At 37.4% G+C, this 127,823-nt stretch overlaps 4 protein-coding genes across 13 annotated transcripts in view; 3 read left to right on the top strand and 1 right to left on the bottom strand.

The window, feature by feature from the left end:
- Window positions 1–2,552, top strand: part of DRG2_1 (Developmentally-regulated GTP-binding protein 2) — a 10,192-nt gene extending 7,640 nt beyond the window's left edge. For 2 of the 4 annotated variants that reach the window (XM_051211060.1, XM_051211059.1), the window contains 2 exons: window positions 1,198–1,251; window positions 1,743–1,916. Coding sequence is in view for 3 of the 4 variants with exons in the window: in XM_051211059.1 (XP_051071090.1) it covers window positions 1,198–1,251; window positions 1,743–1,829 (141 nt within the window). In the remaining variant the exon portion in view is untranslated. Of the gene's footprint in view, window positions 1–1,197 lie in introns of all 4 variants that reach the window. The other 2 variants (XM_035733786.2, XM_051211058.1) reach the window with 2 other exon arrangements.
- Window positions 2,553–27,733: 25,181 nt separating this feature from the next.
- Window positions 27,734–47,531, top strand: AFG3L2_1 (AFG3-like protein 2). Of its 4 annotated transcripts, none has more exons than XM_035733787.2 (12): window positions 27,734–27,798; window positions 29,780–29,927; window positions 29,971–30,148; window positions 32,929–33,156; window positions 34,785–34,875; window positions 34,986–35,186; window positions 36,738–37,011; window positions 38,468–38,613; window positions 40,439–40,651; window positions 42,530–43,021; window positions 43,138–43,249; window positions 45,591–47,531. In XM_035733787.2, the coding sequence occupies exons 3-12, from the start codon at window positions 30,009–30,011 to the stop codon at window positions 45,671–45,673; spliced, it is 1,980 nt and encodes a 659-aa protein (XP_035587675.2). In that variant the 5' UTR covers window positions 27,734–27,798; window positions 29,780–29,927; window positions 29,971–30,008; the 3' UTR covers window positions 45,674–47,531. The 4 variants fall into 4 exon arrangements, with proteins under 4 accessions (XP_035587675.2, XP_051071087.1, XP_051071088.1 ...); XM_051211056.1 differs by having other exon boundaries at window positions 32,916–33,156; window positions 45,591–45,786; XM_051211057.1 differs by having other exon boundaries at window positions 29,780–30,148; window positions 45,591–45,784.
- Window positions 47,532–63,669: 16,138 nt separating this feature from the next.
- Window positions 63,670–73,533, top strand: RPA2_1 (DNA-directed RNA polymerase I subunit rpa2). 3 transcript variants are annotated; one of them, XM_051211052.1, is made up of 6 exons: window positions 63,670–63,748; window positions 63,785–63,864; window positions 63,910–64,017; window positions 64,053–64,277; window positions 65,767–66,050; window positions 69,831–73,533. In XM_051211052.1, exons 1-6 carry the CDS (start codon window positions 63,733–63,735, stop codon window positions 69,910–69,912), a joined length of 795 nt encoding a protein of 264 aa, XP_051071083.1. In that variant the 5' UTR covers window positions 63,670–63,732; the 3' UTR covers window positions 69,913–73,533. The 3 variants fall into 3 exon arrangements, with proteins under 3 accessions (XP_051071083.1, XP_051071084.1, XP_051071085.1); XM_051211053.1 differs by having other exon boundaries at window positions 64,053–66,050; window positions 69,831–70,086; XM_051211054.1 differs by having other exon boundaries at window positions 63,785–64,017; window positions 69,831–69,971.
- A 118-nt stretch (window positions 73,534–73,651) lies between these two features.
- Window positions 73,652–122,906, bottom strand: PPIL4_4 (Peptidyl-prolyl cis-trans isomerase-like 4). Of its 2 annotated transcripts, none has more exons than XM_012946019.3 (9): window positions 118,500–122,906; window positions 105,547–105,606; window positions 97,374–100,470; window positions 95,417–95,651; window positions 93,788–94,030; window positions 84,240–85,139; window positions 81,362–82,350; window positions 78,946–79,086; window positions 73,652–77,354 (listed from the first exon to the last, which is right to left on the bottom strand). In XM_012946019.3, the coding sequence occupies exons 6-9, from the start codon at window positions 84,594–84,596 to the stop codon at window positions 74,126–74,128; spliced, it is 4,716 nt and encodes a 1,571-aa protein (XP_012801473.3). In that variant the 5' UTR covers window positions 84,597–85,139; window positions 93,788–94,030; window positions 95,417–95,651; window positions 97,374–100,470; window positions 105,547–105,606; window positions 118,500–122,906; the 3' UTR covers window positions 73,652–74,125. The 2 variants fall into 2 exon arrangements, with proteins under 2 accessions (XP_012801473.3, XP_051071082.1); XM_051211051.1 differs by having other exon boundaries at window positions 81,362–82,745; window positions 100,237–100,470.
- Window positions 122,907–127,823: the final 4,917 nt, after the last annotated feature.

The raw sequence follows: 127,823 nt of genomic DNA, 5'->3' as shown, positions 1-127,823 counted from the left end.
TTTAGAGTCTTTTGATATGCTCCAGGGATCTTCGTGATTAATGTTCGTTGAATGTTATATCTGATAAATCACTAAACTTTGGCATTTGACAGTTTTTTCGACTCAGTGGGACTGTCTAGCATTCAAATGTCTAATTTTGGTTATAATGCAACGACTTACACTTAAAGTATAACCAAATATTATTGAGCCCAATCATCCATCATATTTTTCTGACAAATCAAGCCAACTCTTTCAAATACCTACATTCCAATAAGAGTATAGGCTTATTAGTTGTAGTGAATACCATAGGAGGTAACAGTTTATGAGTCTTGTTCACTTCATTTATTCTGTAAGTCTCATCATTCCTGAAGAATTATATGCTAATGAAATACATATATAGATGCAATAACTTGCGTAACTTGTTAAGTGTTCCCATATCTGAAAGCTTGTATGGTAATCAGTTGTTCTCACTGTATTACTCAACGTCTGCAAAACATAAATGTGAGGTTTGAACACATACGTAGGTTGCAAGTGTTTAGTCGTAGGTGCCTTAAAAGTTTATTGGCATATGGTTGCATTAAAGAGCAAGTATAAGTATTGTCAAAGTTAGACTCAGGACACAATAGCAAATAGTAGTTTATTGTTGAAACCATAAGCTCTCATGTCATTAGATGGCTGTTTCATTTTTTATACATATCTGGTCACTACCTACATCGATGCACCATTCTAACCGGTGTATAAATAATTTTAAAGACCTGTTTATAAAGACACTGACCTTTTGTTTCAGTTGAGTTGCAAGATGTAGACTTCTTAATTGGGGTCCACCTAAAAGTCGTCATCTATATTTTGAAATTAGGCACATTAATCTTTAACCTTTGAACTTACCACTGTAAGTAAATCTTCATTCCTCTATCTCAGTCCCTTTTAAACTAGATTTAAATGCTTAGTTTTCCAACGCGATTAATATAATTGGTTCCGCTCTTTTGGTTTTCATCTTGTAAATTCCCTTTGTCAATGTTTTGTTTTGAAGTGTAGTCACATGAACTAATCCACATTTGTCCCAATCCCTCCTTACTCTAACTGGTTAGTGTGAAAAATAATAATATACATTAAACCTTGTCATATTTTGTTGCCGAGTGTGTTCAATTTAATTGTTTTCATAAGCAGTTCATCATAAATTTTTCTTCATCCTACGATCTTTTTCTCTTTTTCATCTAGTGCCATTCAATTCACAGATCTTTAGCATCACAGTGTAAATATGCTCTTGTGTGGGTAAGAATAGTCGAAATTCCAGTGTTTACTTTGTCATTTATTGAGTGGATAAATTCACATTTTATTTGTCATAAAAAACCAATTTATTAGTCATTTATTCTCAATGGTATATAATAGCCGAAATTTAAGAAGCCTAAATTGTCTTAAAGTTTTTTGAAAATGTTTGTAGCTCAACCTGTAAATATTTGTTTCTGTCAAATAAAATAACATGAACTGTACTGAAGAGTTTCACTCCAAACACGTAAAACCGATGATAATGAAAACGAAATACATGAATAAAATAATTAATTATTTAGAATCTAAGGAAAGGCTTAATGCATCACTATGCGTGGTAATTTGTTGACTACATCTAGAGACAAACTGTAGATTTAACACTTCGATGAACCGGACAAATTCGTAAGCAAAGAAAACTAAAGTTGATATAAAAAAAGCTTATATAAAAAAGTACATCACTCCGTTAAACTAATTTTTTCCCTCTTTACATTTTTAAGGGAACAAGTGTTAAATTCAGTCCACAACATGTTGGATTGAATCACGTCTTACATCATCACGATGTTGTGCAAATTGTAAAGAAATAATTATTCAGTGGATTAATATTTCAGTATGTTATTGCAAATTGAATTCTCCATGTCTTTCTTTATTGATGAATATATTGAATTTTTGGATGCTATGTAGTTTTACTGTTATCATAAGAGGGAACACTTTGGATGGACGACATTGACCTATTTCTGTATTGAATAAATCTTACCGGTTACATTGTAGTTCATAAGTTCGGATATCCCTCGGTTTATAATCGTTTAAGTTGTTCACAACCTATAAGTTGTAAGTTGCTTTTTTTTCCTTCACTGTCTATACATAGAACGAAAACTAATCCATAACTTCGAATCAAGCTAGTTTATAAGGACCAATACTCTGTAAACTTTTTACAGAACATTTACATATATTTTGCTTCTAAAATAGGTCTAGATTCTGTTATTCTCAACATGTTGTTTAGTGATACTTCTTTGATTGTTTATTTGAAAGTTGTCTAGCTAACATCACTACAGTATATCACGTAAGCCAGTTGGTGCGCATTTGGTGTTTGTTAAGTTACTCAGTTTATATGGCATAAGCTACCAAATTAATGTCTAAATTCAACGGCAACTTGCTATGCTTGTAATAATTTCTAACCATCAAATAGGACTTGATTTTGTTTTGATATCTGGTCAACCTCTCGATCTTAATTACTGTGGTTATTAGCCGAATTAGCAACAGTTTCTCGAGAACCGCAAATAAAAATCGTGAAAAAAACATTAGGTGTGTCTTTCTTTCAGTGGAATGATACTTCATATTATCTCATCGGTTTACTCTTCCTATGAATGGTGAGTCACAGTCCAACTGTTGTTGTTCTTGCACAATTTGAAGTACACATATATAATGTTTAAATCAGTTTTAGATTATAAAGTGATGATTAATCAAGTCAGAGTACTGAGTTCAAATCAATTCCTCCATATTTCCCTATGCGTTTATATTTAGTTCAAACTCAGTATGATGGCCTGTTTATATAGGCCTAGTTAAGTACTTTCATGTTCGTTCGTAGAAAACTACTCCATTTGACGACGTACTACTTTAGTATCAACGAGTAAATTCCACTAATGCTAAAGATATTTCTAGCTGACCATAGGTAGTTGACTTGATAGAGTATTGTGATTGTTTATTATGAACTGGCATGGCAAACTAGTTTAATCTAGAACTGTTCGGATTCGGCCGTGTAGAATTTCTTGTTTTCCTGATATCGTATGTGAAAGTATATAGCATTTACCACTGTCATGTTCACTACTGTCTTACCAGTTACATAAACTTATTCTCAATAATCGAGTATCAATCTGTTAGTCTACTAACAGATTATTATTTGTGTGATGCGTCAAAATGATTGTCACTGTCGTGAAGTTAATGGCATTGTCCAATCTTGCGTTTTGTTGCCAACAAATTTATGATGACCCTATAGATTATCTAATAAATTTCGGAACATTAGCTAGATTGACTGCGAAACCATTACGTCAAGCTGCCAAGTATCACTGCCTTCAAAATTTCCGGAATGAATAGCCACTCCTAGTTTACCCTATTGTCCATTATTTTGAAAAAATGCAACGTCTTGATATTAATAAAAAGACTAAAATCCAGATAGCGTCCTGTAAACTTCGTCTAGTCGATTCAAGTAGTCTGAGGAAGCTCGACAGATGTTTTTAGTACGGTGGTTAAGATCCGACTAGATATTGCGCATGCAAATAATAAACGACGTAAGAGCGATCAAACTGGTTACAAGTCATCGCCTTGACGACCAAAGACACAGGCTTATGGAAACTTAGCACAAGAAGTGTGTCTAGGCTCCTATTATAACGGTTGATTTCCCAACGTTCACACGTATGGAACGTTAATTTACCTTAGACGAATATCTACACTAGATTCCCTCCCAGTGTCTATTCCACAGGACTTCAACACAACTCAGATCAAGAACACGTGATTAGCACGACCATAACGTAAATATATTTCCACATCAAAACCCGACACAATCCAACGACAATGAACAATCAATGATAATTGTCATAAGAATAGGGGAATATATAACTCATCTGACACCTGTCAGACTATCTACATGTCTGACTAAGCAGACAACCAATCACACTCGCCCACACACCACCTCCCTCGCTATGTTTGGTCGTATGACTTCACTTTAGGGTCTATTTGAGAAAATCTCGTTCCCTTGATGATCTTCGGCTAACTTCTGATTTCAATTCTTTCTATCAGATGGGTTTTTGTGGAGATTGTAGTAATTTCAATGGTTAAGATCATGAGTCAGTTGAAGCTAGACCACCATGGAAAACCTGGAAGCACTGGACGGCCGTCTCGTCCTATTGTGGGACTCCTCAACAGTGCGCATCCACGACCTCGCCCCCTGCGAGAACCCAGGACCTACTGGTTTCGCGCCCGAGCACTTAACCACTAGACCAATGAGCCGGCATCCAACGGTGTTAATGTCTAACTTCAACTAATCCACGAAGTTGAGCGACACATTCACCATTGTCTTCAGTGAGTTACTACCTGACAACAGACCTGGTTGAAATCCACTGGTCACTACCTCTCACTAGAAATCCAGGATATACCTCGTGAAACCAGTCACTAGTGAGCATATTTTTGATTAATATCAGATGGCTTTTTCTCGAGATTGTATTAATTTCAATGGTGGTGGAGGTGGGATATTAAATGTATCACATAATACTTCCATTGGTAACGTTTTGGGTTTAGATGACTCATAAATATTTTTCCTATCTCGCAGTTGATTGATGTATCCGATAATTAGTGTATTTTCGACCATTACTTCATACAATACCGTCCCACATCTTTTTATAATACATCCAAATATCCATTTTGGCTCGCCAGGCCGGAAATCACGTGTATAGACTAAGTCACCTGCTTTAAATTCTCGAACCTTCGGGCGATCCTCTTCCTTATTTCTTTGTGGTCCACTCAATCTGTCTTTCGGATTCAAAACATCAAAAAGTGTCCTAATTGGTCGGCCAAATATTGTTTCGGCTGGTGATTTAACCATATTGCAGACAGTGCTCAACGGCAGGTCCCATAAACCAAATTTATCTATCCAGTCAATACCTAATAAGTTGGTATGACAGATTCCAGATACATAACATGTTCCGGTTATAGTCTTGTCACCCAATGTGAGAGATGGCTGTATTTCTCCAAGAAGAGTAATGTTAGTTCCTGTCGCACTCTTAGCGTTATAATATGTAGGGTGATATCGAGGTCGACCAAGTGTTATCCAAGTCTCTCTGGAAATTAGTGTTATGTCAGACCCCGTATCGATTTGCAGCTTAACAGGTTTACCATGGGAAAACAGTTACGTACTTCCTTTTAGACGAGAATTGGGCACCTTTTGTGGCCAGAACAACATTCGAATTACGTGGGATCTCTTTTGATGTCTGCGTCTTATTTCCTTTGAGAAACTTATACTGATGGTTGGCAATCTTTCCCCCATTTTTACAACATACTTGTGCATGACCATATTTACCACAAAGGAAACAAACTTTTCTTAAAATAGCAAACATCAGCCGAATGACGCTTACCGCATCGCCAACAACACATCTTGGGTTTCATTTGATTTGGGATTTTCTGAGAGTGCTGATCCTTTTTTATTAAAAGCTTTCCGCAAAGTTTTAACTTCCACGTGTTCACTGTTCCTTTCTACTAGATTTGTGTCATGCTTCAAATTAACCATTCTTTGACATTCTTCAGATACTGATTGCAGACTGATATTAGGATCTTGTTCTATTCTCGTTAAAATACGTGTTCTGATATCTGCATCTACTGCAGATTGTAGCCCACATACAAAGACAAGGCATTTAAATTGATCTGAGAACATTTCCTGTAAACGGAACCGTTCACATTCCCGGTTCACCGTGCTTGCATACGTCATATAGTCGTCCTGCGTTTTTAGAAGCTCGAGACACTGGTATCTAGTGTAAAAGCTGATGATCGTTCACCGAATATACGTGTCAGGCATTCTACTGTTTCTCTGAAGGTTATTTCTGTTGGCTTCTTTGGAAGGATAAAATTGCAGAACTTCTCATGATCAGATACTCCGAGCTTCCGTAATAATAATCTCAGTTTCGAATCTTTGTACCATTCTCTTTACAAGCATTAATAAACAAATCCTCACGGTGCTTAAACCATGCCTCAAAAGTAATTCCACATGCCGGATCAAATCTAAATTCATTTGTTGAATTCGCAATAGAATCCGGAGTCATAGTGGAATTAGATACATTGGCTCTTGGGGATACTGTCATAATTTTGGCCAGTAATTCTATAAGAGAATTTTGCTGCTCCTATAGTTTTCAGATCATATCCATTTTATTGTTGCAAAATCCACTGAATATATAGGCGTACATCCGTTTTAACCACCGTCGCCACTGTTACAGCGGTTGATTTTCTAACATTCACACGTATGGAACGTTAATTTACCTTAGACGAATATCTACACTAGATTCCCTCCCAGTGTCTATTCCACAGGACTTCAACACAACTCAGATCAAGAACACGTGATTAGCACGACCATAACGTAAATATATTTCCACATCAAAACCCGACACAATCCAACGACAATGAACAATCAATGATAATTGTCATAAGAATAGGGAATATATAACTCATCTGACACCTGTCAGACTATCTACATGTCTGACTAAGCAGACAACCAATCACACTCGCCCACACACCACCTCCCTCGCTATGTTTGGTCGTATGACTTCACTTTAGGGTCTATTTGAGAAAATCTCGTTCCCTTGATGATCTTCGGCTAACTTCTGATTTCAATTCTTTCTATCAGATGGGTTTTTGTGGAGATTGTAGTAATTTCAATGGTTAAGATCATGAGTCAGTTGAAGCTAGACCACCATGGAAAACCTGGAAGCACTGGACGGCCGTCTCGTCCTATTGTGGGACTCCTCAACAGTGCGCATCCACGACCTCGCCCCTGCGAGAACCCAGGACCTACTGGTTTCGCGCCCGAGCACTTAACCACTAGACCAATGAGCCGGCATCCAACGGTGTTAATGTCTAACTTCAACTAATCCACGAAGTTGAGCGACACATTCACCATTGTCTTCAGTGAGTTACTACCTGACAACAGACCTGGTTGAAATCCACTGGTCACTACCTCTCACTAGAAATCCAGGATATACCTCGTGAAACCAGTCACTAGTGAGCATATTTTTGATTAATATCAGATGGCTTTTTCTCGAGATTGTATTAATTTCAATGGTGGTGGAGGTGGGATATTAAATGTATCACATAATACTTCCATTGGTAACGTTTTGGGTTTAGATGACTCATAAATATTTTTCCTATCTCGCAGTTGATTGATGTATCCGATAATTAGTGTATTTTCGACCATTACTTCATACAATACCGTCCCACATCTTTTTATAATACATCCAAATATCCATTTTGGCTCGCCAGGCCGGAAATCACGTGTATAGACTAAGTCACCTGCTTTAAATTCTCGAACCTTCGGGCGATCCTCTTCCTTATTTCTTTGTGGTCCACTCAATCTGTCTTTCGGATTCAAAACATCAAAAAGTGTCCTAATTGGTCGGCCAAATATTGTTTCGGCTGGTGATTTAACCATATTGCAGACAGTGCTCAACGGCAGGTCCCATAAACCAAATTTATCTATCCAGTCAATACCTAATAAGTTGGTATGACAGATTCCAGATACATAACATGTTCCGGTTATAGTCTTGTCACCCAATGTGAGAGATGGCTGTATTTCTCCAAGAAGAGTAATGTTAGTTCCTGTCGCACTCTTAGCGTTATAATATGTAGGGTGATATCGAGGTCGACCAAGTGTTATCCAAGTCTCTCTGGAAATTAGTGTTATGTCAGACCCCGTATCGATTTGCAGCTTAACAGGTTTACCATGGGAAAACAGTTACGTACTTCCTTTTAGACGAGAATTGGGCACCTTTTGTGGCCAGAACAACATTCGAATTACGTGGGATCTCTTTTGATGTCTGCGTCTTATTTCCTTTGAGAAACTTATACTGATGGTTGGCAATCTTTCCCCCATTTTTACAACATACTTGTGCATGACCATATTTACCACAAAGGAAACAAACTTTTCTTAAAATAGCAAACATCAGCCGAATGACGCTTACCGCATCGCCAACAACACATCTTGGGTTTCATTTGATTTGGGATTTTCTGAGAGTGCTGATCCTTATTTTTATTAAAAGCTTTCCGCAAAGTTTTAACTTCCACGTGTTCACTGTTCCTTTCTACTAGATTTGTGTCATGCTTCAAATTAACCATTCTTTGACATTCTTCAGATACTGATTGCAGACTGATATTAGGATCTTGTTCTATTCTCGTTAAAATACGTGTTCTGATATCTGCATCTACTGCAGATTGTAGCCCACATACAAAGACAAGGCATTTAAATTGATCTGAGAACATTTCCTGTAAACGGAACCGTTCACATTCCCGGTTCACCGTGCTTGCATACGTCATATAGTCGTCCTGCGTTTTTACAAGCTCGAGACACTGGTATCTAGTGTAAAAGCTGATGATCGTTCACCGAATATACGTGTCAGGCATTCTACTGTTTCTCTGAAGGTTATTTCTGTTGGCTTCTTTGGAAGGATAAAATTGCAGAACTTCTCATGATCAGATACTCCGAGCTTCCGTAATAATAATCTCAGTTTCGAATCTTTGTACCATTCTCTTTACAAGCATTAATAAACAAATCCTCACGGTGCTTAAACCATGCCTCAAAAGTAATTCCACATGCCGGATCAAATCTAAATTCATTTGTTGAATTCGCAATAGAATCCGGAGTCATAGTGGAATTAGATACATTGGCTCTTGGGGATACTGTCATAATTTTGGCCAGTAATTCTATAAGAGAATTTTGCTGCTCCTATAGTTTTCAGATCATATCCATTTTATTGTTGCAAAATCCACTGAATATATAGGCGTACATCCGTTTTAACCACCGTCGCCACTGTTACAGCGGTTGATTTTCTAACATTCACACGTATGGAACGTTAATTTACCTTAGACGAATATCTACACTAGATTCCCTCCCAGTGTCTATTCCACAGGACTTCAACACAACTCAGATCAAGAACACGTGATTAGCACGACCATAACGTAAATATATTTCCACATCAAAACCCGACACAATCCAACGACAATGAACAATCAATGATAATTGTCATAAGAATAGGGAATATATAACTCATCTGACACCTGTCAGACTATCTACATGTCTGACTAAGCAGACAACCAATCACACTCGCCCACACACCACCTCCCTCGCTATGTTTGGTCGTATGACTTCACTTTAGGGTCTATTTGAGAAAATCTCGTTCCCTTGATGATCTTCGGCTAACTTCTGATTTCAATTCTTTCTATCAGATGGGTTTTGTGGAGATTGTAGTAATTTCAATGGTTAAGATCATGAGTCAGTTGAAGCTAGACCACCATGGAAAACCTGGAAGCACTGGACGGCCGTCTCGTCCTATTGTGGGACTCCTCAACAGTGCGCATCCACGACCTCGCCCCTGCGAGAACCCAGGACCTACTGGTTTCGCGCCCGAGCATTAACCACTAGACCAATGAGCCGGCATCCAACGGTGTTAATGTCTAACTTCAACTAATCCACGAAGTTGAGCGACACATTCACCATTGTCTTCAGTGAGTTACTACCTGACAACAGACCTGGTTGAAATCCACTGGTCACTACCTCTCACTAGAAATCCAGGATATACCTCGTGAAACCAGTCACTAGTGAGCATATTTTTGATTAATATCAGATGGCTTTTTCTCGAGATTGTATTAATTTCAATGGTGGTGGAGGTGGGATATTAAATGTATCACATAATACTTCCATTGGTAACGTTTTGGGTTTAGATGACTCATAAATATTTTTCCTATCTCGCAGTTGATTGATGTATCCGATAATTAGTGTATTTTCGACCATTACTTCATACAATACCGTCCCACATCTTTTTATAATACATCCAAATATCCATTTTGGCTCGCCAGGCCGGAAATCACGTGTATAGACTAAGTCACCTGCTTTAAATTCTCGAACCTTCGGGCGATCCTCTTCCTTATTTCTTTGTGGTCCACTCAATCTGTCTTTCGGATTCAAAACATCAAAAAGTGTCCTAATTGGTCGGCCAAATATTGTTTCGGCTGGTGATTTAACCATATTGCAGACAGTGCTCAACGGCAGGTCCCATAAACCAAATTTATCTATCCAGTCAATACCTAATAAGTTGGTATGACAGATTCCAGATACATAACATGTTCCGGTTATAGTCTTGTCACCCAATGTGAGAGATGGCTGTATTTCTCCAAGAAGAGTAATGTTAGTTCCTGTCGCACTCTTAGCGTTATAATATGTAGGGTGATATCGAGGTCGACCAAGTGTTATCCAAGTCTCTCTGGAAATTAGTGTTATGTCAGACCCCGTATCGATTTGCAGCTTAACAGGTTTACCATGGGAAAACAGTTACGTACTTCCTTTTAGACGAGAATTGGGCACCTTTTGTGGCCAGAACAACATTCGAATTACGTGGGATCTCTTTTGATGTCTGCGTCTTATTTCCTTTGAGAAACTTATACTGATGGTTGGCAATCTTTCCCCCATTTTTACAACATACTTGTGCATGACCATATTTACCACAAAGGAAACAAACTTTTCTTAAAATAGCAAACATCAGCCGAATGACGCTTACCGCATCGCCAACAACACATCTTGGGTTTCATTTGATTTGGGATTTTCTGAGAGTGCTGATCCTTATTTTTATTAAAAGCTTTCCGCAAAGTTTTAACTTCCACGTGTTCACTGTTCCTTTCTACTAGATTTGTGTCATGCTTCAAATTAACCATTCTTTGACATTCTTCAGATACTGATTGCAGACTGATATTAGGATCTTGTTCTATTCTCGTTAAAATACGTGTTCTGATATCTGCATCTACTGCAGATTGTAGCCCACATACAAAGACAAGGCATTTAAATTGATCTGAGAACATTTCCTGTAAACGGAACCGTTCACATTCCCGGTTCACCGTGCTTGCATACGTCATATAGTCGTCCTGCGTTTTTTACAAGCTCGAGACACTGGTATCTAGTGTAAAAAGCTGATGATCGTTCACCGAATATACGTGTCAGGCATTCTACTGTTTCTCTGAAGGTTATTTCTGTTGGCTTCTTTGGAAGGATAAAATTGCAGAACTTCTCATGATCAGATACTCCGAGCTTCCGTAATAATAATCTCAGTTTCGAATCTTTGTACCATTCTCTTTACAAGCATTAATAAACAAATCCTCACGGTGCTTAAACCATGCCTCAAAAGTAATTCCACATGCCGGATCAAATCTAAATTCATTTGTTGAATTCGCAATAGAATCCGGAGTCATAGTGGAATTAGATACATTGGCTCTTGGGGATACTGTCATAATTTTGGCCAGTAATTCTATAAGAGAATTTTGCTGCTCCTATAGTTTTCAGATCATATCCATTTTATTGTTGCAAAATCCACTGAATATATAGGCGTACATCCGTTTTAACCACCGTCGCCACTGTTACAGCGGTTGATTTTCTAACATTCACACGTATGGAACGTTAATTTACCTTAGACGAATATCTACACTAGATTCCCTCCCAGTGTCTATTCCACAGGACTTCAACACAACTCAGATCAAGAACACGTGATTAGCACGACCATAACGTAAATATATTTCCACATCAAAACCCGACACAATCCAACGACAATGAACAATCAATGATAATTGTCATAAGAATAGGGAATATATAACTCATCTGACACCTGTCAGACTATCTACATGTCTGACTAAGCAGACAACCAATCACACTCGCCCACACACCACCTCCCTCGCTATGTTTGGTCGTATGACTTCACTTTAGGGTCTATTTGAGAAAATCTCGTTCCCTTGATGATCTTCGGCTAACTTCTGATTTCAATTCTTTCTATCAGATGGGTTTTTGTGGAGATTGTAGTAATTTCAATGGTTAAGATCATGAGTCAGTTGAAGCTAGACCACCATGGAAAACCTGGAAGCACTGGACGGCCGTCTCGTCCTATTGTGGGACTCCTCAACAGTGCGCATCCACGACCTCGCCCCTGCGAGAACCCAGGACCTACTGGTTTCGCGCCCTAACCACTAGACCAATGAGCCGGCATCCAACGGTGTTAATGTCTAACTTCAACTAATCCACGAAGTTGAGCGACACATTCACCATTGTCTTCAGTGAGTTACTACCTGACAACAGACCTGGTTGAAATCCACTGGTCACTACCTCTCACTAGAAATCCAGGATATACCTCGTGAAACCAGTCACTAGTGAGCATATTTTTGATTAATATCAGATGGCTTTTTCTCGAGATTGTATTAATTTCAATGGTGGTGGAGGTGGGATATTAAATGTATCACATAATACTTCCATTGGTAACGTTTTGGGTTTAGATGACTCATAAATATTTTTCCTATCTCGCAGTTGATTGATGTATCCGATAATTAGTGTATTTTCGACCATTACTTCATACAATACCGTCCCACATCTTTTTATAATACATCCAAATATCCATTTTGGCTCGCCAGGCCGGAAATCACGTGTATAGACTAAGTCACCTGCTTTAAATTCTCGAACCTTCGGGCGATCCTCTTCCTTATTTCTTTGTGGTCCACTCAATCTGTCTTTCGGATTCAAAACATCAAAAAGTGTCCTAATTGGTCGGCCAAATATTGTTTCGGCTGGTGATTTAACCATATTGCAGACAGTGCTCAACGGCAGGTCCCATAAACCAAATTTATCTATCCAGTCAATACCTAATAAGTTGGTATGACAGATTCCAGATACATAACATGTTCCGGTTATAGTCTTGTCACCCAATGTGAGAGATGGCTGTATTTCTCCAAGAAGAGTAATGTTAGTTCCTGTCGCACTCTTAGCGTTATAATATGTAGGGTGATATCGAGGTCGACCAAGTGTTATCCAAGTCTCTCTGGAAATTAGTGTTATGTCAGACCCCGTATCGATTTGCAGCTTAACAGGTTTACCATGGGAAAACAGTTACGTACTTCCTTTTAGACGAGAATTGGGCACCTTTTGTGGCCAGAACAACATTCGAATTACGTGGGATCTCTTTTGATGTCTGCGTCTTATTTCCTTTGAGAAACTTATACTGATGGTTGGCAATCTTTCCCCCATTTTTACAACATACTTGTGCATGACCATATTTACCACAAAGGAAACAAACTTTTCTTAAAATAGCAAACATCAGCCGAATGACGCTTACCGCATCGCCAACAACACATCTTGGGTTTCATTTGATTTGGGATTTTCTGAGAGTGCTGATCCTTATTTTTATTAAAAGCTTTCCGCAAAGTTTTAACTTCCACGTGTTCACTGTTCCTTTCTACTAGATTTGTGTCATGCTTCAAATTAACCATTCTTTGACATTCTTCAGATACTGATTGCAGACTGATATTAGGATCTTGTTCTATTCTCGTTAAAATACGTGTTCTGATATCTGCATCTACTGCAGATTGTAGCCCACATACAAAGACAAGGCATTTAAATTGATCTGAGAACATTTCCTGTAAACGGAACCGTTCACATTCCCGGTTCACCGTGCTTGCATACGTCATATAGTCGTCCTGCGTTTTTTACAAGCTCGAGACACTGGTATCTAGTGTAAAAGCTGATGATCGTTCACCGAATATACGTGTCAGGCATTCTACTGTTTCTCTGAAGGTTATTTCTGTTGGCTTCTTTGGAAGGATAAAATTGCAGAACTTCTCATGATCAGATACTCCGAGCTTCCGTAATAATAATCTCAGTTTCGAATCTTTGTACCATTCTCTTTACAAGCATTAATAAACAAATCCTCACGGTGCTTAAACCATGCCTCAAAAGTAATTCCACATGCCGGATCAAATCTAAATTCATTTGTTGAATTCGCAATAGAATCCGGAGTCATAGTGGAATTAGATACATTGGCTCTTGGGGATACTGTCATAATTTTGGCCAGTAATTCTATAAGAGAATTTTGCTGCTCCTATAGTTTTCAGATCATATCCATTTTATTGTTGCAAAATCCACTGAATATATAGGCGTACATCCGTTTTAACCACCGTCGCCACTGTTACAGCGGTTGATTTTCTAACATTCACACGTATGGAACGTTAATTTACCTTAGACGAATATCTACACTAGATTCCCTCCCAGTGTCTATTCCACAGGACTTCAACACAACTCAGATCAAGAACACGTGATTAGCACGACCATAACGTAAATATATTTCCACATCAAAACCCGACACAATCCAACGACAATGAACAATCAATGATAATTGTCATAAGAATAGGGAATATATAACTCATCTGACACCTGTCAGACTATCTACATGTCTGACTAAGCAGACAACCAATCACACTCGCCCACACACCACCTCCCTCGCTATGTTTGGTCGTATGACTTCACTTTAGGGTCTATTTGAGAAAATCTCGTTCCCTTGATGATCTTCGGCTAACTTCTGATTTCAATTCTTTCTATCAGATGGGTTTTTGTGGAGATTGTAGTAATTTCAATGGTTAAGATCATGAGTCAGTTGAAGCTAGGAAGTTGAGCGACACATTCACCATTGTCTTCAGTGAGTTACTACCTGACAACAGACCTGGTTGAAATCCACTGGTCACTACCTCTCACTAGAAATCCAGGATATACCTCGTGAAACCAGTCACTAGTGAGCATATTTTTGATTAATATCAGATGGCTTTTTCTCGAGATTGTTTAATTCAACTTGTGGTGGAGGTGGGATATTAAATGTATCACATAATACTTCCATTGGTAACGTTTTGGGTTTAGATGACTCATAAATATTTTTCCTATCTCGCAGTTGATTGATGTATCCGATAATTAGTGTATTTTCGACCATTACTTCATACAATACCGTCCCACATCTTTTTATAATACATCCAAATATCCATTTTGGCTCGCCAGGCCGGAAATCACGTGTATAGACTAAGTCACCTGCTTTAAATTCTCGAACCTTCGGGCGATCCTCTTCCTTATTTCTTTGTGGTCCACTCAATCTGTCTTTCGGATTCAAAACATCAAAAAGTGTCCTAATTGGTCGGCCAAATATTGTTTCGGCTGGTGATTTAACCATATTGCAGACAGTGCTCAACGGCAGGTCCCATAAACCAAATTTATCTATCCAGTCAATACCTAATAAGTTGGTATGACAGATTCCAGATACATAACATGTTCCGGTTATAGTCTTGTCACCCAATGTGAGAGATGGCTGTATTTCTCCAAGAAGAGTAATGTTAGTTCCTGTCGCACTCTTAGCGTTATAATATGTAGGGTGATATCGAGGTCGACCAAGTGTTATCCAAGTCTCTCTGGAAATTAGTGTTATGTCAGACCCCGTATCGATTTGCAGCTTAACAGGTTTACCATGGGAAAACAGTTACGTACTTCCTTTTAGACGAGAATTGGGCACCTTTTGTGGCCAGAACAACATTCGAATTACGTGGGATCTCTTTTGATGTCTGCGTCTTATTTCCTTTGAGAAACTTATACTGATGGTTGGCAATCTTTCCCCCATTTTTACAACATACTTGTGCATGACCATATTTACCACAAAGGAAACAAACTTTTCTTAAAATAGCAAACATCAGCCGAATGACGCTTACCGCATCGCCAACAACACATCTTGGGTTTCATTTGATTTGGGATTTTCTGAGAGTGCTGATCCTTATTTTTATTAAAAGCTTTCCGCAAAGTTTTAACTTCCACGTGTTCACTGTTCCTTTCTACTAGATTTGTGTCATGCTTCAAATTAACCATTCTTTGACATTCTTCAGATACTGATTGCAGACTGATATTAGGATCTTGTTCTATTCTCGTTAAAATACGTGTTCTGATATCTGCATCTACTGCAGATTGTAGCCCACATACAAAGACAAGGCATTTAAATTGATCTGAGAACATTTCCTGTAAACGGAACCGTTCACATTCCCGGTTCACCGTGCTTGCATACGTCATATAGTCGTCCTGCGTTTTTTTACAAGCTCGAGACACTGGTATCTAGTGTAAAAAGCTGATGATCGTTCACCGAATATACGTGTCAGGCATTCTACTGTTTCTCTGAAGGTTATTTCTGTTGGCTTCTTTGGAAGGATAAAATTGCAGAACTTCTCATGATCAGATACTCCGAGCTTCCGTAATAATAATCTCAGTTTCGAATCTTTGTACCATTCTCTTTACAAGCATTAATAAACAAATCCTCACGGTGCTTAAACCATGCCTCAAAAGTAATTCCACATGCCGGATCAAATCTAAATTCATTTGTTGAATTCGCAATAGAATCCGGAGTCATAGTGGAATTAGATACATTGGCTCTTGGGGATACTGTCATAATTTTGGCCAGTAATTCTATAAGAGAATTTTGCTGCTCCTATAGTTTTCAGATCATATCCATTTTATTGTTGCAAAATCCACTGAATATATAGGCGTACATCCGTTTTAACCACCGTCGCCACTGTTACAGCGGTTGATTTTCTAACATTCACACGTATGGAACGTTAATTTACCTTAGACGAATATCTACACTAGATTCCCTCCCAGTGTCTATTCCACAGGACTTCAACACAACTCAGATCAAGAACACGTGATTAGCACGACCATAACGTAAATATATTTCCACATCAAAACCCGACACAATCCAACGACAATGAACAATCAATGATAATTGTCATAAGAATAGGGGAATATATAACTCATCTGACACCTGTCAGACTATCTACATGTCTGACTAAGCAGACAACCAATCACACTCGCCCACACACCACCTCCCTCGCTATGTTTGGTCGTATGACTTCACTTTAGGGTCTATTTGAGAAAATCTCGTTCCCTTGATGATCTTCGGCTAACTTCTGATTTCAATTCTTTCTATCAGATGGGTTTTTGTGGAGATTGTAGTAATTTCAATGGTTAAGATCATGAGTCAGTTGAAGCTAGACCACCATGGAAAACCTGGAAGCACTGGACGGCCGTCTCGTCCTATTGTGGGACTCCTCAACAGTGCGCATCCACGACCTCTGCCCTTGAGAACCCAGGACCTACTGGTTTCGCGCCCGAGCACTTAACCACTAGACCAATGAGCCGGCATCCAACGGTGTTAATGTCTACTTCAACTAATCCACGAAGTTGAGCGACACATTCACCATTGTCTTCAGTGAGTTACTACCTGACAACAGACCTGGTTGAAATCCACTGGTCACTACCTCTCACTAGAAATCCAGGATATACCTCGTGAAACCAGTCACTAGTGAGCATATTTTTGATTAATATCAGATGGCTTTTTCTCGAGATTGTATTAATTTCAATGGTGGTGGAGGTGGGATATTAAATGTATCACATAATACTTCCATTGGTAACGTTTTGGGTTTAGATGACTCATAAATATTTTTCCTATCTCGCAGTTGATTGATGTATCCGATAATTAGTGTATTTTCGACCATTACTTCATACAATACCGTCCCACATCTTTTTATAATACATCCAAATATCCATTTTGGCTCGCCAGGCCGGAAATCACGTGTATAGACTAAGTCACCTGCTTTAAATTCTCGAACCTTCGGGCGATCCTCTTCCTTATTTCTTTGTGGTCCACTCAATCTGTCTTTCGGATTCAAAACATCAAAAAGTGTCCTAATTGGTCGGCCAAATATTGTTTCGGCTGGTGATTTAACCATATTGCAGACAGTGCTCAACGGCAGGTCCCATAAACCAAATTTATCTATCCAGTCAATACCTAATAAGTTGGTATGACAGATTCCAGATACATAACATGTTCCGGTTATAGTCTTGTCACCCAATGTGAGAGATGGCTGTATTTCTCCAAGAAGAGTAATGTTAGTTCCTGTCGCACTCTTAGCGTTATAATATGTAGGGTGATATCGAGGTCGACCAAGTGTTATCCAAGTCTCTCTGGAAATTAGTGTTATGTCAGACCCCGTATCGATTTGCAGCTTAACAGGTTTACCATGGGAAAACAGTTACGTACTTCCTTTTAGACGAGAATTGGGCACCTTTTGTGGCCAGAACAACATTCGAATTACGTGGGATCTCTTTTGATGTCTGCGTCTTATTTCCTTTGAGAAACTTATACTGATGGTTGGCAATCTTTCCCCCATTTTTACAACATACTTGTGCATGACCATATTTACCACAAAGGAAACAAACTTTTCTTAAAATAGCAAACATCAGCCGAATGACGCTTACCGCATCGCCAACAACACATCTTGGGTTTCATTTGATTTGGGATTTTCTGAGAGTGCTGATCCTTATTTTTATTAAAAGCTTTCCGCAAAGTTTTAACTTCCACGTGTTCACTGTTCCTTTCTACTAGATTTGTGTCATGCTTCAAATTAACCATTCTTTGACATTCTTCAGATACTGATTGCAGACTGATATTAGGATCTTGTTCTATTCTCGTTAAAATACGTGTTCTGATATCTGCATCTACTGCAGATTGTAGCCCACATACAAAGACAAGGCATTTAAATTGATCTGAGAACATTTCCTGTAAACGGAACCGTTCACATTCCCGGTTCACCGTGCTTGCATACGTCATATAGTCGTCCTGCGTTTTTACAAGCTCGAGACACTGGTATCTAGTGTAAAAGCTGATGATCGTTCACCGAATATACGTGTCAGGCATTCTACTGTTTCTCTGAAGGTTATTTCTGTTGGCTTCTTTGGAAGGATAAAATTGCAGAACTTCTCATGATCAGATACTCCGAGCTTCCGTAATAATAATCTCAGTTTCGAATCTTTGTACCATTCTCTTTACAAGCATTAATAAACAAATCCTCACGGTGCTTAAACCATGCCTCAAAAGTAATTCCACATGCCGGATCAAATCTAAATTCATTTGTTGAATTCGCAATAGAATCCGGAGTCATAGTGGAATTAGATACATTGGCTCTTGGGGATACTGTCATAATTTTGGCCAGTAATTCTATAAGAGAATTTTGCTGCTCCTATAGTTTTCAGATCATATCCATTTTATTGTTGCAAAATCCACTGAATATATAGGCGTACATCCGTTTTAACCACCGTCGCCACTGTTACAGCGGTTGATTTTCTAACATTCACACGTATGGAACGTTAATTTACCTTAGACGAATATCTACACTAGATTCCCTCCCAGTGTCTATTCCACAGGACTTCAACACAACTCAGATCAAGAACACGTGATTAGCACGACCATAACGTAAATATATTTCCACATCAAAACCCGACACAATCCAACGACAATGAACAATCAATGATAATTGTCATAAGAATAGGGAATATATAACTCATCTGACACCTGTCAGACTATCTACATGTCTGACTAAGCAGACAACCAATCACACTCGCCCACACTCAGTCATACTGTGTGTACAGTAAGCCAATATGTGCCGAAGCCAATATGTGCCGATGACTAGTGAAATGATTCACTTTAATGTCTAACTTCAACTAATTCCACGAATTGAGACACATTCACCATTGTTCAGTTACGTACCTGACAAACAGACCTTTGAAATCCACTGGTCACTACCTCTCCTCTTCAGGATACTTCGTGAAACAGTCACTTCATTTTTTGATTAATTCAGATGGCTTTTTCTCGATTGTATTAACGTCCAACTTGTGGTGGAGGTGGGATATTAAATGTATCACATAATACTTCCATTGGTAACGTTTTGGGTTTAGATGACTCATAAATATTTTTCCTATCTCGCAGTCATGGCAAACCGTTCTCAATGGAAAGTGAACAGGAGCAGCGCATGGAATCACGGTGTACATTGTAAGTGCCTGTTGCGTCCACAGCCGTGAATAAGTCAACAGACATTACAAACTCCGTTATAGGAGTGCACAGGTGCCGCTTCAGTACTTGACATGCAGCTGGTGTCAGTCGTTCCTGAAGTCCACGCATTGCTGGCTCTTGGCCGATGTTGGCTTTTATCCGGCAATCTGAAGTGTATTTCTGTAATCTTGCTTCCATCCAATATCCAACGCGAAGTAGCACACTAAATATAGATCTCAGCACAGGTGTTTTTCGACTCAGTTGATGCATCTTCAAAATTCGGTGACTTGTCTCAACAAAGTTCGTATTATTGAGTTGAAGTAGCGTTGCTGATGGTCGAAAAGCTGTAGACCATTTGTTTTTTCTCGGTAATAGGTGGTCTCTGACATATCGGGCAAACGTTCCGTCCGATATTTCGATCAAGGATAATACATTGTTAAAACTACAAAATAATGTTATGTTGCTTTTGATTTACCTTTCAACCGTTTGAGTAAACATCAGGCGAAAAAATAGTTGTATCACTTCTGATCGTACCCTCTACAATTAAGGTTACTGGGTTAATGTTAATGAACGAAACACTTACCCTCTTTATAACATTGCGAACAAGGTGGACGCGACACAAGATATGGTGAGCATTGGGATACACCTGCATGATGGCAGCAGCTATTGCAGGTGAATCATCTGTCACAATGCCTACCACCTGTCGACTGTTGGTTGGCCGTTGGAAGAACGACAGGAATCGAGAAATCAAAGTCGATGTTTCGCGACTTATAAATGTAATACAAACGGGTATCGCCTTCAAATTCATATCAAGGGCTACGACCTGATATAAATAGATATTCTCGTCATTCGTCTTGTATGTTCCGTCCAAACCAATAACATCACCGAAACGATCTGCAAAAATCTTTTGATCACCAGTGGTGAAGAAAAAGTACGATAGACAGTTCTCATCGTCTAATTCGTATTCGCATAGCCCACCCAAAGATGTTATGTGCGCTTTCAATTTTACTTAATCACCTATCGTTTACATTATAAATTGGCAAATGGCTTACCAGGAATGTTCGCCTGTGAGAACACTTTGTACCGCATATTATAGATATCTTGATCATTCAGTAGTTTCCCATAAGAATGGTAAGCATAATTCTTAATGTGGAATGAAGCAGTACCAGATATTAGCAGCGGTCGCACATTTTCGAACTGGGCCTCTGTTAACCTGCGCACCCATGAATTTCCTTGGTACCTTAGGGAATTGCACTCGTGATTGTGATGCACATTCCCACGTACAACAGTCCAGTAGCCGTCAATAATCTTACAATACATGAAGGCCGGACATGGAGTGTTCATGGAAGCCCTTCATGACAAAAAATGTTAATAACATTTATAACATTACCTCCTCCGTCTGATCCGCTGTGACGAACCGCTAGATGTTATATGGCCATTTCTCCAGCACACAAATTTAATGTACGAGCTTTCATTTCTGCACAAATGCGAATCTCGAACTACATAATGACAGAAAGTTGATCTTTCATAATTTGTGATAGCGGACTTCAACGCTTCAACCGATGGGAACGCAACGAGAAACAAGGTTGTCAAAAATACTTCCTCCATTTCTGTTACGGGAGAAACAACAGCGTTTGTACAAGGCACGTTACTCTCCTCCATAATGATAAATAAAATGTACTTCGTCGAGAAGTACTGATGTTTTATAACAATCCGACAAAACATAACTAACCAATTAAAAACGAACTTTAAAACTAGCCATTTCATTCGACGAAACACCATGAAAAATATTGCAATTTTCGGTTGAAAAAACATTTTATAAAAAGGTGGGTAGGGGGTTTTTAAAAAAAATTGCCGTGGGGCTAATGAATTTCGGTCGTATGACTTCACTTTAGGGTCTATTTGAGAAAATCTCGTTCCCTTGATGATCTTCGGCTAACTTCTGATTTCAATTCTTTCTTTCTCGTTTCAACTTGTGGTGGAGGTGGGATATTAAATGTATCACATAATACTTCCATTGGTAACGTTTTGGGTTTAGATGACTCATAAATATTTTTCCTATCTCGCAGTTGATTGATGTATCCGATAATTAGTGTATTTTCGACCATTACTTCATACAATACCGTCCCACATCTTTTTATAATACATCCAAATATCCATTTTGGCTCGCCAGGCCGGAAATCACGTGTATAGACTAAGTCACCTGCTTTAAATTCTCGAACCTTCGGGCGATCCTCTTCCTTATTTCTTTGTGGTCCATTCAATCTGTCTTTCGGATTCAAAACATCAAAAAGTGTCCTAATTGGTCGGCCAAATATTGTTTCGGCTGGTGATTTAACCATATTGCAGACAGTGCTCAACGGCAGGTCCCATAAACCAAATTTATCTATCCAGTCAATGCCTAATAAGTTGGTATGACAGATTCCAGATACATAACATGTTCCGGTTATAGTCTTGTCACCCAATGTGAGAGATGGCTGTATTTCTCCAAGAAGAGTAATGTTAGTTCCTGTCGCACTCTTAGCGTTATAATATGTAGGGTGATATCGAGGTCGACCAAGTGTTATCCAAGTCTCTCTGGAAATTAGTGTTATGTCAGACCCCGTATCGATTTGCAGCTTAACAGGTTTACCATGGGAAAACAGTTACGTACTTCCTTTTAGACGAGAATTGGGCACCTTTTGTGGCCAGAACAACATTCGAATTACGTGGGATCTCTTTTGATGTCTGCGTCTTATTTCCTTTGAGAAACTTATACTGATGGTTGGCAATCTTTCCCCCATTTTTACAACATACTTGTGCATGACCATATTTACCACAAAGGAAACAAACTTTTCTTAAAATAGCAAACATCAGCCGAATGACGCTTACCGCATCGCCAACAACACATCTTGGGTTTCATTTGATTTGGGATTTTCTGAGAGTGCTGATCCTTATTTTTATTAAAAGCTTTCCGCAAAGTTTTAACTTCCACGTGTTCACTGTTCCTTTCTACTAGATTTGTGTCATGCTTCAAATTAACCATTCTTTGACATTCTTCAGATACTGATTGCAGACTGATATTAGGATCTTGTTCTATTCTCGTTAAAATACGTGTTCTGATATCTGCATCTACTGCAGATTGTAGCCCACATACAAAGACAAGGCATTTAAATTGATCTGAGAACATTTCCTGTAAACGGAACCGTTCACATTCCCGGTTCACCGTGCTTGCATACGTCATATAGTCGTCCTGCGTTTTTTTACAAGCTCGAGACACTGGTATCTAGTGTAAAAAGCTGATGATCGTTCACCGAATATACGTGTCAGGCATTCTACTGTTTCTCTGAAGGTTATTTCTGTTGGCTTCTTTGGAAGGATAAAATTGCAGAACTTCTCATGATCAGATACTCCGAGCTTCCGTAATAATAATCTCAGTTTCGAATCTTTGTACCATTCTCTTTACAAGCATTAATAAACAAATCCTCACGGTGCTTAAACCATGCCTCAAAAGTAATTCCACATGCCGGATCAAATCTAAATTCATTTGTTGAATTCGCAATAGAATCCGGAGTCATAGTGGAATTAGATACATTGGCTCTTGGGGATACTGTCATAATTTTGGCCAGTAATTCTATAAGAGAATTTTGCTGCTCCTATAGTTTTCAGATCATATCCATTTTATTGTTGCAAAATCCACTGAATATATAGGCGTACATCCGTTTTAACCACCGTCGCCACTGTTACAGCGGTTGATTTTCTAACATTCACACGTATGGAACGTTAATTTACCTTAGACGAATATCTACACTAGATTCCCTCCCAGTGTCTATTCCACAGGACTTCAACACAACTCAGATCAAGAACACGTGATTAGCACGACCATAACGTAAATATATTTCCACATCAAAACCCGACACAATCCAACGACAATGAACAATCAATGATAATTGTCATAAGAATAGGGGAATATATAACTCATCTGACACCTGTCAGACTCTCTACGTATCTGACTAAGTACAGAACTATTCATACTCACAACAATCAATTTTTCACGGTATAGCGATGTGTTTCTTCCTAACGGCCGTTTTATAGCTTTAAATATTCTCGTGATCGTTCACATATTGTATGTTTCCTGGGTTTGTTTTGTGTTTCTCTTTCGTTAACGACTCTATATCATTTGTGTTACGTGATTTTTATATCTTAATATTGTTTGATTGGATATTATTTGCATGGCTTTTGCTAATATATCCTAAATTATTTCATCTTTTTATTTTTATACCACTATGTTGTCATTAATATCGTAAACGGACCATATTACGATTATGCATACTCAACTAGTTTATAACCATCATCTGAACTAACGCCATTCGCTATTCATACTATTCATGTTTACTTCCGATTCTCAACGCAGTGTGTTCCTTTAGTCTTTCGTTTTTCTGTTTTCATTCAGGATTCCAAGTTAGCGCCTGTCTCCTGATGCGGTTTGATGATTTCTTCAATGTGTGTCCTATCCACTTCCAGCGTCTTTTCCTAATTTCCTATTCAGTTGGAAGCTGGTTTGTTCTCTCCCATAGTAGGCTGTTGCTGATGGTATCCGGTCAATGGGCATTCAGTATCTTACGTATACAATCGTTTATGAATACTTGTATCTCTTTCATGATGGTTGTGGTAGTTCTGCAAGTTTCAGCTCCGTACAACATAACTAAATGTCTTGACGTTTGTATTGAAGATTCTGACTATGATATTGGTTGACAATTGTTTTGAGTTTCATACGTAGTTCAACTGTGGGAATGCAGTCCTTGCTTTGCCGATCTTCGCCTGCACGTCAGCATCAAACCCTCCTTATTCATGGATGGTGCTACCTAGTTGTTCACAGCTTTTAGTGAAGATTTTCTAAATTTCATCACAAATCGGGAGAGTATGTTGTTCAGCACAAAAAAGTCTCATCTGAATTTTCATTATAACCACTCGGCTTAAACTGTTGTTTCTCAAGTAGAGACCCGTCACCTTTAAATTCACTAGTTGCCGTTTCAAATAGGTTGGTAGTATAAACCAACCGTAAGTTATCAATTCATACTTAGTTTTCTTCAGAACCCATCTCATGTTTTCACTAAAGGGGTTTATTTTCTAAATTCGATTTCAGAAAGTTACTTGAAAACGAACTAGAAGCTGTGGGTATTCGATTGAATAAAAGCAAACCAAATATTTATTTCAAGGTAATTTAAAATTTGATCACTGTTCTAAGCTCCCTAATTTTCACAGTCCGTCATAAGAAATAACTGAACCCGTGGTTCAGTTTTATAAGTACTTGACGATGAACTCCCACAATTGAGTTATATCTCGTCTCCCTGTGACAGCTGGGTGGTTTCGTTTGTCAGTGACTTGGATTCGACCAAGCATTCACATACAAATCCATGAAGTATCTTATAGGAGCCAGCGATATTACATTGCTCTGACTTCGGAAAACAAAACAGGACTCGAATACTACCACAGCTTCATGTTTTTTGACAAGCTTTGACATAAAGTCTGATCACTTTCCTCGTATTGATAAATCATCTTAATTCCCGGTCTATCGAGAAGATAGTTGCGGTAAGAGTTGTCAAATACTAGCTTTAACATCCAACTAGGCGAGGAACACGATTAACTAAATCACGACTTTTTCAACGTTGGAGATAGCTAACAGTCGTATAATGTAACTTCGATGTTAATTTTTTCTTTTCCTCCAAGCATATTTGTTCTTTGCCACAGTACATTATTACTGATGGCCTCTGGTCAATGGGGAATAAACAGCTTTGTTTGACACCGGTTTTTACTTAAAGTGAATATGTGGGCTGCTGTTCATTCACGGCTTTGCAATGCGGTCCTTCGTAAGAGTTCTGTATAGTAGTGATCTTACCAGGTGATTCACGTCTCATATCTCCTCTTTCAGCGTTTTCCGCTGTTATTGCTAGGTCTTCCACGTGTTTCTGCTTGCCAGCCCTAATGCTTCTCTTCACTTGCTTGTTTGCTTCTGTGTGTTCAGCTTGTGCCTTGACTTTCTCTGTTCTTGTTCGGCTGATGTTCATTGTTGTCTTGTCATTCTTTTCTTGAATGCTACTCAGGGTTTCGATGGAGATCCATTCCTTATGATGATGCTTCCTGTGGCCCTGAACCTCCTAGCACGTCGAGATTATTGTTTCTTTAATCCCTCTCCAGTTGTCCTCCATAGTAGTTTCTTTTTCTTTGTGTAGATCTTGTAAAGCTTGGAACCTGTTGCTGAGAGCTATCATGAATTCGTTGAGTTTGTTAGTATCTCAAAGGAAGGCTTTACTAAACCTTTGTAGTGCTGTTTCTCCAGTTGTCCAGTTCTTCTTTAGCTTCAGTTTAATTTTGGCAACCAGCAGATACTTATATGAACCTAAGCCAGCTTATATTTATGTTCTCATGACTTTCACGGGTCTTCTGAATTTTTTCGTGATGCAATATGATCGACCTCGTACTATTTAGTGTGATCTGCAGAGACACATGTAGCTTTGTGTATGCGTTTGTGGGGGAATGTAGTGCATCCTATAGCTATTTTGTTGAATGCACGTAAATTTGCAAATCTCTCGCTATTCTTGTTCCTTTCCTTCAGTCCATGTTGTCCCATGATATCTTCATACTCGATGTTGTCCATTCCGGTCTTGGCGTTTAGTTCTCTTATAAGGATGGTCAGGTCCTTTTCTGGGCACTTATCTACGACCGATTGCAGCCTCTCATTGTACTGATCTTTATTGTCTCCACTATTATCACTGGTGTGGGCGTGGGACTGAATATCGTTCACTGCGATCCCTTCTTCGTTTCGCTAAATGTTGAGGGTCATCTTCTTTACGGGATAAAAATGGTATAGCAATAGTAACACGCTCCAGCAAACGACCACTATCTACCATCAAGCTCGCGTATGAATGCCCATTAAATGTAGTCTTCTACGTATGTAGCTAGAAGGCAAGAACATTGAGAGGGCAGATTCAGTGAAAACGACATAAAACTTTTGATTAGAGAAATATATCACTTTATGGCACAGGTAACATTGCACACAAACACAGATGTTCCAGGTTATATTATTAATGATACATCTGATATTTGATCAGATATCCTTAGAAAAAGATTTTAACGCTATATTTGTGATGGGAATTGAGCTTTACTCTCACCGCGTGTCTTAATTTTTACCAGGAAGTACGGTCAATAATACAGGGCAGATGTGAATATATTCGCTAATTTCGGATAAACTACTCGTCTGTTATAGAGTGTCACCAGTATTCTCTGTGGCCGTGTGATTAGTGGAAGGCTTCAGTCGACAACCACTGAAAGCCTGCGATGGCAATCATTCATTAATTATTCGCGTATGTTTCTTGAATAAACAAAAACGAAGAAACAAACAAACATGGCCGTTTAGACAAAATATAGAGAGCCTGAACTGCTCAAAAGAAGTTTTGCGTCAGTGGAAACCTCCTGAAACAAACTTAACCATAATTCTTACTTGACGCTATGAGAATAATGAAGTGAAAAAGTGCAAAACTATAGCAAGAACTTCATGATTGCTTTTAACATAAAATACATACCGACCTGATATACCTTTATTGGTTTATGTCCCAAAGAAAGCGAAGAATACAAGGGGCTTAAGTCATAAAAGGTATTCGTCACGAGGACTTCAGGATCTCAGAAATGGCAGGGATCCACATTGACTATTCTCCCAATCAACCAAACCATTGATCAGATTCCTGAACATTTATCTAGTGGCTGCCACTAATTAAATCAAAATGATATGTCGGTAAAATCACACGTAGTAGAACAAGGTAAAATCTTCTGTCGTTCTGTCACTCATCTGTTCTTTAGTGATACCGATGAGCTGTCCAATTCATCATATCTACAGCATGTGAGTGGATGGACTTCTTATGTCTGATGATATTGAAGACCAAGAACAGAGTATTAACACTAATAAACAAGAAAGAAGAAACCAGTCAATTTACACTGTGTTATCACAAATAAAATATATTGTTTTTGATTGTGTCTCGTTTTAACATGCTCCAGCTAGTTTTCGATTTCCAAGGTCGCTCGTCTGATGATTAGGTTTGCCCCTTTGTGGTGGCGTTCCAAGGTGATTTGTACTTTTTCGATAAAACTCGACAATATTGCTACATTTGACTTTTGCTTTTACATTGGATGTATTGCAGTCAAAATACATTCCAACCCTCTAGTAACACTTTGATTTTCAGATACTATTTCTACTGAATATAATTCGCAATCCCTTGAGATACGCCATTAACCTCACTAGTGTCTGTTGGGTGAAACTTCAGTGTTTACACATACACTCAACATGGAAGTGCATTGCTATTCGCCGAAACTTTAATTTCTGGTTGCTAGTCGAAGGCTTCTACTAATTTACGTCCATTTTGAGAATTTTTCTGAGCAATGTAATTCATTTCAGAAAGCTTAGGCGTGAAATTACTAGAATCCTCGTCGCTGTTCATTCGATTCATTCATTTTTTGAAAGATATAAGTCGTTTGATTGGTCTATCTCTTCAAGCTTCGTTAGCTAACTTTTTAAATTGTATAAGATCGCATTGTTTGTATGAGAGAAACTCTGACCGTTTACGAGCCTCCGAATTCACTGGGGAACTCATGTGACATCAAACGAGGAGTAAATGATATCTGTTTCTTCCGGGTACAGAGAGTTCAGTAGTCTATGTGGAACATGTCCAAGTGGTAAAATGTACAACGATGTTTGCGCAACTCCAGGCTAACAATGAGATGCACAAGAATGTCAACAATTGATTTTTGATTACAATAACTTTACCCGAATCGTATTGGAAACTTATACTAACTATAAGTTCATGTTAAGTAATCGAATTGTGCGAACACATACCTAACGCTCACCATGTCTCTTCGTTTAGGATTCCTACAACTCCGACAAACCCCTTGCGTAGTAATTGCTTGTTTCGTCACTAGTAATCAGTTGTAAAGCTATTGTTTGTTCTAGATTACAATTGAATATAACTTCTGACTAAGAGTTCATCGGATATGTAAAAAAAACTTTAACTCGTCAACTTATTACTTGGCTGCACGTTAGTTCCGTTTTCATAATATCTGAGACTTAAATCTGACTAGGTCTTAGGAGCTGTTAGCACGACTTGTCTACAGCGTGTTCCGTGAGTATCATTATTTTGGGGAATCCTAATTGGCCCATTCTCAGCCAATCAGCGCTAACAGATAACTGGAGAAGACTCCGGCATCTTGTATAAAATTCTAAATACACTAACATTTTTATTACTGTATCACTCAACTTGGTTTATTTGGATTTCATTGGCGTATATGTCCAAGTCGTGTCATGATTTTCAGGACCAGTCAAGTGAGATCATGTTCAAATTCTGTTGCGCAATAAGGGTATCTGGGTCATAATGGAAGTTCTAACAGGAACCCAAGTAGGCAATTCAAGATATAACTTACTGTGCATCGATGCGAATGTTTTTTTGCTACCATTGAAGTTATTGTTTCTATGAATTTAGTGTTCACCATGTTGTGCTAATAAAATATGGCAACTTGGACCGATGCATATATGTGCCTGGTCATACGTCGTAGCTGACTGGTTGAGTTTTTCCCCTGAATTCATAGTCATAAAATATTTCGATACAGTAGAGTCACGAGTTACAACGCAATGTTTATCCAGCATTCCCTGTTTCATTTTCGTCTTATTTCTCTTATTTATATATTGGGTAATTTTTAGCCTAAGTGTTCAAACTAGAAATGCGAAGAATGGCTTGATAAGAAATGAATTGAAATAAGCGTTTAATTAAAAGCACTAAGGAAATCTTCGTCTGCATTGAATGAAATGCTTAATTTTCCCTGAAAGCTAACTTCCTCTATTCCAATCTATAAGATCACAAGTCAGCATTTCATTTCTTTTGTTACGGTTTAGTAGTAGATCAGCTTGGTTAACACTGATACTACAGGTTCTGTCTGTGGTTGTAAGTACTGATCTTGTAAATGAGTTCCATTCTTTCTTGTTTAAAGATAACGAAACATTGATTAAACCAAAAGAAATTTTGTTTCTTTTGTGCACATTATTTCTTTATTCATAGAACTTCACATGCTTACTCTCATGGAGGTCAAACAAGCTAATAAATTCGTCGTACAAACTTCGGTTGCCTTCTTATCTTCGTACTCAGGAGAATTCCGGTAAAGCATCGCGTCCTGGAGAAAGCAAGAATGATCAAACATCTAATATTCGTATTACTGTTTTAAGTATTTATGAAGATAATATTTATTTTAGCAAAGTTTGAATTGCGGTTTTCATTTTCTCGAAATAAAATGCCTGACCCTCCTGGTGGATGGTCTTTTGCTTCTTGGGTTATACTTGGTGCTGTTGGTTTAACATGGGTTGTCTACCACAATTTTTCAATGTACAGAAAGGTCGATTGGAAAGAGTTTACAGATAACTTCCTACAAAAGTAAGGCTTCAACATATTTCTTTGCTTTATTATGGTAGAAACTTGTTAGTTTAGTTGTCCAACCTTACAAACAAGTAAAGTGTCCTTATTTGGTAGGATACCCTAGCGTTCACATACACACGTGCTAATTTTCTTCACAAAATTGCAACTTCAATGATGGTTCCTATTTCGTCAAGTTCTAGTTTAGCATACTGGTTGTGAAGTTCAATGAGTATTGCAACTCATTGATATTTGGTTAAATCGGTCATACAAATCTTTGTGTATCTTTATATTTATGTAGCACAAAAGACATGGTACTAAGCTTATTTTCAATGTGAACTAATGTCGAACACAAGCTCTTAGTTTACCAATCAGCAAATCAGTTGGTTAACCTTGATCACTAGTTTGTTTTGGAATGCGAATGATAGTTAATAGCTAATACAACACTCTTTATAGTCTTTGGTTCTTTTTGTCTCTCTTGTCTACGTCTCACGTGTATACTTGGTTAATGTTAAGTTTTTTGCAAACACTAGAAAACTCCAATCCTCAAAGGTCACTTTTCCCATGTGGACTACTATTTTGTTAATTTTTAGCGTAAGAATGTATTTTCTTGAGTATTCAAACCTTGTCATCTGTTCATTTATAATGGATATGACTTGAAGCATAGTACACGGGTGATCTATCCGTGTTTCTTGAGTTTCGAATTCTTCATAAGTCTGAACTTCTCACCTTAATACTGTTCTATCTTGAATGTATCATCAATGTCACCCAAAAGTTCAGCTACCTGTGATTAAAATACTACCGTAATTTTTCCCGAGATCATAACGTTTACATTAGTACGACAGTTTTTAAACTGTTTTTCCACTCAGTTTGTGGCATTCATGCTTTTTATTACAAGGCTTGTCTGTTCTCTCTGATTTAGTTTGAAAAAAGTTGAAAAATAATTCTGAATATTAAATTTTAGACTGTTAATTTAATCAATATGAAATCAGAATTTGCAACTCCATGTGGTATTCATTAACATTATTTTATTTTCTCATTCCTATTTAACTTGATATGTTTTTATAGTTAGTACTCTCATCTGATTTCTCAGAAATTTAGCTAGTACCAGGAGATTCACTTTTTGACTTAACATTCACAGATCATATAGCTATGTTTAATGAAAACTGTCGCCAAACTAAGGCTTCTAATCGCCGTGAGTGATAATGTAAACAAATTTGGCAAATATTTCTCCTCAAATAGCGATATTTTACCTCAGCGTTGTTCTGTGTCAACCCCTGTACTAATAATACGGGGTGAAGTATTTAAGGGTATCTACTTCACTTATCCTAGTAGTCTCATCAGCCCTAGTGGGTTGGTGTCCGACTGAATTTCGTCACGGATTCAAAAAGCTCGTTTGGCTTTTGCCAACTTGTGACATAGGCGGGTTGTCTATATTTAAATAAAAGACTACTCTGAGTGTCAGTTCTCTCTGTCCTACTTCATATGGGTGCAATTTAGTTTAGGAATGTAGGTGACATACATAGGCTAAATGTTTTTGATTCTAAGTCTTTTTGAAGTACTTTACGTATTGACGAACAGCTGACAGGAATGTTGAGGTTAGGCGTAAGACCATCAGCTGCCCACCCCGACGCACGACGTTTGCTGGTATAAGAGTAAACTAAAAGAAGGCTAGACCAAGACATAACATCTATCCATGAAGACATTAGCAACTGTACTGAACCATGTTGATAAATACAGACTATCTTGTTGGGGTCCATGTGAAAATAGTGATCGGTGTTTGTAAACTTTGGTGAACGTGACTCAGAATCGTTCACAGTGAAATAGACCCACTCTATATTTTCATAAAATATTGTGCTTTTTTCTATACTTATTATATCCCACTACTACTATGGCCGAAGGTACAGCTACCGTTAAATTCACTACTCTTAGATTTGTTTTGGAATTTTTTCTATAATGGAAAAATGAACCAATTTATATGTTTCCGGTCCTACATTGCATAGAACTGACTGACGAGTATAACCTGGTACAACTTTCCACTAAAATTAAAATGCACTGTACAAAATACTGAAATAACATTGGAAAGTAAATAGAAGGAAGTATATTCATAAAGTAAATAAGTATATAGAATAATTAAGTTAAGAAGAATGATATACAATAGAAGATATAGTTCATTCAATAATGGAGTTCCCTATAGTTAAAGGAGTTTCACTCATTTTTACGAAGAATAAACAAGTAAACTACATATTTACCATCTTTTTTCTATTATTTGCTATATCTAATTATGCCTATCTCCTGCGTCGTTTCGTTTCCAGGACCCCAACCAACGACAAATGTCAATCTTACCCAGCTTTCTTTTATCACTAGCACCATATTAGTAATTGACCTCTCTCCTTATTCTAACCAGTTCTAGTGAATGTAAATGAAGCACAATTTGGAAGCCACTGGATGAATTCTGTAAAATATGTCCAAACCGATTAAATTATCATTACTACACCCGAATACACGTTGTCGAACCTCTTCACTACTTACACATTGTTACCACCAAATGTCAGCAATCATTCAAAGACATCAAATCTTCAGATTGTTAAAAAAAACTTTGTAGTTCGTATAGCTTTTCATTTTGATGACTTGAATATAGCACTCATAATTTGTAACCTATTCAGTCGAATTACTTTGATTTAATGATGCGTCTGGGTTAAAAGTATAATGTAAAACTGCTTATATTTGATAAACAGACTGAAAAATTTATTTGTATAATATGTATGTGCATCTCATTTTATATCAGTATATTTTCGTAGGGGTGCTGTCCATCACTTAGAGGTTGTGAACAAATCTTGGGTTAGAGTCCATCTCCAACCAGGCGCAGATTTCGAGTCGTATGAATCCATTGATCCCAGCAAGAAAATTTATTGGTTTGAAATCGGTTCAGTTGACACTTTTGAACGAAGTCTACGTGATATGGAGGCTCATATGGGTATAGATCCTATGCATAGAACGTTTATAACCTATATCAGTCGTCTAAAGCTGTAAGTATCATTGGTTAATTATCATTAACTAACTTTTCGAAAATTAATTTACAAGGCACAGATTTGTGTACCGAACTCCGAGTCATACTTCAAGTCCGAGGACTCTGTAATTATCAAAATTGAAGTAGGTAGATTGGCGTCCAAACTTGTATTTTAATGGCTAAAAGTTAAATTTTCTAGCCTCTGACACATCGGAGAAAACTGTTATTAACTTTGATATGAAGTTATTCGACATATTTTTGTAAATTTACAGTGTGGCAACTCACAGTTGGCAATAAATAGAATGATTGTCTGTCAGTAAATCGTTTCATACACTTAATGGACTTTGTTGTTACAGGAATAAAATGATACGTCTTGTAGAAGCTACCATTTATCATGATTTATTTGAACGTTTGAACATGATTTATTCTGATCTCACTAATTCTGTCGTTTACATATGTGACCTTAAGGTGTGTGTATGGTTGTGTCTTTATGGTTACTTGTATCTTTCATGTCTATAAATTTTGATTCGTATTTTAATTAAGTTGAATAGACACAGTTGAACTCTCCACTTTTCCTTATTCTCTGTTTGCATTAACGAATGTGTGAAATATATATATATTCAAAATCATTTTCATATTTGGCATTTTTTATTCCATTATTTACTAACGCGAATCAAGTCGATAAATATACACAAAGTTAAGTGGGATATGTATTCCATTCGCGTCGGTCTCATATGATTATAATAAAGTCAGTACATTGCAACAGTTTAAAACCTTCCTGTCATTATGCATTAACAGCGCATCCAACTGATAATCATTAACTAAGAAAAATTTCCTACACTTGTCAGTCATTCACTTTCTGTGCCTAAGCTTGATGAGGTTTGAAGGCTTTGAGGGTCCTCTACAGTCTGAAGTAAAACCATTCATTGTCGTTAGTACCTGCACACTACTTGGATAGTTTTACGGTAGAAGAATTATTTGTTATTGGTTCAAGATATTTTGCTGTCAATATAGTATTATATTAAACATAAATTGCTAATCGTTCAATTGGTTTTATTTTTTACTTGAATTAATCCTGTACTTTATATCAAATTGTGAAACAACTTTGTTCGAATAAGTGGTAACAGTGTGAAATAAATGTATGTTGAGTTTAACCAAAATTGTATCCTCCTGAGCAAAACTTAATTGCAGTTTAATTGTTTTTATCTCCTCTAATGAATTGTACATAATCTCTTTTAAAACAAATGGATGAATAAATTTTTTTGTGTTACAATCAACATGTGCGTTTCTGTGAAATGGAATATTTAGTATCCAAATAGTAGTTTTCTCATATTTTGTACATTACTTTCCATTTGTTGATATTGACACATATGGCTTAACTGAAAGCTCGGTGAATATTTGATCAATTTTGTAGAAGTCGCTATGAAAGTCAAATCTTTTTTCTGTAAACCTAGCTTCTCATATTTTCACGACGATGGATTCTGATTTTCTTCATGTAGTAGTATGTATATATATCTCAGAAACCAATACTTAGTGGGACTTGGAGACTCTTCTCGGGCTTATTATTCACGAGTATTAGCAGGATTTCGAATCCTATTGTTTTACCTCTCGTGCGTCCATGCTTTTATTCTTTTTTCTCATTTGTAGATCAGATGTTTTATATGGCATTTTCTATATTTCTTTGTTCTTAATGGCTGTGTATTCCTTACGGCCTGCATCTGGTGGTGTTGTACGGAAGGTAAGCAGTATTTTTGGTAGCACGAAAATCAGTTAGTAAATGTGTTAATGGATTTAAGTGTGGAAGTATATTGGTGTTATGTATATACAACTGATTCCTTCTTTTTCTAGTCAGGACTGGGTTCAGGATTATTCAATTTCGGACAGTCACCTGTGCGTTTAATAGAAAAAGATAAGATTGGTGTACGTTTTAGCGATGTAGCAGGTTGTGAAGAAGCAAAACTTGAAATAATTGAATTTGTTAACTTCCTAAAAAATCCAGCAAAATACGAAGCGCTAGGAGCAAAGATTCCTCGTGGTGCCATCCTAAAAGTTAGTTTGCTATGGTTTGATTTACAATCTTATAATGTGGCATAATTACTCTCCGTTTGTTAGTTTATATTCCAAGGATTTTCTATTGCACATTCTCGCTATTTGTCACTTGTTATCTCTATTTTAGAACCAATTTCACTTTATCATAAATTGGGGTTAGTGATGAATTGTGAACGGCTTTTAGATTGTTAAAAATGAATGGTGTCTATCAAATAATATGATTTGGCTGAGTGATGGCTGTTCGTTCGACTGAATTAATGAGATATTACTGAGGTAGTGAACCTTCATCGATTGAGGTGGATAGAATACGTATAACATGACCATCTGCTGCCCACCTCGACGCACGATGTTTGCTGGTATAAGAGTAAACTAAAATAAGGCTAGACCAAGACATAACATCTATCCATGAAGACATTAGCAACTGTACTGAACCATGTTGATAAATACAGACTATCTTGTTGGGGTCCATGTGAAAATAGTGATCGGTGTTTGTAGACTTTGGTTTACAGAACTTAGGATCTTTTACGATAGGGAAGATTCATTCACTCTTTGTCTTCTCTTAGTTCCTGACTTTTAAAATTAATTTATACATCATATTTCACAAATCCGTCTTCGAACTGTATTCCCTGTACTTAAGCTTATTTAATACACTAGTGTTACTACTTTGGTATTCATAGCAATATATTGTTTTGTGACAAATTGAACCAATGTACATATATGTTAAGTCCTACGTTGCTTACAACTAAGTGATTGTGCTATTAATTTTTCTTCTCAAACCAACTTAAGATCGTTATTTATATTGCAACTTATTTGATAACAAGACAATAATAATGATCGGATGTGACTGAATTCGACATGAATGTTTTAGGGTGTTGACTATTGTAGTAAAGTGTTCTCTTCGAAAGCTTCGTATTCGTGTTACTACATGGTCCTATCAATTCTTTTGGATAGTTTGCTCTCTAGTTGGGTCAATCAATGAAAAATATTTGACCGTTTTTTATTGTAAGTTTTGACTAGTTAAAAATCTGTCTGGACACTTTGTTTAATTATAAACAGCCTAATTGTTAACCTCTGTTTATTAAACGGAACCTTCCTCTAACTTATGGGTTGTGTCTTTGCTAATATTACACCCATCGAGCTCACTTATTTTTTTTCAAGACTGCATTTCTATTGTCATCGAAGTTGACGTTTAGTCTTCACCTTTTGTTTCTTATTTTGTTAACTTATTTTCTAGCTGTACTTATGTGTGACGTAACAACCTGAGTCAACATACATTTATATCTTTTCTTAGGTTTATGAGAGAACGAGAGCATAGTTTCTGTATCCTTGTTTTATGGAAAGCATCACTTTGTATCAATTTGTTCTGTCATAGCAATTAACTACACAGATTTCATCATTTTGCCTCGATTTACTTTATTCTTCACGTTTGCTGTGGATGTTTTTTAATTGTCTCCATAGGTGATGAATTTTTTTGTGTCATTCAGTTATCTTAGGAGATTGCACTCGTTATCAGTTTTCTCAGGCTTAACAACAGGCGTTCTCTTAATTTAGGGTCCTCCTGGTACTGGCAAAACACTTTTGGCTAAAGCGACTGCTGGAGAAGCGAATGTTCCATTCCTTTCCGTTTCTGGGAGTGAATTTTTAGAGATGTTCGTTGGTGTAGGACCGAAAAGAGTACGCGATATGTTTGCCTCTGCACGAGACAAAGCTCCCTGTATATTGTTTATTGACGAAATTGACGCTATTGGTGGCAAGCGATCTGGTACATCTTTTGGTCATCAGGAACGGGAAAATACTCTCAATCAACTACTTGTGGAAATGGACGGTATTATAACTCTAAACTGACATTTTGATTTTCTCTGTAACGTTTTTTAATACAAAATTGCTTCTTTACAGCCAACATTTTTTATAAGTTACCGGTAAAATAGTGAAAGCAAATTTGTCTCAAGGATTTATAGATCGTTTTGTGGTTGTATGATTACAAGCGTTTACTAGTATGGAAACGATCGTCACTCGTTTTCTGCTTATTTTGAATTCATTTTAGTAATATGCTGAATTAAAAAAGGAACATAGTTTTTCTGCATTTATAATTTTCAAAGGTCCACATTAGTGTACTACATACTGTCCGTATCGGTCGAAGAAACACTTAGCGAATAGTTTATTTTTCAGTGTAATACAATAAACAAGACATCTGAGTAATTTAGGGTAAACCATTGAGTGAATACTGTTTATATTTCTTATTACTGTTAAGAGTGGGTAAACTGAAGGTGATTATTCTTACAAAACGATTTACTAAATGGATTGCTTTGGAGATATTTTAATCAAGTGTAACTTTTTAATGAATGCATTTTCCAATGAGTTTTACGTTGGATTATGGCTGTGATAAGTTAGCTACTTGACTCACTTAGGATTTCGTTATAACTCCAGTAGGCAGTATAACTTTCAAAATGAAAGTTAATTTGATCTAAGGAACTGACAGAAAACCCAAACATTTTGGATCAAATTTATACTAAAATTGTTAGTCTAATAGACGCCGTTAAAAAAGTCTTGTTGACAATAGTAACAAAATATATCAAACTTAATGAACAGGAAATCACCGAAGTATTTTCCAAGCTAGTTTTTTGCACTTAAGATACAGTTTACTGTTTTCAACTAAACTTATACCTGGATTTTTTTCCCATCTAATCTTTGTTCAAGTGCCCGATTTCATCCCGAATGTAGATGATGGCTTGAAATCAATCTTCAGCTTATTTCTACAGAAAGTTTCGTCTTATCTCTTAATAATTTTTATTTGGTCGCTTTTCCTTTCTAATGACAACATTGGTATTCATGTTTATTATTTATGGAGATGTGAATATACAACACAGTTTATTCATATAAATTGTGTTGGTTGAACAAAAATTAGTAGTCATTTTGACCTTTAAATCTGATCGTATTAATAGCAAAACCACACATTTCGCTTTGTAAGTTAGTCATTGACTAAGCATGTGTACATTTGTTAAATTCTCCAGATATTGGGTCAAGTTTGTTTGAGACCTTGGCTTTTTACGCAAAAGCTTATTTCATTCTCTTTCAAAGCATATTTATGGCCAAAGGATACTTTTAAAATTTCTAAACCTCTTATTTACTTTAACTTTTGTCAATTTAATTCAAATGATGAATTGTAACACTTAGATGATATATGGATACATCCATATTGGTCATCAATGTAGTGTAATCTTCTCGCTGATTATCACTATAGGTATTTTAAAGAATCCTAATGACTATTTTATTTCTGTTAGGGTTTACTACTCAAGAAAATGTTGTCGTTCTGGCTGCTACCAATCGTATTGATATTCTAGATCCAGCTCTTCTTAGGCCTGGACGTTTTGATCGTCAAATCTATGTATCATTGCCAGATATCAAAGGTCGTGCATCAATATTTAAGGTTTGTACATATTATCTTGCGGATTTTACTGTTTTAAATTTGGGCATGTTGAATTTATGAACATTTGTGTTCTGTTTGCATACTCAGTTAAAGTATTAATGTTAGTCATGGAAGTAAATTTAAATGTAGACATATTTATACCAAGTTAAACCTATATGTATTCCTACCCCTATGATCTGTGTATTAATCCTAAGGGTTCTTGTGGATACCTCATGAGTACATGGTATCAATACATATTCTGCTTTAATTGAAGGATGACTCGTTAAAAAACTGCTCTTCTTATGTTGTCATAATTCAGTTGTATATTCTGTAGTTACAGTATCATCAAACTGATGAATATCGGACCAGTTTAGCATATTTAACCCATCATTGACTATGTATGGCAATGGTAGATTCCTTGTACTCTCTTTTTCTGCTCTGTTAATGCACCGATATTAAATTGTACAGGGATGTGATGGACTGCATTCACTTCAAATCTATTGTGTCATGTTTGAAGTCTGTCAAGTTGAGATACTCCACAGCAGCCTAGTTCATGGTTAGTTTTGGTCTCGATAAAGTATTCTTCACATTCCTGTACACGTTAATAGATTTCATTGACTGTAAGCTACATATATACTTTAATTATTTAAATTATTCATTTGAAAGATGTAATTCAGATCACTCACGTTTTCGCTTTAAAGTACCAACATGTGTTATTAGGTTCTACTGTTTGTTACCAATAGCACCCGTGATATTTCATGTTCACTTAAAGTGATTGTTCGCCAGACAATTAACTGAATCCCTTCTTTCTCGTGTATCCTGTCTAGTATAAATGTACAAGCTTTGTCTATTTTGCTAAGTCTCGATAATCGTGTTCAAATATCTCCTTAATTCTTGATCTCGAGGTTAAATAGGGCCCCTTGTTTGCAATAATTTGTATGAAAATGACGTTAGCTTCCCGATCATGTACAAATCATTAACTACGTTGTCGGTAATTAATGGGTATTTAGATTTCGGAGACACCACATCGACCCACGGGACGCTGGATTCCTAGTTAGTGACACCTGTTGTTCTGTTTGAAATAGAGTCCGAACATAAACAAACCACAATATGTAGCCTAGGGTGTAATTTAAGGAAACCTGGAATAGAATTTTGTGGACTTGAGGTGTTACCATCGTTGGCACATGTATAAGAACTCAAAGTAAGAGGTGAGAATTGACAATAGAAACAGAACTAATATCTGGTAATAAAGATTAGATTTGATTGTAAGCAAGGTGATCTCGTGTACCGTTAGCGGTAAAAAAGTGACTATCACTTTCCGGTTACCCATATCTTGGAAAGTTCTTTAGTTGCTTGAAAAGAAAGTTGTGTTAAAAGTGGCCCTGACGACCGAAAAGCGTGATCACAATGCCTATAGGACAGTTTCTCAAGTCCAGCTACACACGAGCTTTTTGCGAGTTTCTGGTGTGTTGTGACTTCAAAAAGAACTGCCATCTGATTCTGAAATCCGTGTGGCAAGGTGATACGTGTTATTTTTAGGGTTGGTCCCTCTTGTTCAGTTCTGAGAAGGCAACATTACCGCAGATGCTGACTGTCTAGAAAAACCGTTTACCGTATATATATATATATATATATATATATATATATATATATATATATATATATATATATATATATATATATATATAGATTACGTAGTTCGTTAACCATTATATAAAGAAATTATAATCAGTTTATAACTACGTAATGATTATTAACAAATTTTGTTCCCCTGATTCGTCTTCTGTTCTATGTTATCTACCTTCATCAGTCTTCATAAAGATTTGTGTTTTTGTTTTGATACTAGATACATTTGAAACCAATTAAATTAGCTGATGATATGCAACTTGTAGCTCGCAAAATGGCTACACGTACTCCGGGATTTTCTGGTGCGGATATTGCAAGTGTATGTAATGAGGCAGCGTTAATTGCTGCGCGAGAAGATGCTCATAGTGTCAATCTGTTCCATTTTGATAAAGCTATCGACCGTGTAATTGCTGGGTTAGAAAAGAAAAGTCAAGTAATGTTGTTCACTTTTTCATTCCGTCTTGACATGTTTATTTAGTTTCTTTGTTTTGAAATTGTCATTACTTAGGTATTGTAGTTTGTCAGTATTTAATAATGTATGCGTTGCAGACAGTTAGGGCTACATAAGATGGAAACTACCAAATTTGAAGAAGGAAAACGGAATTCAAAAACCATATGTGAGTACCAGTTTAACAACTCAGATGATGTAATGCGCAGTTATGGTAAAATTGTGTTACAGTGTTTTACGACTAAAGTTTCTTAGAATTTAAGATACTTTCTCTTATTTGAACTAAAAGCTAGGACAACTACACAGAACAACCTAATGCCACAGATGATTCCATTGTGTTACATAGGAATGATCACGGATTCGAGGATTGAACAAACGCAACTTTATGTTTCTTCAAAAAAGGATAAGGATTTCTTACTTATGTGTTGGTCGTTTGACATTTAACTAGGTTGGAACATATTCGCACGCTGTTCCTCCTAAATTTATTTTGAGAGCTCGATAGTGTTGTGGTGTATGCTGTTTATGCCGACTGACATGAGTAGTATGTAGCAGCAATCGGAAGTAGAATGCCTGGCATCAGAAAATTGAATTGAAGAGAACCGAAAGGAAATCGTGGAGTAATCGAAATGACAACAGAATCAGAGGAATAGTGGAGTATGTGAAGGACAGCTCAAAGTGGATGTGCAAATGATGTATTTAATGTATGATTTTAAGATTTTATTAAGCCACTGTGTGATTTTGCATCAAACAAAAAATTGGTTTTCCCCACCTGAGTTCTCGTTCACTAGTTTGACTAGCTTATATAATAGTGGCTCAAAGTAAAGCACACGGACCTGTATGGAGTCACGTTAACTGATAAGCTTGAACGGTCGTTGTTTCATTTCCAGTAGTAAAGCTGAAGCAAATGATAATCTTTGTACTAATGTAAGTATCAGTTAGCAACATTTTTTTCTTTAGATACAGAAGCGTATTAGCTGTACTATGGGAAGTGAATATGGCCTGTGGTCTGGAGTTTGCTTTCCTATAATCCCTATATGCTTGTGCGAGTGCTGATAAGATGTATCGTGCAAGTGAAATCTGCTATCCTGCTACTTGTGTCTTTCAGGTTGTCGCAGTCACGCGGTTATGACTCTGAAGCATAATCCTCATGAATGATAGAAATAAGAAGTACTGTCCTAATGTTGGTGATTTTTTTGAGTGGGGTCACATGGCTAAGTTTTAAGGGTTGGTGGACAGAAAGCAATAAAAAAGATTGATCTGATCTTAAGATTTGTGCTGTTTCACAGCTTGGTATTTTCTACGTTAACGTTCTCTATGTAAATTTTGCACAAATTATTACCCATCGCTGTTTGTTTATATTTGAATTCGAACCAAATTCAGTTAATAAGTATCACATTACCTGTTAAACGTTTTCTGCAAAGTGCACGAATGAATTTTATTGTACTTGATCGTGAAATTACTTCTTAGTCATACGAGCTAGAACTGTTGTTTTTATATGATATGATTAATTGATTGCTCGTCAACACTAAATATCCCTTAGATCAGTTAGCTTTGTAACATCTTTTGTTTTCGAACAACGTCTCATAATTTACCTAATTCTCCTGCTTCAACCATGTGCAATGCTTTTCCATAATACATATTAGTGGTTTTGATGTGAAACTGTAACAGGCTGTATATACAGGAAATAGATTGTTTGAGCACTGCTGAAGCAGACCTTTATTCCGATTCATCTTCACTGTAAGCTGATTTCTGTTGTGCCATTGGAAGTTGCTATTCTTTCTCTTATGGTCTAGCCTTATATCTCATGTATTCTACTTCTTCATATTGGAGCGGAGTAACTGTTTTGTATTTTTTGTTTATTAGGTATTACAACCCGAAGAGAAAAAAATAGTTGCATACCATGAAGCTGGACATGCAGTTGTTGGTTGGTTTTTAGAACACTGTAATCCGTTGTTGAAAGTTTCAATAATTCCTCGTGGTAAAGCTCTTGGTTATGCTCAGTATCAACCTAGGGATATATATTTGTTGACTAAAGATCAAATGTTGGATGAAATGTGTTTGGCATTAGGAGGTCGAGCAAGTGAAGAAGTGTTTTTCGGTAAAGTTGGAAGTGGAGCAGTGGACGATTTACAGCGTGTAACTCGATCAGCTTATTCTCAAATTGTCCAATTAGGATTCAGTTCAAAAGTTGGGTTGCTAAGTTTCGATTTGCCTGAGCAAGGTGATATGGTTCTTACCAAGCCATATTCTGAGCATACTGCACAAATAATAGACGAAGAAGTTAGACAACTTGTTGAGTCAGCCTACGAAAGAACACTAACGATATTAAGAGAAAAAAGACAGCTTGTCGAAAAGGTAATTTCTTTTTGCTTTTGTTTTTTGATATTTTTGAGGTGTTATGTTAAATTAACAAATGTTTAGTTGCTCTGAAGTTTATTAATTCTCTCATTATTCTGCTTATATTTTATCAGGTAGCTCTACGCTTACTAGACAAAGAGCAGTTGCAAAAAGAAGACCTGGTTGAAGTATTAGGTCCAAGACCGTTTGTGGAGAAAAACACATATGAAGAACTCGTAGGTCCTGGTAAGCTATCTTAAACTTTTTTTCGTTTTTTCAGAAATTTTTTATTTTCCTATGACGACTGAGTTTTCGAAACAGCTTATAACATTTTTAAGTGGTTAGTTCAGTGCTTAGAGTTGTGTAATTTGGACGTACTTCCTGAATCCTAAAATTATCTGCTTTTAAACAGCAATAATATCTTTAAGTAACCTAAACAAAAGACTTATAAAGGACTCTCCCGAACTAATAATCCGTCGGAAGCACATTTCTGGCTGGTGATGAGAACGACGGCAATTCCGATGTCTCAAAAGCCGTTTACGCTTTGGAGTTGCTCAATGGTGAACAATGAAACTAAAAGTATTTAAGTTTACTTTGAACATCTGTCTACACTCACCAAGGACATAGGTTTGAACTTCAGTTGTTTAAATAATCACAAAAAATTAATTTGTGGTTTACTCACAAAACGAGTGACTCCAGCAACGGGTGGACTCTTTTCAGAATAGTTTAACTCACTGTTAGTCAATCTTCCGTCCACTTGTATCCACCAACAGCATAGTTGGACATTGCATAAAAGCTCTAACTCATAGTGATATAAAGAAAGCAGTAATGAAATTTCAAGAAGTATAAATGTATTCTGGTTAATTAACGTTAGAGTTCTTTAGATAAGGTTGCTCTGCACCATCAGTAAGATTAACTGGGGTGATATAGCTTCGAAGCTGTTTGTCACTTAAAGGAATACCAAAGAAGTACATTAACCTTATACAGGCTCTCTACTCGAACACAACTGTCCGAGTGAGAGCTTATGGCAAACTGTCATCAAAATTGATTACCTCAAGTGGTGTTCGTCAGGGCTGCCCACTCTCTCCATTCTTGTTTAACTTTGTCGTCGACGTACTTTTAGAGACAACACTTTCCTCGTCTAGATTTCCTGGGGTTGAACTTCTACCGGGAAGTTCACCTGTTGACATAGTTCTGTTTAGTGAAAACGCTGACAAAATGCAGAGTCTTCTGACCACTCTAAGCAACAATGCAAGCATGTTCGGCATGCGATTCTCTCCCTCGAAATGCAAAATGTTGCTTCAGGATTGGGTTGCATCGACACCCGAACTAATGATAGGGAGTGAAGTAATTGAGCGTGTCGATCGCTTCACTTGGAAGTCTCACCAGCCCTTGTGGTCTGATGTGTGACGAAATCTCAGCACGGATACAGAAGGCTCGTCTAGCTTTTGCCAACTTGCGTCATTTATGGCGTAGGCGAAATATCCGTCTATCAACCAAAGGACGTGTTTACTGCGCAGCAGTTCGTTCCGTCCTACTTTATGGCAGTGAAACATGGCCAGTAAGAGTAGAGGATATTCCTAAATTACTAGTATTTGATCATAGGTGTCTTCGAAACATTGCTCGTATATCCTGGGACCATTGAGTAAGTAATGCAGTTGTTAGGAAACGGGTACTAGGTAAGGATGGCAAATCAATTGATGAAGTAGTGAGACTTCATCAGTTGAAATGGCTGGGACACGGGTTACGTATGCCCAACGACCGACTACCTCGACGTGCGATGTTCAGTGGTATAGGAGTAGATTGGAAGAAAGCTAGGGGCGGCCACAACAAAACATGGCACAAGTCCATGAAGTCACTGACAAGTGGACTGAGTCATGTTGGTAGGTGTAGACTACCTGGTTGGGGACCACGAGATGATAGCAACCGATGGTTAGAGACCCTGAATGACATGGCTCAAAATCGTTTGCAATGGCGTAAGTGCATACACTCTTTGTGTTCTCCCAAATTCTGATCTCCTTATTCCTCCTTGTCTCCTTTTTTTTCTCTTCTCAAATTTATTTCACTGGATTATACTCATTGAATAACATCTTCAAATCTTAATGTTTTTGACTACTGTTTATACTCTAACTACCTCTACCATTAAGGGATTTGAATTGACAGTTGTATCTGTGTCCTAATGTGATATGGCAACTCGAACTGATGTACGTACGTACGAAGTTCTACGTTGTTGAAGACTGACCTCTGATCATGATTAGTAATTTAAATAGGTTGTTGAGTTATCTATTTCTTGATAGTAAGAAAAGAATAGTTATTATCTTTTATATATTTTGTGTTTGTTTGATGACCATTTATCATCTACTCTAGTGCACATGTAAAATACGATCTGCTCCATGCTATTAAAAATATCAATACAGTTGTCTTTTTATTTCTCTGTAGTGATACATACTGAGAGTGTAATTTATACAAACATTTTCAGTTTGTTGAAATTAATATTCATTCTCTTGCATAATAAACGGGTTTCTGACTTGAAATAACTTCTTCCTGTTACATAAATAGGTAAGCTCTTTTACGTCTTTTTTTCCAGGCCCTTTGGATGAAGATGTGTCACTCCCTCCTGGACTCAAGGACTGGAATAAAGAACCAGAGTCGAAATCAGAGGCCTCGTAAAGTTGCATGTAGTTTAATTTGTATACTTATTCCTCTAACATAACTTTTACATCTGACGTTGAAAAGAAAATTTGCAGTATGCTTGTAAAATAAACTCTAAGTTTCTTCTAATACCTGAAATTATTTTTGTAGCGCCTCGTATTTACAATATGTCGATTTCGATATAGTCCCCCGCTTCATTAGTTCACCTTATTTGGTAAAAGTTACACGGTAGTGTGTCTACTTGATGGATACTAGTGTAACACCAAGACCAAGGACATTTATTTACAATAATTTGCTTTGTATCGGTTGTCTAAATTTTCTCATCAAAGTTTTAGGGCTGTAATTGATCAGGCGTGGATTGCCTCGATGTCGCCGTAAGTCACAAGCATTCTAAACAAAAATGGACAGTGGCTAGAATTTAGGACACGCGGCTTGTCCTTAAATCAAACTTCGCAATTGCACAAACTAATGATTATCTGGATTTAGTAGCTAAGTGAATAATAAGGTGTCGTTTAAGTCGTACGGCACTTGGTTCGAGTCCCGAAGTAAACAGCTGTCGGCTTCAGGTACAACCAAATGATGGGTTTTAAATGAGACGGGACGGGCGTTCTGGGTCCTACTACTGTCGAACATCGATTTCTATTTATTTGCTTACTATCGTCTTGACATGAGATCTGAAGAAAACCTTGTCACTACTTCACTGTGTTCATAGGAATTGAGGAAACGGCTCCCGCGTACTAGCAATTGATTCTTTTTAACAGCATGGTGATTTAATATGACTACACAGATCCGCAATACGTATCAAAACTTTCCAACGAAGAAAAAACCTGTCTACTAGGGAACTTTCAACTTCGCTGGAATCGCAGTTATGTTCGCTTGAATAACTCACTCTGGTCAGCTCTATCGACTTGATAATAATAGGTGTAGTGATCCTGCTTATGGTGGTATTTACGGTGTTTATAAGGAATGTGGTCGTCCTCATATGATTTTAATCCAATTACACTATCTGGTTGATTAAGTTCTTCAGATGTAATCTATTACTTAGCAGTGCTGTTCCTGAAATGCTTGTCTGCAATGTAACGAGATAATTATGAATGTTATCTGTGCTTCCTTTAGAAAAAGCACATCGTGGAATCGTAAGACAGATAAAGTCAGCAAATGTGGAAAGTAGAGTTGATTTAGGTTTATGTGTTGTAAAATGTACTATAAGTCATTATTTTTTTGAAGAAATAGATTGGTAAGAGTCTAAATTAGGACGAGTGCATGTAGTGGAATAATAATTTGTCATAATAATATCCCAAAACACTTTGAATTTATATTATTACGAACGAATAATAACTAGATATACAGATAGAAGTTTGGGTTAGGAATAACTGTGGAATGGAAAAGTGCTTTGTGACTTGCGGATGGTACTCATGCAGTCCTTTGGATTTTAATAACAAGACCTTGGTAGTATCATTGATAATGTGCACTTGGATGCAGTGGGGACAACATAATTCAGTGAAATCATCCTGCTTTGTGTCGAAACTATGGTTGACCATCGCTTTGCAGATTCCTACTGCGGAAACTCGACATTATGTGTTGAGCGACTGACAGTGGTTATCGAACATATACAGCGATACGGGGACGACAAGGTTGATTTGCTATAGGGTAGCCGGTGTATCAGCGAGAAAATAGGCTTGGTCGATCTGAGGGTCTTAGAAGTAACGTTATACTATCAAGTTAAACAGATAGTTAAATATGGAATCTATTCGTGGTTTTCTAAATGGTCCCTGACCAACACATTGAGTGATAACTCGAAACATAATGTTATTGAATGTTTATGTAATTACAGCAACTGGTACATATAGTATTAATAAACTTTATACCACATACAGGTTACCTTATGAGTAGCGTCCACTAAAATGGTATTAGTTTGTTAATATCAGATCTTTAGCGAGCTATTAAAATGAATAGAGGAATGGATGTCTCGCTTTCTGTCAGAAATATTTGTCATACTTACTATCCGGCTCAATTTATGACTTAATTCATATTTTATACATTTCGTAGATAGTAGTTTAATATATTTACATGCAACCAGTCAAATAAACATTTCATAAAGTCTGTCTTGGTTGTATTATTAAGTTACTGTACAATAAAGATACTAACTTCTAGTTTATGTCAGCAATATGAATATGTTGTAGAGACACAATTATACAATGTGAAACGGCATTTTAGCAGCATTTATTAACAGATACTAGTAGATACTAAAATGTATGTAACAAATTATTTGAATATTATCAGAAGAGAGTTTTGTAGAGATTTTAGTAATTAAATAGTTAAATTCATGAGTCAATTGAAGATAAACGACCATGAAAAACTTAGGAGCACTGGACAGCAGTTTCATCCTAGTATGAAACTCCTCAGCAGTGCGCATCAACGATCTCTCTCCGTGGGACTTGAACCTGGGACCTATCAGTCCTGCGTGCAAATGCTTAACCTCTAGACCACTGAGTCGGCCGACATCCAACGGTGTTAATGTCTAACTGCTGAAGAGTCCCATATCAGAACGAAAATGTCATCCAGTGCTTCCAGGTTCTCCATGATCGTCTGGCTTCAATTGACTCATGAATTCAATTATTTGAATATATATAAATAACTTTTAAACTGCTAATATATCTGTATTCCAAACTCATACTAAACGACAAAGAGTGTCTTTAGTTAGGTAATCACTGGAAACCAAGATTTATTACCTAGTTGATTCATTTCAATTTGGGACTACTCAGCAGTGGGGATTTACTGTTTTGACAGTGATTGAATTCATCACCTTCAGCTCTTTCAAGAAGTGATTAACTTTGATTACCTAATACTTCTAATTCCATACATTTAGCACTGAATATTTTATTAAGTTTTCGTTGTGCATTTATTAAATTAAAAGAAATCAGTGATTGTATTATACACACTATTTGAGATTTTATTATATATTTATGTTATATATGTATTTGTATTTTCCATAAACATAGATACCTTCGACCAGATAAAACTAAGAAAACAAAACAAAAACTCTCAAGTCAAAAGCTACTCTATTTCCAGAATTTCATGAAGTAAGTTATCAAAATAAGTCATTTCCTGATTGAATATTAATTATAAATATTTTCAGAAATTGGTGACTGTTTAATCTTGGATGTTTAGTCGTGGATGTGCGCTGCTGAGGAGTCCCGCAATATGTCGAAACGGTTGTCTAGTGCTTCCAGGTTTTTCATAATGGTCTAGCTTCAATCAACTCATGATCTCAACTATTAAAATTACTGTAATATCTACACAAAAATACCCCTTCTGATATTAATCTTGTCTAAATCAATAATAATGGTTGGAAGCAAAATTATAGAGTTGAGAGTCAATTATATCTTTTCAGTAATATCAAAATATCTTACAGTAAAATGAAATCTTTGCTATTCATTAGTTTTCATATGTTTTGATAGAGAAATGAGAAGACGGTGTTGATCTGAAAAATGTGATGTATTTGTGCTATACATTTTGAACAATCTGGTCATACATATACTTGCTAAGGTATATTATATGAAAATTAATAAAAGTCAATTAAATGTAAATTCACGTAAACAAAGAAATAAAGGAGAAAAAGATTGACATCATATAGAAAGAATGGGAAATTGTCACAGTGCCCTAGATCATAAAATGGCTTAAGGATTACCAGAGTAAATTCAAGGTTACGACAACTTGTTTTTGTATACATGAGGAAGGTTTAAATTTACGAATAGCCAAAGCTCTAAATATGGGAATTCGTCTTTGAAAATTCCTATACAACGTTTTAAAAGCTGTATCGATGTCAATTCTGTGTTTTGCTATCGATGAACATGAGTTTCTACTCCCGTTGATCAGAACATTTGACATTAATTGGTTTTGAAGCCATCTAAGCACATGTTCCATAACCCTTGATTGTTTGGTTCGAAATGTATAGCGTAAATATATCATATTTTTCAGATCAACTATGTCTTCTCATTGCTCTATCGAAGTTTATAAAAGGAACTAATTGCTTAATTCTCTAATACTAAAACCCTAGTTTAGGGCCTCTAAATATGTATATACATACATATAATTTCAAAATTATCATTATAATTTATATACTGTAATAAGTTATACCTTAATCTATCATCGCATGTTACCATGTCAACGATTTAACCCAAAAACACAATAAGGATTAATTTTCACTTAATCTTATTATTTTCTTCTTTTCTATTTATCTGTAACAAAATATTGAAAAGAAAATGATATCTATGAACAATGAAAATTAGGAGAAATTGACAAAGGTGATCATGAACCAATAAATATTAGTTGATAAACTACAGAAAACCAGGAAGCAGTAAAGATTAGAGTCGACTGAAGAAACTATCTGAATAAAAGATTGTTTACAGATGTCAGTAGTAGGATATAAACTCACATTTTGTGAAGTTTGGCACTCATCAGTGAGATATATTTGAAATATTGATGGGAACGATGCTGTACATCAGATGTGAATCTGTATAATTCAATTTGAATATATCAGCTTGACAGGACTTCATCTTACGGCTTGAATAGAATAGATCAGGTACCATCTTTTACCATGAAACTGAATATCATTTATTTCAGGACTAATCATTTCTTGCTTCTGCGTGTCAACTAGTATAAAATCGAAAGTGTCCTGGCAACTAACATACGACAATTTTACATCTAAACATATTGTTTGTGATGTTAAATCATTCAGAAAGAACTTGATCGCGATTAAGGACTAAAAACTATATTAATTACTAATCAATCATCAGTCAGCATATAACTATCATGTCACTAAAATCTTTGAATTCACAATTCATGACTTTTCACTGAATTGCTTTAGAATATCCATCTAAAAATCTGTCATCAGTATCTTTAGTTGGATTGTTAGTAAAGGTTTTTTGCATTTATCATTTATCGAAGAGAATGTATGGTAACATCTAAGTTCAATTTTATCCTATCATTCACTTTGTCACCTGTAACAAAACATTTAGAGCAGGAAGAGTTAGAGAAATTGAAACTTTGTAGAAATTGTCAATTATATTATTACTTCCTTTTCTTTTTCTCTCCCTGATTATCTACTGACCAATGTCGTTATGTATATTTTTTCCTTCTATAACGTACCTAATTAAACATTTCATTAATCAGTTGATGAAATTTTCCGGGGTATCAGTTTTCCCTTAGCGTATTACTCAGGGCGTTTAGCTCTTCTTCAACCATATCAGTAGTATTTAATAACCAAGAGTTTTGATCAGGTTTCTTTTGTACAACCGAGTTACAAAGATAAAGAAATGTGTGTACTGTCCTATCCACGTACTTTTCTTGTTTAAATTTTTCTTATTGACCCATCACCTTATGTAGGCCCGTTATTTAATCGTCGTTTAGATCGGATGATGTTTGTTAACGGGCTCTCCACTGGCGGCCCGTGGATCTGACTCCAATTAGATCGTAATGAATGTTTGTTATCTCCTATCCTCGTATATAATCATCGACTTAAATCACGTTAGTCAATAACGGATTTAGATAAGTCAAATAACAAGAATGGACTTTTGAATACATATATTTTGTATATAAAGTGAATGGAATAGAATGAAGCAAAACGACGCTCAGTGGAGATGGCTGGTAAGTCAACTCCCCATTTAACTAAGCGTTAATCAATGTTTATAGTTACACAAAAGTAAGTTACAGACATGTGATGAGTAATGAGATAAGAAATGTACACACGCTTACGCGCTCATATAAAAACAGTGAAGATTGATAAGCGGCTAATTAACAAGGTCAGAATGTGACTCAAATAGGATGAATAGAATGGGCTGTCCGAATGCTAGAATAAGGTATATTAGCTTAACATAGTAACCGACACTACAAGCTCTTTTTGTCAATAGGACTTGAATCTTGAAAAGTTGATTGATTTTTTCATAGCATCTATAAAATAATCTATATAATTTTAACGATTTTTAAATAAAAAAACATTCCTTTATTTATCATTGAAATTTAGACATTTTTCTATGATTTAAATGCATCTGAAGCTGGTAGTCGAACACTTGAAATAACTGTATGGGATTTTGATCATGGTCCAAGTAATGATTTTATTGGTGGTTTAACATTAGGTGCTGGTGCTAAAGCTGAAAGACGTGAATTATGGTTAGCTGTATTTAGACCACCATATCGTCGTATTGAAGCATGGTTTCAATTATCGAATAGAACTGAAAATGGTAATCAATTTACAACACCAGGTGTTTGTGATTAAATTTTTTTATTTCTAAATTATAATATTCATTATTTCATTAAAAATTTACCTCTTATTTCCTTTATTGTTGTTAGCTTACAGCTTAAATCTGTGTAAATTATGTGTGATTTAAATAAAAAAAAGATTTCCACTATTATTACTATTATTATTACTATTACTATCATTATTACTATTATTATTATTATTATTATTGTTTAAACAAACTATGAAGAATGCATTAACACTTTGAATCCGCAATCATTTTTGTTTGTTTGTCTTTCATTTCATTTTATGTTTATTGTATAAATAAATAAATAAAATCATATTGATCAATCTAGTTGACATGTATATTTATTGTGTTTGTGTAAGTTCCCTATGTGTAAATTTTAAATATATTTTTTCTTTATGTTTCCATGTTTGTGTTTATGTATGTACGTGTGTGTGTGTGTGTATGTGTGTCGGGGGGATATGATTGGTTATCTCGAATTCAATCATTCAAATATTATATGTTCAATGTTTGTCTATCATATATATTGTACACTTGATTATTAATTCTGTTATATTTCACCTAGTGTTGTTGTTGTTGTTCTCGTTCTTGTTATTTGCTTCTTTTTTAAAAATTCATACTTATTACATTTGCTTCTTTCAATTTGTTTTGAATGAATCTTTTTCACCTTGAATGAAAAAATCATCATTATTTATTGTTTTAATAAGAGACAACTATTATATTGACATAAATAAATGATATAGAAAATATATCCATATTTCTTTTTCCTTTTTCTTCTTCATTGATTTGTTTTTTTGTTTTGTTTTTTTCTATTGTTGTTGTTTATTTATTCAAAGTGTGAAATGTATAAACAACAATTCAGATGAACAAATTGATTCATTGAATTAATTAATTAATACCTTTATATCCTGCTAATTAATTTTCTAAAAGAAGAAAATTTATTTTTTGCTTGTTTATTTACACAACATTTTATTATTATTATTATTATTACTGTTATTATTATATAAAATGTTTATTTGATTTTACAGAATGTTTATTCGTTTATTTGGTTCTCTTTTTTTTAAAATGGGGGGGGACAAAATGTTATCTATCATTTTCAGATCTATTTTTCCTCTTTCTATTGGTGTATTTTTTCTCCACATACATATATAAAAAAAACAATTTTTTTCTGTGAATTGTTTACTTTTTAAAGTTTATAAAACGAGGAATAGTTGGTCGTTGTTGTTTCTGTTGTTGTTGTGGAAGAGCTCATGTTAAGTGTCTTGATCCTGTGTATGTTTGCGCGTGTATTTATGTAGGAATGTATGTGTGTATGTGCATATATTCTTATGTAAGTGTACATTTTCGATCTTGATTTTATCTATTTAATTATCATAAGGAATATATATGTACTGTGAAAAATATTGTTATTGTTATTCAAATGTTGATTATCAAGTTTAAATTTATGTAATATTGAACAATTGAACAGATTTAATAAAACAATAACACTGAGCAAATGTTTAAGATGATTTTTTCATTAATTTTTTTCTATTCTAATATGGAAACAGTGAGATTAGAATTTATGGACGAATCAATCACGTTTAAGATAACAGGTCTTGGATTTTGGCACGAAATTCACTCATCCATTTGGCTAAATAGAGTTTTGGCATTAGAGCTGATGTCAGTTCGTGATGAAAAACCTAAATCTAATTCCTAACATTAACCATCAATTATACGTTATAATTCTAATTACTCACACTAGTTTATAACGTTAATTTAGTCCTACTTATTAGGTGGACACTCACAAGGTCACTTTAGCGTCGCTCAAATGTCATCCATAAATTATAGTCTCACTATGGAAACGAGTTGAATCGAGTAGGGTAATTAGAAATTGAGATTTAGGTTTCATGTCCAACATTTATGTTTTGTGAATTATGTGTTGAAAAATGAGACGAAGTGATAATCAATCAAAGTAAAATATTGTTATTTTAATATGATATGTGTGAAATACCGTGATTACGTCATGTTGATTCTATTGACGAAATGCTTTAGAATAAAGTTCTTAATTTAAAATAAAAACTGTTACAGTTTTCCTGGACTTATGAGATACTTAAGGAAGATATAGTCATGATTTATTGACAAAACTATTTTTGTCAGTCCAATATTTTTCTAGTTGAGATCATGATTTAATTGAAGCTAGACCACCATGAAAAACCTGGAAGCACTGGACGACCGTTTCATCCCATTGTGCGACCAATAGGTCCTGGGTTCAAATCTTGCGAGGCGGGATCTAGAATGAGCACTGCTGATGAGTCCCATAATAGGAGGAAACAGCCGTCTAGTGCTTCCAGCTTTTCTATGGTGGTCTGGCTTCAATTAACTCATGATCTCAACTAATAAAATTACTATAATATCCACAAAACCCCTTCTGATATTAATATTTTTCATACAACAAGTCAAGTCTCAAATGGTTTCTACATAATTAAAATCCTAATTTTTATTAGTCTAATCAAAACTTAACCCTGTACTTAATAATGGCTAGTAATAGCTAAAAGTGACGACAGGATATATAAGGGAAACGATATCCGTTTAGAGACCATACAATAAAAAACAATAAAGTTTGACGATATTACACATTTAATGATTAAATATTAATATATTTTAAACAATCCTACATATTAGAATCAGTGCATGGTAACTATAATGAATAACAATCATGCTTGATCATAAATTATCTGAAGTGAAAAACGATGAACAAAAAAATACTGAGTTTAGTCTATTGATAAGTCTAAAATGTACATTTCTTAGAAATTTCAATTTACAATGTAACAAATATTTCCTCTTCTCTATTCTGTTCAAGTGATTCACCATTATTCTTAGTTCTACGACAAAAGTTTTATCAAAACTATAAATTTATCATAGAATTAATTTAACCTTCTGACATTTAATGTTTTTTATGCAAATAGTTTATCCAATAAACGATAACTAATAGTCTGTTTAAAGAATAACGTTGAGGCTTACCTTATGAACAACCTTTGAGAGACACGAAAGTGACCATGGGATTACTCTCTTACTTACCAGGGTCAAAAGAGCGTTAAATATAAATTAATAAGAAGAATTAAAATTAGGATTTAGAGTTAGAATTTATGGTTATTAGTCATCATGAACTGACATCAGCTTTAAACCCCGAAAATGCTATTTAACTATATGGATTAATGAATTTAAGGCTCAAATCCAAGACTTGATATCCTTAATTTAATTGGTTCATCCATAAATTATAATCTCATTGGAATCAGTGGTTAGTCGTAGAATCCATGATGCATGTTTTATCTTTGTTAACACTAATAAATTTGACATTCTCGGAATTTCAGAGTTGATATACCATGTATTCATTTCTTTAAATGTTCAGAATGCAGCATAAATGGGAATTCTAGTTCACAATGCTAGATACTGATAAAGAATATGCCCAAGTTCTAAATGTGAGTAATACAAAAGTACATGTTCAAGAAGCAAGTATGGAAATAGAAACTGATCGAATTCATTTTTGAATGTCGATAAAATAATGAATATAAACCTTTATAACTGATTATATCTTCGGGTTAAGTTTGTTTCGAATTAAGATAGCATCTCCTACTATTTTTCGCTCTCTTCATTTGCAAACACTGGAATCGAATTACGCTGACTTTTTCTCAAATGTGACAAATTTAACTACAGCTTATCTACTGAATACAGGATTTATGGAGATGATTCAATTTGGAATTAAAAATTTCCAAGAGCTGAAATTAGTCACTATTCAATAGTAAACAAATAATATCACAGTCTAGAAAATATAGACTACTGAATTTCAACTCAATAGCTTAAAGATATTTTGCTTTATGTAAACTTTTACGTGCACGACTTGGATCCCACTTGGAATTGTGGATAGTCATTGTTAAGTAATCTGAAACTAAGACTTAACAACTATCTAGGAGTATTGGGTTTTCAAGAGTTACCCAGCTGATGTCAGTCTGTGATTTTATAAAAACTTGACGATTATTGATTAGAATAAATAAATTATACGGGATGCCGCTTACTGTTTTTTCGTATAAGTCATATAATGAGTAAATATTTCTAATTTTTGTAGTACCACTAAGAAATGACCGTATTCATACCCAAAACGGATTGCGTTTACACCTACACAATGTTCGTCTAACATTTACTAACAAAGAAATATTCATATTTCATTGTGTTTTCAATTAAATATCTTGTGGTGGTCGGTATTCGATATAACCCTTAAACTTCGTAAACAGTGCGTCCTGATAACCGTTACTAGATAATGTCTCAACGGTGTATTAATCAGAAGGTGAATACGAAGTGTAGATTAAGTTTATTAATGCACAACACACAGATAACCAGAATTACAAATACTTTAGGCAAGCATGAAAAAGTATTGCGAAAAAGCAAGCAGACAAGCAAGTGAACAAGCGAGTCGAATGAATGAGTCGGGAGTAAACGAACATAGGGAACTGAATAAGTCATCGAATCAATTAAGCGACTAATAGTAAGGCTAGCAGAATGAATATACGGCTCTATCCGTTAAATAAGTTAACAAAAGGGATTAACCATACTAAATGTAAACAAACCCAACTGCACGTGATCTGCTATGATCTATAAAAGTAATAGTGTTAATTAGATCATACATATTGGCATGAATAACAGAATCTTGTACTCAATGTGACGAATAATTATGTTGTTATGCTGAATAAATTAAATTAATTATAGTAGTCCCTTAATCAATGACCAAACGATTGGAACCTTAACATTCTTACTATATTACCAATGTTTCTGATTAGAATGCAAATTAAACTGTATGGGTGGTTTTAAATTTTATATTTATGTTAAGACAGTCTGAAATGACCAGTAGCTGTATGTTCCAAATCAATGATCATCCAGTATATGTAATTCTTGAATTATTCAATCGTAAAAGAAGCGGTTTATTTGCTGAATAGATTATTATTATTGTTATCATTGCCAATATTATTGTTATTAATTTTAGTAATATAAAAAAGCAAACAATGCAAAGTGATTAATCTCTTTTTGATATATCTCTCATATGTTTATTCTGACTAAACAAATACAATATTTACTTATTAAGATAAAGAGACTGTACTGATTATTCATGTTGAATGTAATTTTCATTATGAAGTAATATTAACTAGAGAAACATTTAAAATCAAGAAGAACTGGATAGCTAATTTATTTAGACTTAAAACTCCTCCGCACTGTGCTTTCATGATTCTGCACGGGATAAAACTGAAGATCATCAAGTTTCCTTAAATGGTGTGTTATTTTTTAATGGTTGTCAGTGTTCTAACGTTAAATCATGTGTATTTAACAGAAGAAATATTGATTCAAATAAAGTTTTAACGGCATAAAATTAATAATACTTTTCATTAGTTCTCCTATCTTAATAACTATACTGGCTATTTGCCAATCAAATATGAAGATTGACATAGACCCACTGAGTTGGACATGGCCAATAAAATTCGACTATATTAAGGGTGAAGTAAGTATGATTGGACGGCGTTCTAACAAAATCACAAAATGACCAACTACTGGATTTCAACCTTGAGAGTAAAGAGCATGCGTTTGTAGTGACCTACTTTTATCAAGAGAACGCGATTGGTTTAATGGAAACAATCATTATTATAACCAATTTTACCAGTGATTGTTTTACTGTGCTCGTTTGTCTAACTGTACTAAAGACAGCCATCACTCCTCCATTATTATTCCGTTGACTGTGACCTTGTACGCTCGCAAGTCCGCCCATTGATTCCGCTTGTATTTCCTTTGGCACGATCTCAGTATTCGTTCGATACCACGAGATCGCCAACGAATAAATCTGGTTACAACCTTCATCTGCCTTCTGATTCTCTGGTACGCGTTCAACTTGTAGTGGTGTTCATAGTCTACCTCGACTCGACTCCACGCTACACGTTCTTCATGGTACTTTCAATAATCTAGGTTCAATTCTATATAAAATAATGGGTAGACACTGCTGTGTAGTCTTGAACTATGGCAAAATAGCTAACCAAATCGCTTTGCCTTTGAGCGGATATTCGACTAATATCATTTCACGCTGTGAGACATACTTTAAACTGAACAGTTTTATCGGATGTATTGTCTTGATGTAATTTAATAAAGAATGCAAATTTGAGTTACTATTAGTTGTTCTTTAAATCTTTACTGCAGAAGAGTTTTATCGCAAGGCTTTACAAAAAATGAGTTTGATATTCACTCTGTTGCTTTTTACTTTCAAAATAAAATGCAGTCTCGCTTATAAACCATAATTTTACTGAACTTTAACGTATTACAAAATTTTCCTCGAAGTACTAAATTAGATAGATTCACTACTATTGACGTAATTTTTGTGCAAGTACTGTGACTCGGAGCAAATGTATTAAATCCCGTGCTGTATATTTCTGTTGCTCTTGGATCCGCATTAGGTTTAAAAGTCTCCATCAATATATGCGTTTGACCCATCTATTATAGGAGCGTTCTCGGCAGAGAAATAAAAGTCCTATATGGCGACTTAAAACATGAAAATAAAAATCCTGGACAAGCCCGATGATATCTGTCCACAGAGGAATGAGATCTTGCATTCCTTATATAGGTGACATATTTGCACTGCTTAGCATGAAATTTTTCATGATCAATTAAAAAGTTAGTGAGTAATTAAGTCAGAAGTTACAATACAGCATAACATGAATCAGTTGATATATATATATACTTTATCTAAACGCTATGTTCGTGCAAATAAATTCACTTGCACCATACTTTGGACGATACTGATGTATATGGTATCGTATATAATGACAGAAATAAGTTCACAGAAAACTCTGGGATCCTCGAATATAAAAGCGTTACAGACAAAAGCGTTACTAAACACTGGATATCCGTGACATCTTTATTTTGAGCAGTTTCTAAGCAACTTCCAGAAACGAACAAGGATGAATCATGAATACTATAACTGGAATATAAAATCTAAGCAGTGAGCTCGTTTTTCAAATATCTAATGTATGAGGAAGGGTGGGCCTTGTGGCTGGAGTCCCAAATGGTAAGACGTTTTTCTGATCATTTACTTGGGAATAATGTGAGACACCGTCATGCAGCTGCAGTTTAGAAGATCTAAGAACATCTTGAATCCTGAACGGCGAGTTGAACTTTAATACGTTTGACTTATGACTTCTACGACAGACTGTCCAAGATAACACTATCAAAGTGTTCAAAGTCCAAAGTCAAGGAATTTGTATCTACAGTTTTCCCAAACTTGAAATTTCGCTTTGCTTGACTGATGATGTGTTCGTTTCTTGGAATCTAGATTTAGGTGACAAAAGTGAGATTCGATAACTCAGTGATATGATTTTCGTTATGTTCCTTAGGAAGCTGAAGTGTAAAAATATCAGTTAATAATAGTGGAAAAGAATAAAACTGAAACTCAGAGTAATCAACTTCAGTGCGGTTTCTTCGTTGACTTACTTACTTAATTACGCCTGTTACTCCCAATGCAACATAGGTCGCCGACCAGCATTCTCCATCCTACACTGTCCTGGACCTACTTTCTAGTTCCATCCAATTCTTGTTCATTTTTCTCATGTCTATCTCCATTTCCCGGCGTAATGTGTTCTTTCGTCTTCCTCTTTTCCTTTGGCCTTGAGGATTCCATGTGAGGGCTTGTTTTGTGACGCAGTTGGGTGCTTTCCTCAACGTGTGTCCTATCCACTTCCAGAGCTTCTTCCTTCGCTGGGATCTGGTTTGTTCTCTCCCATAGTAGGTTGTTGCTAATAGTGTCTGGCCAACGGATCTGAAGTATTTTGCGTAGACAACTGTTAATAAACACCTGTATTTTCTGGATGATGGCTTTCGTAGTTCTCTAGGTTTCATCCCCATATGGTAGAACTGTCTTGACATTTGTATTGAAAATCCTGTCCTTGGTGTTGGTTGACAGTTGCTTTGAGTTCCAGATGTTCTTCAGTTGTAAATATGCTGCTCTTGTTTTGCCGATCCGCACCTTCACATCTGCATCAGATCCACCATGTTCATCAATGGTGCTGCCCAAATATGTAAAGGATTTTACATCTTCCAAATCATCTCCGTCAATTGTGATTGGATTGGTGCATTCTGTATTGTATTGGAGAATCCTGCTTTTCCCTTTGTGTATATTGAGACCTACTGCTGCTGAGGCTGCTGCTACACTGGTCGTTTTCTCCTGCACTTGTTGTTGCGTTTGGGATAGAAGGGCTAGATCATCTGCGAAGTCTAGATCGTCCAACTGCATCCTGGATGTCCATTGTATCCCGTGTTTCCCTTCAGATGTTGACGTCTTCATGATCCAGTCGATCACCAGGAGAAAGAGAAAGAGTGAGAGTAAGCAACCTTGACTAACACCGGTCTTCACTTCGAACGACTTTGTCAACTGTCCTACATGCACGATTTTGCACTGTAATCCATCATATGAATTCTGTATGATATTGACTATCTTCTGAGGCACGCCGTAGTAACGAAGAAGTTTCCATAGTGTTGTTCTGTCCACGCTATCAAATGCCTTTTCGTAGTCAGTGGAGTTGATGTAGAGTGATGAATTCCATTCAATTGATTGTTCCACAATGATCCATAGAGTTGCGATTTGGTCTGTACACGATATATCCTCACGGAATCCTGCCTGTTGGTCACGAAGTTGGGCGTCTACGCAGTCCTTCATCCTGTTTAACAATACTCTGTTGAAGACTTTTCCCGGTATTGAGAGAACAGTGATGCCCCTGTAGTTATCACACTTGCTGAGATCGCATTTCTTCGGTATTTTGATCAGGAGTCCTTCTTTCCAATCTTTTGGTACTTGTTCCTCATCCCAAATCTTATTGAAGAGAATGTGGAGTATCCTTGCAGTTGCCGCTACGTATGCTTTCAGTCCCCGTGCTGGAATGTTTTCCGGTCCTGCTGCTTTGCCACTCTTGATTTGTCTGATGGCCATACTGATTTCTTCAATTGTTGGTCGGCCAACATTGATTGGGAGGTCCGTGGGTGCTGCTTCGATGTTGGGTGGGTTCAGTGGGACTAGTCGATTCAAGAGTTCTTTGAAGTGTTCTACCCACCTGTTTTGTCGCTCTTCAATGTTGGTGATTACCTCGCCTTCCTTCCTTTTCACTGGTCGTTCTTCTTTGCGGCGATTTCCAGAGAGTTTCTTTGTCGTGTCATACAGTTGTCTCATGTTTCCTTCTCTTGCAGCCTTTTCCGCCGTCGTTGCTAACTCTTCCACATATTTACGTTTGTCAGTTCTGATGCTCCTCTTCACTTTTTTGTTTACTTCTCTGTATTCAGCCCGTGCCTTGGCTTTCTCTGCTCTTGTTCGGCTGGTATTGATTGCTGCCCTCTTGTTCCTCCTTTCTTGAATCTTATCCAGTGTATCAACAGTGATCCATCCCTTGTGATGGTGCTTCTCGTGACCCAGGACCTCATGACATGTTGAAGTGATTGCCTGTTTGATCCCCTTCCAGTTGCTCTCCACAGTAGCTCCTTCTCCATTGAGTAGATCATGAAACGCCTGGAACTTGTTGCTGAGGACTATCTTGAATATGGTCGATTTGATTTTGCGTGGTGTGATCCTGTGAAGTACATATGGTTTTGTGTATGCGTTTATGTGGGAATATGGTGCCGCCTATGACCAGTTTATTGAAGGCACATAGGTTTGCAAATCTCTCACCATTTTCATTTCTTTCTCCCAGTCCGTATCATCCCATGATGCCTTCATATCCAGTATTGTCTGTTCCAACCTTGTCATTGAAATCTCCCATCAGAATGGTCAGGTCCTTTGTTGGGCACTTCTCGACGATTGACTGCAGCCTATTGTAGAATTGATCTTTAGCTTCTTCATTGTAGCCGTTGGTAGGCGCATAGCATTGGATGATGTTCATTGAAGCGCCCTCTTTCTTTGTTTTGAAGGAGGCTTTGATGATCCTGCGTCCATGAGATTCCAATCCTATACGTGCATTTTGTGCTCGTTTGGACAGCATCAATGCAACTCCCTGTGTATGTGGGGCATTTTCTTCTTCTTCTTCATGGCCAGAGTATAACAGAAGCTCTCCTGAAGTTAGTCGTTGTTGTCCAACTTTCGTCCAATGTGTTTCATTGATCCCAAGCACCTCTAGGTTGTACCTCCTCATTTCTGCAGCAATTTCGAAGGCTCTCCCGGTGTCCCACACTGTATGAACATTCCATGTACCCAAATAAATGGTCGCTCTGGTTGTCAGAAGGGGCATCGGCCTTATAACTTCCGAAGGAACTCGGCTTTCACCATGAGGCGTCATAGTTCTTCTAAATGAAGACCTCCTGACTCCCAGGGCAGAGTTTAGAAGGTTTGAATAATTTTTTCTGGTAAGCGTTTTTTTAGCGAGTTAGATTTCTACGGGATGGGGTCGCTAACCCCATGCCCAACCCTCCTCCTTTATCCGGGCTTGGGACCGGCAGTAGCCCCCGGAGGGACTCCAGGCGGAGTTAATATGCATGACCAGTTATTAGTATTGATTTAATAAGTTATGAGCACTAGTCAACATTACAATGCGATAATACACGAGAGCGTTAATCAGAGATTTAACAGAATATAAGTAAAAAACCGATCGAGAAAGTTAGTGAAAATGAGGATTAATAATAAGTGTGTTTCCTTAGTAGGGCTTACCAATGTAGAATTATGGTTTATTTCGTTATTAGTACTATTGTAATAATAGACCTAATCCTAAAATTGTAGATTTGTCATGATGTGATCATCTTATCTATAAGATCTTACTTGGAAGTCACATTGCTGTCTGCACTGACTGGTCCTATCGTAGAAATCACCAATATGATGTGATCTATTTTTGGAGAACACATTTAGGTTAGAGATAAAACAATATATTTAATATGAATAAAAGAGACAAGTTGTACAGAATGACCACGCCTGCAAGGCTGATTCATGCCATGCCATCCAATTCCATTCAGTTGATTCTTCCCATCTCCACTGTTGACCTTCTCTTCATATTAATTGTTGAATGGGCAATTTCCCAGCTATCCTATGTTCAGCTTTGGGGAATGTGTCTTTGTATTTCATGTCACTATCATCATTTTCTTCATTTCTTATGAGGTAATGTGGTTGCTATTAGAGGGAATTCCAAGTGAAATCCTCATTTTCTGAGCCAGAATAAAACTTTAGGATTGTCGATTGCGTCCTTGCATGGCTTTTTCAATATGTTCTTATACATTACCCAATCCATTTTCTTGCAGTGTTTTTATAACTCAGTTTCTGCTCTAATTTATCAATGGTCTGCAGCTAGCAGAAACTGGAATATATCGAAAAAGTGAGCTTCGAAATCAATTGGAGTACTAAAAGTCGCTGAACCATCACTTACTGGAGCATAGGCATTTCAATTTCGCATCATAAGCATTCTTGGAACCCCGTTAAATGCCTACTCAAGCTCAGTATCAACACAAAAATTAGGGGCAATATGCACACATATGAGAGGGACAACATAGTTGAATGAACTGTAGTCACACGTTTTACTGTTTCTAATTAGTCAAATTCTCTGCCAGATGAGGTAGTGAAGCTTCTTCTCAGGAGTCCTTCAACAGGAAGCTTATTCGTGAGTACTTAGAACAATATTTCATCGATCGACAAATATTTTCAGGTTCTTTGCTTTAAATATCAGTGATCCATCACTACCAGATACGAAGCCCGTGAAGCGAGTATTTTACACTCCTTTGGTCCATTAAGCGTAGAGCGCGAGTTTTAAGTTTTGAGTAGTTGGGTTGATTTAAAAGTAGTTGAACATGTGGTCCTCAAGTGGTAGACACTGATCTTTGTAGTTTTTGACCTTTCTAGATTATGGTGGTAGTATCGGAACTACAAGTGATTTTGGTGGAGGTTATATGGCGTCTATGAGTGCTGGTACAGGACAAAAGGTTCACCTTTCTAATGACCAAATTTATGGGGTTAATTTTTTTTAGAAGATTAGTTACCAGGGCACTATTGTTCCTTGTACGTGTGCCGAAATAATGGCCGCAAATCAAGATGGTGATAAGTTTGTTTCTTCATGTGGAATAGAATTTAGTCAAGTATGTTGAACAAGTTGATTGTTAACATTTTTCAGATATCAGTTGTTGGGATTATTCGTTCGGTAAATGAGTCAAGCACACGCGTAGAGTATGAGGTCGACGACTACACAGGACCGTGTTTGCCAGTAAAACTTTTTACAGAGGATCAGGATAATACATCATCCGGCCTACAGTCTCGTCCATTTCGCGAATTATCGTATGTACGAGTACATGGTCATGTCCGGAACTTTCAGGGAGTCAAACATGTTATTGCTTTCCGAGTATGATAAGTTTCGTTTTGCGTTTCTTGATCAGGAGGGTTTTTCTGTGATTAGGAGGGATCCTTGGGTAGTGAGATCTCTGCTAATCTCTATTTCCTCAGTGTATATTTTTACGACTGATGGGCTCCGAGTGTATTTTATTCTATCAAAAGTTCTCTCTTCTTCAGTGCTGTTCATTGTGCGCTCTAACAAATTATCGCCCAGCAAATACCAAGTTTTGTTAGAACCCACGTAATTTTACATGTCAAATATAGAGGAACTACAAATATAAAAAAAACACTGCTTTTTTGGCAAGTTTGATTTGACCGTATAACGTCGAGCCATCCAAATACATGATTAGCATTAAATAGACAGTTTTCGTACAGGCTCGTAATCGATCGTCTGACACGAGTGTATGAAGCATCAAAAGGGTTTAGAGTTAATGTACTGCATTACCTGCATATTAACGATCCATCAAATGTCGTTCTTATGATTGCTTCAAGTGTTCTACCAAACTAGTCAAGCCGTGTTTTATTGGTATCTAATTATGTATATTGAAACTGTGTTTTGGAATGTGACCAAATCTATGCTTATTCCTAGTATTATGTGGATTAAATACGTTTGTGAAATATAGTTTTGGATGATAGATTACCCTAACCTTGCATATTATGTAAATTTAACGAAGGTATTATACAGTTTCTTGTCCTAAATATTCTATATCATCAGTTCTATTTTTGTTTACCTTAGCGTATTTAGTGGATTTACTTCACTCATAAAGTACAAATCCTAGAGGTTGACTTTGAGGCATACTATCGATATCCTAATGCTGGACTAGAATTGTTCATATACCACACGTGTATTTCAAATAACGTAATTTATGGCTTTAAAATATTTATGCAAGTAACACGACTATTAAACCTTAGAAGTTAGCTCTAAAACACTAATCCTTATGAGGGAAATATACATTCATTATCATACTAACACCAACCTTGCTGGGTCTGGTTTTATGTAAGTGCAGACTTTTTGAATATAGATGGTAAGTTTAAATTTAGATACGGCTTAGGCTTCAATAGACTTAAATGTTCACTGTGCGTCCACACAGTCCAACGAAAAATGAGTTGACATCAGTTATATGTCCTATTTCATGTTTTTGGTTATAAGTGGTTGAATGATTCTCATCTGCGTCATTTGAAATGATCACAAATCTAATAAAACATTATCTTTTCGTTTCACCAAATCTATCAAGGGGGATATCCTTTACATCTTTAGGAAGGTCAACGTCTAAGTCGCGTTGCTTACCTAAAACAATGTACGTAGGATGGGATTCAAACTTGCAGTCTACTTCATGAAAGCCAAGTACTTTAGCCAGTAAGCTGCCGCTACCTTCGTAGATTTTCGTTTCTACTATGTTGCGTACAAATGATCAGAAGCAATATCCTTTTTACAGGTTTAGCAACTCTTAAATATTAACAGCTTTATCAACATACACAAAGATTTTATTTACTTTAAGGTCATCCATTTGTCAGACATGAATGAACTTACTGCTCATATAATGGAAGTGATTTATACAAGAATGTTGTATGCGAAAATCAAACAAGATGAGAATAATGGCGCTAACGTCAAAAGTATTTTCAGTGAGGTTGGTTCGCATAATGCACCTGGATCTACTAGTAATGGACTCACTGTCTTGCAAAACCAGATACTCGCAATAGTTAGGACGTTTGTTGGTGAGCGTGGAATCCCTGTATCCCAGTTAACGGAAAAGCTGCGTGGGATACCCGAGAGGCAAATAAGGTTTGTGCTAGTTTTCTGTAGTACTAAGTCAGATATTGACAGATGGTTTGCTTTTTAAATATTTAATTCACATGTTACCGGATAGAACAGGTCTTTGTTTTACCTATGGTGCATTTGTATACGATACTCTTGAGTATGCGTTGATAATCGCTCCAAGCATATGAATACGTTGTTATATGGTTGCACTTTAATCCTTTAAAACCAGTAGGTTTCAATATGGACTAATGTAAGTTTTCCCTGAATAATAATGTATGTACATTACAGGGTTCTTAGGCCATGTTGTACTGTTGTGACTGTACAGAGGTGTGACCGCAGTTAGGTGTTTCCTTTAGACAACCAGCATGACAGCGATGCTGCCTTCCCACAAAGGAAACGTGGGGTTACAAAAGGTCAACCCTAAAAATGCACGCCTCCCTTATCTCACGGGTATCCGTCTCCCGTGTTAAAGTCCCAACAAGTATGTAGCTAAGACAGGAATTACGAAGAAGTATGTGACCGACCTCAAGCAGTTGTCCCTTGGGCACTGCGGTCACGCTCTCATGTCACTAAAACCACCTCTAATCCAATTTTCTTTTCAGGTACCTCTAGAAGAACCCTTCCATAGCGTGGGCAACCAGGAAGTGATAACCACCATCATACCCTTAACAGCACTCAAGTTCACTGCATTCATAGTCAACCTCCCTCTTCAATTCCTATTATTCCTCCTACCTCGAGTTTCAACTTTGAACTTCTTCGTTTGGCTTCCTGCTCAATTGTCACCATAGCCGACGATTCTAGTGCGCAAAACACTGTCCCAGGTCTACTGAAACCTCGCTCCAAACAACACACTGGAGCCTTCAACGTACGCACCTTTGCCAAATCCGTCAGCAAGTCTCCTTGGCTTAAACCCTATAATTTCGTACCATTAATGTATGCTGTGTCTCCGGAACACGCATACAGGATCCTAGTGTGGTCATTCACTTGGCCTCACCTCGCCAAAACGGAGAGCTGACGACATACATCCTCCGTGTATCTGGCCACCTGAAGGTTAGTTTTTGTGGACCGGCAGGTGTAGGTATAGCACTAAGTACGAGGGCAGAACAAGCACTATTAACTGAAATCTGGGAGTTGGACGTAATCACATCTGATTGGTCACAATCACTGATTGTCCCAATATATGAGAAGGGGTCAAAATCATCTTGTGATAAACATAAAGGGATTAGTTTGACTAATATAGCATCTAGAATGCTAGCTTCAATACTTATCGGGCGGTTAACAAAGACTCGTGAACTGCAAACACGATAAAATCAGGCTGGCTTCAGAGTTGTTTGTGGCTGCATCGACCACATATTCACTATTCCTCAAGTTTTAGAACACAGACATGCTTATCGGCGTCCGACAACGATAGTTTTTCTTAACTTGAAAGCAGCATTTGACTCTGTTGACTGAGAGGTTCTGTGGCAGTGTCCGTCATTGAAAGATGTACCTCAGAAGTACATAAACCTTGTGAAGGCTCCTTAATCAAACACTACTAATCGAGTGAGAGCTTATAGCGAACTGTCATCTGATTTAGCAACCTCAAATGGTGTTTATCAAGGCTGTCCACTATCTCCATTTTTGTTCAATTTCATCATTGACCTACTGCTGGTAATAACGCTTTCGTCATTTGAATTCTTGGGAATCGATCTCCTTCCAGGAGATCCACTTATTGACTTAGAATACGCAAATGACATAGTCCTGTTTGGTGAAGACGCTGATAAAATGCAGAGTTCTTTGGTAGTACAGAACAATACCAGTATGATTGAGATGCGTTTCTACCCCTCTAAATGCAAGTTGTTGCTTCAGGACTGGCCTGCATCAACACTTGAACTAAGGATAGGGAGTGAAGTAGTCGAATACCTTGACAACTTCACTTATCTTGGGAGTCTGATCAACCTTAATGGGTTGGTGTCTGATAACATCTCTGCACGGATTCAGAAAGCTCGTTTGACTTTTGCCAACTTACGCCACCTATGGCGAAGGCGAGATTTTCGTCTATCAATTAAGAGACGAATATACTGCGCGGCAGTTCGTTCTGTCTTACTTTACGGCTGCGGAACATGGCCATTAAAAGTAGAAGATATTCGTAAGCTACTAGTATTTGACCACAGATATCTTAGAAATATTTCTCTCATCTGCTAGGATTACCGGGTAAGTAACAGTGAGGTTAGACATAAGGTATTAGGGAATGATGGTAAATTAGTTGATGGGGTTGTGAACCTTCATCGACTGAGATAGTTGGGCCACGTGTTGCGTATGCCTGAACATCGATTACCACGATGCGCAATGCTGACTAGTGTTAGGGATGGCTGGAAGAAAGTTAGGGGCAGCCAAACCAAAATATGGCATCAGTGCTTGAAGTCATTAAGTCCTGGTCTGAGCCACGTTGGTAAATGCAGACTACTTGGTTGGGGTCTGCGTGACTATCGTGACCAATGCTTGGAGACTCTTGGTGACACGGCTCAGAATCGATCACAATGGCGTCGGTGTACACACTCTTTGTCTTCCCTTAAACTATGAGATTGAAATCGCTTCACATCTTCCTCTCTACGAACTAATTCTTTCTTCCTGTACTATGTCCTTATATGCAATCTTTCTTTTATAAATTACCACCACTGAATTAACTACTTCTATAAATCCGGTGTTCATCTTGTTGTGCTAATGACCGATGCACATATGTGCCTGGTCTTACGCTTTAGTTGACTGACTGAATGAGTCACTAGACAATGCGTTAAAATAGTGTTGATCCACTGGTAATTGTCAAAAATAATCATTGAATCAGCAAATGGCATACTGGAGGAAATAGTGATTCATTTAATTGTGATAAGTGGGAAGAACATATAAAGAGCAACAATGTCATTACGATTATACGACAGAAGAAACGAGTTTAAATGGTGAGTGTGCTAACCACTGGTTGATGGCCACTCGATTTAAAGGGTTTTTGTACTTTAGGTTTGTCATCTATTTACTATTTATGCGTTTTAATACTTATATGTAACTTACTAATAGTATTTGATCATAGACGCCCTCGAGGTATTGGTCGCGTATATTGGGACAATAGAGTGAGCAATACTCGAGTTAGACGTAGCGTACTAGATAGAAATGACAAACTGGTTGATGAGGTAGTGAATCTTCACCAATCGATGTGATTGGGACATGTATTACGTATGCCCAACCACCTTCTACCTCGACGCGCGTTGTTTCCTGGTGTAGGGGTAATTTGAAGGAAAGCTAGGGGTAACCAATCCAAAATGTGGTACAAGTTTATGAAGTCATTCACTGTTGGGCTGAGTCGTGTTGGTAGGTGGGTAGTTTGAGGTTAGCACAATCACCGTAACCAATGGTTGGAGGTGTCGAGTGACATGGCTTCAAATTGGTTACAATGGTGGTGCAGACACTTACTTCAGGTTTAGTATTGAGTTTGGCAAACGGTTACGGGAGGTGACGATTAAATGGTTAGTCATTATATCTATCTAAGCAAATAATCAACAAAAGACTGAGTCCATCTATCTTATTGACTTAATAGAGAATTCCACTTTTTCCTAAGCCGTCTATCTCATAGTACACAACACATCGGCCAGTCATCTCCAAGCAACTTTATCCTGGGCTCACCTTTCTAGTTGTTACCAAGTGGTACTTAAATTCATAGTGCCTGTTTCCGATCCCCGGGACTATGTGTCCTTTTGTCACCCTCTTTCCTTTCAGCCTTCAGTATTTCGAGTTATAATTATTTGCAAGTCTTTATTATTTGTTTCTCTCCAGGGAGGACTTGGATTTCCTTAGTGCCGAAGGTCATGTATATTCGACTGTGGATGATGATCACTTCCGAGCTACTGAATCATGATTAAATCGAAAATGTCTGTGTCACCTTATTTTACACTAAAATCTTTTGATTGTATATAATTTTTGGTCTTATTGCCTATTGTCTCAAGAGCAAGTTACACTGTTCATAATGAAAACAATATTTAAGTTTGAGTGTCAGCTGTATAAATTAAAATAATGAAATTCGGTAACGTTATTTTAATTCAGTCTTGATGTTTTAGTGCGTCCCTTCATAAGTATGTAGAGCAATATAAACTGACATGGAATAAGTTTAGTTACACTTGTTTGGTTCTTAATCAATTAGATTTCAGTAAAAGATTATTTCTTCCTAACTTAAGCGTGACAGTTGACTATTGATGAAGACAAACGTCGCATGAACCAACATGCGTGGATAGATATTTTATGTATCATTTCAGAACCGACCGTAGCAGCTATCATGATGTGATAGTCAGACTTACCTATCGTGATGACCCAATCGAAATATATTTGGTGAAAACACATTTATTTCAAGTTCTACAATGTCAGAGAGGTCAGTTGAAGAACGGTAAGACCAAAACCAGCAACTTGAGGTCCAAGGGCAAAGTTGTACGACTGACTATGTATGGGTGTGGTGGCAGTAAGGTGTTTCCCTCATAAACTGGCATCTCGAGAGATGTTGCCTTCTCATAACGGAAGCAAATGACTAGAAAAAACCGACCTTAACAATGCCAAACTTCACCTTGTTCCACGGATTCCCGTCTCTGGCTGCAAGGACTACCGAAGTTCGTATGTAACATCAAAACCCTCCCACAGAAATTCTGTATGTGATTTGCCGCAAACAGTGTCCACTTTGACTTGGCGGTCTCTCCGTCACGCTTTTGACTTGAGCAGATGGGAAGTTACATTCGTCTTCATATATCTAACGTCTTCCACGATTATCTTGTTCACAATCATGTCCCTCCTTTACGTTTTTATTCTCTCCATACTACAAACTCTACTCATATCTTTATCACCGCGCACTAAACTTCATGTTGTAGCGTTTAATGTAGGAGAACTGGCTTCATTAGCTAGGACTCGAATCCAAGTACGGTTACTTGTTTGACTTTACCTTGCCAATATAAAAACTGGTACGATCTTATATAAGCTTAACAGGCCATCCTAGACTGGATTCTAATAGTCACTTAATAGCTATCTGAATAAAACTAAACAGTAATGACTCGAACTGACGCTGTGTTGTCTCTGCCTATTCGGTTCGGATGAAGTGAACGATTAACTTTATAGGGAGCTTCTTAACCTCTTTCAAGAAGCTAAGTGGTTAAATGCATTAACAGCGGAACCAGATCGAACGGCACGGCAGCGTGGCTCAGTGAACATATGATAGTAACTTCTGCAACCACCAGATAATCGTCTTTTTCTGGCAGGTACCAACTTTAAGTATTGTCTGACATGGTGAACCTCACGAGACTCAATGTGGAGTCAAGAATTTTGGCATTATCTGTCGTCAAAGGTCGGTAGAACAGTGCTTCTCATTTTGGAGCACGTGTTTAGACTACGATTATGTTCTTATGTGAGCGTGTATTTTTTTCCGACTTACTGAAAGTAGAGAAGTCGTAGCAAGATGTTAAAGTAGGTCTTTTAACTCTTAGTGTGGTTACAGGCAATTTAAAGATCAGAAAATCCTAATGGCATAACTAATGATAATTTTAAGGATCGTATGCTAATTTAAACAAAATGATGATTTAGGTAGAATCCGAAAAGCGAATGTAGTTTTGTGCGACTAGTCACGATCATGCTTATCTATTATAGAGGACAAAAGTTATTGTAACAACCACAGAAGAGTCACTTTCAGTAATATAGTATCTGAATTATTAAACTCGGTGATACTTTGAAGTCTAACTAGAGATTGTGAAGAACAAACCTGGGGAAACCAAGCCGCTTTCAGATATGGAGGTGGATGTACAGACTAAATATTTACCGCTCGGGAAGTTATGGGAAATGAACACTTTGACGTCCGACAATAAATATGATTCTTGACCTTGGAGCGATGTCCGGTTGTTTGTTATGAGGTTCTGTGGGAGTGTCTGTCATCGAAAGGCATACCGAAGTACGTAAACCTTGTACAGGCTCTCTATTCGGACAATGCTGGTCGAGTCAGAGCTTATGGCGAACTGTCATTAGGATCGGTTACTTCAAGTGGTGCTCGGTAGGGTTGTCTGCTTCCTCCATTTTTATTTAACTTTGCCATAGACATGTTTTTAAAGATAACACTTTCATCGTCTGACTTTTCAGGGTTTGATCTACCAGGAGATTCACTTGTTGACTTAGAATACTCAGATGACATAGTTCTGTTTGGTGAATACGTTGATTAAATGCAGTCTTCCGTTCACCTTAAGCAACAATGTAAGCGTATTTGGTTTGTGATTCTCCTCCTCCAAAAGTAGAATGTTGCTTCAGGACCAGCCTGCGTCTACTTCCGAATTAATGACGGGGAGTGCGTCAGTTGAATATATCAACCGCCTCACTCATTTTAGGAGTTTCATCAGTCTTGATGGTCTGGAGTCTAATGAAATCTGTTTATGGATTCTAAAAGCTCGGTCGGCCCTTTTGGACTTTCGTCATTTATGGCATAGGCGAGACATCCGTCTGCCAACTAAAGTGCGAGTGTGCTACACGGCAGTTCGCTCCGTTCTACTTGATGGTTATGAAACATAGCCTTTAAGAACAGGGACTATCCGTAGGTTACTGGTATTCAACCATATATGTCTTCGAAGCATCACTCACGTATTGTGAGGTCAGTGAGTATGCGATCCGTAGGTTACGAATGGGGTACTAGATAATAGTGAGAAGTTTATTGATGGGGTAGTAAATCCTCATCTGGTGAGATGATTAGGAGATGCTACGTATTCCCATCCACTGTCCATCTCGAAGAGCGATATTTTCTGATGTTGGGTTAAGCTGGTTGAGCCCGCTTGAGTATTGTAACTATTAGTTAGAGCCTGTTATACCCCGACAAGAATAATGAGGGGTAGCCTTTGGGATCTGTTTGTGAACCAATACTATAGGTATATTTTGCCGTATAATTGTTAATTAACTAAACTATTATCGATTAAATGTTTCCATGGCAGTCGACTGACTGACTCATCGAATAATTAAAAATACTCCCATGGCAATATCGATTATATAAATGTGATTGGTACATATACGTTTGAATTGTTTTTATGAGGCTCTACCTTTGACGTATATCAGAGAAAAACAAGGGTTTGAGCAGAGAAGTATCAGTTCTACGTTGTAGACTGTTCTTTCACATAGGTTATATGTTAACAATATTTAGTGTATTAAAATTATTCAAAGCTTCGTTATACTCTATTCATGTGCGATCATAGCAACTTCCATATAACTATGATTTTTAAATCCAACAGGTTGTAAGCAGTTGGCGAGAACCAAACGAAATAAAATGATATTCTGCTAAAGTTTTGGCTTTTTTTATCGTCTCAAAGAGAACAAGTATCATATAGGCTGTAATACGGCAACGAAGCTAAGCTAACCGATTAAAACTGACATTTTTTGCTGGGATATCATTTTTAATATCAGTAAGGCTGTAGAACTCATTCTCTAAAGGCATCAGTTTCTCTTATCATAACATTTGGTGGTCAGTGTTCTTTTCACATACTACAAAACATCTTATTTTTCTTGACTGTCACTGCAAGTTATTCACGTTTTATCAATCTACCTACGCAGAGGAAGAATATGAGTGCTGCGTAAGAAGCTTTGCTCGTTATATCAGTCTGTTGCTAGACAACAGAAATCCAATAAATCTGATTACCTATGCTAGATCAATTTGGAGCAATTCATAAATAAGATAAATCATTAAGATAATCGACATATCTTACATATATGAATTTAAATTAGGTTTGCAAACATGATAATTATCACGGAAGTGGGTATTAGATGTTTTAAAACAATTAACAGAATGAAAACCTTGAGTCGATACGGAAAATCGCGTTCGTTTTTCTCAAAACGTTATTGGGAAAGAGAAACAGCGGAGTACTGTTTGTTTAGTTATTGTGTGAAAATACAGAGAAATCAGTGGAGGCAAATAATAAATACTATACATTAAAACGTTTTCCTTTATGGAACTCGTAAACTACAAGTTCAGTTTTGAACAAGTTACTTATCCAACACTTTCGTTAATTCTTACAACACATAGTCCAAGTCTGTACTTTTATATGAATTAGCGGTCCAGAAATATTGACAAGTTATAGCTTCACTATATCTGTTTGACTCCATTTATTAGACAATAATAATGCTGTCGAAGTTGATTCACATACACTTGGGTCAAGATTCTTGCCGTCATCACCTTGATCATCAAATTTAGCGAGTAAGCGATAAAACTCTGTGGCTGTAGGAGGTTCATAAATAGGGAAGTTTGTTGAATGATTCAAATCGTTAACAGATGAAATATTTGTTTTTGAGCTACATGGAGCAGTGTCAGATCGATCAGGAGAAAAAGAGTCGCTTTGTGGAGGGCAAGATATAGTGTTATGGTTTGGAGTGGTTGGAAGTGAAAGTGAATTTTCTTCATTGGCAGGACGATCATTTAAAACATCAACTTGCGTAGTTTCCTCAGTCTGCAAATCTGGATGCTGACTGGGATGAGTAGAATTATTTGTTTTTTCAGGAGTAGTTTTATAAGATTCATCAGCATCATCGCCGTCAGAAATAATGACCGGGGACGATGGGTTATTTAAGTTGACTAGTTTTTCAGGACTCGGATGATATTTACGAATGAATATCTTATTATGACGTCTTGAGTGACAATAACAGCAGCACGAATGCCTGTGACGACACTTACGATGGTAACGGTCGCAATGACTACGGTGATAGTTTTTATGATGGGTAGTTTTGCGTTGATGTGAAGAATTAAACAAGTGCATTGCTACTGAACTGAATTTTGAAGTTTTCTGCCATTCACTTGAAGAGGATGACGACCTTGATGAGAAAACTGATCTAGAAGTTGAACACGACGAATCACTATCTATTTTGATCGATTCTCTAACAAGTTCGCAATCACTATCTGTGTTTTCTAAATGACTGATATTTAACTTTCTCCTGCGACGACGATAGCGTGATTCATGCTTTGTTTGAGAGTGGTAATAGTATTTCAGAGAATTCCTAGGAGAAAAAATATTAAATCTGTTTCCCGCAGTATCAGCTCCAGTGTTTTTTGAACAATCGGATTCTACAGTAAACTTATTCTCACATGCAAGATTTGTGGACTTTTTAGGTAAATCAGTCAAACATGAACCACAAGCACTAGATGATGGGATTGTCGAATACGAAATCTCATCAGGTCGTTCGTCTATTTCCATAGGCTCTTCACGACGGGATATGGTCGAATGCCGTTCAGTGAAACTATCACTCCAGTTGGAATTTGTGTTGGTGGAAGACAACACTGATGAACTAAGAGACAATTCAGTATTGACATTATGCACGTTGTCAATTTGTGTAGTGTTTAAATGAAAAGCTTTATTCTTGTCTGTTTCTTGGATTGAGTGTTGAACAGATTCGTTTACAGTTGAAAAATCACTTTGTAAAGGCATATTTGAAAACGTCTTAAATAACGAACCAAGAGATGCAGTAGATTCACATCTGTTTGTTCGACTATCTGGGGAAGATTCATGACCTGGTTCCGATTCGTCAGAGGTTAATACATTGAATTGAGCGGGAGCTACACACGGTTCATTATGACCTATTGTTTCTTCATCTGAGGAGTCCGATGATATGACAACATATGGAGCCGTGTCACGCCAACCACCAGGTGAATTGTGCACTGGTGTGGACTCGTCAGCTGATGTAATTGATCCCACTGAAGATATCAAGGGGAATATTCGACTACCTCTAAAAGGACAAATGTCATTAGACGTTGTTTGCTGATTCGATGCAGCCGAGCTCCAGTCACCAGAATTAGCATCGTTAGTAAATCCATTAGTAGTAGTAGCTGAATTAACAGAGCGATCAGTTTGAGGACACAAAGAGTGTGGAGGTTGTCTTAGAAATGTCCAATCAATTCCTGAGAACCTTGATGCATATGGTGCTCTTATCGTGTCCAAGTTTTCTAACGACTGTCCTCGGCCTTCTGATTGCATGGAAAATGTTTGTGATCTATTAACTACTGACCTTGGGCTGGTGAGATCAATAACGGCTAAAGGAGTTAGAGTCATAGGCATAAGTGGCATATGTAATAGTTCACTGATCAGGTGTTCTGGATCATTTCTTAAACCAGGAACGCGTGCAGTGAAAAGAAGTAGAAGACCATCCAGACGTCTTAGGGCAAGTGGGTGCGACTGGATAGCTGGTTGTAAGTAATTAGCAGACTCTCTGACGCTAATAACATTTCGGATAGATATTCTACTACTAGTTCGTTGATTTGGAACAGAACTAACAGAAATTTCTTCTGAATTTTGTGGTGTAAGGCACGTCAGTCGGGTACGATCATTATATTGACTGAATTGACCACTAAGAGCTTCACTGAACCGTGCTTGATCTATCAGTTCACTTAAAACACGTTGATATAAAAGACGGTTTGGGAAAATTTCTGAGCTACTTACTGACCCATTATGACTCAAATTAATAGTCCGCCCTGACGTTTGACCTCTTAATCTGGAGAAAGATATGATGGCTTCAAGAAGAGCATGACAAGAACTTCCTAAACGAAGACAATTAGGATGACAAGTTAGTGAAGGACCATGAAAAACTAATGGACTAGGTAGGCTAGGTGGAGGACCTCCTGTACCAGGTAAGGGATCAGGATGAGAAGCGCCAGAGACAGCATGAACGAACAGTCTTTGGAGTAGCCAATTGATTAGAGGATGGATGATAAGTCCTTCAGGTTGAGCGAAGCCAGGACGGAGTCGAGGCCAACAGGCGGAAGCAATATATACAGCCAAACGAGGCTCAGGAAAAAGTCCTTGGAACTGTCTATCCCTGTGTCTTTCGGTTGATGACGACATCATTCCACCCAAAGCAACTCTGCGCCGATATAGACAGACCGAGGAGTCGTATTCTTCCATGCTTCCGGTGAACTGAGCAAATTGCAAAATCTCCGAGGCTAGATGATGAAGGTACGCATGGGGTACCAGTGATGGGTGAAGAGCTGGTTGACTTACCAAAAGATCAACAAGTGACTGTTCGTTTGTTATTGAGACTGTACATATGTGTTGCAAGACTATATTGGTTAAATTGTCGAGTTCCCTTGTTTCTACCTCCAAGCCCGGAGGACCAGATATAAGAGGAGATGTTACAGCGGCATTATAATACCCGATATCCTCCGAATTTTCGCGACTTCCCTGCGAACTATAAGAAATGTCATAAGCAAGCCAAGGGGCGATAACACGTAATTCACGACGGACAAATGATGCGAGCCTGTGTCTATGAGTTTCGTTTGCTGCTAGAAATTCTGGACTGATATTTCGTGTGAGATCAGACCTGTATAAGTACAGAAAACAATCAATGTTTATTGGTGAAACTAACTACTACAGAAATGTATAATATAGAAATTCAAGATTAAATTTTAAGTAAATTGACTAGAAAACATTAGTAACTTATTACTAGACAACTAAAACAATATATGACAGTAGTAACCGAGATGAAATTTGACACGAAATAAACGAATATCACAATTTTTATTTACATAAACTCAATTCCATTCGCTGCTTTGAACCGATTCTGATAACAATCGATCTAAAATTGTTAATAAGTCATAGTAAGCAAATGGGATTTTCCAATAAATTTATTACAGCACTACAACTAGTGTAAAACACTAAAAAGCGTTTGTTTAATTTCACTTGAGAATGAGTAAATTTAGCTTCAAGTCATAGAAACAAGTAAGAACATAAATTTCTAACCAAAGATGGAAACGTCAACACTATTTGTAAAAAGTCTTTTTTCAGTATACTAAATTCAGCTCAAGTATTTGTGATTCAATAGAAAGATTATAGCCGTGAATAAAAAGATAACCTTGTTTCTAAACAAGAAAAGTGCTTACTCAATCTATTTTACATAAAACAAACATGACAAAAAGCATCCAACAAGGGACACGAGAAATAGTCTAATTCTCCTTGAATTAAATAGAATGATTCCATCATGTAGCATATGCACTTGAATTTGAAATAATTTGTATAATTCATGCAAAATAATTCTAAACGTTTGAATCTTAGTTTTTTGTTTGTCAACCACCAACTGTTCTTTTATATAGCAGATAAACTAAGACAATACATTTAGTTATTATTAAAACAGAATTCACAAATATAAGGAGGCGAACTTTTTGAAATAGACAAGAAACAAGTCACCAAATAATCCTCAAACACTTTGAATTATAGCTAAGATAAATGAAGGAACAGAGTACGAAGTAGTAGTAGTCTATCTTTCAAATTTACAAAAAGTTCTACGTCACAATAATTGCTAGTATTTCAAAACATAGCCGAAAACATCAAAAAACCATTTTAGTTAATTACTCAAAATAAAGTCTCAATAACTAATTTATGAAAACTATGAAGTATGAACGTCTGGGACATTAGTTCCGGGGACGACTGATACTTTTCTACTAATTTTATATTTCAGACACTTTTATTTATTAAACTATATGGAAGAAGAAATGAAAATTCATGGGATTCAAAATTTTCATAAATACGTGTTCGTAGTTAACTCCTCAAAAAATATTACTGGCAGATGAATGGTGCAGAGCAATATGGAATGCTGTTTTTATGGTTGATACTTTAAATATTTTTCTATATCATGAGTAAAATGTATCACTAGGATTGCTGTTTATCCGGAAATTTTTGTTATTACCATACTAGTTATGACAGAAACAAGCTCAATTTGGTATCATGCAAAGTAAAAAAGCTATCTAGTCATTAAATCTTAACCATCATAGTAGAACAAACAAGATGAGCCACTAAACCAAGATAGCAGGTAATTATAAAAGGACCAGGATATCAAATACAACCGCCACATATATGGACAGCAATAAATAAAAGTTATATATTCTTCCGAGAAAAGAATATTTGAAGGCACTTACTCTTGTAGGACAGGAATGGAATCAAGACAGAAAATGTATACTAGCTGTCGAAGTAGTAAAATATCCAAAAGCGAGGAAGTGCTAGATCGAAGAGCATTATCAACCAAAATGGTTAGAAGTGACCGACGATTTTCCGCTGATCTACAAGAATATAAAAAGACAGGGGTGACTATCTAACCAACATAACCTATCAGGGTGTGATGCAGCTTACGTACATGTGTTGATAAGATTTCACAACAGTATTAACCAACTTACAAAATTTACTTGGCAATCTGGTGGTCCTACAGAGAGCGACCGAATAATTGCAGACTACTCATATCCTTTATTATTTATGCGCTTTAATACCTATATGTAACTTACTAATAGTATTTGATCATAGACGCCCTCGAAGTATTGGTCGCGTATATTGGGACAATAGAGTGAGCAATACTCGAGTTAGACGTAGCGTACTAGATAGAAATGACAAACTGGTTGATGAGGTAGTGAATCTTCACCAATCGATGTGATTGAGACATGTATTACGTATGCCCAACCACCTTCTACCTCGACGCGCGTTGTTTCCTGGTGTAGGGGTAATTTGAAGGAAAGCTAGGGGTAACCAATCCAAAATGTGGTACAAGTTTATGAAGTCATTCACTGTTGGGCTGAGTCGTGTTGGTAGGTGGGTAGTTTGAGGTTAGCACAATCACCGTAACCAATGGTTGGAGGTGTCGAGTGACATGGCTTCAAATTGGTTACAATGGTGGTGCAGACACTTACTTCAGGTTTAGTATTGAGTTTGGCAAACGGTTACGGGAGGTGACGATTAAATGGTTAGTCATTATATCTATCTAAGCAAATAATCAACAAAAGACTGAGTCCATCTATCTTATTGACTTAATAGAGAATTCCACTTTTTCCTAAGCCGTCTATCTCATAGTACACAACACATCGGCCAGTCATCTCCAAGCAACTTTATCCTGGGCTCACCTTTCTAGTTGTTACCAAGTGGTACTTAAATTCATAGTGCCTGTTTCCGATCCCCGGGACTATGTGTTCTTTTGTCACCCTCTTTCCTTTCAGCCTTCAGTATTTCGGGTTAGGATTTGCTTTTTGTTACAGCTTGATGGTTTGTGTAAAATTTGTCTTATCCACATCCAAAGTCTTTCCCTAATTTCCTCTTCAGCTGGCATCTGGTCCGTTTTCTGCCACAGTAGGTTATAGCTGGTGGCGTCTGGTCAATGGATTTAAAGTATCTTACGCAGATAGCTGTTTATAAATAACTGTACTTCTTTGAAAATGATAGTTGTAGTAGTCCTGCAAGTTTCAGCTCCAATATCTGGAAATGTTTTGACGTTTGTGCTGAAAATTCCGACTTTGATTTTGACTGATAGTTGTTTTGAGTTCCAGATACCCTCCAATTGTAATAATGTAACCCTAGTCAGTCTATTCAAGAGTTCTTCGAAGTGTTTTACCCACCTGTTCTTCTCCTTTTGATCCTTAGTGATTGGTTCTCCTTTTTTATCGCTGACTAGTTGTTCTTGTGAACCATATTTTACTACCAGTCTCCTGATTATATACTGTTGTTCCGCCTAAATGTTTATTTATGCTTATGTGATCGATCTGGTTCTTCATAGTGTGGTCCGGTGAAACCAATGTAGATTTGTGAGGGAAAATACTATCACCTATATTTATATTGTTGAAAGCATATAGGTTCGTCAGTCTCTCCTGATTATTGTTCCTTTCTTCCAGTTCATATCATCTCACGATGCATTTACACTCGGCGTTCTCCATTTCGGCTTTGATATTTCTTTACTCTATCAGGATAGTCAAGTGTTTTTCTGGGCATTTGTATAGGATGGACTACAGCCTCTCAAAAATTTGGTGTTTATCATCACCACTGAGATCAGTAGTGGATGCATAGTACTGGATGACATTCATTGGGATCTTTTCGTTTTTTTCATTTAAAGGATTTTTGATTATCATGAAGTTATAAGTTTGCTGTCTAATAAGCGATCTTTGTGCTTCTTTTGACAGCGTCAGGAAGGGCACCGGTCTCGAAACTTCCGGAGAGGTGGGTTTTACCATGACGTGTCCTATTTTTTTTCGTCTGAAGACCGTCTTACTCCCAGGACAAAATTTAAATGTTTTTTTTCTGGTTAGTCTTTTTGGTGAGATTGTTTTTATAAAGTGAGTTTGTTAGTCGTACACCTGAACCTCTCGCTTATCCCAGGCATGGGATGTGCAGTAACTCTAGAGGGGCTCAAGGTGTATTTTGCACAAAAACTGAATACTCATAGTGAAAGCCGAAAAGATTGTTTTATGTATATTCAAATGATTGAATTTATTCTTCAAGATGTCAATTTAAAAAGATGACATATTATTTATGATACACATAAAATGCCTTTTACAAATGAAGGGAATATACAAAACTTACCCTAGTTCTGGATTCCATCTGTATGACATATGTGAAGAAGTATCAAGAATGCCAACCGCTCTTGATTGAGATATTGAGGTATCAGATGGAAAAAGAATGGGAGGTATGTATAACGAAGTACTATCTGATGGTGAACGAGTCACTCCATCGAGATAATTGAGTAAACGCACTTGATGTGTACCTAAATGATGATGATAGTGATAATGATGGTGTGATCGCGGAATAGTGGTGTCATCTGGTGATGCATTTAAGTATTCATCATCTAATCGAAATGTAGTGGATAAATTATTCACTCGATTACGTCGGTTATTATTTGGTAAATCAGATACTAATAATTCAGTGAATTCTGTATCAGACAGAACAGAATGAATAATTTTTTGAGCCAAACGTTTACACAATGGACAAGAAGGATTGATACAGAGCCAACGATAAATACAATCATAACAAAACGTATGCATACAAGGTAAAACAACACAACGATTTGATTTCTCACATAAACAGATTACACAATCGTCGTCACTTTCAAGACCAGTGGATCTAGCTGCTGCCAGTGCCGCCCGAACGTCTGGGCAATCAATAAGACTTTGAGAGCGCCTACTATTGTTTGTACGTGGTGGATGGTTGGTAGATGGAATGTTCGTAGAAGGTGCGGAACGCGTGTTTGTTGCTGACAGGCGACGTGTGGCTCTTCTTCCAGACCTGGTGGTACGTAAACGTCCAGGTCTGTTACTGGAATCAAGGTCTTCAGTGCGAGTTAATTGGATACTATCATCGTTAAAACTCTCCAGGTTTATTCTAACACTTTCAGTGGTCGACTCATTCTGATATGAAGGACTTCCATGAGAGGAGAACAAAAGCTGAAGAAATGGAGAACGGACGAAAGTGCGTCGACGACTTCGACGAGGAAGAGAAACTGGAACATTGGGATTGCTCGGTTCTAGGTTATCTGATAAACCACGACTACGTGATCTTGGATTAGCAGTAGAACGCTGAAAATCACGTAGAATACAACAAATATATAGGTGAGGCAACGGTAGAGTAGGTAAAAAGTAACTGAGATTTCTAAACTATATAATCAGATCAGCTTGTTCTTGAGAAGAGGAAAAAATAACAAAGTATATAAAAACCAGAATTGGAGTTATACATTTTTCTTTAATCTCAATATCAGCTTTACCCAAAGATTGACATTCAGAATAGAAAACCTTGTGTTTTTCCAAGAAGCCGTTGGAAAATACAGTAGTGATATGTATAAAAGCAACAAGGATGATCATGAAAAGTTAAGAGATAATTATTACAGAGAGCAATAATCAGAATTTAGTAACATTCCAATCTACTACAAACTAGGACATTGTGTAACAAGCGAAAGTATCCACTCCAGTGATACCTGAGAAAAATGTTTAAAAAAAGTAAATGACCTAATCAAATTAAAGATTTGAATAGAAGATAAATCCACAAATAAAATAACTCAGAAAGCAAATGATCTAACACAATGCGATATTTACAACAAATAAAATGTTTAGGAGTAGAGTTTTAGATTTCTTAGTTCTCAAACCATACAAGAATAAGTCATTGATAATGTAAGCTCTTTAAGTGTGATTTACGTAACCAGCTTTAAAGCAATCACGTGAGCCTTCACGAAGTCACTGATATTACCTTGTTCTTCATTTGCTGTGTTAGGGTTACTCTGGTTGGAAACTTAACATGTGGTTTGGTCACAGTGAATTTCATTTTTGATTAATCTAACTTAACCAATAACATTTGTAGTTTAAATAAGGACTTTAGTGATTTTCACACTGAATACTAGGCAAGATAATATAAATATCGATGGAAATAATAACTCGTTCCTTTTTTTTTATCTTAACACATAGATATTGGTACAAGGAGGCATCAAATACATATGCGCCACACAGATCTAATTTGATATGTGATACTGCCTGGGTGCCCAAACCGAAGCAGGTGATCTTCTTAGGGAGTCAAACCCGGAGCCTTCGACCTAAAGGTCTGATCCACAAGGCAGTGGAGCAACGCCAGGAAATGCAGTCCCATGGTTGTCGGTGACCAGCGATCAATTCATACGTCATTTGTTCCTTCAAGATACTGGAGCCCATGTGCACCATTGGTTTGGAATCAGGGTTTTCCAACTCCCCTAAGTGGACTCTCCATGTCCACCAACCCGGTTAAAGCGCCGGACATCCGCTTTTCGTCCTCTCAATTTCGTAAACAACACTCACGCCACAAGAAGGCAGAGAGTAAGACTTCCCTGACAGGGAAATCCTTTATTCATTGCGAAATATTAACTAGACAAACTAAATAAAGTTTAGAAATGAAGAAATTTATTAGTACCGTGGTATTTGTGCTAAGCTCCAAGCTGAATGATATTGTGTGAATGACAATGACACTACCTGAATAACTAGTTTAATGTGGGTATACATTGAACCCGTACTCATAAATAAAATTTTCTAAAATTAGCGTCACTGATAAATGACTTAATTTATATTGTAAAGTAACAGTACTTCTCAATACACCGAAAATAAATACTATTTGTTGCACGTATGGATAATTTGCAACTGAAGACACTGTTCGATCAGTTTTGCAGACTTTTTATAATTATCTAAATAATTAACAAACAATATCTAAAAATATTTATGTAACACGCTACTAATAAATAAACACTGAGTATAATATTACAACATAATTAAACTAAAAAGACATTTCATCAAGCGTTAGGACAGTATAGAATTGGCTAAACTTGTTTAAATTAATTATCGACTCAGGTAACGCTTGTGAAGCAGAGAATTAAGAACAAATCTACAGTATCTTGCTTATATCTTAGTATTCAGAACTACTAAGTTCATGTAGAAAATAGATGGAAACTAACCTGGGACAGATGATGAGTTCGATCTATTCTACGAACCTGACGTGTTCGTCTTGTTGGTGGAGGTGGTGAACGTGACGAATTACTGGATGATGATGAAGAAATGAACGACGCTCCCACAGGCCTCGATCGACTCAGTAGACGATAATGCAATGTATCAATAGAGGCTTCTGGACAGTCAACATGCTGAACAGCATCTGTTGTTACAACATCACCCTGGCGTCTGGAGACATGAGGCAAAGCTGCGGTTCGACGTCGGCCATACATAGTTCGAACAAACGTGCAGTAATGCACAAAATAGGTATTAAACTTTGGGACTAGACTATAGAAAGCATAAATGGGAGTTAGATCGTACGACATGATAATTCAAAGAAAAAATTTAAAAAATAGGTAACTAATTATTTATTTCAATTTTGAATAATTGATGAACAACAGGAATGATTTATGTTTATATTTTTCAAGATAAGAAATCTAAAATTAAGAATATATAGTTAATAATTTACTTTAAATATCGCAACGATAAAGCAAAAAATACATTGTAGTTCAAAAGATGAAGAGAAATGTAAAATTGAGTGACTTAGGAGCAACGATGCGAGGTAATACAGATACTCTTGAAATGTATACGAATAGCAGTTGTAGTGCTTATAATGTTTCAGCCCAGGGATTTTCGTTTAGAAAAGCTTGTACAACCTCTCTCATAGACAAATTTGGTATAAGCTGATCTTCTATCAATGGTTGACGTGAAACAGGATCAAAGTGTCCAACTTGGCGCAGGTGAGATATAATTGACGGCCGATCATAGGTAATTCCACAAGGTGTGATTACAGGATCTCGCATTAGATCAAAGCTAATACGACCACAAAGGTAGTCTGGAATCTCACGTTTTTTTCGGCGTTCGTCCACCTAGAAAATAGTAAGTAACTTACAATTTATTTACTTCGTATGCTACGTATAAAACAAAAATGACTTTCTACACTGCTTAATGAACCAAATGAAGCATTTTTGTGATGTCAGTAGTAAATAAAACCAGCTTTTATTGTAAGTCTGCTATCACTTGTGATTGCACTGCATTTTGAGATATTTCAATGAGATGACGTATCGAAGTGCCTGAAAAAAGAGACTCAATGCTCAACCGTAAATCATATCAGTAAATTACTTGGCACATGGAAATAACAGCCTACAAAATATCAAGTGTTCGAATTGATCATACATTTGTTTATTCAATTTTATATGAGGTGCATTTGTGATACTTGATATGGAGGAATTCTTTACAACAGCGCTGTCATAACTTAGTATATCAAATCACCAGAAGTTTTTTAGTTATACCTATTAGGAAATGCTTACATTAAAGTCCCAGTATATAATTCGGAAGAAGAGACATTGGTTGGTATGGTAACCAGAAAAAACAACTATTGGTGAAGGGATTAAACTACAAGTGGAAAGTGAAAAGTACAAATTAGTAGTGTGATAACAGGTGCATTAGTTTTTGATAAGAATAATAAAGGTTCAAATCAATGCTACATAATCGGAAATAGGTCAATGATTAGAAAAATATAGACAGTGAGATAAAATCTATAAAATCACAAGATGACGTAATAAGGAGTGTTCAGATAATTGGACCGTGAAACGTATATTTGAGAGAAAATAAACTAAAATGGTAGGAGGGGGTGAAGAAAAATAACAAACGAAGGGAAAGTTTGAAAAAATAATAAATAAATCCATTTATTAAGGCCAAGGGAGAGATAAGGGTGTTACAAATTTCTTTTGAACACAAAGACTTGGCTTGTTGGCTCGAATTCCCATAGCTTCTGCTATGTGTAAGAGACGAGATCGAACACCATAAGGAAAACTAGTGGGAATACGATAAATAATTTTTAATGACTTGTTTCTGTCCACTACATGACCGCTATCGATCAAGTATGATAGAACCGAGCTGCGTATTGTCTTGACGTTACCTTTTCCCAACCACGAAGGAAGGTGTTCACTAACTCTTTGGTTCAGTTGCGTGGTAGTGCATCCAATATAGCTTTCTCCACAGGAGCAGCTGAATTCGTAGATACACATAGAAGTGGCATAACCAGGTAACTTATCCTTCGGTTGGAGAATCACCATAGATCGGGTCGAATACGATAGACAGAGGTTGGCAGCATAAAACGTTCTCCTTACTGCTCTAGTCAGTCTATCACGTAATACATCACCATTGAATTGCAGCTTCAAGAAAAGAGGTTTTTTATTAGCCGTTAGTGTCACTATTTTCTTGCTTATTACACGCAAGTGTTTCTTCAGGAAACCCTGTGGACATCCCAATTCAATCAACATATTATGAATGTGCTCTAGTTCCCTATCAATTGTGTCAACTGAGCATATCTTAACAGCTCTATTTGCCAGACATTTGATTAAGTTTCTCTTATAATGAAGAGGCACAAAGCTTAAAAGATTTGTGTATTGGCTTGAAGAAGAACTTTTTCTATACACACCTCTGCTGATAGAACCATTTTCTTTTCTATTTAACAAAACGTCAAGGAAATGTAGTTTGTTATCTATTTCCTCTTCACATGTAAATTTAATTGCAGGATGTTTGTGATTGAATAGTTCTAGTAGGTGTCCTTTATCGGAATGCTAGAACCACTAAACGGCATGTACTCAACCAAACAGATTCACTAAAAATACACATAAACAATCTGGAAAGAAATATTTCACAAAGAGAATCTATGGTCGATACCCTACCACTGTGAATAAAATCACAATTTATGGATTATAATAACATGATGGCAAAAAAGTAGATCGGTAAAAGTGGGGAAAACACGAAAATTTCCTATGAACCCTGAGCGGTACGTTTATAATCTCTTTAGTCAGTCAGTAACAACGTAGAACGTCGTACGTACGTACATCAATTCGATTACGCACACCACATTAGCACAGAGATGCAATTGTCGATTCAAATCCCGTAGTGCTAGATGTAGTAAAATTGTAAGCTGTAATTAGAAAAATTGGGGTTTGAAGATATTATTCAAGGAGTATAATCCAGTGAAATAAATTTGGAAAGAGAAAAACGGGACATGAAGAATTCAGAAGATTAGAATTTGGGAGAACACAAAGAGTGGATGCACCTGAGCCATTGCAAACGATTTTGAGCCATGTTATTCAGGGTCTCTAACCATCGGTTGCTATCATCTCGTGGTCCCCAACCAGGTAGTCTACACCTACCAACATGACTCAGTCCACTTGTCAGTGACTTCATGGACTTGTGCCATGTTTTGGTTTGGCCGCCTCTAGCTTTCTTCCAACCTACTCCTATACCACTGAACATCGCACGTCGAGGTAGTCGGTCGTTGGGCATACGTAACCCGTGTCCCAGCCATTTCAACTGATGAAGTCTCACTACTTCATCAATTGATTTGCCATCCTTACCTAGTACCCGTTTCCTAACAACTGCATTACTTACTCAATGGTCCCGGGATATACGAGCAATGTTTCGAAGACACCTATGATCAAATACTAGTAATTTAGGAATATCCTCTACTCTTACTGGCCATGTTTCACTGCCATAAAGTAGGACGGAACGAACTGCTGCGCAGTAAACACGTCCTTTGGTTGATAGACGGATATTTCGCCTACGCCATAAATGACGCAAGTTGGCAAAAGCTAGACGAGCCTTCTGTATCCGTGCTGAGATTTCGTCACACATCAGACCACAAGGGCTGGTGAGACTTCCAAGTGAAGCGATCGACACGCTCAATTACTTCACTCCCTATCATTAGTTCGGGTGTCGATGCAACCCAATCCTGAAGCAACATTTTGCATTTCGAGGGAGAGAATCGCATGCCGAACATGCTTGCATTGTTGCTTAGAGTGGTCAGAAGACTCTGCATTTTGTCAGCGTTTTCACTAAACAGAACTATGTCAACAGGTGAACCTCCCGGTAGAAGTTCAACCCCAGGAAATCTAGACGAGGAAAGTGTTGTCTCTAAAAGTACGTCGACGACAAAGTTAAACAAGAATGGAGAGAGTGGGCAGCCCTGACGAACACCACTTGAGGTAATCAATTTTGATGACAGTTTGCCATAAGCTCTCACTCGGACAGTTGTGTTCGAGTAGAGAGCCTTTATAAGGTTAATGTACTTCTTTGGTACTCCTTTCAGTGACAAACACTGCCATAGAACCTCACGATCTACAGAGTCGAATGTCGCCTTAAGGTCGAGAAATACTACAATTGTGGGTCGTCTGAATGTGTGTCTGTGTTCTAGAACCTGACGTAGTGTGAATATGTGGTCTATACAACCACATCCAGGTCGAAAACCGGCCTGGTTTTCTCTACTCTGCTCTTCACGAGCTTTGATTAGGCGTCGAAGTATTATTGAGGCTAATATTTTAGACACTATATTTGTCAAACTGATTCCTCTGTGATTGTCACAAGAGGACTTTTGTCCTTTCTTAAAGACTGGAACAATCAGTGATTGAGACCAGTCAGATGGGATTGCGTCCAGTTCCCAAATTCTACCTAAGACCTCAGTTAATCTCACTGCTAATACTGGACCACCATCCTTAAAAATCTCAGGGGTAAACCTGTCAGGGCATGCTGCTCTCCCTCGTTTCAGATTTCCTATGGCTTTTTCAACTTCGTAAAGAGATGGAGGACCTACATTAACTTGCCATTCAGGTTGACTGGAGATCGTGGGAAACCGAAGTGTGGCTGGAAGCCAGTTGAACTGATCCCTAAAGTGTTCTGCCCGTCGATCCAATCTCCTGGATGTAGAATGTATAACATGCCCATCTTTCTCTGAACAATTGTTTGCTATTACCTATTGCCGCTGCCTTTTCCATCTCTCTTGCTTTCGCTACCCACCACTGTTCGCGATCATTGCGTAGACTTCTTGTTAGCTTGCGCTTAAGCTGACTCCGCTCTTCGTCATGTTCGGAGACAGATGGGATGAGCATCTATCAGTGTGCTTGATGCTGCTGAGATCCAGTATTTCTCCCTAACCTTATGGTTTACCTTACTAACAGATATCACTGCACTTTCCACAGCTTTTCGGATATCATTCCATGCTGCCTCGGGGTGGGCATCACTTACATGACTGCCTAACTGTTTTTCTAGTTGTTCCTGAAATATACTCTCAGCTTGACTATCATTAAGTAGGACCCTAAGAGGTTTACTTGCAGCGTCTTTCCTACGTCCAGTAAGACGCAGACAGATACGCGCTCGTACTAGAGCATGATCTGAATCTAAGCATGTGCTCCAGAATGAGCGACAGTCTTTTATCGAGCCCCTCCATCGGTGGCTGATAGCGATGTGATCTATTTGGGTCCAACGTTAGGACGAATTAGGGGGTCGCGATGTTAAAAGATGTTTTTCCTTATGCTTAAAGTTAGTATTTGCAAGGAACAAGCGGTTATCTGAGCATAGCTGCAACAGACGGTCGCCATTATCTGTTCTTTGAGCCATGACACCATAAAATCCACCTAGGTGTCTTTCCCTATCGCTTAGTTTTCCTACTTGAGCATTAAAGTCACCGGCCACTATTACTACATCAGAGCGCTTAGCTTTTCGGAGAAGGTCGGAAAGCTTTCTGTAAAACCCATCTTTTACATCATCTGAGCTGCAGTCAGTGGGAGAATAGGCAGAGACGACGAAGAGGCAACGACGAGTGTCCCTATCTTTCCGGATTCTTACTGTTCCGTTCAGTCGGACAGCGCACAAACGGCTGTCTACTGGGATCCACTCCAAGAGAGCTAGTCCTGCCCTAGGACTTAATGCTATACCTACGCCGGCGAAGCCACGGGAAGCAGAATCAGGGCTTCCAGATACACGAAGCGTAAATCGAGTCGGTTCTTTATTTTGGCATGGTGAGGTAAAATGAATGACGCTACTCGGATCCTGTATGCGCGTTTCGGAGACGCAGCACACATCGATGGCGCGAGATTCTAAAGTCCTAGCTAAGGAAGCCTGCTGTTCTATTTGGCAAAGTGTTCGTACGTTAAAAGCTCCTACGTGTAGTTTAGAGCGTGGTTTCAGGAGACCAGGAATAGAGTTCCACGAACTCGAATCGTTTGCCCTAGCGGTGCGACGTGATAAAGAGACGTGAGGAGGGTTAGTCATGGAGATAAGAGAGGTATTAGGAGGTGTAGGAAGGATTTGGATGTGACCAACTTGGTCTCGTGTGCTGTTACGGGTATGAGGGCTGATGTCACTTCCCGGCTGCCCACACCGTGGAAGGGTATTTCTTGAGGAACCTGAAAAGGAAATTGGATTAGTGTTGGTCTTGACGACCTGGGAGCGTGACCGCAGAGCCCAAGGGACAACTGCTTGAGGCCGGTCGCGCACGGCCTTTTTGTGGAAGGTTTTTGACGTGTTAGCTCCGTTCTTCAAAGGGCCTTACCGCCGGAGACGGAAATCCGTGAGGTAAGGTGAGGTGTGACATTTTTAAGGTCGACCTTTTCTAACCCCACCCCTCATTGTGGGAAGGCAGCATCGCTGTCATGCTGGTTGTCCGAGGGAAGCACCTTACTGCTGTCACACCTCTCTACAGTCAGCAGTACGACTTCGCCCTCAGACCTTGAGTTGCTGCTTTTAGTCTTACCGTTCTCCAATCGACCTGCCTGGCATGGTAGAACCTACAGGAACATATGTTCCAGCCAATATAGCTCGGTTGGGTCATCACGATAGGCAAGCCCGACCACCGCGTCAAGTTAGCAGCTTCGGTGACTGTGCAAGTAGAAGCTTTGTCGCTCGGCCCTAGATTTTGTGACTATAGAAATAAAATAAACCAACTCGATACAGATGTACAGTTTGAAAATCTATTTATACAAACAATAGATTTGGTGCCTACTTCTCCCGATGAACTCACTACGTTTAAGACCACTTTGATGGACATCTGCAAACAATACTATAATAGCAAATGTACAGTGAAAACTCCACTTACCAAAAAACACCGAGATGCACTACATATGCTTAGAAAAAACAACTCTCTAATCATAAGCAAGCCGGACAAAAGAGAAGAGCTAGTTCATATGAACAAAGCCGATTACATTAATAAAATGAACCCGATTTTGAATGATCCGACAAAATTTCAGAAACTCAACGACGTGAAGGATTTCAATATGAAGGCAGAAAAATTGCTGACTAACTCACTAAAGGAATTAAAAAATAGATGTATACTTACTCCTGACATACACGACTCACTCAAGCCCACTGGATCGAATACACCGCGACTATATGGTTTTCCTAAAGTTCGCAAGACAGGTCTTCCTCTTCGCCCAGTTTTAGATATGTATAATTCACCTTATCATAAAACTGCAAAGTGGTTAGTTAGAATCCTAAATACCTTACACAGACTAGTCGTCAACAGAAGCGTGAAAGACGTCTTCGATTTCATTTCTAAAGTGGAACATATGAACTTAAATGAGAAACGGATTACATCTTTAGATGTTGCTTCCCTGTTCACCAATGTACCGTTAACGGAAACTTTTGATTTTTTGTGCCAACCACTACAGGAAAAACAAATCAATATCGGAATTTTTGAGGTTAGTCTTAAAGAATTACTTTTGAAATGCACAATGAATGTCCATTTTGTCTTTAATAACACATATTATAGACAAATTGATGGTATAACGATGGGTTCCTTGACGTTTTGTTAAATAGAAAAGAAAATGGTTCTATCAGCAGAGGTGTGTATAGAAAAAGTTCTTCTTCAAGCCAATACACAAATCTTTTAAGCTTTGTGCCTCTTCATTATAAGAGAAACTTAATCAAATGTCTGGCAAATAGAGCTGTTAAGATATGCTCAGTTGACACAATTGATAGGGAACTAGAGCACATTCATAATATGTTGATTGAATTGGGATGTCCACAGGGTTTCCTGAAGAAACACTTGCGTGTAATAAGCAAGAAAATAGTGACACTAACGGCTAATAAAAAACCTCTTTTCTTGAAGCTGCAATTCAATGGTGATGTATTACGTGATAGACTGACTAGAGCAGTAAGGAGAACGTTTTATGCTGCCAACCTCTGTCTATCGTATTCGACCCGATCTATGGTGATTCTCCAACCGAAGGATAAGTTACCTGGTTATGCCACTTCTATGTGTATCTACGAATTCAGCTGCTCCTGTGGAGAAAGCTATATTGGATGCACTACCACGCAACTGAACCAAAGAGTTAGTGAACACCTTCCTTCGTGGTTGGGAAAAGGTAACGTCAAGACAATACGCAGCTCGGTTCTATCATACTTGATCGATAGCGGTCATGTAGTGGACAGAAACAAGTCATTAAAAATTATTTATCGTATTCCCACTAGTTTTCCTTATGGTGTTCGATCTCGTCTCTTACACATAGCAGAAGCTATGGGAATTCGAGCCAACAAGCCAAGTCTTTGTGTTCAAAAGAAATTTGTAACACCCTTATCTCTCCCTTGGCCTTAATAAATGGATTTATTTATTATTTTTTCAAACTTTCCCTTCGTTTGTTATTTTTCTTCACCCCCTCCTACCATTTTAGTTTATTTTCTCTCAAATATACGTTTCACGGTCCAATTATCTGAACACTCCTTATTACGTCATCTTGTGATTTTATAGATTTTATCTCACTGTCTATATTTTTCTAATCATTGACCTATTTCCGATTATGTAGCATTGATTTGAACCTTTATTATTCTTATCAAAAACTAATGCACCTGTTATCACACTACTAATTTGTACTTTTCACTTATTACGTAATCGTTCTCATTGTTACCATTGTCTCATAAACTACGTTGATTGGTTTAATAATTTCATATATGCATATAAATATTACTGTATATTAGAAGTAAAGCCTTATGAGGATCTAATCGAAAACAATATTGTTCGCTTATATACGTTGTTCAAATTTTACAATATGGGAATATTTCAAATTTTAAACTACAAGTGACATAATAATTTCAAAGACACAGTTGATGAGAAATCAGTACTCGATAATGACGATTCCGACTTTCTTTGAAGGTATCAGAATAGGCAATGAAAAAAAATTGATTAAATTTTCAGTTATGAAATGATCATTTTCAAACAAAATGAGCAAATTGAAATCCCATTTTTCAGCTCCTACTGCGATACTGATGATGAATGGTGACTAACTGCATATCGTGGAATTTAGGTTTGAAATAATTCGAAGGTTTAAGACATAACTGTTACGGACAAATGAAGCAATATATAAACCTCAATTCTTAGTGAAAATACCAGGTTACCAAGATTAAATGTATTCTAGTACAGATACACGTACCAATATTTGTTCCAGATTCTAGATTCTCTACAGTCGACTCAATGTAGCCGTGGAGGCTATAAGTTTACTGCTAGTAAAGTGAAAACTATGAATATTACACTATACTATACGGTAGTCTAGTCTGTATGATTAGTTCGCATATTAAAGAACTACCTGGTTAGGATTCCATATCCAGAATTCGTGGGTAAATGTGACAAGCCTTCTAAATCTACTTACTGGGAAACAACATTCCAAATATATGACTGCATACATAACACGTGATGTGGCATCAAAATCCTTAGTATAATACAATTACCTACCTTACAGAACAGTTCATTAAGCTCTGAAATGTATTTTTGAGCAGTATTATCTATTTTCGAAAGAATTTCTTGGTGCTTTGGTGAGATGTTTTCAAAATTGTTATCTTCGGCTGATAACAAATCAATAGACACGTTTTTGGTTGGCTCGACATTTGGTAGAGAACCATTGATTCCAGACAATTTAGATAGAATCACTTGTTTTTGACGGGCAGCATCTTCCATGATTAAGTTGTTTAAATAAACCTGCGTCAAAAATAAAAGTAGGCAATATGAACGCCATTAAGGCCACGAAAAATAGGAGTAGCTAAAAGATGTAATAGATGTAAGGTAATGAGGTGATCATTCACAGAATTGTTTGAGTTAATCTAACACTCCCTAAACGATAAGTAGGTGTTTATATGCTGGGCTTTGAGAAACAAATTTTGTATGTTTCACAGGTAAAAGGTAGCAATATTACGCGGCTCCTCAAAGCAAATCATGTTTTAAATATCGTCATCACATGACGAAGTGATGCGACAATAAAGAGATATTATCTTACCTTGATTTCAGTAATGTCACATTCAAAAGTCATCATTAGAGACACAAAGAATGGCGAGGTATGTGATTCACAATCTGCACTTCAAACAAATTTCTACTAAGTGAAGCTGAACACCTAGATAAAAAGACAGCTCAATTTCAAAACCGTCTACTATATTAAATATTAGGAATTTTTAATTTACTTATGACCAGTCACTTCAGATCATTCAGCCAAAAAATACAGATTGAAAGTTTTAATAAACAACCAGTATCGACTTGAGAACTTATATTAACATAGTTGAGGTAGATCAATTCTTATTCATATGCAACAGATTCATCTAGCACTAGCATTGTTGGCCATGGTGACACTTGAAATGGAAGTCGGAGGGAGTTTAGGGTTGATAGTCGAGGTAGGGAGTGATGATAGGAACTGAAATGGAAAAGTAATTATGAATATAGTGGTCTTGAGTGCTGTTAAAGGTATGATGGTGGTTATCACTTCCCGGTTTCCCACACTGTGGAAGGGTCCTTCTAAAGGTACCTGAAAAGAAAATTGGATTAGAGGTGGGCTTAGTGACATGAGAGCGTGACCGCAGTGCCCAAGGGACAATTGCTTGAAGTCGGTCACACACGACCTTTTTGTGAGTAGTTTTCGTGTTAGCTCCGTACTTGTTTGGATCTTACAGCCGGAGAAGGAAATCCGTTGGATAAGGCGAGGTGTGGATTTTTAGTGCTGACCTTTTGTAACCCCACGGTTCCTTTGTGGGAAGGCAGCATCGCTGTTATACTGGTTGTCTGAAGTAAACATCTTACTGTGGTCACACCTCTGTACAGTCAGCAGTACGACTTCACCTTCAGACCTTGGGATTGCTGCTTTTAGTCTTGCCACTCTTCAACCGACCTGTATGACATGGTGGGACCTTGAGGAACGGTTGTTTCATCAAGTGTAGCCTGATTGGTTCATCACGATAGGCGATCCCGACGACCAAGTCAAGGTAGCAAAAACGGTCAGGACTCAACTAGGTGAGCATAAAAAGACGGAATTACAAATTCTGGCACGTAACCATTATCATTCATATTGAATACCATTTTTTTAATAAATAATACTATTACTTGTAAAGAAATTTCTTCCTTTTGTCTATCTTCATCCATAGCTTCGAAACGTTTTTTCCGAGCTAATCGGATAACTGAAGTTATATCATCTCCAAAATTACGATGCTGTTCTAAAGCTAAATTATGAGCATGAACAAGTCTTGTTAATGCTTCTTCATATTGATTTAAGCCCAAGTGTGCTTGTCCAGCAAAGAAATGAGCTTTTAAATTGTTTTGATCTAAATCAATTGCTTTTCTACAAGAGGTTAGAAAAGAAAATAAACACGGGTAAATGGCAATGTGAAGAGAATGTTTCCTAGTTAATAGTCAGTATCAAAACGACTGAGTACTTCTTAGAAAGCAATAGATGTTTAAAATGGTCAGAACAGAATTGTAAGCAACGCCCTGATTCAAAGTTCCACCTATATTTACGTATTGGTTACCGTTGTAAGGAACGATTTGACTATGAGATGACGACATTCGAAGCTACTTTTACGATTTTATTTATACATATTGATTGGATGGTTATTAAGTATTCTGGTCTTATTATTTTTTTATTATCCTAGTTCTAAGTTTTTATTTGAACCATAATTTGTCGTTATAGTATTTTTCACTCAAAACCTAGTACCGATTAACTGTGTACCCAATATTCCCTTTCCCCATCATTAATGTTGTTTCGTGATAACACTGTTAACTAATTGGTCTGCTGCGTGGTCTGGTTTTGTATGTATATAAACGAATGTCTGAAATATAATGACGAACGTAAACAGGTGAACATTGGACTTAAGTTCTTCCCCTTCGTTCGTGGGTAATTAGTATTGGGTTAACTTCTAGGCATATAGTGTCAGTCTTCCTCGTCCTTAGTGTGTATTGGCTCCTCAGAGTCATCTGGGCGTATGAAGTGATTGTAGGGTACAACAAGTACATTACGGAAAAACGATGTCTAATAATTTTCAACACTGAGTGATAAGATATTTTAAATTCTCAGGTAGCGTGTACTAGAATGGTTGGGAATAGGTATTGCCAAATCTTAAATTTGTCTCATCGTTTCTGACCTAATAACGGCGAACATTAAGTCAAGATAAGATTTTTTCGATTTACCACGTTACAAATAAATTGTCAGAAACTGTAAGGTTACCAGGGTCTGACATAGATTAGCTCAAACAAATAAGACTGATGGGTTACAAATAAATAAATTCTGCTTCTTTGTTTGTCTAGAAGTGGGTCATCCAGAATCTCACTAGAATGGCCTAATCAACTAAAAGATATTTTCAGAACTTAGTGGAATCTACGTGTGAACTTAGTGAGTTAACTGAGCAATATGTATCACTTGAAGGTTTATTAGAAATCAAACAGCTGGGGCATAAAACCACAAAGTGACAACATTTGGTTTATTTATAACACATATAAATCCTAGTTTGACAGAGCACCAGAAGCACATCACATAAATGAAATGATAATATTGTGTGAAAAAGGGTCGAATAGTTAATAAATAAATGGGAGAAGATAGTAATTAATAAAAAAATGGTCCAATTACAAACACAAACATAAAGAGAAGGTTTATTTTGTTCTTATGGAGAATGTAAAAGAAAACTACAGCAGGATTGATACTGGCTTCTGATAATATCTCAAGCTGCTGAACTTTACGGTCTACGAGACCCCTATCGAGTAGTTATGATGGATCACTAGCTGCTGATCCTATACGGCTATTTTTCATACTACGTCCCCACGTCGTTAATTAACTTCCCTTTTTGCACCTAGTCTGAGTGTCGATAGATAAGACGAGGTGTGTAAGCTTCTAAAATGACATTAGGAAACCACATCCAATTAATCGAACTTGGTGTTCCAGGATGGTGATACGAAATAATAATAATAATAGTTTATTCTTAAATAACAGTTTGTTACACGAGGCATGCCAGTTTACAGGCAAGGCACGAAGTGAATCATTATCACTGATCTCGGATACATGATATCTCACCTTACTAATACTAATCTAGTGCACCAGTTGCACTCCTTCGAAGCATTGATAACCGAACACCTTCGGTTCAGAGGGACCAAGTTTTACGAGCACAAAGCAAAACTTCTTACTGATGTTGTAAAGCCGATTTTCACAGACAGAATAACATAATGACGGCGCCAAAGATGTCCGGAATTGTGATAGAGAGCTCTGGCTTTTACTAAGTATAGACTGATCTCATCTGTCACGTCACCAACAGGATACACAAGGCCCAAACACACTGACATTTCAACTATTTCCATAGGCTCACTTCAAAAGGTAAGTCCATAACATGGTTCTGTGGCCTTTGGAGTACGTTGTATTTCAAAGTTAGAAAAGTACATGCCATACATACAAACTAACTGGAACTGATTAAAAGTAGTATGAGTGGGTTGTACATCACCACATAGTAAAACAATGTCGTGTGAGTACTTGAAGTTGAAAAGTCTTTTTCCAGGGATAAGATATCCATCAACACCAAGTATTTACTTCAGAGTTGTTTTGCAAAATGCTATCGGTGACAAAATGTTGTGACATACACTGCAGAAATCACCAAACTTCATCACGAGCCAAGCGATAACTTGAAATCCTGAAGGGAAACGGAAAAGAAGGCCGAAGAACACACTGCGTCGGAATTGGAAGCAGACATAGAAAGGATGAATAGTAAGTGGAAACAACTGGAAAGTATTACCTAGGACGAAGTTGGATGGAGAATGCTGGTGAACGTCCTACGCTCCCCCATGAGGGTTAACGGGTGTATATAAGTGAGATAAGCCATATAAAGTTGCTCCAAAATGATTTCGGTACTAGAAATTCAGCTATGTGGAGCAGAATCCCACCAAGCATCCGATAGAGTAGAACATTTAGGTATATATAGCGAACACTCTACATCCTGAGTCTTACTACACAATGTGCGGACCTTTGAGGCAATCGAATACTTCTCTCACTAAATTATGTACTTGGTCTTGCTCAGACCACGAATCATTCATTCACATCAGGTACTTTCATCTTACCACAGTTGCCAATTTTCGTTGTTTCTAAGAAAAAGTGGTGGTAGAATAAAGAAACTGAAGTCTATATGCAAAACCTAGCGGCTGTTGAAATGGAATACAACTCAATGATAGGAAACATGCTTTTTAAATACTGTTGGCATTATCCACATCACGAAAACGAATTATTTTAGGGGTTTGAAACAACCCCATGCTTGACCAGATTACCAATAAGAGGCTTATTCAGTCTCCCTGTGAATAATTCCTAAAATCAGAAGATCTAAGAGCTATGAATCTATTGAGTTGAATTCATTATGAGACTTGCAAATGAAATCTATGCATGTTGCATAAAATGTATGGTTCATTGCCTAATACAAGTTATCGATTTTGACTTACTTTTGTAGGAAATATTCATGATACAAATGTCTGACACTGGTTTTAAAGGCTGTCTAGACAAAGGATTACATACATAAAAATTACAGTAAGATTCAGATTCATAAAGTGGTTATGTGAATTATTCATGGACAAGTAAAACGTTTCAAGCAAAATAAGATGATCAGTAGTCCCATTATAATATTTGGCTGAAAGCAAACACTTTGGTTCCAATTCTAGTTATTTTAACTTCATATGAAATTAATATCTGAAACGAAGTCCAAGTGCGACAGCAAGCAAAAGACTAGACGCTGGTAGCTGGGACCTAACCATTAACGTTAATCAGTCCAATTTATAATTTTTGAGTATCGTGGCAAAAGAAGTAACATCTAAGTGCATGTCAAAAATAGTTGAATTTGAAAACATCTGTTAATTAAGGATTAAAATAGGAATTATTTGTGTCAGTTAGTTTATTAATAAATTTACCACCCACACCCAAAAATTATTAGTATCCCAAAACAAAGTCGTATGTTACACGAATTCCTCCAAGTAGTACGAACAACAACCTATCCTTTATTAACCTCGCGTTTGTTTTCCAAAAACGTCTTATTATTATATATACAACTGATAGAATTTTATAGTTCTAATCACGACCCAGTGTTTTTAGTGGGGAGATTGAGATATCAGTTATTGGTTCTAGAAAAAATACTCCCTTTAAATGAAATATTACTCTGAGGCTGTGGTTGATAAGATTGAACATACGTTTATTCATCCATCTATTTACTTCACACTAAAACACGTGACTCCCATTGAAACATCCAAGACAGTATACACAGGGATTGCTATATCATAGCATTCTCTAGTTCAGTACCAAAGGGACTACATTCAAAGAAACAAAAACAATATAGTACCACACTTTATGAGATAAGACTACGATTAGTTTAATCAACATGAGACATAACGTTTTACTTAATTAATCCGACGGTAAAACTCTAACCATAAGTCGAGACTGATAGTATTGAGTAATAAATACTTTTCGTTGAACTGTATGCCTTATAATGTTAACTCGAAGCTTTCTGACCTTGTAACTATAAAATCACTAGAATGATTAAATACATGCGTCTTCGTAAACGTTTTCGTTAACCTTCCACAATTTCGCTATTATCAATGTATTGAAACAATATAAATCACGTTTATGTAATTTACTGATCACATATGATTTAAAAAGATGAAATTGTTAGTCTCAAAACTAGGGCCGTTATCTCACTTTTTAAAGCTAATATTCTAGTAATTCAATGACTATTAGTACGCTAGCAATGTCTTTCAACAGATTATAAAAGCAAATCATTATTTATTAACCAATTCACCCAGATATACACGCAGACTAATGTCGCCACAAAGTACTAATAATACTAAAATTCGCTGAAATAAATTTGTCACAATTGAAAGGCAATTTCAACAAGTTATTGTAAGTTTATACAAACCTGCAATCAGATAAAACTTTTGAATAATCTTGCATTTGAATATAACACAACGCTCTGTTTGAATAATACGAAGAAATATTTGGTTGTTGGGTGATAGCATGTGTATAGCATTGAACTGCTTCGTTATATTGACATGAGTTGAACAGTTGATTGCCCATGTCTTTCAACGATTGATGGGTAAGTGTGGATATATCAAGACCTCTTAAAATATTTGACATGGTTGAAATAGTTCCCCTATAAGTAAAAAGTAAAGTAAGGTTTACAATTCCACTTAATAAGGAATAAAGAAAAACGATGATTGAAGTTAATCACGGGTCGTTTTACCAGAATGACGAAATTTTCCGATATGTGTATGAAGTCATCACTCGTACTGAGATCCGAATTCTAGAATGACAAAAACGTCAAGAAACCACATCCAGTCATTGAAATACACGATATTACTCAGGCTACATAAAAATTGGACAACTGGATAGGCGCAATTACAAAAGTTCAATACAGAGTTCCTACGAGATGAGTTCAACATAGATCACTGCATCAACTTCCAAGCCCTACAAGATCAATTAGAAGGGACGACTATAGAGAGCAACTGGAATGGGATTACAAAAACATGAACTTAAAAATGCCGGGTGTCGCTACCTATAGAGCATCAATCAGTTAGCCAGCACAAATAATGGGTCTCTGTAAACGTTCTAGGCACGACTGAAGAAAGGAAAAACAAGAAGATTGCAGTCAACACTATCCAAACAAGAGCAGAGAAAGACACAGGTCAAATACGCAAAAGCAAACAAATGAATGAAGAGCATCACAGCTGGAAAGTGGAAATATGCAGACCTGGCAAATACTGTAGAAAAGCTGCAAGCAAAGGGATTTCGGAAGAAACATAATATAATCAGGGGACTAGTAGTAAAATATGGTTCACAAGAACAACTAGTCAGCGATAAAAAAGGAGAACCAATCACTAAGGATCAAAAGGAGAAGAACAGGTGGGTAAAACACTTCGAAGAACTCTTGAATAGACTGACTAGGGTTACATTATTACAATTGGAGGGTATCTGGAACTCAAAACAACTATCAGTCAAAATCAAAGTCGGAATTTTCAGCACAAACGTCAAAACATTTCCAGATATTGGAGCTGAAACTTGCAGGACTACTACAACTATCATTTTCAAAGAAGTACAGTTATTTATAAACAGCTATCTGCGTAAGATACTTTAAATCCATTGACCAGACGCCACCAGCTATAACCTACTGTGGCAGAAAACGGACCAGATGCCAGCTGAAGAGGAAATTAGGGAAAGACTTTGGATGTGGATAAGACAAATTTTACACAAACCATCAAGCTGTAACAAAAAGCAAATCCTAACCCGAAATACTGAAGGCTGAAAGGAAAGAGGGTGACAAAAGAACACATAGTCCCGGGGATCGGAAACAGGCACTATGAATTTAAGTACCACTTGGTAACAACTAGAAAGGTGAGCCCAGGATAAAGTTGCTTGGAGATGACTGGCCGATGTGTTGTGTACTATGAGATAGACGGCTTAGGAAAAAGTGGAATTCTCTATTAAGTCAATAAGATAGATGGACTCAGTCTTTTGTTGATTATTTGCTTAGATAGATATAATGACTAACCATTTAATCGTCACCTCCCGTAACCGTTTGCCAAACTCAATACTAAACCTGAAGTAAGTGTCTGCACCACCATTGTAACCAATTTGAAGCCATGTCACTCGACACCTCCAACCATTGGTTACGGTGATTGTGCTAACCTCAAACTACCCACCTACCAACACGACTCAGCCCAACAGTGAATGACTTCATAAACTTGTACCACATTTTGGATTGGTTACCCCTAGCTTTCCTTCAAATTACCCCTACACCAGGAAACAACGCGCGTCGAGGTAGAAGGTGGTTGGGCATACGTAATACATGTCCCAATCACATCGATTGGTGAAGATTCACTACCTCATCAACCAGTTTGTCATTTCTATCTAGTACGCTACGTCTAACTCGAGTATTGCTCACTCTATTGTCCCAATATACGCGACCAATACTTCGAGGGCGTCTATGATCAAATACTATTAGTAAGTTACATATAGGTATTAAAGCGCATAAATAATAAAGGATATGAGTAGTCTGCAATTATTCGGTCGCTCTCTGTAGGACCACCAGATTGCCAAGTAAATTTTGTAAGTTGGTTAATACTGTTGTGAAATCTTATCAACACATGTACGTAAGCTGCATCACACCCTGATAGGTTATGTTGGTTAGATAGTCACCCCTGTCTTTTTATATTCTTGTAGATCAGCGGAAAATCGTCGGTCACTTCTAACCATTTTGGTTGATAATGCTCTTCGATCTAGCACTTCCTCGCTTTTGGATATTTTACTACTTCGACAGCTAGTATACATTTTCTGTCTTGATTCCATTCCTGTCCTACAAGAGTAAGTGCCTTCAAATATTCTTTTCTCGGAAGAATATATAACTTTTATTTATTGCTGTCCATATATGTGGCGGTTGTATTTGATATCCTGGTCCTTTTATAATTACCTGCTATCTTGGTTTAGTGGCTCATGTTGTTGGCCTCACCTCGCCAAAACGGAGAGCTGACGACATACATCCTCCGTGTATCTGGCCACCTGAAGGTTAGTTTTTGTGGACCGGCAGGTGTAGGTATAGCACTAAGTACGAGGGCAGAACAAGCACTATTAACTGAAATCTGGGAGTTGGACGTAATCACATCTGATTGGTCACAATCACTGATTGTCCCAATATATGAGAAGGGGTCAAAATCATCTTGTGATAAACATAAAGGGATTAGTTTGACTAATATAGCATCTAGAATGCTAGCTTCAATACTTATCGGGCGGTTAACAAAGACTCGTGAACTGCAAACACGATAAAATCAGGCTGGCTTCAGAGTTGTTTGTGGCTGCATCGACCACATATTCACTATTCCTCAAGTTTTAGAACACAGACATGCTTATCGGCGTCCGACAACGATAGTTTTTCTTAACTTGAAAGCAGCATTTGACTCTGTTGACTGAGAGGTTCTGTGGCAGTGTCCGTCATTGAAAGATGTACCTCAGAAGTACATAAACCTTGTGAAGGCTCCTTAATCAAACACTACTAATCGAGTGAGAGCTTATAGCGAACTGTCATCTGATTTAGCAACCTCAAATGGTGTTCATCAAGGCTGTCCACTATCTCCATTTTTGTTCAATTTCATCATTGACCTACTGCTGGTAATAACACTTTCGTCATTTGAATTCTTGGGAATCGATCTCCTTCCAGGAGATCCACTTATTGACTTAGAATACGCAAATGACATAGTCCTGTTTGGTGAAGACGCTGATAAAATGCAGAGTTCTTTGGTAGTACAGAACAATACCAGTATGATTGAGATGCGTTTCTACCCCTCTAAATGCAAGTTGTTGCTTCAGGACTGGCCTGCATCAACACTTGAACTAAGGATAGGGAGTGAAGTAGTCGAATACCTTGACAACTTCACTTATCTTGGGAGTCTGATCAACCTTAATGGGTTGGTGTCTGATAACATCTCTGCACGGATTCAGAAAGCTCGTTTGACTTTTGCCAACTTACGCCACCTATGGCGAAGGCGAGATTTTCGTCTATCAATTAAGAGACGAATATACTGCGCGGCAGTTCGTTCTGTCTTACTTTACGGCTGCGGAACATGGCCATTAAAAGTAGAAGATATTCGTAAGCTACTAGTATTTGACCACAGATATCTTAGAAATATTTCTCTCATCTGCTAGGATTACCGGGTAAGTAACAGTGAGGTTAGACATAAGGTATTAGGGAATGATGGTAAATTAGTTGATGGGGTTGTGAACCTTCATCGACTGAGATAGTTGGGCCACGTGTTGCGTATGCCTGAACATCGATTACCACGATGCGCAATGCTGACTAGTGTTAGGGATGGCTGGAAGAAAGTTAGGGGCAGCCAAACCAAAATATGGCATCAGTGCTTGAAGTCATTAAGTCCTGGTCTGAGCCACGTTGGTAAATGCAGACTACTTGGTTGGGGTCTGCGTGACTATCGTGACCAATGCTTGGAGACTCTTGGTGACACGGCTCAGAATCGATCACAATGGCGTCGGTGTACACACTCTTTGTCTTCCCTTAAACTATGAGATTGAAATCGCTTCACATCTTCCTCTCTACGAACTAATTCTTTCTTCCTGTACTATGTCCTTATATGCAATCTTTCTTTTATAAATTACCACCACTGAATTAACTACTTCTATAAATCCGGTGTTCATCTTGTTGTGCTAATGACCGATGCACATATGTGCCTGGTCTTACGCTTTAGTTGACTGACTGAATGAGTCACTAGACAATGCGTTAAAATAGTGTTGATCCACTGGTAATTGTCAAAAATAATCATTGAATCAGCAAATGGCATACTGGAGGAAATAGTGATTCATTTAATTGTGATAAGTGGGAAGAACATATAAAGAGCAACAATGTCATTACGATTATACGACAGAAGAAACGAGTTTAAATGGTGAGTGTGCTAACCACTGGTTGATGGCCACTCGATTTAAAGGGTTTTTGTACCGTAAGTTTGTCACTCATTTTATAGTAGGCTCCGCGATATTAAGCAACAGAAGTTAACTCTGAACCAGACTCAAAATTCGCGTCATTGGACTATATATTTGCATGCAGTAGAAACTATCGATTTGAAGGACCTTATACTCGATGGTTTTTTACAGGTAAATGAGATCGCAACACGGCGATGCGACACACGAAACATTTAATCTACGATGAACCATGTTTTTTTATAGCCAAACTCTCTGCATCTGGTGGTTTGTTAGAAATAACTGACTGACTTATTTTAACAAGTTTGAAGTATATCACGCATATTAGTTTATTGAACAACTAAGTCTCTTGTAGAGGTTAGTATCCAGCCAGATAGTACTTTGTGTACTAGGGGAGGATGAATGAATTTTATCCTACTCACTCACACCACTCTGCATAATAGAGTAAGTAGGGCGAGTTGACAACCGAGCAATCGCACACAATGTACGTATACTTAATAGGGAGGCCGAGAGACAATAACCACCAATAAAACAAGCCCCAACTCAAGGCAGTCTGGAGATTGAAACTAGCGTAGTGTATAACTCGATCAGTTGTTTGGAATCGCCGTTATAGTAAATCCTTCTATGAGATACGTAAGAATTTTCAGCTCAACGAACTTCTAGCTAACTATTACTGCCTAAAATACGAGATATCGATCAAAACAATCAATCAATCAGTAGTTTTAAACCATAGGTCGTTTCTATTTACCGTATTGCTAACGTTACACTAGAAGTACGTAGTCTGACAAGTTTCAACTTACTTATTTTAGCGGTTTCAATATTCAATACTATGTAGGTTCAATTTTTGTTATAAGTTGTGTAGGTGTATAAAAGAGCTCTACTGCCACCCGCTGTCAGTAGAAGCAAAATACAGGAAATGCTATTCTGATCCATGAGTGATTATGTTTTGGTTTATCCAATGTCACTTTGAATATGTTTAAAAAATGATTCGTCACAGTTATGGGACAAAAATTTGCATTTCCTTGACACTTCCAATATCCACCTTCTTTGAACGAGCTAACACGACCCAGCTTAACTTCTTTCTGTCAGTATGTCAGTTTACGAGACGTTTTTACTTTCCATAAAGTTTTATTTAGTCAATCGACTATGACACACGTGGTGATTCAATAGGTGTCGACATTGTAGTGGTAAGTAAATCCATGAAGTAAAAAGCTTCATAGGTCTTCGAAAATGATGCCGATCTTATTAGTTTTATCTGGTTCACCACTAGCTGAAACCCCTTGAGCAACCATCCTCTCTGCACCACATTTCGATGAGCTACGTAGCCCATAACCCATGATAAGTATGTAGCGGTAAATAAATCCCCAAAATTAGTATTTGTGCAAGTCTTCGATATTCCATGCCAACCTAATTAGTTCTGCTGGACACGTCTAGCTGAAGACGCTTGGTCATTCACTCGCACGTGATCACGAGTGGGTTCTTCGTACTGCGTATCTCTTACATCCGTTGGCCAGCTTAGATCAAACGTTTCTCGATACATCAATTGCCTTTAAAATATATATTTGAGCCTGTTCATTTCCGACTTTTTATTTGATCGGGATGACATACTTTGATTATAAAGGTGTTACATGTAAAGACGTCGTCAAACTCCAAATACCTGTGGCATTTCTAAACATTCAGCTCAGACATCATTCAGTTAGATACCTCAGCCCATAATGTTGATATATTATTATTGCATCATTTTTGACCCACAATTTTATTGGATTTAGGACGATTGCGTCACAATAAACCTGAATTGCAGTAGATTCTAGTCGTGTTACCCTTCTACAAAGAAGTCAAGTTCGATCCAGGGTAATTAGAAAGACCTTCTTAGCTGTGGTTCTCCTTTATGTGACACTGTAATGTAAGCCTCCGTCACATGGTGAGTTTTCCGCTTGTGAGTTTATCTGGTTTCAATGATTCCACACTATTGCGTGTGCACGTATCATCTTTAATTCGTACTTATTGTCCTATTGCTTCGATATCATATCACTTTGGTGATAGACAGTCATCATTAAGATTATTTGGAGAAGTATATTCTGTTCTTGTTAACTGCTCTTTGTCGACGAAGTGTTACAAGAAACTGAAATAACTCCGTGTTCTATCAGATCACCATTTAAAGACTTATCTAGTCTCCCTAGTTTGATGATGCTACCTCCTCAGAAATCATTCAGGAAATGTCCTGTTTTTGCAGTTCTATTTTTGATTTATTAATCTCTTTTCTGTGCCAGATGTGCCGATTCCAACTTTCAGTTTTATTTCGCTTAATGTAGTTTTATGCTGTATATATATGCTTCCGTCGTTTGTTTGTTGTTGTTTGTGCTTCTGGCCGCTTGCGGTATATACCTTCTACTTATCTGAAAAAAGGTCTTCTACCTCTAGTTAACGGCTCCGGGACGCTTCTGAACAGTCAGCTTTCGATATTTTGGTGGCACTGACCCTTCACTTTATTGGCCGACTTATTTGGTCTGATTATCTATTCAAATATAACACTATGTAAATAATTCCTAATATCAGAAGATCTAACAGCTAGGAATCTATTGATTTGAAGTCATTATATAAGACTTACAAATGAAATCTATGCATCGGTTATATAAAATTTATGATTCGTTACCTAACACACGTTATTGAGTTCGACTTATTATTGTAAGAAATATCCTTGATACATCTGACAATTTTGCATGATACAGTGGTAGGACGAGGCAGTTTTTGGCACCGCATTGATAATGAATTGAATGTCTGTTGTTACCGTTGTTGTAAATGCTATATACATTTTCAAAGGCTGATCACTACTTTATGGTAAATAGACCGATTGTATTTTCATATGTTGTTGTCTGACTATTTCAACTTTGTCATTGTTAGTTGTTAAGTAATTAGTCTTTTTATTCATTTTAACATCAAAAATCCACGTTCTTAAGATTTAGAAAACTTTGGAACATGACACATTCAAAGATAAGGTCAGGATACAGAAACTTTACTTGATCGGCATTCTGTTAATGAGGTATTTACTGTATGGTTCTCAGATTTGACTAGAAGATTTTGTAATGCTGTGTCCAAATACATCTGGTTATCCCCGCCTGTGTTCTCATTCACATTACTATGAGCCACCGGACTAACAGAACAATTGAAAAGATGAAATCGTTTAGTTTGTCGTTTCTGTATTTTTGATGTGTAGTCGATAATTAAGGCAGTAAATTTTGATAAACTCGTAATATTACATTAGGAATTCCTTGAGTTTCATACCAGTATGCTGTATTTATCTATATACTTGCAAATAAAGGTTTACAAAATAAAGTTGTAACATACAGAAATCCTCATTCTCCTTATTTGGATTCAGTATAGATGTTTGTGTGACATTGAAGCCCACTTAAACAGAAGTTTGAAGACACAACAACTGGGTAAATAAGTGGCGCCCACGGAGACGAAGAAATACACATAGAAATACGAATACCAATATCTGAAAATTTTTTACTCTGGTTTGTACGTTTAGTACGTAAATCAGTTCAATTTCACCCAAAATTCAACACTCAACGAAAAGGGTTTTCACGAAAAGTTACTCGTTAGTCTACTCAGTTGATTGATTTTTTCAACAACAGTAGACATTTAAGACAAACAACGAACATGAATCAAATCTCCTAGCGACACCCATTTAAGTCAATCGAGAGGTTAAGAACAAGTATACGGTCATTCGGTATGTTAGCTATTGAATTCAAGATGCTAAGTAAAACAAAGAAAAATTATAATCAGCAGCTTCAACAAAATCAAAGGGCTCTGCATGGTTCATGATATACAAATTATAATATAGGACCAGTGAAATGAAATTAGGTCCCGTCTAAATTACCCGGCAGCCGGGTCACTAAATATCAGACAGTTTGCCGGTCCTCTTCAATGTCAATGACAGGCAAGGAGCATCAGTTAGTTACACGTCATGGACTGGCCGATGAGCCGGTGATCACACTCCGTTACATGTATCTACTCTTGCTAATATATTTCTGTATTAACGTTGTTTGTATTGTACAGTCATTAAAATAGCCATATTACTTGAATACAACAAAAGTGCGACTCACGTTTGGTACTAACCGTGAGGTGTGACTTCGATGTTAGCTGGTCGGTCACATCATTCCCTTTTAACCTTAGTACCCATCATGTATTCGACCCAGATCATCTACACCAGCGATCTGCAAAAATAATTGAGAACAAACCGAAGGAGGAACTATGTCCTTGCATATGTAGACAAAAATAGAATAAGGATTACTGAAAAAAGTCAAGGGAATAGTCGTAGAATAAGACATGCACACAGAAAGTCTCTCACATACAAGAACGGACAAAATGGGTAATATACCAGTAATTCGGCAATGATAATGGCACTTTTTTTACCATGAAATGCATAAATTGGGCAAAATATGCAAGCAGTCGGAGCAATCTAGAGATATTATGGATACGTAGTGCTTGACAACGTTGTTGCTCATAACAATTTAACGAGATCCAGGAGCTAATCGAGTGAGAAGTCGTGAACGAAGGAGTTCGTGAGAGAGTCGATGTGTCAGAAAGTGTGAGATCTATGCTGAATGAGCGTCACATAGGATGTATAGAACGGCGGACCCGCTCGTTATCTGGTGGGAGTGCGCTGCCGAACGCTTTCAGCTAGGGTGTGTCAATCATTACTAATGAAGTAAGCACCAATATCGAAGATATAAAAAACCATTTATTTTGGGGACCTACCGCTTCTTGTTATTTATCCGGGTTACGTAACCCAACTGGTGCTTCAAAAACGCAGGCGTAATCTTAAGTGCGAAATATCAAAGAAATGAAGTCACGAGTAAGAAAGTCGTCGCTTTTCAATGGTGACAGACGTCCGTTACAAACATGAAAGGTATTTCCGTTACTAAGGAATTGGTCATTTCAACCAATTTGGATAAAAAAAATAAGAATAAGGTAAACTAACATAGCAGACGCCCGAATATACGTTTGGGCAAATCAAAACTAACAGTCACTGGAATATCACATAAGATAGAAGTGATAGGATTCGAGAATCAGTGTAATAGGAAAATATGCGTAATAAGCTTATTTTATATCGATGGAATAAATATGGTGCATATTAATGGATATTTTGTGGAAGAAAACCCTAGAATTATCATAAAACAAAAGGCTGTTGTCACTTCGAATGTATGTATGAAGTGACTTTCACACAAATGCACGTAAGCACATCTGGAAGAGATATGTGGGAGATGGTGTAACGTCAGGTGCTATGTTGAACCCATATAGATTAACCTAGCTTCTGGACAAGCCAGCGTATCCTTTTTTCTTAAACCAGATTTTGATCTTGTCATTTATTGACTTATTTATTCTGGCTAATTTCAGATGAGCGTATGTGTGTGCACGTCTTATTCGACTCATTACATGTCTGTAACTTATTTTTATCTTGCTATAAATATTGATTAATTGTTGATTAAACCAAGTTGGTCCATTTGTCTTCACCAACCTGCTTCAATCCTCCCTTTCTGTTTGGTCGCCCTGATCGCCTGTTAAAATCAGTGAGTGCATGAAATATATTTTTTCAAAACCTGTTATCCTACTTGAGTTGTTAAATTCCGTTATTCACCAACGCGGATGAAGTCGATAATTATATACGAGGATAGACGACATGTGTATTTTAATAACAATCAGTCATACGATCCAAATGTAGTCAGATCTCGAGCCACAAATAATGTTACACGTAGACTGCTATTGGTTCCTCAGTCGTTTAGAAATAAATGACTATCACAAACTTATTGTATATAATGATGAAAATGAGGAGTCATTAGCATGTTACAATAGACGATATTACAGTGGTATTAAAAAAGCAGAGAACCCTTGCTGAATTTATGATGAAAAATACATCCATTTCATTAGGTAGTGGCATGTTAACTTCTGTGGTCACAGAATCAATCGTCAATTTGCTCAGTGAACTCAGATTTGCTTTATAATGCAGGGTTTGTTTTAATGGTAGTTCAAAAACTCCGAAGACTTATTCATTTGTTACTGTTAACATTAAGATAGGCATTCGGATCGAGGGTTACTATTTCTGAAGCTTGATATTTTCAAGCATTCGGAACTTCATGATTATATTCACGGGAAAATACTGTCCTAGCAATCAGTTTCAGGAAACCAGAGGGACTCTCACAATGTGGTCATGATTGTTAAATTACAAAAGATAGCACTACCTCCCGACGTTTATTTTTCGGAAACGCATTCGGATAACTCAGATAAGGGTAGATGGTAATGTGAATGCGTGAAGCTCCTTTCATAATCCCCCAGACAGCGCACTCAGTGACCTAAAGGGTCGGTGAAATGTCACTGGGCTTTTGGTGGACCAGCCACCAGGCTGGACACTTTATGCATTACATGGCAGGCTACTAAACGTAAGTTCTACTTCTCCAAATAATCTTAATGATGACTGTCTATCACCAAAGTGATATGATATCGAAGCAATAGGACAATAAGTACGAATTAAAGATGATACGTGCACACGCAATAGTGTGGAATCATTGAAACCAGATAAACTCACAAGCGGAAAACTCACCATGTGACGGAGGCTTACATTACAGTGTCACATAAAGGAGAACCACAGCTAAGAAGGTCTTTCTAATTACCCTGGATCGAACTTGACTTCTTTGTAGAAGGGTAACACGACTAGAATCTACTGCAATTCAGGTTTATTGTGACGCAATCGTCCTAAATCCAATAAAATTGTGGGTCAAAAATGATGCAATAATAATATATCAACATTATGGGCTGAGGTATCTAACTGAATGATGTCTGAGCTGAATGTTTAGAAATGCCACAGGTATTTGGAGTTTGACGACGTCTTTACATGTAACACCTTTATAATCAAAGTATGTCATCCCGATCAAATAAAAAGTCGGAAATGAACAGGCTCAAATATATATTTTAAAGGCAATTGATGTATCGAGAAACGTTTGATCTAAGCTGGCCAACGGATGTAAGAGATACGCAGTACGAAGAACCCACTCGTGATCACGTGCGAGTGAATGACCAAGCGTCTTCAGCTAGACGTGTCCAGCAGAACTAATTAGGTTGGCATGGAATATCGAAGACTTGCACAAATACTAATTTTGGGGATTTATTTACCGCTACATACTTATCATGGGTTATGGGCTACGTAGCTCATCGAAATGTGGTGCAGAGAGGATGGTTGCTCAAGGGGTTTCAGCTAGTGGTGAACCAGATAAAACTAATAAGATCGGCATCATTTTCGAAGACCTATGAAGCTTTTTACTTCATGGATTTACTTACCACTACAATGTCGACACCTGTTGAATCATCACGTGTGTCTAATTTGATTCTCTACTTCAAACTACTCAAAAACCTTACTTATTCAACATGTAAGTTAATTCTTGCCCGAGATTCACATGAATACGGACTTCGAAACAAAGTATCTACGGTCAAAGTTGAGAAATGCAGATCAAAAACTCGGGAAAACTTCTTCCTCTTAAAGTATGCAATAATATGGAACAGTCTTCCCTCCGAAACTTGCATGGCAGATGAATTACATACGTTTGTAAAACTGCTTGATCAAGCTCTCATTTGCATTGATCTTGCACGTACGAACACATCTGCGCCCCACTCAGACATCATAGGCTCTCTCCATGTCTATACCGAAATAGATTTCAAGTTCAGTTTGCCTCATTTTTCCTACTTTGCAGTTGTATTAATTACTTTTTCCACCCTATTTCTTCACTTGAAGTATACAGGTAACTCACCGGACTTATCATTACTGTTAAACTAAACTCGGTCGATAAGGGACAGTCACTACCACCCTAAAAAGTCAAGAGGATCGCACAATCGGCTGCCTACTACCAGTGGTCTTGCATCTATGGAACCTGTTACCAATCAACTGGTTAAGACAACAGAAAATAACATCAGCACCAAGTTACTGTGAGTTCCTTCCTGTTTATCATGTATTAACTTTTTACTCTTCTGTACACTATGTTGACTAGCAATTAATATTATTTCTCCACCCGTTGCCTTATCCACAACTCATATACTTCTATACTTTTTCCGCCTGCTTAAATAAACAACTATCCTACAATATACCCTTCTTAACGCTTACACTCTGATTGCCAAACTATGCTTTATACTATAGTCAACAGAGGCACTGCATCGATGCTTTACCCACAGTCCATAACTTGTAACTGCCTGATAAGCTTGTAAAATGGTACTTATAGAAATAGTGCTTTCCAACAGGTTGTGAAACAGAGGATTGTGTGAGGTATGACGTATATACAAAAATAAGCTTAAATGAGCCTAACATCACAAAAGGAGGGAGGGTGGAGTTACTGACCAGCAAGCATTGATGGTGAGGGCGATAACTTCAATCCACCCGTGTTTGTGGGGACAGAACATTCTGTATGTATCAGGCTCTTTATGATTGAGAATAAGTCAATCAATCTGTGATATAGATGGTCTTCCTACGCTCACCACTCAAACTCATGTTCCCAATTTTATACTGGATTAGCCATTCTACTAAGACAATCTATCAAATGCTAACTCGGACTTTTGCACTATGGTTGTGTGGCTGGCATCGGATGGACAAAAGAAGAAAGAAAAAATTGGACAACAAAAGATTTAGTCATTAGTATTCTTAACACTTCACCCTCTATATGCACACTCCCTTCTAATAAGCCGCTTCCCTTGTAACAACCCTGACTTCCCTTCCTTCATATGAGCTTACTCCAACTTGTTAAACAGCACAACTCATTGTTCTTTATTAGTACATTCTCTAATATGGAGCCTCTGACTTCACTTCACTCTAACAAGACATAATATGAATTTATTCTAATTTATTATACCTCTGTCCGTTCTACTACACAATGTTAAGCAACGTTTGGCGTTCATATCCAAGTGCCTTGCTGCTCTTCCGTTTCTCTTTTTTTCCTTCAGAATCTTGCTCTGAGAGCACAGCTATGAAACTTCTGACGTTTGGAGCAAACTTGACGTACGCGCCCTCTCAAGGTCATAGTTTACAGCAAGCGCTATACGATTTCACTTTATAACAACTATAAACTTATTAAGTTAGGAAGTATTTTGCGAACCAACAAATGTTGTAATTTATAGAGCATGCCTGTACAAACGGTGTGTACCTGCACATGCAGAAATATATTATTATTATTACTACATGCAAATATATAATCCAATGACGCGAATTTTGAGTCTGGTTCAGAGTTAACTTCTGTTGCTTAATATCGCGGAGCCTACTATAAAATGAGTGACAAACTTACGGTACAAAAACCCTTTAAATCGAGTGGCCATCAACCAGTGGTTAGCACACTCACCATTTAAACTCGTTTCTTCTGTCGTATAATCGTAATGACATTGTTGCTCTTTATATGTTCTTCCCACTTATCACAATTAAATGAATCACTATTTCCTCCAGTATGCCATTTGCTGATTCAATGATTATTTTTGACAATTACCAGTGGATCAACACTATTTTAACGCATTGTCTAGTGACTCATTCAGTCAGTCAACTAAAGCGTAAGACCAGGCACATATGTGCATCGGTCATTAGCACAACAAGATGAACACCGGATTTATAGAAGTAGTTAATTCAGTGGTGGTAATTTATAAAAGAAAGATTGCATATAAGGACATAGTACAGGAAGAAAGAATTAGTTCGTAGAGAGGAAGATGTGAAGCGATTTCAATCTCATAGTTTAAGGGAAGACAAAGAGTGTGTACACCGACGCCATTGTGATCGATTCTGAGCCGTGTCACCAAGAGTCTCCAAGCATTGGTCACGATAGTCACGCAGACCCCAACCAAGTAGTCTGCATTTACCAACGTGGCTCAGACCAGGACTTAATGACTTCAAGCACTGATGCCATATTTTGGTTTGGCTGCCCCTAACTTTCTTCCAGCCATCCCTAACACTAGTCAGCATTGCGCATCGTGGTAATCGATGTTCAGGCATACGCAACACGTGGCCCAACTATCTCAGTCGATGAAGGTTCACAACCCCATCAACTAATTTACCATCATTCCCTAATACCTTATGTCTAACCTCACTGTTACTTACCCGGTAATCCTAGCAGATGAGAGAAATATTTCTAAGATATCTGTGGTCAAATACTAGTAGCTTACGAATATCTTCTACTTTTAATGGCCATGTTCCGCAGCCGTAAAGTAAGACAGAACGAACTGCCGCGCAGTATATTCGTCTCTTAATTGATAGACGAAAATCTCGCCTTCGCCATAGGTGGCGTAAGTTGGCAAAAGTCAAACGAGCTTTCTGAATCCGTGCAGAGATGTTATCAGACACCAACCCATTAAGGTTGATCAGACTCCCAAGATAAGTGAAGTTGTCAAGGTATTCGACTACTTCACTCCCTATCCTTAGTTCAAGTGTTGATGCAGGCCAGTCCTGAAGCAACAACTTGCATTTAGAGGGGTAGAAACGCATCTCAATCATACTGGTATTGTTCTGTACTACCAAAGAACTCTGCATTTTATCAGCGTCTTCACCAAACAGGACTATGTCATTTGCGTATTCTAAGTCAATAAGTGGATCTCCTGGAAGGAGATCGATTCCCAAGAATTCAAATGACGAAAGTGTTATTACCAGCAGTAGGTCAATGATGAAATTGAACAAAAATGGAGATAGTGGACAGCCTTGATGAACACCATTTGAGGTTGCTAAATCAGATGACAGTTCGCTATAAGCTCTCACTCGATTAGTAGTGTTTGATTAAGGAGCCTTCACAAGGTTTATGTACTTCTGAGGTACATCTTTCAATGACGGACACTGCCACAGAACCTCTCAGTCAACAGAGTCAAATGCTGCTTTCAAGTTAAGAAAAACTATCGTTGTCGGACGCCGATAAGCATGTCTGTGTTCTAAAACTTGAGGAATAGTGAATATGTGGTCGATGCAGCCACAAACAACTCTGAAGCCAGCCTGATTTTATCGTGTTTGCAGTTCACGAGTCTTTGTTAACCGCCCGATAAGTATTGAAGCTAGCATTCTAGATGCTATATTAGTCAAACTAATCCCTTTATGTTTATCACAAGATGATTTTGACCCCTTCTCATATATTGGGACAATCAGTGATTGTGACCAATCAGATGTGATTACGTCCAACTCCCAGATTTCAGTTAATAGTGCTTGTTCTGCCCTCGTACTTAGTGCTATACCTACACCTGCCGGTCCACAAAAACTAACCTTCAGGTGGCCAGATACACGGAGGATGTATGTCGTCAGCTCTCCGTTTTGGCGAGGTGAGGCCAACAACATGAGCCACTAAACCAAGATAGCAGGTAATTATAAAAGGACCAGGATATCAAATACAACCGCCACATATATGGACAGCAATAAATAAAAGTTATATATTCTTCCGAGAAAAGAATATTTGAAGGCACTTACTCTTGTAGGACAGGAATGGAATCAAGACAGAAAATGTATACTAGCTGTCGAAGTAGTAAAATATCCAAAAGCGAGGAAGTGCTAGATCGAAGAGCATTATCAACCAAAATGGTTAGAAGTGACCGACGATTTTCCGCTGATCTACAAGAATATAAAAAGACAGGGGTGACTATCTAACCAACATAACCTATCAGGGTGTGATGCAGCTTACGTACATGTGTTGATAAGATTTCACAACAGTATTAACCAACTTACAAAATTTACTTGGCAATCTGGTGGTCCTACAGAGAGCGACCGAATAATTGCAGACTACTCATATCCTTTATTATTTATGCGCTTTAATACCTATATGTAACTTACTAATAGTATTTGATCATAGACGCCCTCGAAGTATTGGTCGCGTATATTGGGACAATAGAGTGAGCAATACTCGAGTTAGACGTAGCGTACTAGATAGAAATGACAAACTGGTTGATGAGGTAGTGAATCTTCACCAATCGATGTGATTGGGACATGTATTACGTATGCCCAACCACCTTCTACCTCGACGCGCGTTGTTTCCTGGTGTAGGGGTAATTTGAAGGAAAGCTAGGGGTAACCAATCCAAAATGTGGTACAAGTTTATGAAGTCATTCACTGTTGGGCTGAGTCGTGTTGGTAGGTGGGTAGTTTGAGGTTAGCACAATCACCGTAACCAATGGTTGGAGGTGTCGAGTGACATGGCTTCAAATTGGTTACAATGGTGGTGCAGACACTTACTTCAGGTTTAGTATTGAGTTTGGCAAACGGTTACGGGAGGTGACGATTAAATGGTTAGTCATTATATCTATCTAAGCAAATAATCAACAAAAGACTGAGTCCATCTATCTTATTGACTTAATAGAGAATTCCACTTTTTCCTAAGCCGTCTATCTCATAGTACACAACACATCGGCCAGTCATCTCCAAGCAACTTTATCCTGGGCTCACCTTTCTAGTTGTTACCAAGTGGTACTTAAATTCATAGTGCCTGTTTCCGATCCCCGGGACTATGTGTCCTTTTGTCACCCTCTTTCCTTTCAGCCTTCAGTATTTCGGGTTAGGATTTGCTTTTTGTTACAGCTTGATGGTTTGTGTAAAATTTGTCTTATCCACATCCAAAGTCTTTCCCTAATTTCCTCTTCAGCTGGCATCTGGTCCGTTTTCTGCCACAGTAGGTTATAGCTGGTGGCGTCTGGTCAATGGATTTAAAGTATCTTACGCAGATAGCTGTTTATAAATAACTGTACTTCTTTGAAAATGATAGTTGTAGTAGTCCTGCAAGTTTCAGCTCCAATATCTGGAAATGTTTTGACGTTTGTGCTGAAAATTCCGACTTTGATTTTGACTGATAGTTGTTTTGAGTTCCAGATACCCTCCAATTGTAATAATGTAACCCTAGTCAGTCTATTCAAGAGTTCTTCGAAGTGTTTTACCCACCTGTTCTTCTCCTTTTGATCCTTAGTGATTGGTTCTCCTTTTTTATCGCTGACTAGTTGTTCTTGTGAACCATATTTTACTACTAGTCCCCTGATTATATTATATGTTTCTTCCGAAATCCCTTTGCTTGCAGCTTTTCTACAGTATTTGCCAGGTCTGCATATTTCCACTTTCCAGCTGTGATGCTCTTCATTCATTTGTTTGCTTTTGCGTATTTGACCTGTGTCTTTCTCTGCTCTTGTTTGGATAGTGTTGACTGCAATCTTCTTGTTTTTCCTTTCTTCAGTCGTGCCTAGAACGTTTACAGAGACCCATTATTTGTGCTGGCTAACTGATTGATGCTCTATAGGTAGCGACACCCGGCATTTTTAAGTTCATGTTTTTGTAATCCCATTCCAGTTGCTCTCTATAGTCGTCCCTTCTAATTGATCTTGTAGGGCTTGGAAGTTGATGCAGTGATCTATGTTGAACTCATCTCGTAGGAACTCTGTATTGAACTTTTGTAATTGCGCCTATCCAGTTGTCCAATTTTTATGTAGCCTGAGTAATATCGTGTATTTCAATGACTGGATGTGGTTTCTTGACGTTTTTGTCATTCTAGAATTCGGATCTCAGTACGAGTGATGACTTCATACACATATCGGAAAATTTCGTCATTCTGGTAAAACGACCCGTGATTAACTTCAATCATCGTTTTTCTTTATTCCTTATTAAGTGGAATTGTAAACCTTACTTTACTTTTTACTTATAGGGGAACTATTTCAACCATGTCAAATATTTTAAGAGGTCTTGATATATCCACACTTACCCATCAATCGTTGAAAGACATGGGCAATCAACTGTTCAACTCATGTCAATATAACGAAGCAGTTCAATGCTATACACATGCTATCACCCAACAACCAAATATTTCTTCGTATTATTCAAACAGAGCGTTGTGTTATATTCAAATGCAAGATTATTCAAAAGTTTTATCTGATTGCAGGTTTGTATAAACTTACAATAACTTGTTGAAATTGCCTTTCAATTGTGACAAATTTATTTCAGCGAATTTTAGTATTATTAGTACTTTGTGGCGACATTAGTCTGCGTGTATATCTGGGTGAATTGGTTAATAAATAATGATTTGCTTTTATAATCTGTTGAAAGACATTGCTAGCGTACTAATAGTCATTGAATTACTAGAATATTAGCTTTAAAAAGTGAGATAACGGCCCTAGTTTTGAGACTAACAATTTCATCTTTTTAAATCATATGTGATCAGTAAATTACATAAACGTGATTTATATTGTTTCAATACATTGATAATAGCGAAATTGTGGAAGGTTAACGAAAACGTTTACGAAGACGCATGTATTTAATCATTCTAGTGATTTTATAGTTACAAGGTCAGAAAGCTTCGAGTTAACATTATAAGGCATACAGTTCAACGAAAAGTATTTATTACTCAATACTATCAGTCTCGACTTATGGTTAGAGTTTTACCGTCGGATTAATTAAGTAAAACGTTATGTCTCATGTTGATTAAACTAATCGTAGTCTTATCTCATAAAGTGTGGTACTATATTGTTTTTGTTTCTTTGAATGTAGTCCCTTTGGTACTGAACTAGAGAATGCTATGATATAGCAATCCCTGTGTATACTGTCTTGGATGTTTCAATGGGAGTCACGTGTTTTAGTGTGAAGTAAATAGATGGATGAATAAACGTATGTTCAATCTTATCAACCACAGCCTCAGAGTAATATTTCATTTAAAGGGAGTATTTTTTCTAGAACCAATAACTGATATCTCAATCTCCCCACTAAAAACACTGGGTCGTGATTAGAACTATAAAATTCTATCAGTTGTATATATAATAATAAGACGTTTTTGGAAAACAAACGCGAGGTTAATAAAGGATAGGTTGTTGTTCGTACTACTTGGAGGAATTCGTGTAACATACGACTTTGTTTTGGGATACTAATAATTTTTGGGTGTGGGTGGTAAATTTATTAATAAACTAACTGACACAAATAATTCCTATTTTAATCCTTAATTAACAGATGTTTTCAAATTCAACTATTTTTGACATGCACTTAGATGTTACTTCTTTTGCCACGATACTCAAAAATTATAAATTGGACTGATTAACGTTAATGGTTAGGTCCCAGCTACCAGCGTCTAGTCTTTTGCTTGCTGTCGCACTTGGACTTCGTTTCAGATATTAATTTCATATGAAGTTAAAATAACTAGAATTGGAACCAAAGTGTTTGCTTTCAGCCAAATATTATAATGGGACTACTGATCATCTTATTTTGCTTGAAACGTTTTACTTGTCCATGAATAATTCACATAACCACTTTATGAATCTGAATCTTACTGTAATTTTTATGTATGTAATCCTTTGTCTAGACAGCCTTTAAAACCAGTGTCAGACATTTGTATCATGAATATTTCCTACAAAAGTAAGTCAAAATCGATAACTTGTATTAGGCAATGAACCATACATTTTATGCAACATGCATAGATTTCATTTGCAAGTCTCATAATGAATTCAACTCAATAGATTCATAGCTCTTAGATCTTCTGATTTTAGGAATTATTCACAGGGAGACTGAATAAGCCTCTTATTGGTAATCTGGTCAAGCATGGGGTTGTTTCAAACCCCTAAAATAATTCGTTTTCGTGATGTGGATAATGCCAACAGTATTTAAAAAGCATGTTTCCTATCATTGAGTTGTATTCCATTTCAACAGCCGCTAGGTTTTGCATATAGACTTCAGTTTCTTTATTCTACCACCACTTTTTCTTAGAAACAACGAAAATTGGCAACTGTGGTAAGATGAAAGTACCTGATGTGAATGAATGATTCGTGGTCTGAGCAAGACCAAGTACATAATTTAGTGAGAGAAGTATTCGATTGCCTCAAAGGTCCGCACATTGTGTAGTAAGACTCAGGATGTAGAGTGTTCGCTATATATACCTAAATGTTCTACTCTATCGGATGCTTGGTGGGATTCTGCTCCACATAGCTGAATTTCTAGTACCGAAATCATTTTGGAGCAACTTTATATGGCTTATCTCACTTATATACACCCGTTAACCCTCATGGGGAGCGTAGGACGTTCACCAGCATTCTCCATCCAACTTCGTCCTAGGTAATACTTTCCAGTTGTTTCCACTTACTATTCATCCTTTCTATGTCTGCTTCCAATTCCGACGCAGTGTGTTCTTCGGCCTTCTTTTCCGTTTCCCTTCAGGATTTCAAGTTATCGCTTGGCTCGTGATGAAGTTTGGTGATTTCTGCAGTGTATGTCACAACATTTTGTCACCGATAGCATTTTGCAAAACAACTCTGAAGTAAATACTTGGTGTTGATGGATATCTTATCCCTGGAAAAAGACTTTTCAACTTCAAGTACTCACACGACATTGTTTTACTATGTGGTGATGTACAACCCACTCATACTACTTTTAATCAGTTCCAGTTAGTTTGTATGTATGGCATGTACTTTTCTAACTTTGAAATACAACGTACTCCAAAGGCCACAGAACCATGTTATGGACTTACCTTTTGAAGTGAGCCTATGGAAATAGTTGAAATGTCAGTGTGTTTGGGCCTTGTGTATCCTGTTGGTGACGTGACAGATGAGATCAGTCTATACTTAGTAAAAGCCAGAGCTCTCTATCACAATTCCGGACATCTTTGGCGCCGTCATTATGTTATTCTGTCTGTGAAAATCGGCTTTACAACATCAGTAAGAAGTTTTGCTTTGTGCTCGTAAAACTTGGTCCCTCTGAACCGAAGGTGTTCGGTTATCAGTGCTTCGAAGGAGTGCAACTGGTGCACTAGATTAGTATTAGTAAGGTGAGATATCATGTATCCGAGATCAGTGATAATGATTCACTTCGTGCCTTGCCTGTAAACTGGCATGCCTCGTGTAACAAACTGTTATTTAAGAATAAACTATTATTATTATTATTTCGTATCACCATCCTGGAACACCAAGTTCGATTAATTGGATGTGGTTTCCTAATGTCATTTTAGAAGCTTACACACCTCGTCTTATCTATCGACACTCAGACTAGGTGCAAAAAAGGAAGTTAATTAACGACGTGGGGACGTAGTATGAAAAATAGCCGTATAGGATCAGCAGCTAGTGATCCATCATAACTACTCGATAGGGGTCTCGTAGACCGTAAAGTTCAGCAGCTTGAGATATTATCAGAAGCCAGTATCAATCCTGCTGTAGTTTTCTTTTACATTCTCCATAAGAACAAAATAAACCTTCTCTTTATGTTTGTGTTTGTAATTGGACCATTTTTTTATTAATTACTATCTTCTCCCATTTATTTATTAACTATTCGACCCTTTTTCACACAATATTATCATTTCATTTATGTGATGTGCTTCTGGTGCTCTGTCAAACTAGGATTTATATGTGTTATAAATAAACCAAATGTTGTCACTTTGTGGTTTTATGCCCCAGCTGTTTGATTTCTAATAAACCTTCAAGTGATACATATTGCTCAGTTAACTCACTAAGTTCACACGTAGATTCCACTAAGTTCTGAAAATATCTTTTAGTTGATTAGGCCATTCTAGTGAGATTCTGGATGACCCACTTCTAGACAAACAAAGAAGCAGAATTTATTTATTTGTAACCCATCAGTCTTATTTGTTTGAGCTAATCTATGTCAGACCCTGGTAACCTTACAGTTTCTGACAATTTATTTGTAACGTGGTAAATCGAAAAAATCTTATCTTGACTTAATGTTCGCCGTTATTAGGTCAGAAACGATGAGACAAATTTAAGATTTGGCAATACCTATTCCCAACCATTCTAGTACACGCTACCTGAGAATTTAAAATATCTTATCACTCAGTGTTGAAAATTATTAGACATCGTTTTTCCGTAATGTACTTGTTGTACCCTACAATCACTTCATACGCCCAGATGACTCTGAGGAGCCAATACACACTAAGGACGAGGAAGACTGACACTATATGCCTAGAAGTTAACCCAATACTAATTACCCACGAACGAAGGGGAAGAACTTAAGTCCAATGTTCACCTGTTTACGTTCGTCATTATATTTCAGACATTCGTTTATATACATACAAAACCAGACCACGCAGCAGACCAATTAGTTAACAGTGTTATCACGAAACAACATTAATGATGGGGAAAGGGAATATTGGGTACACAGTTAATCGGTACTAGGTTTTTAGTGAAGAATGCTATAAGATATGGCTGCCCAGTCTAATTTTCTTTTATTCGAGTATTTACTAAGCAAGGGCATCCTAATATGTTAATCAAAATAAGTGTGAACAATGTATGAGTGGATAAACTGCTGATGAACGGAGGTGGTCCAGAAAAGTGCTGAGAGTATGGCATCATGTGTAGCTATAAAATATAGTGTTGAAAACCGTATTATGATACACAATCGGCTATCTCTTTCTTTTGTCGAAGTTATTGGAGCCTTTTTATTCATTTATTTATTTTTATATATTTTATAGGGTCTTGAGTAGGCTTCGTATTTTAGTGAATTAGGTCACGATATAATTATTGTCACGGAGACATGGTTCATCGTAGATAAAGACTGCTCTCCAATCATTTCAGTATACACCAACCTTAAACGTGATAATCTCATGGATCGCAAGGGAGAAGGAATAATATTATATGGTTGAGATCACTTTCTGTACAATCGATTACATCAGAGGGACAAGACAGTGGTACGTGTGAGGTAGCTTGTTGTACAAGTCTACCTAGACACGGGTTAGTGACTATATAAATAATATTCCATAGTCCCAATTGTCTTGCTGACGACTTTGCCATATGTCATATCTATTATTGAAGTAAGACTGGTTGTTGTCTCGTCATTCGGTATTTTAACGTGCCACATATTAACTGGATAGAGCTGTGAACTTCAGATGGATATTTTGATAGCAATATACTGTCAACCCTTATTCAGTGTGCACATATATAATGTGTCGCGGAACCAGCACATATATACTTGGAACATGGTCCGTCATTGCTGAGCCTTGTCTTCACACACCACTGTAATGATGCCACCGACATCCAGTACCTCCCTCAACATCCAACAGTGGTCACGTTGTGCTGCACTTTAGGCTTCGGATACATAATATACGGTGTGTATTTGCTCCACCCCACTTCAGTGTCCGGCGAGTTATCATTTCTGCAAGCAGAGACTGTTCTGTTTCAAAAGACTGGTCGGCCAATGCACATGGTTCAATCCGACATGTGATGAGTTTAAACCCACATCACCGTTCATCCCATGGTCAACACGCAGGCTATCACATTGCCATCCATGGATCGATAAAAAGGCCCATAGCCTCTGAGAAGTAGGAAACACTTCTGGGACTTATTCTTGTCAAGAGGTCACGAATCATTTAATTTTGAATATTGAAACATCTGGAGTATTTGTGAAAAGGCTGTAGCTGGATGCAGCACCGCTTACGGAAGACGATTGATATATGATAGCCGTAGATACCCAAAACGATTGTTTTCGTACAGTGAACGAAGAACAAAACGTAGTGATGGCACACCTACATTACTGTTGCGCAAAATTCAGATTTACGATTTTATCAAGCCATTTCATCGAAGTATGCTCAGTGAATATTGCTAACGATACATGTCATAACCACACCACTGAGATCTCGACTACGGGACTTGTACATATGGCTAAGGAAGCTGTTAACCTCAGATGCTGTAGGATATCTGACCCTGATGCATTACATGCACGACTTCATTTATCTGTCTCGAAGAGTATTTCACGGCCACCTACGATGCTGCTCAACATATCCCTTTCCCGCACTCGACAACCTAGAGATCGGAAAGCTGTCATAGTTGGTCATATATATTTAAACATGAATAGAGACAGATCGTGTCCGACTACTGACTTGTCAGTTTAATCAACATAGTAGTTAAGTTTCTCCAAAAGATAATCCGGGTTAAGTTACCAAGCCATGTAGAATCATACAGTCTGTTAACTCCTGAACAACATCCATGCTTAACGAACTTGATTATTTTGAGAAGGGACTGAGCAGCAGCCCTAGGTAAAGGTTTGTCTGTCAATGTGATATTCACAGACTCTAGCAAATCATTTAGTAAGCTTTCTCACGTTGATATGCAGGAGCTCTCGAATATCGGAGTAACAGGTGCTGTACAGGAATGGATAAGAAACTTCTTCTGTGGCCGCAAACAGAGAGCGACGGTTAAGGGGACGCCGTCCGAAAGGAAGCCCGTCAAAAGTGGTGTGCCTCAAGACACCATTTTAGGTCCCCTACTTTTCCTTCGCTACGTAAATGTATTGCCGCTATTGTTAAAAACATCGACATTATTGTTTGAGGATGATGTCAAAATCTGGAGATCAATATGAAGTGAGGCTGACATCTTGATTCTTTAGCTGATCTAGACAAGTCAGTTAGATAAGCTCGATTTGGGGGCTTAGAAGTTAGTTCTAGATAGAGTATGCTCATGCACATTGGATGCGGTAACATTTGCCAACATACTATTGACGGTGAATCTTTTCCATGCGTGCAGAGACAAGGACTTAGAGAGAATAGAAAATGCTCACTTGAAGAGAATTACGCATTGCAATCCAGCAGTTGCCCAAGCGTTATGATCACTCTGCCAGGAATTCAATGCTTTGACGAGATGTTTCGAATTTTATATCCCATTTATGTAGGAACACAACTAGAGTACTGTGTCTAAGCAGTCAGTCTATGTCTTGTCAAGAATACCAACCCATCTAAGCGTGTTGAAAAGGCGGGAACATACCTAATGAAGGGTCTTTCCAAATTTTCGTACGATGAGCGATAAAATCGTCTGAAAACGGGAACTTTAGTCCTAACGTGATTTGCATTTATCAAACTTTTGCTGTGTTCTTACGCAACAAAAGTACCATTTCAGTTCTAAAGAATCTATCCTGAGCTATACGTTCGGTAGATTACTTTTTTTTTTTTTTTGAGTTTCACTATATTTAATAGTTACCTGTGGTTTTGCCTCAGCTTACTATTCGGTTTTTTTTTCACGTATAGACTAGTTTCAGTTTATATCACTCGTTTTGTCCATTTTTGTCCGTTTTCAGTGTGCTTTTTAGTGTTTTTTTTAAAAGGTCCTAGGCTCTTGCAAGCATCTATAACATAATTTGCTTCAACACCGTCATGAAAAACTCATGCAAACGTCCGGGATGCCGTTTTGCTGTCACAACTGGCATGCAGTGCGACAACTGCAAAGGTTGGTTCCACGAAGCATGCACAGATCTGACAGCAACTGCTTACAACAGACTCAGCAAGTCAGAGCAAAAGTGGGTGTGTGTCACGTGCAACACAGACTCCGTAGTCTTGCTGAGTAACATCATTGTCCTACTGACAAGTCTTCGGAACAAGTTGTCAGTTAACTTGGAATACGATAGTAAAAAACTGATATACAAACAAGAGAGTGCAACAGACTCAAAAACAGGGATATCGATAGGTATTCCATCGATGGAGCATCCATCCATACTAACGACGACGTGTCGAGGCTCAGTACCATCATTACGTCGACGGTACTGAACTCCCTAGGCAAACTCGGGTCTCCCAGCTCAGGGTCCCCGAACACAACAGTGGTTGCCAAAAACCCTGCATGTGATTCGACCCACGTTAAGAGAGCCCAAAAGAACCAGGCATCACCGCCTAAGCCGAGCAACCCAAGAGTTGCTGCACGGAAAATAACTGGTAATTTGGTCGCACAGTCTACCCCCAAGACTGTTCGTCCGGTCAATAAAGAGCCCATGATTCATAAACGCACACTGACCTCCAAACAACAAGTTACTAAACCTGAACCCATCGTGAAACCTGGTAAATTAACAACAGTTCGTGACGATTCTCTCATTATCATGAACCTCGTTGACAAGCCTGATCTTCCTCTCAGTCTGCAGGACAAAAACGACAGGATGCTCTGGGGTGAATTGAACAAGAAGCTCGAACTTCCTAGAATAGAACCTTTGACGGTCACCCGGCTCACTCGAGGAAAGGATTCTAAGCATCTAAATCACCCGAGGCTTCTCCGAGTAACACTTAAGTATGCTACCGACGTAGAGGACGTCTTGCTAGCAAGCCACTTGCTGAAATCAGATGGTAACGTAAGAATACTGCCCGACATACCGTACTCTGAGCGCAGTATCATACGAAACGTCTTTAAAGAATCTCGTGAGAAGTTTTTCCGCGGAAGAAACATAATTGTCCAAGGTATACCGGAAAATGCAGACCCTACTCAATCAAATTCTGACATCAGGGAATGGAAATTCATCAAACAGTCCTTGAGGCTCAAACACATACTGACTCAGCATGTGACGAGACTAGCCAAGAAGGACGGTGATCTTAGACCCCGTCTAATGAAGATAACCTTCCCATCTTCCCACATGGCGGCTGCAGTTCTGGAAGCATTTCGTGCTAATAGACGTCGATTGCCACCTGGAATCCACATGCACCCGGATAGGCCATACGAAGTTAGGACCAAGAACAAAGACAAGTTGGAGCTGACCATTCCACTTGTGGACTGTCTAAACGATAAAAAAAACGTGTAAAGGACAGGGCCTACCACCTCGGCAAACCTCACATAGGTGGGCTACCTGTCCATTCACATAAGGTTCATACAGAAAAACAGGACGAAGCTCACGCGTTCCAAATTGAAAGCATAAACTGCTTATATATGAACGCCGCGAGTCTACCAAACAAACTGGATGAACTACGTGAACTAAGCAACGCTAATAAGGCCCATCTGATAGGAATATCTGAAACCTGGATATCTTCTCAGTTCTCGGACCAAGAGTTAGCATTGCCTGGGATGACTTTGTTCCGCAACGACAGAAAAACAGGAATTGGGGGCGGAGTAGCCATATACATAAGCTCTTGCTTGGAGGTGCACCAGGTTCACGACCTCGAGTTTAACAATCTTGAGGAATCCATATGGTGCTCTGCAAGATTGTCTAGTACTTCCAGGTGTCTAGTCGGAGTCATTTACAGGAAGCCAACTGCCGACACCGAGTACGATAGTCGTATGCTGGAAGGACTATCCCGCTCTATCCGTCTCGGTTTCACACACATCCTGATTCTAGGG

The sequence above is a fragment of the Schistosoma haematobium genome, chromosome ZW, assembly GCF_000699445.3.
Source record: "Schistosoma haematobium chromosome ZW, whole genome shotgun sequence".
NCBI lineage: Eukaryota > Metazoa > Platyhelminthes > Trematoda > Strigeidida > Schistosomatidae > Schistosoma > Schistosoma haematobium.
Note: the sequence above shows the minus strand (reverse complement) of the source record. Positions and strands in the feature narration are given on the sequence as shown.

Excerpts from the sequence above, each read along its gene's own strand:
- AFG3L2_1 (XM_051211057.1), top strand. The coding sequence starts at position 29,949 with ATGAAGATAATATTTATTTTAGCAAAGTTTGAATTGCGGTTTTCATTT. Across the intron at positions 30,149-32,928 it reads ACAGATAACTTCCTACAAAA|GGGTGCTGTCCATCACTTAG; the intron begins GTAAGGCTTCAA and ends ATATTTTCGTAG. Across the intron at positions 34,876-34,985 it reads CTGGTGGTGTTGTACGGAAG|TCAGGACTGGGTTCAGGATT; the intron begins GTAAGCAGTATT and ends TTCTTTTTCTAG.
- PPIL4_4 (XM_012946019.3), bottom strand. The coding sequence starts at position 84,596 with ATGTCGTACGATCTAACTCCCATTTATGCTTTCTATAGTCTAGTCCCA. Across the intron at positions 79,087-81,361 it reads AGATGGAATCCAGAACTAGG|ATCAGCGGAAAATCGTCGGT; the intron begins GTAAGTTTTGTA and ends ATATTCTTGTAG. Across the intron at positions 77,355-78,945 it reads TCCATTCCTGTCCTACAAGA|GTCTGATCTCACACGAAATA; the intron begins GTAAGTGCCTTC and ends GTACTTATACAG.
- RPA2_1 (XM_051211052.1), top strand. Across the intron at positions 63,865-63,909 it reads GTGCTGGTACAGGACAAAAG|AAGATTAGTTACCAGGGCAC; the intron begins GTTCACCTTTCT and ends AATTTTTTTTAG. Across the intron at positions 64,018-64,052 it reads GTGGAATAGAATTTAGTCAA|ATATCAGTTGTTGGGATTAT; the intron begins GTATGTTGAACA and ends AACATTTTTCAG.